Here is a 132,783-nt window from a genome sequence, read left to right on the forward strand (position 1 = left end):
TGTGCATGATGTACATGTAAGTAGAGATTTGTCGAATATACAACCTGCAAATATTTTGGGTGCATGCATGAGTAGATGTATACATTTAAGTACATAATATATATATACATATCGTACATTTTGGTGCCTGAACGAGCACTGTCATAATTTTATTTATTTCAGTTTTTTCTTTTTTTTTATTTTCCTCTATACTCTAATTCTACAATTTTCTATATTAGACTAATTCTTTTTTGTAAGTTTGTTCAGCATTTTTGCTGTTCTAATTGGTGTTTTATTTCTTTTTATATTCACTTGCATTATTTTTCTCTTCACCTAAGTGAGTTCTTGATTCCCCTAATCGCTCTTTTGTTTAGTCGCTTTTTTATCTATGATCATAGTAATTTTGTACATCGGAGGTGAAATGAATGTAGCTCTAAATGTAACCAAAAAAAAAATATTTTCTTTTTTTTATTATTATTTTTTTTTTTTTTGTTATCCCCCTCACCCCTTCCCTCCAATTAATTTTAGTCAATATAGTGTAATCCCTCACACCAGCTAGCTATTTTATTCATTTAGTTTAGATTAAATAAACTTCTTTTAACCCATTTGTAGCATCATTCATATGAAATGCAGATACACCAGTCAAGTGGGCATAGAAATGTTTACATTCTTCATTGAAAATTTTATATTATATTTGGATAATATTACGTTTTATTTAGAGATATTTACGTTCTATTTCTTAAGTCTTTTATTGTGCAGTTGAACTATTGCTTAGTTCAGGGCTCTTCTTCATACACACTTGACTGCTATACAGGAATATATACATGTATACATATGAATACATATATATGTGTGTACATGTTATAAGAGTGTAAAAATATACATTATTCACAAGCCAGTGAATTTCGTGGAAGGGGGTATATAACTTCTTTAGTGCACACGCTTAAAAGGTAAAAAGAGGAGGAAGTTACAGTGAATACATATATACATATATACGCTTGTACAAATACATAAACATACAAACATACACATATGCACACATGTCCACGTACATACAAACATACACATGCACACATGTCCACGTACATACATACTTACCCACATATGTGTATATACTTACGTATACGTATATACTTATACCCGTATACCATGAGCCAGTTGTAATATATTAAAGACTAAGAGTTAAGTAGTAAACCCCAATGTAGAAGAAAATCCAAAGAGAAGAAATAATTTGTATGCATACATATATTTTATGTTGGATATTTTATTTTTTTTTTTTTTCTCTTTTTTGTAGCAGGTAGAGGGGATTAGGAAAATGTAAAGACATTAACCAAGTTAAAAGAAGAAAAGATAAGGTAAGAAATGAATTCCATTTTTTGTTTTATTACTACTTAGACACACATATTATCGAGGATTATAGAAAAATCTGTATTATATTAAAGATAGAAACGTTTATAAAAACAATTAAAACAAGATTTAAGCGAACAGTATGAATAATTTTATTCCATTTTTTTTCCTTTTTTTTTTTTGTAAAAAAATATAGGAAATATCGTCGACGGAGAACAGTCAACGTATCATTACATTTTAGGAGCACCCCTGAGTAGTGAGCTTATATTTTATATATATCCCGTTATTTCCATTTTTGAATAGACAAAAAAAAATAAAAATATAAATAAAAATAAAAATATAAATAAAAATATAAATAAAAATAAAAATATAAATAAAAATAAAAATATAAATAAAAATAAAAATATAAATAAAAATATAAAATAATAATAAAACACTGTGTGACGTTACAATCGTGCAACAGTAACTATAGCAGTGACAATAGAATTAGAAGTAGTTACTAGTGGACGTTCTTGCAAGCAAATTGCTTACATAAATTAGGCAGCAATGAGTATGAAGTGCGTTACCCCCAATGGTAAGAGTGAAAAGAATTTAACAGGAAATCTTAAGGAGGGCAAGGGAAAAAAAGTCAAGGAAAAGAAAATAGCACGTACAAATGGCAATGATGTAAATAAAAATTATAGCGTGAAAAATAAAGAAATATGTAACTTAGGAGTTAATACAAAAGAGGGAGGGGGAAGTATGACAAATGCACATAAGGACTTATTAAATAAGGGGAAGAAAAAACATGAGGTCCGTTTTGTAGAGGAATTATCGAATGATGAATATAATAAGATTATAAAAGATAAGAAGGATAAACATAAAAATGAAAAAAATAAAAAAAAAGAAGATGTACATGTGTTAGAAGATAAACATGATATATTAAGAAATAATATTTTCAATGAATCAAAAATGAGCTTAGAAAAAACAAAGTCTTCTAAAGATGCAGTATGGCATACATATGGAAGCGTGTCAACAAACTTAAATTTTAATAGTTACAGTCTTGGTAGTAACGAATTTTATTACAACAATAGTATTGATTATAACAATAATGATATGGACCTTAGATACAGGATTGAATATCATTACAGCATTGACTATAATAAGAACGCTACTTCTGCTGGTAATCACTTGGAGTATACTAACAGTGCTATGAATAGTAGTAAAGCTTATTATTATAGTAATACCGACAATAATAATAACCAACGGAAGAACAATGTAAGTGCACAAAAGGATAAATGGGAGCATAAAAACATTAGTACTATTAACAATAGAAGTGAGGACGATACAAAGAAAAAACTTTTTTTATCTGAAAGAGAAATTTTTTCTTCTAGTACAGAATTTATTCAATTGGAGGATGTATACTCTACAGGAGTGACAATTAAGAAAGGTAAAGAGGGAAAAAAGGAAACTAAAATGGGGGAAGATAAAAAGAGCGTAGACATGTCTTTGGCAAGGGTAGAAATGCTAAAATGGAAGAGCACATTTGATGATAGTAACAAATTTAATAGTATAGATTTGAATAATTATGGTAGAAAAGGAGAAGAAAATCCATATAATAATTCCAAAACGCTTGAACAAGACAACCCTATTAATTGTTATAATTTCAGTTACTACAAGGACAAACCAATGCCTATAGAACTTCGTAACACATTTTCAAATGATTATTTTTATCATGAAAAAGACAGTAATATAGTAGATAAAGATATAGAAGGAGGAGTTTATAGATTAAGTTCCACTTCTTTTTTTGATGAAAATAAAAGAGAATATGATTCTAATAGGTATAATAATTCACAAAAAGGAGGTGGTGGTGGTAATCTAATTTTAAATGATCTAAAATCAGGCAAATATACATATGCTTATGATGATGGTATGAAAAATAATTTATCTGAGTGTCAATACAGCCAAGTTATGGTGGATTCGAAAATACAACAAAATGATATGTTCACATATCAACGCGAAATGACTAAATTAGAATATGAATTAAAGGAAGATGCCTGCTTAGATACAAAGGAAGAATCTTTTAGGAAGAGATATACAAATGAAAATAAAAGCAAACTGGTGGATGATGCGGTAGCACAAAAAATGGGAGACCAGGTTAAGGTTGACAAAAGTGGGAACCCAATTATGGAGAAATGTAAAAAAGAACAAGAGAGTAGTAGTATATTAGAAGAAAATCCAGAACACACAGGAGTTAGTATATTTTTTAAAGATGATCGAAGGTTTTTCAATTTTGATATTCCTGCTAGCGAAATAATTGATAGAAAAAATATTGAAATAATGGAATTAATAAGTGAGGGTAGCTTTGGTACTGTTTACAAAGCATCATGGAATAATAAAATTGTTGCTCTAAAAAAATCGAATATACAAATGTCCTTAGAGGGTATGCGATCTGTAGTTAGAGAAATTAATACGTACAGATCCATTTCTCACGATTATGTTGTGCAATACTATGGTAATTTCCTGACGCGCATGTGCGTATGTACATACATGTGCATGAGCATATAGGAACATATATATGCATGCATACATACATGGCCATATATATATGTATATAATTGTAGAGTGGAAAAAATCCATTATGTTTTAATAAATAGAAAGTCATATACCATACAAATGTTACACCTATGCGACATTTGAGCATATTAAAAGAAGAAAATATGTTATAACCAATGACAACGATTTTGTTGCTTTGTATAATTTGATATTATTTTAAAAGAATAAATTTTTTTTTTTTTTTTTTTCTCTTTTGTTCTATATATTATATACAGTTCATAACTGCTGCATATTTTTCCTTTTTTCCCTTTTTGAGTTCCCACAAATTTATTTTTTTATACCATTTTGTTCACCCTCGCAGGAGTGTGTATAGATGAGTCTTTTATTGGAATAATTCTTGAGTACATTCGTAATGGAAATGTGTTTGACTTATTGTATAATAGCACATCGATTTTATCGTACGAGAATCAACTAAAGATGGCTACGCAGTTAGTGGATGTAATTAAGTATCTTCATGAAGAGAAAAAATTGATACATAGGGATTTAAAAACGAGCAACGTGTTGTTTGATGATGAGGTAAAAGGAGGAGGACCTAACAAAACAATTTTTTTTTTTTTTTTTTTTGCAATATGTTGTTTGTTTTCTCATCGCGTTGTTGCATTTTGCTGTATGTTCTCGCGTCCTTTTCGCTTCTCATTATTTCGTAGCACTTATTGTTTCATACCACATCTTATCGTTTCGTAGCACTTATTGTTTCATACCACATCTTATCGTTTCGTAGCACTTATTGTTTCATACCACATCTTATCGTTTCGTAGCACTTATTGTTTCATACCACATTTTATCGTTTCGTAGCACTTCTTATCGTTTCGTAGCACTCCTTATCGTTTGTTATCTCTTTATTTTACTTTTCATTTTCGATATAGTTTAATATAAAAATATGCGATTTTGGGAAAACAAGAAAACTGGATAAGGATGGAAAAGTCATTTTAGAGGATAATGGAGGGTCTCCGCGTTACATGGCCCCCGAATGCTTTATTGAAGGTAGTAAAGATGTACCACAAGCACACGTGTGTTAATACATCCGTGAGTATATGCGTGTATACATACGTACTTACATGCGTGCATATATACCTACATATATACACTAACATGCATATTCGATCAGGGATATATTTATATATTTGCTTAACACATTGTGATCATTCACCCTTTTGCGCATACTTGGCAAAAGGATATTATAGTTTTACTTTTAATTTTTTTTCTTTTCTTCTTTTTTTTTTTTTTTTTTTTTTTTTTGATCGTAAATATTGCATAAATATTAAATACATGTTTAATATTATACATGTCTTTGATATTCCACTTATTCGATATTTCACGCATTTAGTATTTCACGCATTTAGTATTTCACGCATTTAGTATTTCACGCATTTAGTATTTCACGCATTTAGTATTTCACGCATTTAGTATTTCACGCATTTAATTTTTTACACCTTTAATTTTTTACACCTTTAATTTTTTACACCTTTAATTTTTTATATCTTCAATTTTTTATATCTTCAATTTTTTATATCTTCAATTTTTTATATCTTCAATTTTTTACTCCTTTTTTTGTAGATAACACCATTAATGAGAAGTCCGATATATGGGGACTTGCCTGCTGCTTGATTGAAATTTTTGCAAGGCAAATTCCTTTTCAGCATATAAAACAAAAAGAAGGTAAAGTGAAAAGGAAATATTATACTGACAAAACAATGTAAATTAACGATGTGCATGCATATATATATATATATATATATACATACGTATAGAGATAGATACATATACATAAAGACAAATAACGTGTAAGCATGTCTAAATTTATTTATATAAACAAAACACTGGTCGCGTAAACGTATACTAAACTTGTCAATAAACTAAACGAATGGATATATATAATGCATGTATATATGCACATTATGCTTATTGTACATATTGCGTATATTTATTCCGTCCCCTTCGTATGTTTTTAGATGTGGTTATTGAAATTTTAGTAAATAAGAAAAAGCCAAATATTCCCAACTGGTTTCATCCTGAATTAACGAGCATGTTAGAAAGAAGCTTTTGCACAGACCCAGATAAAAGACCATCATGTAAAGAGTATTCACAGTTGTTCCAAAAATTTTCAACAGTGAATACAAATGAAAATCAGGAAAAGGCTTGAAACGTACCTATATAATTATTATAAAAACAGAAGAAATTAAAAAAATTAAAAAAGTATGAAATTGTATGCATATGGGAAGAGTCATGTAATATTTCAATAATATGATGACAATTTTTTTTTTTTTTTTTTTTTTTTTTTTATTATTATTTATGACTTTTTATTATTTATGACTTTTTATTATTTATAACTTTTTATTATTTATAACTTTTTATTATTTATAACTTTTTATTATTTATAACTTTTTATTATTTTTAATAATTTTAAATTATTTTTTACCAATTTTTTTTTTTTCTTTTTAATCCCTAATTCTTTACATATCTTAACCGTTTTTTATAAGTCTTAACACATTTTTTAAAATTTTAAAAATTTACCTTGAAATATATGGGAAAGGATAGTTTTTCAACGGGTGTTAAAAATGTTGAACAAGTTGACTTTTTCTTTGCTCCCTTTTGGTATTCCCTCTTCACTTTCTACTATCTCTCTATTTCTCTTTCTCTCTAACTCTATATATCTATCTCTCTTTTTTTTTTTTTTTTTTTTTTATTCATTCACTATTATATGGTATGATCCTAAGGTAATGATTCTGAGTATCTAATAGCAAAAAAAGAAAAAGGTATATAAATTAAAATTTATGCGTACTTTTTTTTTTTTTTTTAAATAAAAGCCCATACATACACACACATATGTAAACACATATAAAAGATATATAAGATTTACATTGGGATTTAACATATAGAAAATTTTTTTTTTTTTTTTTTTTTTGGTCAAGTTTGAATGAAAAAAAAAAATTGGAACACTGAGTAACATTTGGTGTTAAAAGAATTCTTCGAATTGTTGTATAACGAGACTATAATATTTTGATGAAAAAAGAAGAGAAGTGTATATAAAACAAGGATATAAGTTTTTTAATTGTAAAATTTCTTATTTATTAACGTATCATGTGTGCGTAGACATTATGAAAAAGAAAAAATCATAGTGAAACACGAGTATGTAAATGTCTATATCTATATATAGACATATATAATATGTACAAGTATATGCGTATATGTATATATACATATAAGTGCCCAAATATTGTGTATGCTTCAGTTAAGTACTTTTCTTCATTCCCCTCATGCAGAATAATAAAACAGAATAATTGAACTAAAAAAAGAAATGCATGTTACAAATGCGCATACAGAAAATGCTAATAGTAGATTATGTAAAATAGAAAAACGAAGTAAACATTAAAAAAAAAAAATATTTTTTTCTCTTCATTTTTTTAAATACATTTTTTAAAAAATAGACGTAAGATAATTAATAAAAATAGAACTAATTTCTTGTATAAAAAAAAAAAAAAAAATATAAGCACTTAATAAATATTTTGTTTTTTTCTTTTTTTTTTTTTTTTTAAATGTATAACACTCATATGAAACAACTTACGAATTTAAGAGAAAATTGTAAAATTACTGATGACGAATTCAACCATTTTTATACATTTATAAAAATAAATCAGCACATGAACAAAATGATAATCAACATTGCAGATACCATTTTATCATACAACCAAGATTTAGGGTGGACATAAAGTTAAAAAATTTGTATAACAAAAATAAATTATACACACAGGAGTATGCGCTCAAATGTACGTGAGCCCGTATACATATGTATATACACGTACATATGTATATATATGTGCAACATTTTTCGTTCTGAGTATGACTGTTATTATGTTAGTTCAGTTGAATTCACAGTATGTAAATTACTTATGACTAAAAAGACGAAAAGTAAAAAAATTGTTTGGATGTTGTGAACAGTTGACCTATTGAAGCTTGTTACCTCCGTGCTGTAAAAAAATGAAAAAGTAAATAAAACAATTTTACAGAATTGACACAATAAATGCAAAATAAACTATGCGATGTGTTGGGTTGGTAACACGCTTTGATATATGTGTATACATACACACACACAAACGTAGACATATTTGAGCACATTTCATTCGAAGAAAGTTTAAAACATATATTTTTCCATCATGTTCTTAGGTTTTGTTATTCTTTTGTCAGTTTATATACATAAATATACTTTTGGGGCGTATATCATAGTTTTGTAAAAATCGTATAGGTATTCTTTCATATCTGTTAACCAATAAAATGCCAAAAAAAAAAAAAATAAAAATAAAAAATAAAGCTATAATAAAATTAGTACGAATATTAATATATGTGAGAAATTTAAAGAATAGGAGGTTAATGTACAAGTGGGAAAAGAGATGGAGATTGAAGTTATTCAGATAAAAATTGTTGTTTATGGAAAGTTCAGTGTAGCAAGTTTACAACTTGTGTGGATATGTTTATACATATATATATATATATGTGTGTATGTATATATGTCTACATATATGTATAAGAATATATAGCCTAAAGTTTTATAAGTATGTGCTGTAATGTTAAAAAAAAAAAATTGTTTTCACTGCAATGTTCAATGGTTAACCAATTTTTTGCATTAAATATGGGGCATACTTAAAAATAAAAAATAAAAAAAAAAATAGAAAAAAAAGAAAAATACAAGGGATGTTTTGAATAAAAATATAATATTTATTGAAAGTATACTGCACAATATTTCATAAGTGAAGTATTCATTTCAAATGCTAATTGAATTTACATTAAATCTGTGAAAACGTAAAAATGTTTTTACTCTTCATATAATTCTGTTGAGCATACAGATAATTTAATATGAATTAAATGCTCAGTGACTAAAATGCACATATTTTCATCGTTCAATTGTATTATTTTAAAATACGTGCGCAAGAAAAAATTTACCACGTTAAATCATTTATTGTGTTATTATAAAGCAGAGTGCATACATGTAAGTTCATGCGCATAGGATGTTTTTACGCCCCCAAGCTGATTACAGCTACCTTAAGCAAAAAAAGTAACGTGTAGGCACATGATAGTATATCACGTACATGCATACATTGACACACGTACATATATGAGTCATTAATGTGGTATTTTCCCTGTGATATCTTACCATTTGGATATGAATTGCAGCAAGTATTTTTCACACTCTTCCAGTTTTTAATATGAGCGCATAAAATTGTGAAGATGGCTGTGATGAAACAGCCAATCGAAAAAAGTTCCAAAAAAAAAAAAAAAAAAAAAAAAAAAAAATATTAGCTGTTTTGAATAGCGATTTATAGTTAGCTACATAGTAATAAATAATTTAAATAAATAAATAAATATATATATACATATGTAGACATACTTTTAAATATAAAGTTTTATTTAATTTTTAATTTAGTTGTCACAACTTACTTATTTTGAATATAGAATATTTTTAACAAATGTTTATATATTTTATCTTTTTTTATTATTCTCCATCAACTTTATCTTTTTTTTTTCTTTTTTTTTTTTGTAATAATAACACTGCTTATGTACAAAACAACATATTGAACAAATCTTTTTTAGTTTTTAATTTGGTTTTCACTTTTTTTTTAAGGTGATGAACACTCGTTTACGCTTGTTTATGCTTTGTTTTTCCTAACTTTGTTCCACTTTCTTTTATTTGATTTGTCTCGTTTTGTTTTGGCATTTTTAGTTTCCTCCAGTGTTTTTCGCCGTTAAGACATTGTTTTCCATTAAGCTATGCAATTCTTAATTTTGTAATTAAGGAGATTTTCTTTTTTTTTTGAAATTTTTTTCTTTATTTTATATTTTTTTTTTTTTTTTTGAAGTTTTACATTACGCATAAAAAAATGAAAAGCATGAAGAAAATATTATGTTTCGCTTTTTTATTAGAATATGCCATCACTTTGATATATGCAAAAATAAACAATGTGTCAAATAGTTCTGTGCCACGGATAGCCAAAGAAGGTGAAAATGAAAAAATTATAACATGCGTTACTGAATATGTGATTAAAGGTGATTTACATATTGATGATGGTGGGTTTTGCAGTACCAGTACAGAATCTTCATCTAACGGGGATGAGTCAAGTGTAGATGTAGGAGTTGACAATCCAGGAGCTTATTGTGATAACTATTATGATATAACTTTAATTGTTGAAGAAACAAATTTCGTTCAAAAGGATTATTGGTTAAAAGGTACTATTCCATTTTTAGAATCAATGATAAGAAATACAAGAATTAGCAAAGATAAAGCTCATATGTCTCTTATACTTTTTGCTTATGATCAGCGAGTTATTGTTCCATTCACTGATGAAATTAGTCAAGATAAGGACAAGTTCATTGAAAAGATTAGAACTATAGATGATGTAGGAAAAAGTGCTGACACTTTATATGTGTATGCATTGGAATACGCTATGGAAAAGGTTATATTTGGAAATGGAACACGAGATAATGCTCCAAAGGTAGCCGTATTATTTTATTATGGTTTTGATTATGGAGCAAACAAAAGTTTAATACCGGATGTGGTTAAAGATTATAGGGATAAGAATATAAAACTTATAATTGTTGGAATTGCTTTAGGTAATACAGATAATGCATATTTACTTGCAAATTGTTCTATTGGTGATGCAAATTGTGCTAATGTCATTTTTAAGCCGTGGGATTTTGTGATTCCAGCAGCGGAACAGGTAAAGGCAAAAATTTGTAGTAAGGATAATAGTGCATAGAATTAAACCCTGTAATTTAAAAGGAAAAAAAAAAAAAAAAAAAAAAATATACAATAATTAATACACAAACGGATGGGAATACGAATTAAAAAATTTCTTAAGAGTGCAGATGTACTGGATAAACGCATAAAAATGGTATCAATATATCATCAATATAGAATCAAAATGGCATAAAAATATATCCATATAGTATCAAAATAGTAATAAAAAAAAAAAAAAAAAAATAAAAGGGGATAAAATGAATGAAAATGCGAGAATAAAAAGTAAAAATAGTACATGAAAATGTAATAGCAACGGTAAAAAAAAAGTATCTTTTTATGACCTAGATGGAAAAAGCTCGAATTAAATCCAAATGTTCAAGAAGAATAGCAAAAATAAATGAGCAATTATAAAATGAAGAGTATGTAATAATATAAAAGAAAGTTTATACTATTAAAAATTCTTGCATAAATGCACATATAAAAGAGCTTTTTACAAGGGTATACGCATTGACACTTACATATGTATAAATACATATATACGTACGCAACATAAAACATACACCTGTGCAAACATTTTTCTTTCTTGTTATTGCTGAAAAAAGAACTAAGAACTTTAAACAAGTTATAAACTATATATGAACTAAGGTATCTCCTAAGAATTTGCTAATGGATAACATAATAATTGTGAATTTTACTGCATAACTTCTTTTTTTTTGTTCTTTGTTTTTTGTTCTTTGTTTTTTGTTCTTTGTTTTTTGTTCTTTGTTTTTTGTTCTTTGTTTTTTGTTCTTTGTTTTTTGTTCTTTGTTTTTTGTTCTTTGTTTTTTGTTCTTTGTTTTTTATTGTATTATTTTTTTTTGTTTTATTATTGTTTTTTTTTATTTTATTATATTTTTTTATTTTATTATTCTTTTTTTTATATTTTATTATTATTTCTTTTTTTATTTTATTATTTTTTAATTTTTTGTTTTTTTCTTCCATTTATAATAGTTACAGCTTAAATAGACCTCATTTTTGTAGTTTAATTTTAACAAAATATTTAACTTAATTTACCTTTGTTTTCTGTTTAATTTTTAAATTTTATGGATTAATAAATTCGTTCCTTTTTAAAGTAATTTTTTTTAAATTGTACATTTTTATTTTTTGCAAGAATTACAACTAAACTGTAATATTTCCCTTAAAAATATTATCATTGTATATATATATCGTTAACGTTTTTTGTAAGCACAGTAAATGTGAACAAAAGAAAAAAAAAAGAACAGTTAGGAAAGAAAGTAAATTAGCACAATCGAAATGGGTATTTTGTCGTAAACACATATATGCATATTAGTGCGCAAACATATATGTATATATATATTTATGCGCATACGTATATATATATTTGTTCTCATACGTATATATATATTTATGCGCATACGTATATATATATTTGTTCTCATACGTATATATATATATATATATATGTGTGCATACGTATATATATTTGTGCTCATACGTATATATATATATTTGTGCGCACATGTATATATCTGTTTATATATTTAGGAGCATACTTATATATCTATTTATATATATACTTAATTGTGTGCATTCTCATATATCTTTTTATATATGTTTATATTTGCGCATATATGTGAATGTAAGATTTTTTTTTTTTTATAGCTAATTTTTGTCTTAATATATATTTTTTTAAATAACTAAAACTGAAACTGCTTCAGAATTATTACAACTATGTGCAATAAAAAATGAGTATGTAATTAAAATAACTTAGTTTAAACTTAATTAAAAAATAAAAAGGTATAGTTGTTTTGAGTTATTAATAATATGTTTTCGAATAAACGTAATTTTGAATTTTTGACCATTATAAAAACGTAAGATAAAAATAATATATAAATCACGATGTAAGAGATATGTGTAGGGCTATAAGGAAAGGGAAATAATTAATTGTTGAAGGGTTATACATTTTATATAAAATTGAAATATGTACATATATATATAATTATCTTGATATTATTTTTTATTTATTTTATGTCAATTTATATTTTTTAAGATAATACACATATGCACAATTATATATTTGTTATTACGATCTTGCCAACCAAACGCTTATATGTTTTCATTTTTTTTTTTTTTTTTTATCGGTGTCACTACAATGCACTATATGTGAACGTGCTTTTATTATTTGATAGGTGAATTCATTAAGCTAATGTTTTCAAATTTTTAGTAACTCGAGCTGAACGTCAGATATAAAACAAATAAATATATAATATTTATGTAAAAATATTATGACAAGTTTACGTTGGATGTTGAATAATATACATAATACATTTATTTTTCATGTTTTTTAATAAATTGAATATTATTTTTCTAAAATCATTAGAAGTTACATGATTATACATAGCAAAATTAAAATTTTTTTTTTAATTTTTTTTTAATACTGTATAAAATATATTATAAAAAATAAAGACAAATTTCTTTAAGTATATATACAGTATAAAAATGTTTTCAAACTTTTTGAAAAGCAAAGTGTTAATGTACGCGATCATTGTGAAATGTGCAAATTAAATATAGCTATTAATTTTTTATGTACATAATGTGTTGCTATTATTAAATGAAAAAATATATTAAATGTGTTTATATATATGTATGTGTAATATTTTGATCTTATTAAATGAAAAAATATATTAAATGTGTTTATATATATGTATGTGTAATATTTTGATCTTATTAAATAAATAAATATATTAAATGTGTTACTATTGAAATAAATGTGTAATTTTATTTCATAAAAATAAGTTATTTTTAAATGGACCAAATATTCATAAGTCTATTTCTCTTATAATGACAGAAAAAGATTTCTTGAAATTAAATATTAAATTTACATGTAATACAAAGTATATTATTTTTACTTTATAAGGAAGTTAAAAAATATTCGTGTATATATATACACAATTGAAAAAAATTTAAAAAGGCAAAAAGATGAAACATCGTTGCTTTTTTATATTTTCTAAAATTGCTTAAAGATAAATCAAGTAAAGTATGTAATATAATTTTTTATAATATATTAAAACTTGTTACACATTTTTTGTGTATATAAAGATTAATTGTACCTTTTTTTTTTAAAGGGGATTATTATTTTATTGGAACTAGTAACACATACTATTATAGTATACAAAAAAAATTGCATTATATTGCAATATCGTTTTATACGATTATATATTTAGCGAAAAAGCGTTTTGCTTACAATACATTGAAAACATTTTAAATAAAGGGGCAAGTTTTTTAAACGTAGTAAAGTATGTTAAACTTTTAAGTTTGCATATAATTTATAAATAAATTATAAAATTACAAAGAATTTTTTATATCGGGTTTATTCCCCATATATTAAAGTATTTAATACTATTTTTATTTTAATTATAATTATACAAAGTAATTTTTTTTAATTTATTAAGAACATTTTTCTTAATAAAAACCGAAAAGGTATTTATATTAGTAAACAATATTTTATTGAAGTATGATTTTATTTTATTATTTTTTATTATAAATTAAATATTTTCAGACAACTCATTCGCTTATGCAAAATAAGCATAGGTGAGTGTTTTTGTAATAATTAGTATAAATTAGTGTAAGAATAATTCACTATAAATATAATTTAGCTTTTGTAATAATTAGTATAAATTAGTGTAAGAATAATTTACTATAAATATAATTTAGCTTTTGTAATAATTAGTATAAATTAGTGTAAGAATAATTTACTATAAATATAATTTAGCAGTGAAAAAACTATGATTAGTATAATTTTATACGTAAAAAACTATCATTGATTGTATTTCGTAATTCGAAAATAAAGTAACGCTGATTAAAGTGTAGTTTCTTGTAGTAGAAAACCGATTAGAAAATTTGCTAATGCCATAATCTTTTTTGTTTTCTACTAGAATAGATTAATAATTAGATTCTGTTATATGTGGGAAAAACGTTATAGATTAATTTAATATTGCTATTTTGACTATTATTATGATATTATTTTTATTTTTAATTGTAGCTATTATAGTATTATTATTATAGATTAATTTAATATTATTATTTTAAAAGTTATTATGATATTATTTTTAATTTTAATTTACGGCTATACTACAGCTGTTATTATTATTATTATCATAAAAACTAGTACGTGAAATGATATTTAAAAAATAATTTTCACATGTACAAAAAAAATAATTGTAATATATCAATTTTTAAGTTATCGTGTAATATTTTAGTAATGAAATTTATTCAATTTTTTAAGACCAGATTACATTGCCATTATATATTATATATAAATTTATATAGTACTATATATACTATTATATATTATAAAATATACATATGGCATTATTCTTTTTTTAAAAAATGGCTAAAAACAGCCTTAACGATGGATGTCTTGATTCCTATTGCGATTATGGCCATATTTCAACGTATGAAATGGATTTTTTTTTTAAAAATCAATCCTAAATAATGAGGATCATATTTGCCAAAAACATATAATAATGGTTGCCTAAAAAACATAGAACACCGATGGTAGTAATGAAAATTTACTTGCATTGACATATTTAGTGTATCTATTTTCTACTTTACGAAATTTTTTAATAATTCCTTTTATTTGTAGTATTTAGCACAAACAGAAGGTATGTTTTTTTCCCTTTTTTTTTCTTCTAAAGAAGAGGGACAGAAAGCATATTCCTGGGAGGATTTCGGTGCGCTGCCATAAGCGTTTAAATAGAATTTACAACGCGAAAAAAGATCCTTATTATGGGGCATGAAAGAATTAGATGCTAAGGCTTCATGTTTCGGATCAATATTGGATAAGGCGTATTTTTCGATATATACATATAAATTATTATGTATGTGATTAGATATTTTGCACAAAGTATAGGTGTACATTTTATACGTATATATATGGTGCGTTTGAGTAAAGCGGCTGTATATATACGTATATATGTATATCTATATTTATATATTTAATTATGTAATATGTACGAACATACGTAGGCGCAGCATTGGGGTGGTTTACTCTGCGGGGTATCTATCACTTGTTCGTTGAAATATGGTCCTTAAACACGTGTCGTGTTCTTTTATATAATTTATTTTATATAAAAGTTCTCTGGAAAGTTGTATCAGCTGATTTTGTACGTATATACGCATAACATTAATATACATATGTATTAAATGTTATGTACAAATAGGTACAAAACCCGTTGGCACAATCGTACAGATAGATTTTAGTAAAAAGTGTGTATGTATATATTTATATATGTATGTATACACCTTTTGGTAAAATTTAGCGGTGATAGGTATTTTTATTATTTAGAAAAACCATAAATCTCGAATAGTTGGTAAAGCAAGGGATCCGTAATAGTCAGCTCTTCTAACTAGTCACCATATATTAGAATGTGTAAAGTAGAAAGGCAAATCCGCTAAACACAGATTAAAGCGGAAGAATAGAAAATAAACATGATTCCTTTAGTAACTAATGATATTAGTGAAAAAGGAGTAAAGCTCAAAAGGAAAATCTTTTCATTTGCTATATATATATATATAAAAAGCATTGATTAGAATTGTCAAGTTGAGAATTTAATTCTGTATAATGTTATTAAAAAAAAAAAAAAATATATATAAAAATGAAATATATTGAAATAATTTACCAAAGAGGGTTTAAGTCCCGTAGTTTTTATATATTATTTTTTTTTTACATTAGGATTATTTTCTTGTTGAGTCATGTTCTTCGATAGTGGAGCATAAATATGTGTGAATAAAAAAATAAAGTAAAATTTATTTCACATAAAGCTAAATATGAATAGGAAATCGATAGTAAACAAGTACCGTAAGGGAAAGATGAAATAGTACTCAGGAATGAGAATTAAAAAGAACCTGAAATCGTTAAGGTGGAACGGATTAAAATGGGAAGCATGTAAGGAGAGTAAATAGAATTCCTCTTTTTGAGGGGTTTATTATTTTCTTTATTGATAGAAATATCAGTAAAATAAGATAATATCGATAAAGCTATAGCTGAGAAGGAATTAAGAAAATTAATAGATACTTATGTATGTATGTGTAACCGTATAATCGCATATGTGCACGTATGTAATATTTTTTTTTTTATTTTTCCTTATGCTTATTTTTTCCGCTAAAGGAGGGAACAAAAATAGTTTTGTAAGAAAAATGAAATATTTTTTCTCCAAATTAAGGGAATTATCCAATTTACTGAGGAATCAAAATGGTAGAAATTTAATTAATTTTTTTTTTTTACTTATATTTAAGTTATTTCTAAAAAGTACCATTTTAACCCAATCGTCTTGAAACACGAACCAAGGAGGTTATCAAATATGCGAGTGTAAATGATATATTAAACATTCAATATTAAAATAGATATAAAATAATATACGCATATAATTATTTATTATACTTTAAAATTATTGTAGAATTAGTTGAAATGATATATTTTCATACTGATGCATACAGTGCCGATAGAAAAAACAATCCATTACATAGTAGTATTAATATATATATATATTTATACATACATATACTATGTGTGTTTTGTATGCTATATCGAGCAAGAGCATAATTGATAAGTACCCGACGAGGCTTTGAACTACAAACATTCTGTAGATTTTAATGATGTTTGGCATATTATTTTAGTACGAAGCCTTACGAGAAATCGAATTTAACTATAACAGTGCAAGTAGCTTAATATTCAAGAAAGTTTGTAGGCTTTTATGTGAGAATTCACATAAATAGAAAAGTCTATATATCTGGTTATTTTCGAAAAATCTCTCACGATCGCTGGAGTTGACTTTATTATAATTTTACTAGAGGGTAGAGTATCCATTACATTTATAGTTAAATGTATATATATGTATTATGGATTATTAGGAAGCATCAAGGGAATAATATGTTAAATATATATAATATAAATTAAAAATATGTGTGTACACCAGTATACATATATAATATATGTTATATATAGTTTTTCTTTTCGTTGACACACACCTAATTTTATATAGTAAAGAACTCTTCCTCAATAGTAAAAATTGGGTAAAATAGCTAGTGTGTTTTATCTATTTTTCATAAATAAAATAACTTCAAGTGGGCCATTTTTGGTAAAGCAAAAACTGGCAATGAGGGATGCTCCTAACGCTTGGATAAGGTGCCTAAATATTCGCTCATGAGATCACATAAAAAGGTGTTGGTTCATAATAACAGTAGGACGATAATCTTAAAAGTTGATATTCGCTAAGGAATGTGTAAAAACTCACCTACCTAATGTACTAGCCCTAAAAATGGATGGCGCTAAAGTGAATTACCGATACCGGGCCATAAAAGGTAATAAAAAGAAGGGTACTTCTTTTTAAAATCCTTTTATGAGTAGAAAATCGTGGGGTTTTGTGTAGAAGCGAAATACGTGAGTTTTCGTGGAACAAATCCTAGTGCAGATCTTGGTGGAAGTAGTAAATATTCGAAAGAAAATAACTTTTGAAGTGTTTTTTGGAGTGACGTAGTTTTGTTGATTTTGTCGCCACAAGGTATACATGGAAAATGTTCGTATGTATTATATGTATATGTATATACGGATGCATATATATATATATACGTACGTACATATATACGTGTTGCCTTCAGTTGGGTAATGACGCCAAAAGTATAGCCGCTCCCAAAGAGTTTTAGCTTATAGGGCTACCAAACGGCAACAATTATAAATTTATTTTTATATATATGCCAATCTTACGTAAACAAGGGGTAAACAGGTTGATAAACCCTGTGCTTCCAACGGAATACAAACGAAAGGAGATGGTAACATGTATATTAGAGATGAACCTCCCTACATAGGCCTTACAGTCGGTGTGCTAGCTCCATTGCACGTTTACAGTTATAGGTGAAAAGACCTTCTTTTCGTATGTGTATATCAGTTCTAAAAAAACGGATGGTACATATATGGAGGGAGGTATTTTTCCTGTGCACAATTAAAAACAAAATTAAAGGATGCCATTTATTGGAATATTTAAGGATTTCAATATTTGATCTATTCTTTCTTTTTTTTTTGTTGTTGCACTGGTAATTTATGTTTTATATGAATTACTCCGATGTTGGTGAGTCCTACATTATCTGAATTAGGGGGGGGAACAGCAGTAAAAAGAAATCCGAAATTTAAGAGTATTTCTTTCTTGGTTACTGTCTGATTTGTATTTCAACTAGCGAAGCGTGCCAACAAAAATAAAAGTCACATATCCAAAGTTAAATAACCTTTTTAGTGTTATTATAGATATAAAGTTAGTTTGAGAATTAATGGAATAGAAAGGTCCGTAAGCTTCATGACAAGAAGTATATTGCCTCTGAGGAAAAGCAAATAATAAAAATATAGATAGAAGTAGGAGAGTAAAGAAGAGGATGATGGAAATATGAGTATTATGTATTTATAAGGAATTGTGTGATAGTATCTTAATGATTTTTAATTTTTGAGGTATTATTATTCAGTTCTCTATATTTATATATAATTTGTGTTTCTATTTGTCCTTTTTTTTTTCTTCATCTCTATTTCACGCCGTTTTGGCATTTTTATTATGTGTCATTAGATAAATTGCGATGATATTAAACGTTGTACTCAGAACTGAAAAAGGACTAATGTAACCCACTCAGTTTAATTAAATTTTTATTACTGTGATATACAAGACTATTATAAAATATATGATACATTTATAATAGCACAGTAAATAATCCCTTCCAGTGCTATGAGTATCAAAATTGATGAAACTCATTATGCGCGAGTAAATGGAGGGATTGACCACATGTATATATATGTGCGTCTATAATTTTGTTAAGGCAACTAGAAGTGGTTGATCGTCTAGGTTTCGGAAAGTGCCTACGATGCCGGTGAGAAATCTAAATGACCAAACACTGATGGATTGGGGGTTCGAATGTCTCTACTAAACTATCTAGCGAAACCACAACCAAGGGAACGGGCTTGGTAAAATCAGTTGAGGAAAGAAGACCTTTGTTTAACATTACTCTAATATGGCTTTGTAAAATGACAAAAGAGGTGTAGCATAAGTGGAAGTAAAAAGAAAAAACAGAAATGTATTTTTTTTTTTTACGACAGTGAAATACCACTACTCTTTATACTTATTTTACTTTATCTATTTGGTGAAAATTTTGTACGTTTATGTTAGCTGTAAATTACTTTTGGAGCTTTTTTTAAGTTTTAGAGGTTGTTTATTTTTAATATAAAATTTGGATTAAAAGAAATTAAGTGCGTATATTTTTGTGCGCTATTTTTTTCTGTTATTTTTCCAGTATAAATTTGATATACCTGTAGAGACATAGTCATATGTGCGAGTTAGAAAATGGGCCTTTAATACTATTTTATACATATAATATATGTTATAAAAAAAAACAAGCTCAGAGAGATTAGAAATCTCTTGTAGACTAAAAGGGGAAAAAGCTTGTTTAATTTTTCTATCTCTATAAAATGAGTAGAAAAAGCGTGAAAGCGTACGTTTTGTATATATGGCTTCATTGGGGCACTCACCTCTATATTTATTATATAAGGAGTAGCCTGAAGATATGTTATAGCAGGGATAACTTGCTTGTGGCTGCCAAGCTTTTATTTTATTAAGAAGTAACGCGGCTTATTGTTCTGTGAGTATATAATGGCTTTTTTCCTATCATTGAGAAGCAGCATTCTCAAAGTGTCGGATTGTTCAACTGTTAAAAGGGAACAAGAGTCAAATTTTAGACCTACATGAGTGGGTCTGTTTTACCTTACTGATGAAATTATTGATTAAACTCTGTAATGTAAAAGTAATCCATCTTAGTACGAGAGGAACAGTTGGTTCAAATTGTTTGCAAAGCAAACCGATTGCTAAATCAATGTTTGCAAGGCGAAGTTTGTAGGTTAATGACTGAAGGCATATAAAGTCAGAAACCTTGCTTGATAATCATTGCAGATCGTTCTTTTTTGGAACATCTTTTTGATTTTTGCAAAAAGAGAATAAATAATGCGTGTTGAATTTCTTTTTTTTTAAAAGAATTCTCATTAATATAATCCTTTGTTAATAATATCTTATAGTCTTAAGAGCACTGAGATATTTTTAATTATAAAAACCCAAAATCAAAAAAGATATCACACCCTGTAGACGACTTGTGTGCCTCAGAGTGCTGTAAACATGGCTTAATTTTCTTAATTATTTCTGTTGAGGCTCATCTCTTGTGGTAATACCGTGATCCCTTAATAAATATATTTTCTGTTATATAGAATATATATATAATTATATATTATATACATATATATATATAGATATTGATATTGTGAATTGATATTTTACAAAATTAAGTCATATCAATTTTTTTTATCATATATATATATATATATATATATATATATATATATGTATATAATCTTACAATTAATGCTATCAATTTTTTTTATCATATATATATATATATATATGTATATAATCTTACAATTAATGCTATCAATTTTTTTTATCATATATATATATATATATATATGTATATAATCTTACAATTAATGCTATCAATTTTTTTTATCATATATATATATATATATATGTATATAATCTTACAATTAATGCTATCAATTTTTTTTATTACATAACCTATATTATGTTTTGTTATATTTCATCCTGTTCACTTACGTTATTTATAACAATTATGTGTATATTTTATGTGCATATTTATTTTAACAGAATTTAAGTTGAATAGTTTTTATATGGGTGTTCATAAATATAGTATTCCATATATGGAGAATATAACTATTGATAATTTTTTTTTTTAAGGTTATTTTTAGAGGATAAGCTGAAATGCTTTGTTATACCATAAATCGTAATATATATATTATTTACTTAAGTATCAGGTCAAGTATTACTGACAAATATTAAGGAAATCCATTAAAAAAAATGGTTTATTTGAAAAAATATTAAAAAGGTAAATGGTAAGAAATAGCATCATATTATATATATATATATATATTTTTTTTTTTTGTTAAATGCGGTTATACGAATTCCTTTAAAATGTTCAAGAGCTGTAGCATATGTTATGATGTACTAAAATATTAATTTTTAAATGCTTCACATGAATATTAATTATTAGTATAAAAAATTATATATTATACCATTAACTCTTTTGAGATTTATAAAAGAATATTTTTCAAAGGGTTTGGAAAAAATGTAAAAAATACATCGGTTGTACAATTTCATCAAGTGAAAAAAAAAATTATTAACATTCGAAGTCGTTCAGAAGAAAATATTTCAGAAAAAATTTATATACATTGTTTTTTTATATTTTTTTTTATTGTATTATATTATATATAATTTTTGTGCTTTATGACATATTCCGTTTTTCATAAGTTTCTATGAATTTTTTTTTTTTGAAATAAAATTAATAAAGGTTTAAAAATTAACACAATTCATTATATTTTTTTACTATTAAATAAAATAACACCCCACAAGTTTAAAATAAAAAGGGAAGGTGTACAGAAATAATGGTACATAAAAGTTGCGTTTTGAAATTATAAGCTACTTTTACGAAACAATATATATCTATAATATAAATAAGTATTGTACAGTGAGCAGTGTGATACAAATACAGTTACTATGTTGTATATACCATATATAATTACAATTAAAATTACTTGCATATATATAAAATATATTATTAAATGATAATAATTATTGAAATATTATATCGTTACATTTTTAATACATTAGTGCAATTTTTACGTTCATAGGAAAAAAAAAAAACATTACAATTAATATACCACAAGTCTTTGAACAAAATTCATTTCATATATAAGAAAATTATAAACTCTTGCGAATAATATATATGCATGAAATTATATAAAAATATAATACAAGAAGATGTACCAATTCTTTCGTCAAATTTTATACGCTGCAAATATTATGTAATGAGTGTATTTTTATTTATAAAATATAATAATTAATAGTATGATAGCCAAAATGTTTTTTATTTAAAATTTTGTATACAATTTATTTATATTGTATATACACACAATACCATTTTTTACAAGGCATAAAGTAATATATGAATTACATTTATTTACTTAACACATGAAGTTAAAAAAAAATAAAAAAAATATATATTTTAAAGGAAAAAATTTATATTAACATCTTTTTTGTTTCTTTTTTGCTACAAAAAAAATTTTATATATAGCACATCCCGTAGGAAAAAATCCCAAATGTTATTAATATATTTTTTTTATTACATTTTTTTTTTTTTTTCTTTTTCTATCATTTGTTTTTACTCACATTTTATATCTTTGTTTTTAAATGTTTTCCTTTACATAAACGGCGGTGAATAATTACTTAAGAAAACATTTTTATTTTATTTGCATTTTTTTTTTTTTTTTTTTTGTGTGTTGCTATTTAAGGATTATTTGTACAAAAATAAACACTTTTTTATAGTACATTTTAATATGAAAAGTACAACAAATTTACGTACAATATATATAAAGTATTACAAAACCTTGGTATTTATAATTTTAGTTTTGCGTATATATCTTATATTTTATATATATGCAGTCTTTCGTGCTGCTTCCTTTTTTTTGAATTTTCAGAATTATCGAGTTATTTATTTTGAATAAATTTTGATTTTAATAAATCATATATAAAAAAGAGGTATCAACTATGTTCACAATTAATGTATAATGAAAAATAAATATGTTCGTATAAAAATTTTCAGTTATATGACAGTTAATAGGGCGTTTTTACTTTTATTGTTTTTTTTAAAAAATAAACATATATAATTAAATTAATAATAAATGTGAAAATGAATTTTTATTAAAATGGATTAAAACAAAATAAAAATAATAAATATTGTAGTTTTTATGTATAAATAAAAAAACTCTAATGTTATTGAATTATAGGAAAAAATAAATGTAATAATCTAGTACTAAATAACTGAAAAAAAAGAAAATTACCCAATTTATATATATTTATTATTATAAGAAACAACAAAAGAGTATAAATATATTTGCCTTAATCTTTTAATAGAAAAGCAAAGGAGTAACAAGATTATATGAACGAAATGTAACGAAAAAGAAAAAATAAAAAAAAGAACAATGTTTATATTTCAAGAACTTTTATAAATAGTGATAAATAATAATGCGAATGTATAGGAATAGTTCATTTTAAAATAATGAAGTATAAAACTGATAAGCTATTTGATTACATCATTCTACCGTTTTTCTTAGCGCATTATTTTAACCATTTTTATTTCATTAATAAAATATATTTCAAGCTATAATTTTCTGGAGGCATATTTATGTTTATTTTAAATAATTTTAAAGCAACTCTGTTCTAATTTAATAGAGCGAATTATATATATTTTTTTTTATGTTAAAAAGAAATATTAGTTTTGTTCAAAAATTTTCTTTTTTTTTTATAAAAATTTAACAGGAAAATATTAAAATTTAGTTAGCTAATAAATTTTTTTTTCTATATAATATATTGTAAATTTTTTTTTTTTTTAATATTTTTAAACATTATATATGAAGTTATTTTGTAAAAGAAAAAGTGAATTTTAACAACTATTAAAATGAAAAGAATATTAAAATTTTTAGTAAAAAAATATTTTTTTTTAACGTAATAATTTTTTTTGTTATTGAGACATAGTAGTTTATTATTATATATACACATTCGATAGTTTTTATTAGAAAAAAAAATTTGAAGAACTGAAGTATATATAATATAGTCAAATAACAACATTGTACAATACTTCTGTAGGTAATAATTAATTGAATTAGAAGACAATATTTATATATTTGTATATATTTAGTTTTAGAACTACTTAATATAGTTATATATATATTATTTTCTTACGAGTAGTTTTTTTTTTATTTTTATTATTAAGTTTTGATTATTTACATAAAACTTTTTTTCTATGTAATAATATATATATATATATATTTTGCATTATTACCTAGTTTATTTTAGAATAAGGATGTATAATAATATCTTGTAAAAAATAAATTTTATTATTTTCAATATTATTATATTATTAAATTATTATATATATATTATTGCAAGTATTAGTGTTATAACGGATAGAACAATTTATAAAATTTAGAGCATTATTTTTAAATAAAATATATATTTTTGTGATTTCGAAAATTAGAATATGAATAATTGTAATATACCAATTGTTGTTTTACCCACGTCGTTGTTTGCCATTAGTAGTGGCAGTGAGAGTAATGATTCAAAAAAGAAATCATCAAAAAGAAGGAGAAGGAAATGCAAAAAAATGAGCTTTGAAAATTTTAATTTATCTTCTCTTCCTTTTAAGGTGTTGTTCATTTTTGGCGTTATAGTTGTTCTGTTACATGTAAGGAACCAAATTAAAATTTAGAAAAGTTGTTTATTATGTTTATATGTATGTATATATATATATGTATATACATATATGTATATTATATATTACCGTATTGTAAGTGAGAACGTGAATGCTGTTATTTTTATTTGGTAATTTTTTTATAATATATGCGATACATTCTTCTTTACAGAATAAAGAGCCATTCGGATCTCAAGTGAATGATAGATCTTTAAGAGCATTAGGTGAATATTATGGAAATCATGAAGGTAATAGAGGTCCATGGAGTAATGAACAAAATGTGAATTATCAAGGACAAATGGCAGTGCCATATAATGGTGAACAACAGTTTAGAATGCATGATCCATATCATTTGGAAAATTATGATAATAATGATATGGGAAATTCTGAAGGACCATCAATGGAAGTTAATAGAGATTTTAATGGATTACAGAACCCATCATTATGTAATAACACTCATCATAATATGGATGATCCTAATGACGTATCCAATAGAGAACAATTTGAAAGAATGAATGATGATAATGGTCAACATCATCCCATGGAAGCAGTATTAGTAGGACCGCCAGGAAGTAATTCTAATGAGCAGGTTCTTCAAGTTGAAACAAATGATTATAACGGTGATACACAATATAACGGATATAATGAAAATATTAATGGGGATAATGGAAATGATTCAACACCAAGGGAAGCTGAAGGTTATGACGGTTCAGAGGGTGAAACTTTAACAGGAACTCATGATTATAATAATGTCGTACAGGAAAATCAAGAGGGACAGAATGAAAATAATAATAACAATTTGACGCCTGAAGGTAATGATTCGAATGCAGGTGAACAAGGAAATTATTCTACATATGATGAATCAAATGCACAAGGATCTAATTTAGGGGGGGGTGCAGATGGAAGTACTGCAAATGAAGATATCATAAGAAGGGGATTAGAAAATTTATATAATAAAATTGATTTAACATCGCGAGAAGATTTAGCTTTAAAGGAATGGATTACTAAAGCATTAAGTGGAAATCTTATGAGTAAAACAAATGGAGAAAATCAGCAATTAAATGTAGAATCACCAAATCAAGAAGGTAACGAAATGGAAGAAGAAAGTTCAATTAACGAGCGGATGAACAAACAAGGTTATGGAGATTTATATAACAATTTAAACCTAGGTGATCCAAATGCTGAACATATGGAAAATGAGAATAATGAAAGAAATGAAAATGAACATGAAGGTAATGTTAGTGGAACTAATGGGGAATCAGGTGAATCACAAATGATGCCTGGAAATTCAAACATGATGGATTTTAGGAATCAACAAGGAGGACCAGGTGTACCACATATGATGCCTGGAAATCCAAACATGATGGATTTTAGGAATCAACAAGAAGGAGGACCAGGTGTACCACATATGATACCAGGTCATCCTAATATGATGGATCCTAGGAATCAACAAGGAGGAGGACCAGGTGTACCACATATGATACCAGGTCATCCTAATATGATGGATCCTAGGAATCAACAAGGAGGAGGACCAGGTGTACCACATATGATGCCTGGAAATCCAAACATGATGGATTTTAGGAATCAACAAGAAGGAGGACCAGGTGTACCACATATGATACCAGGTCATCCTAATATGATGGATCCTAGGAATCAACAAGGAGGAAGACCAGGTGTACCACATATGATACCAGGTCATCCTAATATGATGGATCCTAGGAATCAACAAGGAGGAGGACCAGGTGTACCACATATGATGCCTGGAAATCCAAACATGATGGATTTTAGGAATCAACAAGAAGGAGGACCAGGTGTACCACATATGATACCAGGTCATCCTAATATGATGGATCCTAGGAATCAACAAGGAGGAAGACCAGGTGTACCTCATATGATGCCAGGTCATCCTAATATGATGAATCCTAGGAATCAACAAGAAGGAGGACCAGGTGTACCACATATGATACCAGGTCATCCTAATATGATGGATCCTAGGAATCAACAAGGAGGAGGAAGGCCAGGTGAACCACATATGATACCAGGTCATCCTAATATGATGGATCCTAGGAATCAACAAGGAGGAGGACCAGGTGTACCACATATGATACCAGGTCATCCTAATATGATGGATCCTAGGAATCAACAAGGAGGAGGACCAGGTGTACCACATATGTTACCAGGTCATCCTAATATGATGGATCCTAGGAATCAACAAGGAGGAGGACCAGGTGTACCACATATGTTACCAGGTCATCCTAATATGATGGATCCTAGGAATCAACAAGGAGGAGGACCAGGTGTACCACATATGTTACCAGGTCATCCTAATATGATGGATCCTAGGAATCAACAAGGAGGAGGACCAGGTGTACCACACATGATACCAGGTCATCCTAATATGATGGATCCTAGGATGCAAGGAAGAGGGGGAAGACCTGGTGAATCTTGTATGATTCCAGGTTATCCAAGTAACATAAGGGGCCAAAGCCAGGAAGAAATTAAAAGACAGCAGGAAGAAGACGCCGAAATTATTTTTAATTTAAGGAGTGGAAAAAAGATAGATGATGATGAGGAAGAGGAAGATCCCCGCAAAAGTAGAAGTGAAACAAGAGGAAGTACAAGTCAGACTACTAGAAGAAACAGACCAACAATTATTGGAAGTCCACATAATCCTATTAGACTTAAAGGACATGGTGCTTCTTCCAGTAGCCATCATACGAGCTCAAGAAGAGATGAATCCTCACATCACCGTAGATCAAGGGAAGAAGATTATGATTCTGGAAGTAATGATGCTAGAAGAGGTGGCCACAGAAATAGAAGACAAGAAGTAGGACATCATTCAGCTAATGGAAATGGAGTTTTACCATTTGGTTGTTCTCAAGGTGAGTTACAAGAACAATTAAGCGAAGAAGAATTAAATGAAAGACTAAAAGGCTTAAGAGAAAATGCATCTGTTAAAGAAATGTTTACTTTATTTAATCAGGTTATTTTTCATGAGAGAAAAAATTTTGTTAAAATGCAAGAATATATAATGGACTATTCTAAGTATTTACAAAAAACAATGATGTTACCAACACCTATTAGAATGAAATATTGGTGGAGAGCTCATTACAATATGACCGATGAACTTATAAAGAAGGAAAAATCAGACTTTAATGATTATTGTGCTTTTGTAAACAAAGGACAATGCGACAAATATAACTTTTTATATTTTGTTAAAGCAAAGAGAGCATCATGGAAAGAGCTTAGAGAATTAATGAAAAGTATATGGATGGAAATTTTAACATACAAAATGAAAAAACATAGTAAAATGTAAAAATAAAATGTAATAACAAAAAGGTTTTCAAGTGATTGTGGATGTAGAGTAAATAAGAAACTGAAGAGTTTAGAGTTCAATTTTATTGATAGCTTTTAAAAAAAAAAAAGAGAAAAAAACAAGTATTTAAAATAAAGAGAATAAAATAAAAGTATGGAGATTGTGTTTTATAAATTTATAGTTGGAGGGGGTCAAGAAAATAGGATGTAATCCCCGTTTGGGTATTTAAAAATAATGGAAAGGAAACAAATTATAAGTTATTTAACCATTTAAAGAATTAAATAATGGGGAGTATTATATATGAATAATAGCTGCACAAAATATTTATTAATTTTAAATTAATATATATATATATACAAAATAATATTAAATCTGAGATTATATATGACTATTTTATATATATTTTGAAGTTTCAATGAAAATATTAGCTGTTATCGTTGATTTTTATAATATTAATTATGGTATTTATTTATATATATAGCAATTCAATAATTAACAAGAAATTAGCTATAACTGCTTTTTATATTTTTTGTGTGCATAGTTTTTTTAGACATTTTCATTATATTTTTTGCTTAAAGAACATAAATATCAACAAAAAGCAGAAGCATATTATGACAATAATTTTGTGCAGTACTTATATATTTTTTTTGTTAATTTTATTATGATATATTTTTATTTTTAATGTTTCATTTTTTATTTTTCATTTTTTATTTTTCATTTTTCATTCTTCATTTTTTATTTTTTGTTTTTTTATTTTTTGTTTTTTGTTTTTTATTTTTTGTTTTTTAGTTTTTGTTTTTCATTTAAAAATTTTCATTATTTATTCAGATTTCATTTTTCATTTGATATGTTTTATTTTGTATTTTTATTTTAACAACAATATATAGGAATATATTTGCAACATTGACTGTTTTGTAGGACGTTTGTTAAGCACATATTTTTAAATTGAATTATTTTTAATATGTGCTTAATTTTATAAGAAACTTAAGAAATAAAAACAATATTTATTGAATTAGAGATTTTTTGAAATGTGTAAGTATGCGGATATTTCATATATTATATTACACGAGAACATTTAAGGTTTACATTTTTAAACTAAACGTTGTGAAAGAATTAACGTAATAATGTACTTATAATGTTTTTTACAGAATAAACGTTATATATATGTGCATATTGTATTATGTGTACACAATATATATATGCATATATATTGTATATATGTGTTAATGTTATATATATTTATATATATATAATATGTGTTTATATATATATGCATAACATTTGAGCAATTTCCCTTTTAGGCGTTCGTTTTTAACCAATACTGGAACATTAAATTATTCCTTTGTATCATTGTGTATATCTAAAGTTATGTGTTCATATAAAGCGTTAATTAATTAGACGCGTATAAAAGAAAAAAAGAATTTATTGAAATGGTATAATTCTCATGGAGTAATTAATATACACTTATACATATATATATGAACACATACATATGTATATATGAACATATATGAAAAATATCACCTATAAAAGCAAAGCTTTCTTTTTAATTTTTTGATTAACTGGCTTCTGAATGTTTTGTTCACTAACTTATTAAAATATCTTCTTGTCAGTTTTTTGTCCTTTTTGAAATATAACCATTGTTTTGCTTTATTTTTTTTAAAAACATATTATATACATTTTCGCTGTTTTTAAGTTTTCTTCAACTAAATAAACATTTACACTTGTTTTATTTTATATACATTTATATATATAATACGTATATACGTTTCACTTGTTCATGGATTAATCTTATATCATTCGAACGGATGCTCAAAAGTTGTCCAAAAAAAAAAAACAAAAAACATATGATCTACAATATTTTCTTATGAGAATATCGAAGGTTCAAATTATATAAAATATAAAAACATAATAATTAGATAAATAATATAAGATGTATGTATAATTCTATCATATTAGAGTAACATAGATTTAAAACAAATTTTGAAAAAAAATTATGTTTTCAAAACATTCAGTTTTCTTTAAGTAACAATTTGCATCATATAAATAGGAAAAAATTAAATATTAATCAAATTCTTTTTTATTTTTTTTTGGGAAAAGGTGCTATAATAAAATTTTATCGTTATGAGGAAGAAACATATGGATTGCATGTACAATTTTTATAATTTAATTACACGAGCATTTGTTCATATCTTTATTGGTGATATCTATTACTATAGAGTTTCCTTTTGCGTTATCGTGATATATATATATATATATATATATATATATATATATATAAATAGGTACCTATTATGTAAGTGCATTATGTACACTTTTCTAGTTGTCGATATATCAAAACAACGAAAATTACCGATTCACAAGAACAGTTTACTATTCTGTATTATAAAAAAAAAAAATAAAATTTGCCCTTTTTTTTTGGTATATAGAATATACAATCAAAACTATAAATGTGATGTAGAAATATATGTATGTAAAAAAGAAGGTTAATTATTAATGTATTATAAAGATTTTTATTAAAACAGGGCTACAATTTTGTTGAATAAAAAAAAAAAGATTATATGTATTATTTTTTAATTATCCCTGTTTTAATATTTCAATTTCTATTTTTATATTTTATATAAGACCATTAGAATAATTATTATATTACAATTATTCTAAAGAGCGATATTTTACATAGTGTATCTGCTACTAATACATATTTTACTGTTAAATATACTTCTATAATTTACTTTTTTTTTTACTTTTTTTTAACGCACAGTATTTGACGTAGCAAATGAAAGCTTTCCTACATACAAAGTTGTACATATATATATATAATTATATATATATATAAAAATGCAATTGCATGTATAGATTTGTTATGTTAAACTACCTGTTATATTCTTTTTACCAATATATAGCAGGGTTCAAGATATTAAGTTATTATAGAATAATTATATGAATTTAATACATAGATTTACCATGTTTGCAAAATAATATATTTGTTTATAATCCAGAAATTTTATATCATTAAAATTTTCATATTTATATATGTTCAAGTATGAATATGTATGTATAATAATGCTCAATGTATATACATACATTAGTTTATTTTTTAAGTACTTAAATTCTAAGTAAAACGAAACTAATTTGCATGGAAAATTGTTAAAAGAATACACGCGTAAATATAAATTATCAATTTTCGGAAAAACACAACTAAAAAATTGTAAATTTAACGATTTTAAAATAGAATAAATTAAAAAATCAATATAATGTTTTTGAATTAATATTAAATAAAATATTTTTTTGCTTTATAATAAAAATATTAAAAATTTTTTTTTTTTTTTTTTTTTTAATGTTGTGCTAAAATTTTACTAAATTTACCATAGCTATATTTTCTCCTCTTTAAAAAAAAAAATATATTATTAAAAATAAAACTTATGAACTTTTTACCAATAAAGAAATATTACATTTATATATTTTTATTGTTTATATATTGATTTTTATATGAATTACCATTTTATTAATTTTTTTCCAATTAAATCAAGACAATGTAATTATATAAATTTTTGAGCATGATGTTTCATTTTAGATGTATATATTATAAGCATTATGTTTCAGCAAATAGTAATACTGTATTAATAAGTTATTATCTATGATTATTCTTATCTTTGCTTTATTATATCTATGCTTAATTATATATGTGCTTAATTATAAGATATAATATTTGTGTTAGTACATTTTTATTAATTTAACAATATAGATAGTAATAATAATAATAGTTAACAGTCATAATAGTAAATAATGAAATAGAAAATAATAATTATTATATTTATAATAATAATATTAATAGTAACAATAACAATAGTATTAATAATAATAGTAATAATAATAATACATAGTAAAAATTGTTATATGAAAAATTTTTACGATATATAGAAAAAGATTTAAATATGGAAATAAAATTTTAATCATTAAAAAGAAAAGGAATATACTAAGAAGTGCTTAACAAATAAACAAAGCAAAGATGTATTTATTTTATATTAATCTTTTTATATATACTTTATTCCTTTCGATTTTACAATTATTGAATAATGTAAGATTTATATAATATGTTATACAAATTTTTTTTTTTTTTTTTCTTTATTATTTTATTACATTTTTGACACTTTTTTCATTCAATACTAAGATTATCCTTTATAATTGAATTGTTAAGAATATTGTTAAAAAGTAGTTATGTTATCATATTTTATTATATGTAATTAAATTTTGTCAATTTTTAGTGTCTGTTCCTTAACGCATGGAATAATGTAAAAGATTTTCAGAGGAAATTATATTTAAAAAATAATAGATCTTTATCAGAACGTGATTACAATATTAATAAAGATAAGCAGGTAAAAGAAAGACCACCTTATAGTGATAGTGATGTATTAGAATCAGATGGTGAATTAGAACAAAATATAAAAACATATTTACATAGTGAAGATGAAGGACATTTAACAAACGTTAATACTAACTTTAATGGAACTAAAAATTCAATAAGAGGAGTTAATACTGCTAATGATAAAAATAAAGTATTAAGTAAAGTTTTATCAGACATTAAGAATTGCGATGATTGTAATTATGAGGAAATAAAAAAATATATAAAAGAAAATGTTGATGAAAAGCATGTTGAAAAATTAACTTCGTTAGTAGATGAACTGCAAAATTCTAAGAAAGAACAAAAAAATGTGAAGATTATATTGGCAAGCCAAATGAATAATATTAGGAAAAAAATGCGGAAGAATATCGTGCTTTTTCTTATATTAACCCCAGTCATAGCACTTCTATCTTCTGTACATTTGTTTACAGTAACGGTACCAGAAATTATAAAAGCTTATACTTCGACTGTACTTGCACGTATCTACGTAATATTTGATCCTTGTTACAGAACATATGTTGTATCTGTTTTATAATATTTGTCAAGTTATTATTCTGATTACGACTTTAGAATTTATTCCTTTGATTTTCATTCAGCATTATAGATAAGAAACAATAAGAACAAATGGTGTATGTCCTTTTTAATAAGAATTATTTCAACTGAAATTTCAACTGAAAGAATAATTAATATCGGTGTTTTCTCTTAATAAAACATTAGAGAATAATGCATAAAAAGAAAATACATTATAAAGGAAAGATATCATATATATATATATATATATATATATGTAAAAATTTTAACTTCAATAAAATATTATCTACATTGAATTAATAAATTTTTTTTTTTACTTGTTTTAATCATTGCATATTTATAAAATTATTTGCCGTATGTGAATGTATTTTATTAATTATATGTTGTTTTAATAATTTATCAGATCCTTTAAATTAACAAAAAAATATATATATTCTTTTTTTTGTATAAGAAATATTTTGTTCCAATAGATTAAGTTTTAATAGAAATGTATATTTAAATTAAGTATTGTACACGTATATGTGTAGATATTTTTATATTTTGTAGTCATATTATTCTTGGAAATTTTAATTTTACCTAATTACTTTTTATGTTACCAATTATTTTTACATGTACGTGTTTATATAGTTATAAAAATAATGCTGTTGTTATGGATTAAAAACAACCATACATTTTGAATATTAATTTTAAAATTCATTCATTTTAAATTAATCATTGTGAATAATACATCAAGTTAATAGGTGCGGCATTTCACAAAATGAGGAATAGAGAAGAACTAAAAGTATATTTTAATACTTTATGATATTCAAAAATATATTTTATTGGTTTTTTTTCCTTAACTAGTTGCCCGTAGAATATTTTTCTATATTTATTTCCGATTAATTTACCTTGTTGTCCTTGAGTAATAGATATATTATAGATGTTCTATGAAGATTATATATAGCTTGTAAACATGTCATACCAATAAAATAATGAGTATTTACAAGGGTTTAAAATTTATTTGCCTATATATTAGATTAAAGGAAATGCATGTTCTTTATTGTTTCATATTTACACCTAAATGTACTCTACTATACATATGGAAAATATATATTTCATTTTATTTAAAAAGGAAGTTATTATATAATCATATAATTATCATCATAATCATCGTCATAGTCATTTTTTTATATACCATACAAGGTTGATATATAGAAAAATTTTATTTTACATCATTAAATAAGGGAGTCTTCTAATTCAATGAACATATTCACACATTTATGTTTTCATTATAAATAAAATAACACAATCGCAATTGGTAACTCTAATAATATTCAGTAGAATATTTTTCTATTCACTTAATTATCATGAGGCGTGTAGTTGTATATATTGAATAGTATACATTGAAAAATGATCATAAACGAAAGACTTTCAAACATAAATATCAGCATTAGACAGAAAAAATAGTAGTCAACAAAAATAGAATATTTGAGTAATTTTTTTTAATTATTTTAAGAAGATCTTTTTATTTTGTTTTGGAAGAAGCGTAATTCTGTATTTCGATATTAATATGAAAAGTGTTTTTATGAATATCTATTAATTGTGTACAATTTGAATGTACCATAAATAGTAGCAAAAGTTGAATTTACTGATATAACAATTCATGTGAATATATTTTATTGTGATATGAAGTTTCATTTTATATCCATTAGAATATCTTAAAATTGTGATATACCAAGAAGAAAATATTATTAATTTATTATATAGGTAGTGAATAAGAAACATAAGGAAAATATTAGGGTATATATATGTTCCACTTTTTTAACAAGATTATAAGTATATTGCGCATGAATAAAGGTTATAGAAAAATAACAAAGTGTCAAGTCACAACGATTTTTACGAGTATATATATAATGCACGTTTACATTCGCTACTAGGGTAGATAATTTGTAGGCACATGTGTATATATATATATATATATATATATATATATATGTGTAAAAGTATGAATGAGAATTCTCATAACCTTTGAATATTAAGCGCATAAGTAATTTACTCGAAAAACAATATTAGATTTAAGTTTTTCTATTTCTGTAACTTTGAAATAAATGCAAATGTTTAAATTTTAATATGTTAGAATGGAATAAATAAAAATTTACAAATTGGAATTCATTTTTTAATACATTTAGTATTCTTTTTATTTTTTATACTTAATAGATCATTATAATTTTTAATGAAAATTTTAACTTTTACTTTTTAAAGAATGTTTAAAAAAATTTATTTAGTACTAAAAGGAATGTATATAATGATCCACGTAAAATTATATTAAAAGTTAACAGGCGAAAGTTTTGTACAGAAGGCTATTTTATACTTTATACATTATAAAAATTGGAGAAAATTTTTAGTACCTTTTATATATTTAACTGTTTTGTACAACAAATATTTTTATGTATTTATCGTAGGTGATATATTTATGTATATAATATACATACACGAAGAATGTTACTTCGTTTAGACATTTTATTATTAACGATGCTAATGATATACTATAAATTCATGGTTATCGTTATTTTATTTCACTCTATGAAATTTCTTTTTCTTATGTATTGCATAATATGGTAAACTGAAAAAAAAATGCCACAACTGTTTGAGAATGTGAATAATATATACGCTTTTTATTAAGGGGAAATAACTTACAAAAACTTAAGCAAAAAATGATATGAACCAACATGAACAAAATATAGTTTGTACTAATTTGAGAGAAAGCTAAATATTGCTTTTCTTTTTTTTTGCATTTTCTTAAAGTTTTTGTAGCATTTTATTTTATACCATTATACGATTATTGTTAATTGTAAGCTATGGAAGAATTTTATAAGAATATTAATTAGGTTCTAATATAAATACTCATAGTTTAGATGTTAGTAAATTAAATTCTTCTCATGAGTGTTTAGGAATGACAGATATTGAGAAAAAGTTAAGTTATGAGTGAAAGGAACAACGACTAATTGAAGCTATTAATTGACCTAATTGTTATAATTGGTATTTCGTAGATTTTAGTTTCGGCATATGACACAATGAATGATATTTACTACTAATAAGGGAAATAGTTGATATGATATGCTAATAATGTTATATGGTTTTCGTACAGATTAAATTAACCAAAGAAAATGAAAATTTTTAATCATTTATAATTTTCTAAAACGAGAGAAAGAGTATAAAATGTAGATAAAAATCTAAATTCTGAGTAGCAGATATATAGAATGGTGTAAAAATGTTAAAGAAAGAAAAAGATAAGGAATGAAAAAAATAGCACATTGGGACATGGAAATATAAGCTTTGGGAGTAATATCTTCTAACGGATGTTCACATAAAGGAATGAACTTTGACTAAAATTTATATTGAGAACTATTTGAAATAAAAAAATGTTTGAGTGTCGAATAGGTGTAGTAAAAACTTAAGGAAATATGTAAAGATCTATGTAGCATGCGTGCACAAAATAATATTCGTATTAGAAAAAAAATATATGATTATAAGTTCACGTTCCTTATATAATCCAAATTTTTTTTTTTAAGTTTTATTTTTAAATTGATATATGTAGAGAACAAAAATGAGAAAGATACAAAATTGATATATAATTAAAGTTATTTTAAATGAGTCATTTGGAAAAACACCCATTAATATATGTATAATTACCATAGAACTATAAGTGATCGTGTTATCATTTTTATATAAATTATTCTTGTGAACTTGTATTTATACATATAATATATATGTATTTATAATATTCAATGTAAAATGAAATTAGGGTAACTTATCAAAATTTTTATATGAATATATTTTTGGATCGAACTGTAGGGAAAATGTGGAAGCATAAATATGAAATAAAAATGAACGCATACATGTAGGATTTTTTTTTTTTAGTTTTTATTTTTATTACTCAAATATTAAGAATAAATATTATTTGGAAGTAAAATTTTTTTACAAATTTGAATAGGAAATTTTCGATAGTATAAGTATCCTTTTTCCGTAAGGTTTCAATAATAAAAATAGACAACATTAAGAAATGCATTACATTTATTAGATATATGTATAAAAAGCACATAATAGAAACAAAATTTTATGTAGAATTGTATACTTTCATAAATATTTAATATGTATGAACATTTTATCAATTCAAATAAACATGTTCTCATAAATAATAATAATTAAAAAAAAAAAAAAAAAAGAAAAAAAAGAGGAATATAATTTATATAAGGTATATAAACCATAAAATAAAGAATATCATAAATGTTAGTAACAAAATATGGTTAAGGAATTCTCATCAATATAGAATTACATTGCAATTAATTCTTTATAAACAAGCTGTACACAATTATAAAATGTTTGGTGAAAGCATTTTATTATTCTCAATAAAAAATTTATTATTAAATGTCAGGATAACACATAAGTTTTAAATATAATATTTGGAATATTATTTTATTTAATTTTTTATTTATATCTTATTATTTGAATATTAATAATTCCATATAGTTATTGAAATGTAATGATACTGAATGAGAGTATATATTATTTAAATATGAGATATGTTAAAAAAAGGACAGCTAATAATTTGAAGATATAACATAAAAGGTATTTGGAAAATGAAACATAGGTTACATGAGAATGTATACACAAAAGTTATTATTTATGCATAAACCCATTTTTATATGTTTGGATATGTAAACATTTTGTTGCAATATTATGAGGGAAAAAGAAATATAAAAAAATTATTAATAGTAGAATATGTTATAAAAACATAAATACAGTTTTATATATATTATAAAACACATAATTTAGTAATAAATAATCCATTAATAATATATATAAAATACTTTAGTGGTAAAACATTAATTTAAGTTTATATATATATATATATAATATATCAGTATGTAACTATAGCGACGTATAAATATACAACGCTTATTTATGTTAAAGCAGAAGAATAGTCACCATAATAGAATGAATAATGGTAAGGAGTGTATTACATGTATGAAATATTTATTTACTAATTGTGTAGTCAGACATTTTAGAAGAAAACTACAACAATATGATAATTTGCTGAATACTATAATTGTGTATATATTGATATGGAATTAATTGTAGTTAATTCCAAAATAAAATATAATAAAATTTGTGTATAAACGTTTAACAGATTTTAAATGTATATTAGTTATTAATATTTTCCTTGGTAATTATGATAAAACTTCATATAATAGTTGTATCTTTTTACTTATAAAATATCACGCGCAATTTAGAATTTAAATTCTGGGTTTTTAATGTTTTTTGAAATGAAAATGATTATAATATTTATGAATGTAAATTTGTTATTATTATATTAGAAGGTAGATACTAATAATGATAACAAATTAAGAACAAAGATTTAATGCTTTAACTATTATTATACTATTCATATAATATATTATATTAGTAAAAAATTAGTTATTTGACTTTGTTGTAATATAATTTATTTATTTGTTTTAATCTAAATTTACGTCATTATTGAAATTTATTATATTATTTTGTTTTCTTCTTATTTTATTTATTAATAATGATGAAATGAAGAGGATATTTATATAAAAGTTCTATTTCTTTTTGATCCCAAACCATATTTTAATAGTACTTTATAATTATGCATTGCGTTAATGTGTCTCTTAGTTAACCTTAATGCTACATTTTATCGTTTTTATTATATGGTAATATTTGAATAAAATGCACATTTATTTTAATGTATGATAAAATATTTATAATTTTTATATAATATAAATTAATATAAAATGACTAATTGGTTAATTGTCTACAATAAAAATTAGGGAGTTGTTAAATTAATCTATGAAAGCAAAAATTTTTTTTTTTTTTATTTGAAGTGCTTTAGTTTAAGAAACTAATTGCACATATATTAATAAAGGTAACTAGTGATTAATTATTATTAGTACTAATATAATGGATTGAAATATTAGTTATTACTTTCAAGTTAAACATATTTTAGTATGATTTTTTGAGAATGTTCAAACATTTTAGTACTTAGTAGGAAATTAAAAAAAAATGTTTTTACATTACTTATGAACAAGAAAAATATATAATTACATTATAGAACGATTTATCAAGTGTTCTTAAGAATTACGATTTTTTAAAAAATTAAAATATGGTAACAACATTTTTTGTATATAAAATATTATATGTAAAAAATGATATTGCTTCTTAATTATAAGAGTTTTTATGAATAAAATGTGGAAATTATTATTTTCTTCTCTTTTTCTTTTTTTTTTTTTCTTATTCTATTATCTAGGAAAAATTTATAACTGATGAACCTAAAAAAATATTTTATAATTCATTAGATAGATCATATGGAAAATACGAGAATTATTTTGATAATTTGTAATGTAGTAGATTAAAACACGAACTATAAAAATATATGTAATATAATTATAATCGCTAAAAAAATATTAATTGGTTGAGTAAAGTTTTTCAAAAGATTTAATATAGGAGATGATAAGAATAAAGCTTAATAATAGTATTTTAACTGCCGATTATATGACAAAATCATAAATAAATATATTAAGCTCAATGTTATTAGAAGACTTTACAGTACGTTGAAATATATATTTGTAACATATTATAATGAAGTTTACTTGCATAAAAATTATGAACTTGAAAAAGAAGAATTTAATAAGAAGAAAAAAATATACAAATTTTCTGAATGCTATAATAGTATAGAAGATAAATTGAAAGGAGAATTTATTTAAAAGAAAAATGATATTTGTAATTATATAAAATATATTTTTCAGTTATACAGAGAAATGATTAAGCATGATAATTCAGGAAAGTATAATGATGAAATAAAACTATTTTAAGAAAATTTTTATAATTGTGAGTTATTTTTTTTACACAAGAAATATTCAAGCATATATCCATATTTAGTATAGAGACATCGTATGATCTTCTACGTACATTAAAGGAGGTATATCGAAGAAGTAATTTAGAAGGGGGGTGGTTACATGAGAATTGAAAAGGAATTATTGCAGATGATTCTGAAGAAACATTGGAACATGTACATTTTCCTTTTTTTTTAAAAATAATTTTTAGTACTCTCTGTTTGAGTATACTATAGTTGATTAAATGTACAAAAAAATTATCTTTTCTAATGATCTATATAAGTATTTACATTACTCATCTTTTTTTCTCTTTATTTTTTTTTTCCTATGAAATATATTAACAAATGAATGAAAAATATAATATGGATGAGTATTGTGAAGAACGTTCTGATATATTTATGTTAGAGAAGAATTAGCAGGAATAAATGAACTCTGCAAAAAAGTTAGTAAAATATATACATTCAATAAAGGATAAAAAATATAGTAATATTATAAATGATATAGTTGTTCTTACTTTTTGTACTGGTTATACTATGAACAAAGGAAACTATTTAATGGACATTCAGAAGATAGTTATAGGAGTTCTGTTATAAAATATCATGATATAGTTCATGGTATAATGCATAAGTTAAAAATTAGTAATAAATATCGATATTTAGACGATCTAAATATTACTTTTGTTGAATGGAAGGAAATGAAGATTCAGAATGACTATATTAAAAATTATGTTACTTCAATTAAGGAATATAACGAGAATAAAAAGAAAAACTGTTACAAGTTTGTTAATAATATTAGCAAAAGTTATAAGATTTATATAAGAGAGTGATGTCAATATATTATGGGAAACGCTAATTTTTATGTATATCTTTGTCCCTATTATTTTAAGTGTGAAAAAAGATATAATCCGTATGATCTTTTATCTGAATTGAAATGTAAATAGAACGAATTTAGGAAGTCTTTAGAAAACGTTTTTGAAAGTGTAACTATTGATCATAATGCTATAATTGTAACTAGATAATCAGCGAAGTTAGTAAGAGAACAATTAGAAAGAGAAAATGCAGAAGAAAAATCATTTAGAACAGGAAAAAAATATTGTTCCAGTTATCCTGAACATGCGGATGGAGGATCTCAATGCGGTCTTTTTTACATTGTAGTTTTAACTATTGTTGTAATTTTTGGAATAATTTTTCTTTTTACTTTTTAATAAGATACGAATAAATACAAATATAAAATAAAAATATTTTATTTATTTATATGTGGCTTCGCACATTTGAATTTTTTCTAATTTAAAATAAATGTATTGTGAATATTTTATATTTTCTATTAGTATGTTTATTCCTCTAAAACCATGGTAAAATATACAGTTAAGAGTAATAAAAAAACTAAGGGTAGGCAATATGATAAACGGTTTCAGTTGTTGTAAAGGAATAACTTAACATAAGTGAATGTAAGTTCGGAAAACAGAAAAATCAATTTAGCTTATTATTGTGTATGGAAGGATTTTTATTAAGGTAACATAGAGTATTAAGTAATTTAAATGAAGCATATTAATATACCTACATATGATGTATTATATGTGATTCTAAGATATAGGGAATAAAAGAAAAAAAGAAAATGAAATTGCATAATATATATATATATGTATATATATATGATTATTTACTGCAGATGAGATAAAAATTATATTCTAATTAAATTTTAATAGATAATTCATTTTAAAAAAAGAATGAAATTTAAAAATTCGATAGAAAATATAAAACGGATTAAAGCAATTTGAACATTTGATAAAAAATAGGATTCGGGTTAAGTTCACAAATCCCCCACATATAAATTAATAACTGAATTGAAGTTAATGTGATATTAGGAATCTCATATTACACATATAACCGAACGAACAAATATTGTAATGACTATTATTTATTATTTAAAGATTAAATAAAGTTTTATGAGTAAAAAAAAGTATATTGTTAAAATTAAAATGAATGTATTATTTAAAAGTCAATAAATATTTGAAGTAACAACTACTATAATATAATGTTAATAAAACTTCTGATTTCAAAGGAATACGTAAATTAATATATAGTACACATAAATATAATGTATTTAATGTTATACATCTTGATATTAATAGCTGTAGTTTCTATGATGTGATTTAAGAATGTCAGATCTTTATTGTTAGTGTGCTATTTAAGTAAATGAAGAAATTATAGTTTAAATGTATCAATTAATGATATTATTAATTTTAATTATTATGAAGATATCCATGTTATTGTATTTGAAATAATTAGTAATAATTAATGGAGGAACGCAATTAAATTTATAATCTCATTATGTTTATAGAAGAAAAAGCCTATAAATATTAGTTAAAACAAATAAGGTATTTTTCTAAATGTATTTAGTTAAATGGTTGTAAAGGGGAAAACATACATTTATAATTGTACACAAATGTCGAAGTAATAATAAGAATAGAATAAAATATTTTCATGGAAATTTAACGATTATGTTGATATATTTATATTTATTTTATTTTCATTATTTCTTTAGTTTATTAAAATAAAAAGGATAAACATAAGAACATTTAATAAATTTTTGGTGAGGAGAGATAATTTACTGTGTGTATTCACATCACGAGCAATATCTATGCTATTGTAAAAACTATGAATGTAATATATTTAATGATTTTTCTAATTGTATTTGTACATTATATTTTTTAAATGTTTATTAATTAAGGATTCAACAAGGTTTAGTTTATAGAACAGTAAGTTTAGTTTATTAATATCTTAACATCTCATCGCGCTTAATTTTCAGAAGAAATGCTTTATTAATGTTAAAGCATCCATTACATTATATTTCGAATTTTATGTTAATATATATTTTGAATTCACCTATCATGTTATATTTCAAATGTTATTTTAATATATATTTTGAATAAAATTTCTATATTTTTATTTCAATAAATATTTTCGCAAGAAATAAATGTGTGCTTACCGTTGCATTTATTTATTAATATTTTTGTATGTACTACAGATTACAATTAACATAATTCATAGAGTTAATTATGTGTATATACATATGTATATATATTTATATATATCATTTATTAATATTATAAGAACGTTTTCATTTATTCATTATACCATGGGTCACATGCTCTACTTAATAATAATAACATTCATTAATAATATATTTTTTATAAATATGAATTACTAGATTACGGATTTTTAATTTGCGATATTTGTTTGTTCATGTGAATCTTAAATTTTAATACATATATATATATATATATATTTATATATCATTTTACATTTTGCATGCATGGAAGTTATATAATTAATTGATATGCTTATAATCATCTTTTATATATTATTCATGAAAAAGTACATCTTTTTTAATTATTATTTCATATTTATCATTTTATAATGCACTTTATAGTAATTTATTAACAAATCAATGCAATGATTATCTTTTATATGTTCTGTGAATTTTTATTTATTACCTTTTTTTCATTAAAAAATTTTTTTAATTATTAGATATTAAATTGTTTGTGCTATGTAAAATGCTAAGATCATTTTATTTTTTGCAAAATATTTATATTTAATTTTTTTTTTAGATTAATCATATAACTCTTGTTTTGCTTAGTATGCATATGATATTTATCACTACTTAATATACTATAAAGTAATCAATACTTATTATATTTTCTTCTTTTCTGTGTTTATATTTTTAAAAATAAATCTTTTAAGATTCAAGAGTAATTTATACTTTTAAATATTATCATTTATATGAAGAGATTATAATGTTATGCTGGATCTGAACTATATTTTCAATATTTTTTGGATTATTTGATACGTAATAATGTTATATATGCATTATATATATATATATATTTTTTTTTTTGTTCATCTTATTTCTTAATAAATGTATAACTTCATCCCCATATATATAGGTTTTATTATTAATCATGCTGTTAATTTATATATTGCATATTATTTCTGACACAATAACTGCATACAATGCAGAAATTTATATTATGCGCATTTTTGGAATTGTTCGTAGTAAAAGTTTTTGTGCATTTTTTGATGATTTGTGCATTTGTTCTTTATGTGCAAGGCATATACTTGGTTTTTTCTTTTTTTTTAAGCAGTAGAAACTGTAATAAGTACCACAATAGTGTAAGCTAGTATATAAATAAAAATGGTAACTGAAATAGTGTATCTATTTGATAAATTATGAATTATTGATAAGAACTTGTAATTAATGACGAAGTATAATATTCAAGTTTTATTATATTATATGAACTAAATGATTGTAATATATATAAATAAAATGAGTAATGATTTCAAAAATGGAAAACAAAGTGGCGTTCCTTCATCTGAAGGTTCAGAGATATAAGTATCTTTATTAATTACTAAATGAATTTAAGACCTATATTTATCTGAAAGATTTTAATTATGCACGTATGTATTAATTAGCTTTGATTTTTCGGGTCTTCAAATTTTAAATTTTAAAGATTTATTTCTGTCACTTTTTCAACAGATAATGTAAAAGATTCCATATTTTTATGTTTTAGTTTTAGTAATTTATGCATATAATGGCTGTGAACACATTTTAATACAATATAAAAAATTTGATTATATTAGTCATATTTTTATTTTTCAACATTATGGAAACCGACATTCCATTAATAAGGTTTTCATTATTAGTATTGCGTTGACACCTAGGATAAGTTATTTTGTTATTGATGGTATTATACATTAAATATATAGGTAAAATTCATGTAATATGTAATTTTGTTTTGTATTCGTAAATTATTAAATGGGATACAATATTCTCCCATGTTTAATGTGTTTCCTGATTATCTCCATATTATCTGTTTTCTATATATTCCTCTGTGTACAGATTTTGATACAAGTATCTCTCCATTCTCTTTTTTTTTTCGTATCCTTTTATTATCCCTCTTATAGTTTAATTTTCATTTGTTGTTATAAATATTACTAATTATTTAATATTATTATGTAATGAAATATATAGTTTATTATGTAAATGTTTATTTATAACTTATTTTGAGAGATGCAGAAGCGAATAAGAGATAATTCTTAATTGTAACAATAAATTTCGTTTTCATAAAAATTATATTATGCTTGTATAATAATTTATTAAATTTATGTTTTAAATATTTATTTGATAAAATATTTATTAAAATTTTTTTTTTTTTTTATACTTTTTATTATATTTTGAAGGTTATACAACAGGAATTTTAAATAAATATTCGATAAATAATTGTCATTGCAAAAATCATATTGTGCTTGCGTAAGAGTTTATTAAATTTATGTTTTAAATATATGTTTTATAAAATATATATTTAATTTTTTAATTTTTTTTTTACTTTTTATTATATCTGTACTGCTATAAGATCAGAATTTTAAATGATGAGTAATGCATTAAATAACTATTACATTTGCAATTATTCTGTATTAAAATATAAATTAATAGTAATGCGTGCATTATTGCTCTTATGAATTTAATAATATATGCATTATTGCTCTTATGAATTTAATAATATATGCATTATTGCTCTTATGAATTTAATAATATATGCATTATTGCCATTATCAATTATTTTTCATAATATAGTAGTAATTATATATATTTAAAGTTTTTATTTCTTGTATTTTTAACACAATTTCATTCATATTATCAGAAATATAAAGAGCGAATAATTTTTTCTGTACATTATGAGGTAATCAGTGTAAAAGGAAGAACAGTTTTAATAAAAATCAATAATTTTAATATTGTACATTTATTTTATAAGTATTTTTTTTTTTTTTTTTCACGTAGCTATTTTGTAAATGAAAATGCGCATGATATGACATAAAGCATACAAGAGAAATATTGTATTTTAAACTTAAACCAAGAATACATATTCGCAGATATACTGTTTATCTTACTTTTGAGTTTTTTCACTTTTATTATCATTTTATTTTAGCTTTATTCCTCATATTCGCATAATTTTTATTTTTTTGTGGCATAATATTTTTTTGGTTTTTTTGAGTGCTTTAGTATTTTGTTCAAAATTTTTCCTTTAAGTACTTTATTTATCCCTCAATGAAGTAATACATATTTTTACCTATTCATTTCTCATTATTTTTGTATACATTTTTGTTCTTTAGTGTTATAAATTTGTACGCCAGGGGTGCTTCCAAATTTTTTTTTTTTTATATAGCCATTATTTTTCGTGCGTACTTTGTACCATTTTAATAATTATATGTATACAGCTAGTTATAATAATTTTTTACTAAGCAAAATATTTAACGCTTTTATGTTAATGAGATAAAAAAAAAACATAATAGAAATAAACATATAACGTTGGGGATTTTTGATCCCTCAGGTAATCTGGGCGTAACTAGTTTATTTTTTTTTCTCAAAAACAAAATTTTGGAAAAAAAAAATTTTTTTAAAATTTAAAAGAATTTTTGAATGAATTTTTGAGCAAATTTTTAAAAAATATATTTTAAATTTTTGAATATATTTTTTAGCAAATTTTTAAAAAAAAAAGTTTGAAAATATTTTGAAGAATTTTTAAATACATTTTTAAGAAAATTATTAAAAAATATATTTAATATTTTTGAACATATTTTTTAGCAAATTTCTAAAAATTTGTAAATTATGCAAAATATTTGAAATTTGAAAATTGAATAATTTTTTTATTGAATAAGTATTAATTTTTAATAATATATTTGATATTGATATTTATAGAATGTATAAATATATGTTTTTATATATTTGTTCAATTATTTTTTCTTTTTTTATTAAAATTAGTAATAAATTATGCAGAACAAATATTATATTTCGTTTTGCATATTTATTAAAATTTTTTTTGTATAAAAAAATTTTGGGTTACGCCCAGATTACCTCTAGAAATAGGCTCTAATTTTTAATATATTATCATTATAATATAATATTTGAAATATGAGCCTATTTCTAGTATTTTCGTAAAATCTTCAAGACTAAATAATACATAACAACAAGTAGTTTTTTGTTTTAGATTTATAACTTCTATGTTTTTATGTTATAAATCTTATTGTTTGCGATAATGAATTTTTATTTTTATTATTGTATTATTATACATCTAATTTAATTAGATTTAGATAAATACTAAATATATTTTTGTATATATATATATATATATGTATTAACATATTGACATAGATATATATAATACTTTTTTAACATATATTATAAATAATAATTGAATGTCTCAATAGATATATGCTGTAAATAAAAATATAATATATATTTATATAATAGATAATATTAAAATAATGTACATGTATATATATATGTATGTATTATAAATAATTTTAAAATATTTATTTTAAAATAATATTTAATATATATGTATATATGTAGTGAGTGATGTGTGTAAATAATTACTGGTAATTTTAATAAAGTGATATTACTAGTAAATAAGTCGCGCACTATGTTAATAAACTTAGAGGTTAATGACAACACTTTAATAAAATATATTAATAAAAGTATTAATATAAATTTTAAAGAAATATAATACAAAATTAATATATTAGGATTCATTTTTAAATGTATATCTAAAATATATAACTTTTTTTGTAATATAAAACAATATACAAATAGAACAATTTACAAATAAAATAATATTTAACAGATAGAATAATTTTTAATTTAAATTTTTGTATTTGTAAAGAATTATTCTATAACAGCTAATACTCAACCGGACGTGCATCGAATCAATTTGTAATAATAGTGTTACAATGGCCAGTAGTTGTATTGTCGGTATATAAAATAGAATAACAAATCTGTCGAAATACACGTTTAAGTTAAAAATTGTAAAAAATTTAAAATAGATCAAAGTAAACTAAGCTTTAAAATATATTTTTATTTTACTCCTATTTTTACGTGATATGCTGATACCTTTTTTGTTTAGATTAAGGGATTTAAAACGTTTTAATCATAACAAAAAAGGGTACGTATAAATTTGTAAGCAGAATATATAGTACTTATGACACATAATTATATAATATACAATTATAAAATATTATATAATTCCCCATTTTTTACAATTAAAAAAAGGGTGTGTCCATATATTTATTATAAAAACTGTTAACAGATGCATATGTTATTTCAGAAAATTGTTATATGTTTTTAATTATTTAGAAACTGACAGTTTTACTAAAGTACAAGGAAATGTTATAGTAGCATTATGCATAGTACTTGATAGCTTTAGAAAATTCCATTAAAATAATAATTTTGTGGAACCGCACGTGAATGTAGAAATGTGAGATAATGTAGATTTATACGAATCTTATGACAAGTTTGCTTTAAAAAACCATTATTTTATTGCAAATTTTGCTTAATATGTGGTATCTTCTTCTTAGTGTAGGACTGGTAGATTTGTATAAAATCCTAATCACTACAAATAGAAGAATGCACATATGAATTTGTAAACAAAGCGAATAATTTTTATGACCCATTATTATATAATATACTATTATCTAATATTGTATAATTTCCCAATTTTTACAAATAAAAAAGGGTGTGCGCTTGTATAAATTAGGAATGATGTTACAGAAAGCGCGTCAATCTAATAAATTTGTTATTTGTTTTTAAATAATTAAATTTTTAATTCTTTAAAAAATTAAATTTTTAATTCTTTAAAAACTGACCTTCTTACCGAAAGTACAAGGAAATGTTAATGGTCATTGTGCATAGTACTTGATTCTAACGGTAGATTAATTGGAATAACAATTTTATAAGAAAATACATTCATGTTTTGTGGAAAAATCGTAAAAATAGCGTGTGCTTAATTGTTTAAAGATTTTGTTCTATTTTAAAATAATTTTTAACTTAATCTTCCATATAATAAGTTTTAATAAATATTTATATATATACGTACATTATATAATATATTATGTACGTTATAAAATATAACTATTTTTTAACTTATTATGTAATATTTTTTTGTACTATTATAATATATATGGAAGGGCGTGTACGAGAACGATACTTTTTTAGATGATGTTTTATAAAAATTTGGTTTTTTTTAAAAACTATTTTTTGTACAAAGGATTCTAAAAAATGATATATATATTTGTTATATAAAACAACTAATACAATTTATTAAATTTTGAAATAAATGTATTTGTAGTTTGTAGTTTAAAAAACTGTATCTTTATTATCTAATAAATTATACAAATTATTACATTTTAAAATAAATATAAATTGTTTGTTAGCTATATTTATGTAGTTTAAACATTGAACTTTTTTAACAACTAATAAATAATACGATTTTATTACATTTTGAAATAAATAATATTTGTTGTTCGTAGTTTAAATAGCTGAATTTTATCGATTATTAAATAATACAAAATAATGCAATATATTACATTTTGAAATAAATATTATTTTTTGTTAATAGTTTTTAAATATTAAATCTATAAACAAAAAATAGAAAAAAGTTGCAATATTATATTAGGTTTAGAAATAAAATTTATTTGTTGTTAGTAGTTTAAAATTTGAACTGTTAACAGCAAATAAAAAGGTGCATTTTTATTCAATTTTGAAATAATTGTTATTAATTGTTATTATTTGATAGTACTTTAAAAGCAGGACTCTTAACAACTTAAAAAATTTATTACATTTTGAAATAATATAGTTATTGTTATTCTTTGCGAATTGTTTAAAAACTGAACTACTAATACTAATAAATGAAATGTATTTATTATATTGTGAAATAATTGTTATATTTTGTTAGTAGCTTAAAAACTATAATCCTAACAACTAATTAATAGTAATATTTATATTACATTTTAATATAATTATTATTACTTAATATGATTTAGTTTTAATGTTTTGAAGCTATAAATAAACATAACAGTTAAATGATACGCAACCTCCTTTGAGGTATAGTCTTGAAATATTAGCAGGCCAAAATAGGATTGCGCATATAAATGCGGACAGATTTATATATATGATACATGTTAAGGTTTATTGTAGATTAATTCAAATATATCTTTAGCAAACCTGTTCCTCGTTGTATTAAATAAGGGTTGTATCATAAAATGAGGAAGATCTAGTTGTATTTGCGTATCAAAAATAAAGAATTGTTCATAAGTCATTAAAGCTCTGCCTGCCCATTGAGGGGGTTAGAATTGAAAGTACACTTTAAATATTTATAATGGATTTAGTATAACAATTATAATGAAATTGTAAATAATATATAAGTTTAAAGTACTTTAAAAATAGAAGTTTTTTAACAATAAATAACTTCTATTTAGCATAATTCAGTAAAAACTGTTTATGCATAGTGTGCGGCTATATTTATTTGTAAAATTCACAATATTAATTTACCTAGTAAAAAAAACACTCATAAAAAAAATAAGGATTACACGTAATTGTGAATACATCTATAAAATTTATCTATTGAGACATTCTTTAATTATGGCATTTTATGAATTATTTTTAACAATATTTTATTATAAATATATAATAAATGTTAATTTATAAACGGAATTTTACAAATTCTTATTTATGAATTAATAAAATGATATATATATATTTATCATATTCAAAAGTAAAAACAAAAACATATAGCCATATAATATAATCATGGCTTGTGTTTCTGTTATACTATTTATTAATATATGGTTATAATTTTGTGTTGGATGAAGATTTTTGCATATGGGATAGAGTTTTTACTAAAGTTGATCGCGTGAACTATTTTAAAAAGTTAGTTTAAGTGTAATTAAAATAATAAAAATATTCAAAAAGGGGGAGGAGGTTATTAATTTTTAAATTATATTTTATTACATATATGAATAATGGCTATTAAGAAGAACATTATGGCATTGGTGGAAAGTAATGATCACAATGAAAATATTACATTTAAAAAATTATTTTTTATTACAACTGAATTGTTTACCTAATATAAGTAATAATAATTTATATAAAATTTTATTATAATACATTTTAACATATACGGTGGACTTTTTAGTTAATTATGACAAAAAATTGTAAATAATGCATAGACTAAAAGTTGTAAAATATATGTGGTATGCTTGGGGAAAAGTTTATTTATATTGTAAAATTAAATACACAATGAGTAAAAGTTGTAGGATATATATATATATTATGCTTGGGGTAAATTTGTAGGATATATGTATATGGTATGCTTGGGGTAAATTTGTAGGATATATGTATGTGGTATGCTTGGGGTAAATTTGTAAGATATATGTATATGGTATGCTTGGGGTAAATTTGTAAGATATATGCATATGGTATGCTTGGGGTAAATATGTAGGATATATGTATGGTATGCTTGGTAAAAGTTTATTTATATTGTAAAGTTAAATAAACAATGAGTAAAAGTTGTAGGATTATATATGTGGTATGCTTGGGGAAAAATTAGTAGGATATCAATGTATAGTATATTTGGGTATGTTAAGTTCATATGTATTATATTGTCAACATCAATTTTAAATAGTAGTAAATGTTGTTGAAATTGATGCAGGAAGAAGATTACTTGAAAAATATTATTTTATATTATGTATTAAGTTATTTTTGGTAAGTATATTTGGTTTACTATTGAAGAAGAAAGAAAGTTGTTAAAAATTCAGAAATATTACTTAATGGTGGAGATGTATAAATGTTTAAGAAGATTAACAAAAACGAAAGTACAATTTTATGGTTAAAAAGGAATAGAAGAAATGTATATAAAAGTTAAAATTTTCTGTATTGTGAAACTTGGAATATGGTTTTAAAAAGGGAAAATATAATATAATATAAGGATTCTAAGAGTTACTACAAAATTAGTAATATAAAATTTAGGAGGAACCTTTATCTGGATAAAATAGTTTGTATTATATGATAATAATATTTTTTGTAATAAAATCATTTGTTTGTTTATACCACAAAATTTTTAAAAATTTTTCACTTTTTGTAGTGCACCTATAATAAAATGATGTTTGCTTCTAAGTTTTTTTCTACATTGTGTGTTATGTAAATATAATTTTTTTTTTTTTTTTTGTATTTTTTTTTTTTTATTAATTTTTTTAAATTAATTTTATATATGTATATATATATATATAAATATAACACAATAAAATAGAATAATATATTATTCTTTTTAAATGAATAAATAAATTAAATAAATATTTAAAGTTTAAATTTTTATAAATTTTGCAAAATTTGATATAAAGTTTGTATGTCGCTTTTTATGTATATGTATATGATAAATATATATAAAAATAATATGGTTCTCTAAGAAAAAAGATATTTTCTTAATAAAGGTGTTGTATATATTGCTATGTTAATAAATAAGTAGCACTTTCTTTGGTATGTTTCAAATTTGTATAAAAATGTGCTAGTGATATATGATAATGAATGTAAGAGGATATACTATGTTTTTTTTTAATAATATTCTTCTGTAAAAAGTGTCCTTGTAAAAAAAGATGCTTGGTTAATTAGGTGTTTTGTTCTTTATCATTTAATAAAGGGTTGTAATATATAAAAAAAATTCATAAGAAGAAAAGAAATAATGCCGTTCCAAAAAATTCTAAATATTCACTGTTAAATGTTCATAGGTAAATATTTTTATATTAATTTTGTATGTTAATAAAAAAAGTTTCTTTTTTATATTTTTATGGTTTATACTATAAAAGTATTAAAAAGATAGCACGTTAAGTGCAAATTTTAAAAATCAATATTTTACATATTTGCTTTTAGTTGTGTTTGTATCAATTTTGAATTTGCTTGTATATGTATATTTCTTATATTAAAAGTTTCTTTTTTATACTTATATGGTTTAGACTATAAAAGTATTAAAAAAGGCACGTAAGTGCAAGTTTTGAAAATCAATATTTTACATATGTACTTTTAGTGGAGTTTTGTATAATTTTTGAATTTGCTTGTATATGTATATTTCTTATATTAAAAGTTTCTTTTTTATACTTATATGGTTTAGACTATAAAAGTTTTAAAAAAGGCACGTAAGTGCAAGTTTTAAAAATCAATATTTTACATATTTACTTTTAGTGGTGTTTTTGTACCATTTTTGAATTTGCTCGTATGTATACTTTTTATATAAAAGTTTGTACTTTTTATGATACTATGGTTTATACCATACAAGTATTAAAAAAAGTACATATGTACAATTTTAAAGAATCAATATTTTACATATTTGTAGTTAGTAGTGTTTGCATCATTTTTGAATTTGCTTGTATGTATACTTCTTATATAAAAGTTTGTACTTTTTATGATACTACGGTTTATACCATACAAGTATTAAAAAAAGTACATATGTACAATTTTAAAGTATCAATATTTTACATATTTGTAGTTAGTAGTGTTTGCATCATTTTTGAATTTTATTATTATGTAAACTTATATTTATATGTAGGTTTTAATGATGAAATTTTTTTTATATCATATATATATCTGCACTTAATGTAGACTGGTTATAATATGAAATGTGTATATAATATTGGTAATAATGCACTTGTAATATATATGTACGCGTTTTTTCAATGATATGCTCTCTTATATGTATATATAACAAATATTATGGAGTTATTTTATATGAAATAGTTTGGCTGTGAACTTTTTGTATGTTATTTATTTATTCGTAAATTCAACTTGTACGAAATGAACTTTTTCTTTAGAAATTTATTTATATACATTTTAAAAAGAGAACTTGAATTATTATTTCCGTTTATTTATATGATTTGAATTAGTTATAATACGTAACACATTATAAAAATAGTAATGTATATGGAATTTATTTAAAATGTTTTTATTCTTATATGTATATATATGTGTTACGAGTTGAAAATAAAGTGCTATATTTTTTACTTTCATTATTTATATAAATCAAAACACTAAAAATTTAAATAAATTAATATGTAAAATGATATATTTTATAACTATGTGAAATTAACAAAAATAATGTTAGTGATTAATAGAAAATATATAACAAAATAGTTAGGTATTTATAAAGATAGAATAAGTATTATTATTTAAATAACTCAAAATTTAGAATTCTTAAGTGAAAGCACCCGGAAGAAAATGACCAATGAAAAAATATGGCGAAATAATTCTTGTTATGTTTTATGTAGTAAAATGTCTTACTAATTTATAAGTACATTTTTCTGACTGTATTTTTTTCTAAGGGAATATAATATATATAATGAAGATATACTTTGCACTTGCACAAAATTTTAGTTATAGTATAAATATATAATTTATAAATTTTTAAAATTTAAGAAATAAAAAAAATAAAAAAATTAGTTTAAAATGGTACTTATAAAATTTATTCATTATAATTAATTCATATAACATTTATATTTTAAATTAAGTATATAAATATGTGTGCTATCTTTTTACATTGATAACGATTAGTGTATTTTTGTATATTTATAATATATTATACATGTTTGTTCGAGTGCAATTTTGAAGTTACGGTTTTTTAAGAATTGTGAAAGAAATTACTTTCAATTAAATTTCATAGAAATATACAAATATAAATAATATATAGAAACTTTAAGGTGTATGTATTATTAAGGTTCTTTTAATTATAAAATTTATTGATAATATAATATTTTTTTCATTAACTTCAATTATATAAATATTTATATTTGTTTTTACTAGTTTTATTTTTTTTAAGTCCTATAATGAAAAGAAATATAAAAATTTTTCTATAAAAATATATTATTTTTTAAACGGAAATTTATTTTATATGTTGTACTTTGCTATAATAAATGTAAAAATATTAAGTAATAACTGTAAAAATATGCAAAGTACTATATATATAATATACATAATATTGCACTATGAAACATTAAACTTTTACACTTTTGACTTAAATATATTATATAGGATTCTACGTATAAAAAATGTTTTGGTCTTTTTCTGTACTAAATTATTAGGAAATCGTAGAAAATAAATATATTGCAATTTTTTTGAAAGCCCAAATAATATATATGAAATCGAATCTAAAAATATATTTATTTTCTTTTTTTACATTATATATGTGATCTTTAGGGATATGTATTTATTTTGTATATATCTATTTCTATCATTAAACATACTTTTTAATATAAGTTTGTATTAACAAAATCTGCTCATTAATAAAATTTTTAAATTGTAGAAAATAATTTATTCTTTTTATTTTGTAGTAAATATTAATTATAATTTTAAATTTCTATACTTTAGTTATATTAAAATATGGATCAAATGTGTGCATTTTTTTAATATGTTGTAATGTATGATAAATTATGATTTCTTATTTTTTTTTAATTTATTTTTTTGAGTTTAAAAACAGGGGCGCAATCATAATATTAAACTACATATAAAAAAGCAATATATACATTATAACGTATTTGTATAAAATATATGTTAATAATATATATTATATAATTAATATTTTCGGTCTTTAATACAGTTATAATTTATTTTATTATATTAAATCGTGAAACCTTAATTTGAGAACAAATGGTTAATATTGATTAAATAACCTTTACCCTTTCTTTGATTATAAAGAACTATAGAATACATTTTAATATCTATTATTTGACAGTGAAGATATATTCTTTCTTATTTATTATGTATTATGCATTATGGTAATTTAATAACGTTAAAAAATTGTGTAATTCGTAATATTTTAATATTAATTTTTATTAGGGTGCATTAAATTTCAGCAATATATTTAAACCTTTATTAATTATATAAATGAGCTTTTTTGTAGTTTACCAAATATAAGTATATGTGATTGATTATTTTTATTAGGAGGTTTAAGTTTTTTTTGGTGATATAGAAGTTACCTTGTTTTTTGACAAGTACAAGAATTTTTTTCATCTTTTACTGTGTTTCTTTAAAGTCATAAACATAATTTTTCATGGCGTACATATTTATTTATTTATGTATATATATATATATATATATACGTATATTATGATTATGACTATTAATAAAATGAATTTTACTCATAATGTGGTAAGATTTTAAAGATTAATTGTTCATGGGGCAGTCAATTTACCGTACTTATGCATTAAATAAAGTGATTGAAGCTTACGAATAATTACTGATTGGTGATATTTTAATATAAATACACAAAACATGTACATGATGATACCGTGCGTTAAATAATATATGAAGTTACATACTTTATTTTTTATTTTATTTTATTTTTTTTTTTTTTTAAATATACTTCAGAGAAAATGTTCTGAGTTTTATTTAATATCTACAATGAATAAGTATTTTTTGAATGTAATAAATTAGAATTTTATACCTCATGATATATATTTCATAAGATGTGTTGTTATAATATATATAGTTTTGTAGCTAATAATTTTCAGAATATGTGTGTGAGTATTTAATGATATATTGTTAATATATTTATATTTGAACATCTTTTTATTTTTCTATATTTGAATACCCAGGAAAAGTTCAAATAAAGAAATATAACATTATATATTTTATACATATATGTAAATGCCAGGCTTTTATAATTAAAATTTCTTGCTGTAAAAGAAATTTTATAATTAAAATTTCTTGCTGTAAAAGAAAACAGCAATTGTAGACGAATATAAAAATTTCTAAGTGCTATATATTATGACCTTATAAAAAAAAAAATATATATGTATATATATATATACATATATATATTTGTGAAATATTGTAATACATGTTTTTATAATTATTAGAACTAAGAGGAATAATTTTCATATACACTAGATTTAGTGGGCATCTCCTGCAAGGGGAACTTACCAAAGATGATTTTACAGAAATTGAATTTTATTCAAATGAAAGTATCTTTTTATAATCATTATTTGGGAAATATTAAGAATGGATGGATGACGACTTCTTCACTTTTAGTCCTCATGGTTTTTACAGGTATTATGGGTATTTTTAATCTGTTGCAATTGTGTACCAAAATTATTGCATTTTATGTAAAGCGTTTAATTTATATAACTATATATGATAATTTACATATTTTACAGTACATTCAAGGAAGGAAAAAATATGTTAGTTGAAGTAAGAGAGAATTTTTAGGTACAAAAAAAAAAGTAAATTATAATTGGTTTACGATTTAGGGTGGCGTTTTGCAGTTTTAAAATATTTGTAGTTTACCATGGAAAAAAGATTATATATATACATATATATATATGAGTACAAAATCTTTATTATTTATATAATCGTAAAATTAACAGAATTATGTATTGTACATAATTGGAAGTTTTAGATAATACATATAATTAAAATAATGAATTCAAAAATAAAATGGCATGTGTTTTTTAAATATGAACAAATGGTACAAGTAAAAACTCTTAATATGTGATGTGCATAAGAGTTAATTGATTCGGTATAATAAAATTAATGTATTTTAAAAATATGTGGAACGATAAATATATATGATAATAGCACATTTAGGTAAACTATATTTAACTCCATCAAATTGTGACACATGGATATTCTTATATATATAGCTATAGGTGAAAACATAACGCAAAAAATGTTCATAAATATGGTTTTAATAAATGTTGATGATAATAACATTATATTTCTCTTGATAAAATAATAGTAAACTTTAATTAACGGTTAAAATATATTTTAGGTAAAATATAAAAACAATAATTTATATTATTAAAGCAATTTGTATATTTTATTTTAATTATATGAAAAAAGTGATTTCATGTTAAAAATAAAACAAATAAAAATAAAAATATTTTTGTTATATATACGTATAAAAAGGAAGCAACAAAAAAAAAAAAAAATGAAACAAAATAAAAAAATGTTTTAAGTATATTTTGTTACAATTATTTTATAAGTTAATTATTTATATAAAGAATTAAAGCACAAGTTATGCATATAAATTAAGGAGGGGGGAGTTATAAAATTATAACAAAATATATTTTTAAAAATAAAAAATAAAAGAATATTCTGATACGATACGTATTATATATGTGTATGTTAGCAATTTATAAATTTTTACACTTGAGCTATTATGTAATTTTATTTATATTCAAATACATAAGTTTATTTATTTATTGAAATATATATACTATAGTAGCCTTATTATTAGAACTTTTTCAGTTATCCTCCATATCTAAATTTTCTGTATCATATTCAGAATTATAATTTTCTGTATCATAATCAGAATTAGAATTTTCTGTATCATAATCAGAATTAGAATTTTCTGTATCATAATCAGAATTAGAATTTTCTGTATCATAATCAAAATTAGAATTTTCTGTATCATAATCAAAATTAGAATTTTCTGTATCATATTCACAATTAGAATTTTCTGTATCATATTCAAAATTAGAATTCTCTTTAGCATTCTTATAGTTATAATTCTCTTTGGCATTCTTATAGTTATAATTCTCTTTAGCATTCTTATAGTTATAATTCTCTTTAGCATTCTTATAGTTATAATTCTCTTTAGCATTCTTATAGTTATAATTCTCTTTAGCATTCTTATAGTCATAAATTTTTTTAATATTTTTTAAAAGAAGAAAGACACTTTTTTTATTTTTATTTTTCTCAAAGTCCAAATATGTTAAATGAGGATTCTGAGCAGCTGCAGCTTTAACAATTTTAATGCATTTTATTAATTTGTAAACAAAATATATTAACGTTGCAATAAGTATCAGAAGAGATATAATTGCTTGTGGGAGATTATTCCACACAAAAAGGAGCGTACTTGATATCGATAATGACAATAATGAAGAAACGAATCTAAAATGTTTAAAAGTACGGCTTATCCGTGATTTAATAGTTCTTTTTTTTCCATCATAATAGTGCTTAAAAAAATAAGGTCTCAACAACTTTATTAAATCTTCTTCATATTTTTTATCCTTTTTTTTAATCATTTTCCAGATAACAGATTTAAGGGAAAAATGGGAATCATTAAATTCAGACATCATTTCATCCAAATTATCTATATCGGATGATTTATTTTGTAACTTACGTTTTTTATCATTTTCACTATCTGTCTCATTTGTTTTTTTACAATTATCCATATATTCTGATACATTCTGTGGTTTTTTAGACTTGACATTATAAGTTAGTTTGTTAGATTCTTTATATTTGTTATCATTTTTTAATACATATGAACGTTCTGTGAAATTATATTCGCGTTCTCCTAATCCATTTTGATATTTGTTCCCATTCTTCAGTGCATTTGGACGTTGAGAGAAATTATGCACATCTTTTTCTGTTCTATTTTGATATGTATTGTCATTCATTAATACTTTTGAAAGGTGTAAGAAATTATATGCATCTTTTTCTAATGCATTTATTACTCTCGTACCTCTTGTTGGACCGAAATTTGATTCTACAATTTCTGTCCCCAATAATAACCTAAAAGTGCTCACATTTAGCGAACAGTTTTTCCTGTTTTTGTTATTCCATAGCTCATCAAAGGTTTTAAACTAAAAATTCAGGTAAATATTCAATTTAAAAGACTATATATATGTTTTCGTATTAATGAAAGAAATGTTCAATTTAAAATGAATATATAATAGAATTATGAAAGGTATAGGAAATTCTTAAATTTATTAATATTTGTTTATTTGCCTTATAAGAATAATTCAAGATCCTAATTAAAAAGGTAATGGTAAAAATTTTAATGAAAAATAACTTTTTTTTTTTTGGTGTCATAGGGAGTTATATATTTAAAGTTTTCAAGTATTCACTACATTGTAAAAAATATTTAGAAGTGTGAATAATTTTTTTAATTATATTAAAAAGCGATTAAGCTGTAAAATTTGTTCACACTTTTTTTTTTTTTATACTAAAATTTCACTTATTTTAGATTTTTTATGTAATAATAATTTTGTTTAATATAGATAAATTTAGTAAATATTAAAAACAAAAACAAGAACAAAAGCATAAACAAAAACAAAGCCAAAAAAAAAGAAAAAAAAGCCAGAAAAAGAAAAAATATTTCAGTAAATATTTTATATAAATATACTCATAAATATATCGATTAATATTAATTAAATTGAACAATATGTAATTAATATTAAAAATGTTAAATTAGTAGAATGGTTCTAAAAGTTATAAAAATATTTAAAATAATATTCTTTATATTAAATAATGCTACTCGAACAAATTTAGTTACATATATAAATGGTTACGTTAATTTAGCTATAATACTGGAAAAATTCAAAATATATGTTTTGTTATACAAAGTACAATAGATTTTTAAATGAAGAGTAATATTTTAAAATCAACATCTACGGGAATATAATAATCATTTTAAAAATGTATGTGATAATTATTAAGGTTTTTTGTATGTTTGTAATAGAAAGCAAATGTGATAGAATTCAATAATTTAATTAATACACACACAAATTACATAGTAATAACAATTAAAAACTAATAAAAAAAAAAAAATATAAAGGATAGAAAACATTTATATTTATATATTACATTTATTTTATCGTACTATTACATTATAAAAATTAATAAATAGTGTTGAAATTTTATTAATAATTTTAAAACATAAACATATTTTTGCAACTTCGTTTTTTATTTATATATACCTAGCATTCTTCAAATCGAACGTTATTAGAAATAATATTGAAATTAAAGATTTTAATGCATCTCATATTTTAAAAATTGCCTTGTTAATATAAAAACAAAAAATATGAATAAAATATTAAATATAGCAAAAATGATAAAATTAATTGAATACATAAATTTAATGTTGTAGTAGTATATTATAAAAATAAAGAAATACCTTATTTTATGATAAAAATAATATAAAAATTAAATTAATAATTTAAAGGGAAATGAAATCCTTATTTTATGTTTTGATGTATACGCAATGTAAATAATTATACTTTTATATGGGGTTTTATTATAACATATTTTATGATGGGGGGGTAACCACCAATTTTTGCCTTTATATTATATTTATTAAAAATATAACAAATTAACAATTTTAAAAAAATAAATTGCCATTAAATGATAGTATTTTAATTATAAATATGTATAATGGTAGTAACTTTTGTTAATAATTTTTAATATTGAATGTTTTCAGACTAATACTGTAATACCATATGTGTTCTTTAAAAAACAAAAATTTTTCATTTTTAAACAAGAAAATTATTTGTAAAAGGAATAATACTAAATATATCTAATGAACATATAATATATATTCTTAAAATTCATTCATGATATAATTCTTGACAAAAAAGAATATAATTTTAATGTATTTTTTTTTAAAAGAATGCTATTTCTTGTAAATTATAGGTATTTACACATTATCTTTTTATCATTACAAAAAAAAAAAAAAAGAAAGCAACTTTTATTGTTTTCCACTATTTAAAACATATTCACATTTGCAACTGTGATTATCCATTAAAAAATTAGTAAAATTGTTTACTTTCAGATGGTTTTAAAATAAAGCATTAAACCGAATAACAGCTAATAAGGCAGATAATCTTTGGTATTAATATTAATACACCTAATTAATAAATAGATGTTTTTTTTAATAAAAATTTTTGATTAAAGTTGCATTCTTTTATATGTTTAAACATTAGATAATATGTGAATTTTCTTTTTCTACTTTTTAAAAAGTATAAATAATTGAAAATTTTTATTCAATGATTTTACATAAGAAATTGTATGTATGTAGTGAATCATCAGGTGTTTTTAGCTTTTGTTATTTTTTATTATTTTGGGAGTTAGAATTTAAAACATTTTGAATAGAAGATTGATCATAAACAATCATGTATTCATTGAAGCATTCAGTGTGTTATTTGTTACCATGATAAATAATAAAGATAAATTTTAAAATGAGCCATATAAATATGTACAAGCTCTATTAATGAATAAATGCATTTCATATTTTTTAAAATATTTAATAAAATGTTAAATTTGAATATTACTTTATTTTCTACAGTTTCATAAGGTATAAAAGAAGAGTTATACTTATAATATATATAAAATATATTTTATGAATATATAAAATTTCCGTTAAAAAAAAATTTTATTCTAATACTTTCCTCTTTTTATTAATGTAACCAAAGATTTCAGGAATAATATATTTTTTCATGTAGCATAAAAGAACAGTAGTCATATAAATGAATATAATAAAGAAAGATTGAAAAAAAAGGAATAAAAAAAATAGTAGATTATTTCTTCCTATTGAGGAAAATTAAAAATATTATTCATATGTAGTATAGTTAACCAATAAACAAACACCCTGGATTAGTAATTTGCTCTTTGGTTGCTTATTGAATAATGGTATATTAAATAAATGCTAATTTATCTATTTTATCAAATAATGTTTATGCTATGAATGAACATAAAAATGGCATTAATTTGAATGTATTTAATAAAATAACGAATAAATTGTTTATATAATTCTTAAAATAGAATCTCTTTTATTGGTACAAGTAAAATTTTTATCTGAAATAATATTTATTAAACTACAAAAATAAGATCTCATAAATAACTCTATGATTATGTGTAAATAAAAATATAAAAAAGGATAATTTTACACATTGTGTTACCATGTAAGTATTATTTTAGTATTTCATTTTTTTTTTTTTTTTTTTTTATTAAGTATATGGCATATTTTATGTTATAAACTTTGTATAATTATGAAGTAAATATTATATTTAATATTTGTAAATTAAAGAGATAAATGGAAGAATATTATATGATTAGCTATAAGGAAATATATTTGGCGCTAATATCCATAAGATATTTATTGAGAATTTATGTCTAAATTCGAAGGATAAAATAGAAACTAAATGCATATAAAAAAAAAAAAAAAATATATAAATATGTGTAATTTTTTGGTACTAAAATATCAAAAACAAATTACTATGTAATATATTGATCTATATAAAACTACTGATTATAATATGATAATTTGTTAATACCTTAAAACAAGAAATATTTCATTAAAATGTATAGAAAAAAATTTATGTATCACATTATGAAAATTCAAAATAGGATAGTAATTGATGGAAGGAATATTTTTAGACTTTAAAAACATGTAGACGCAAGATGTCAATGCGCTAAAAACAATGAATACACCTATCTATATGTTAAAATATGAATATATAGTAAATTAGAAAAAGAAATTGAAGAAATGAACTTTTGTAGTATAGTCACAAAGTAATAGAAATATTCTTAAAAATCTAATAAGGAATTATTGGATATTCAAAGAGACAAAAAGATGGAAGCATATTAAAACAATGCATAAATGGATAAAAATAAAAATTTTAGAATCACGAATGTAATATATATATATGGCAAAAGAAAAAAAAAAAAATAAAAGGAAAAAAGAACATTAGGAAAATAGTTGCTAAAGTAATTTTTTAAAATGATAATTTATATCAAAAGGTAGTTACCTTACTGTAGTAGTTACAAAAGAAAATAAAATGAGTTTTTTCATATTCTTAGAAAAAAGAAATGCAAAATATTATAGATAAATGAAAAAATATTGAGATTTTAAAAAATATAAATGAGTATTATAAAATGAAACATTAAGGATGTCATTAAAGATATACATATTGGCAACTGCCTAATTATAACGTAAAACTTGGTTTCTTACGAATGATCTGATTAAAAAAAAATATTATTGATGATAAATGTGTACATCAAGTTATAAAAGAAAAATTAGAATAGATTAATAAACTATAGTAAAAAAATTAAAAGGAAACAAGTAATAATTTTACATATGAGAAATAAGAAGTGCGATGAAAAATATTATGAGTATAATGGAAAAAAAGAAAGAATATTTCTACCGAAGGATTCATTTGTTCGGGTATACATATGTAATGTAGACAGTAAAAATTTGTACTATTTATTATTCTATGTTATTTAAAATAGTAGTAATACAAAAAGCAGTAGTGGATTATCAAATATGGAAAATCCATAATCAGTAAAGATAACAAATTTCCATGAAAATAAAAAATAAAATTAGAATGGCGTTTAAGCACATTTCAGTCAAATTACAAAAGCGTATTAGTGGAATTTCTGAAGTTCATACCCACCATTATGTACCATTTTTAATTCTAAGATAATATATATATATATATATAATTATTATAAATAACCTTAAGAAAAAAATATACGCCAACACAAATATGTAAAAATTAAAATGCATAGATTGTCCTAATTATTAAATGGTTTATTTGGTATAAAATATAATGTAAAGAACTCCATATGTAGGCAGTTATATTATTTATGATATTACATATAGTTAACATATCATTCACAACTCTTGAGGATGTTATAGAAAAAGAATGCAGAAAATGTTAAAATAATAATATTTTAAAGGAATACTAATTCTCTTTACAAATCATAAATTAGGTGTATATATAGAAATAAAAATTATATATGAAATGTTGTAAGAATTTACTTACAAAAAGGAGTTAGTCTGACAATAAACATGTGTACTAATATAATCCGTTTATATAAACGATTTTTCTTAATGAAAGAATTTAAGGCATATAAAAATTTCATTTTTTAATAAATTCTATTTAATATTTGTATATACATGTATAGTTCTAGTACAAATTATTAATTACAATGAATAAATTAAAAGTTATATTATTATTTTATAAAAAAAGTCATCATATTTTAAAGGAGGCATTTAAATTTACAAGCTGGAAAGTTTTCGTTAAGAAGTTTTTTAAATATAATTTTTCTCAAGTCATTTTAACTAATTCAAGGAATTAGTTTACACGCTTCTTTTTACTCTTAAGATACAATTAAATATTCTACGCGGATATTTTATTTAAATAAAAGATAGAAGGAATTTGATGAACAATAATTATTTTTAATAGTATTGTTTGAAGAAATAACTTTTTTAAATACGTTATTTTTATTCACATATATTTAAAAAAAAATATATTCATTGTTCAAAATAATATTATCTATTAAAGCAAAGAAATAATAAACAAGACAATAATAATTAAAATAAATCATTAAATTTAATGAAGTCATAAAAGAAGTTAAATAGAGTAAAAACTTTAAATGAAATAAAAAAGTATGAAAATAAAAAATTATTTAATTCTTTTCAATACATAGAAAAATATAAATAGCTACAATTAATAATATTAGTAAGAACTTATATATATATATATATTTCTAAAAAATAACAATTCATTCCTATTATCTTGTGTTTCCTATTAATAATTAAATAACAACCTCACAATTTAATCTTCTGCTAATAATATAAAGTACAAAAAAATTAAGTTAAAAATTTAATAAAATACAAATTAAATGTAATTTCAATAAAATGTATTTAAGGATACAGATAAAATTTATTTGAATTAATATTTACTATTATTTTATTTTAACTCTTTGTACTTCAATAAGTATATGTTTAAAAATTAGTAAGTGTATATTATATTTGAAATAAAATTATGCTATTTATGTTTCAATATATTCATACATAAGCACTGTGATTTAGTGATGCACTACTAAAAAATTGTATTTAAACTAAAAATTTTGAAATAAAAACTTACCGTGTTAGTACGTTATAAAGTAAAATTATTTGATGTTTCTGAACACATGGAATATCTGCATTTATGCTACTATAAATTAACTCTGAATTTGTTTAATGTATTAATCTTTTTAAGTGGAGTAATAAAAATAAATAAAAAAAAAAGTAATACATAAAGGACTATTTTTATTGATTTTTTTTTCTTCATATAACATATGTATATCTATTTTAGTAAATCATTTAATTTTTTAGAAATTTCAGAAGATACAAAATACTTAGTTATTTTAATCTACTTAAATACTTTTACACTGTGTGAAATATTGGTTCATGTTTTAAATAACATGGTTGAATAGTTTTTTATTTTCTTCTTATAAAAATAACTTTTATATATACTAAGTATGGTGATATAAATTCATTTATTATTCAAATAAACGAAAAGATAATAAAGAGACATATATAAACAGAAGTACAAATATTAAAAAAAAATATATATATATCTAATATATTTCTGATAGTGCAACATAATTTTTTGTTATTCCTTTTTGATAGATAACAAATACTTGGTTTATCTATCTTACTATCTATTTGTGTCATATGTTCATAATTTTTGACTATTTAAAAATATAATATATATTTATATAAAGTTCACAAATTTGATGAGTTAATTATAAATATAGTTGTAATTAGTAAAATTGTTAATTTAATTTAAGGTAAAGTAATTGAATATTAAAAAAAATTAGCTAAATAGAATTAATAAAAGTCTGTATTAAAAGAGAAAAATATTTTCTCATCAATAGGTTATACACACATCATATTATGATATCGCTCAATAAACATATATATATATATATATATATATAATATATAATATATATATTAACCTAGTTTTTCCTCCTTAGAAAACATGTTTTGTATTTAATATTATATATATATAAATAAAAATATTTACGATATATATATATTTATTTTCCCTTAAAAAATTTTTTCCGCACTACAAAAGAATTCATATTAATGAATTATTTAATAACTGAAGTTAAGTAGTGTTTCACATAAAGAATTATAAATATAAATTAAAAAGTGATTAAAGATATATAACGTGTATATCTTAAAGTTACTTTTTTATTTTATAAAAAAACAAAAGCTTATTTAACCACATAAATTGTTATTTTTTCTAATTCATATATATCTTAATTTAGGGAAGTCTTGTGAAATGGAAAAATTAGTACTCTTTACAATTTTAATTAATAATTTTTATATTATTTTTATTTGAATATCACATTGTTCAATGAAAACAGCATTATATTATTTCTTGAATATATGCAATAATTTTTTAATTTATGTTATTTTTTCCGTACTTGTTGGGTCCGTATATTAAAAGATTTACCGTTGTATAAATTATACAAAAAAATTTATGATGAAACAAGAACAAATTAGGTTGCTAAGAATTTAAACTACTATATGATTTGTTATCAAAGTAAATATGGATTAATATTACATGCTGTAGAACTATCCAAAATATATCATTAATACACAAAAATAACAAAAAGGCGGAGATTTTTTTAATGAAAAATCTTGTTATGAATTGAATTATTGGTTTTATGAAGATCTGTATAAAAATATTGCTTATAAGGATGAGGATGAGAAATTTTATAAGATTTTAGATTTCCATCTGAGTGTATAGTGAATTATTATTGAGAATACGTTTAATAATGACTTTTTATGCCATACTGGTTATTTTTTAACTATTATTGATAACTTCGAAGATCTTATGAATTTTCATAATTTTATGGACAATTTTGTTGTCATTAAAATTGAATATGTTAATGATGATAGTGCCAATATGTAATAGATATTTTAACTACCCTAGTTTTAACGTATCACTACATTATCAGTGAATGTATATATGATCAAAAGATTCAGCTAGTTCATGCAAAGAATATATTGAAAATTATAAAGAGTACATTCTTAGAAAAGTTTGAAACTATTTAAATAATAGGGGAATTGTACGTTTTTATTTTTTTTTGGAGGGAATACCTGTTACAAGAACGTTAAGGGAAAATTACAAAGGGGAAACTATTAAATAAGCATAATTCAATTTAATATAGACAAATTAAAGTAAAATATTAAATTATCGTAGAAGAATCTCAAAATAATATTCTTTCTAAAACAGTATATTACTTAGAAAAAACTGGAAACAGTTCATAACAAAAGGGAGCTTTCACAGTACAAGTTGAATATACAATAACTGATATACAAACTCTTGAGATGGAATCTTTGTAAGTAATAAGAAGTTTCTTTTCCTTTATATCTAAGAGCTGTCTGTTAAGGCTTTTCTCTATGTTAAGCATATTTTGTTTTTTTTTCCTATTGTACAGAGAAAATATATAAATTCCTTTAAGAAATACTAATCGTTTAAATTAACATTAACAATATGTTATCATTAATGATTTATAATTATTAAATAACAATATTGTATATAATAGACATTTAAAATTTTTTTTTCTTGTTTACATTGTTTGAACATTAGTTTTTATCTACTTCTAGAAGAATAAAGATAGAAATTCAATAATGTTTTGGACATGAAGATAAATATTTATTACATGAAAGCATTATATACTTAGTATTTCACATAAGTACATATGTCATATTTCAATCCATCTTGTATCAGATATATTAATAATCTGGAATAACGTAGGACATCATTTGAATTAATAATAATCATTATTGAAAAATTATATTATTACTCTCTAAGTATTCCTCTGATTATAGTTAAGAATAGAAATAATTCAACTCTAAGAAATGAATTTACTTATCAAATTTATAAAATTATAATAAGATAAAAGTCGTTGATATAAAGGATTATTAATATTATGAATCTATATATTCATTAACAAAAGAATAGCATAAAACATAGAATTTTTTAGAAACTCCTACTACATGAATCAGTTAATAATAATAAAGTAAAACATGAAAAGTATAATAAAACGCCAATGAAAGTAGGATATACGAGATGCCATTCGTTAGTGATATTAGAGGAAATATAAAAATTTTATAAATAAATTGATAATGAGTTATATAAATTTGATAATATTTTGCTACAAAGTATTCTTTAGCTTCCATTGAAACAGATGAAATTATTACAGTTTTATTTATAAATTAAATATAATAATAAGAACTTGTGGAAAAGGTTCAAATGATTTATGGGGATAGAATTTATTATCCATTTTTGGAGTGCTTAAAATTGGAAATGTACATTTTGTAATTGTAACAATAAATTAAATTTTATATCAACCCATAACTACAGTAACGTGTGTGTTATTATGTAAAATTATTAGAATAAAATAAATAAATTATGTGAAAAGTAAAAAACATAACATGATTAAAAGTACATATCATTGAAAGAGAAATACATGCAAACAAATTAAAAAAGAATTTTTATTCATTAATATATTATAAATGGTGTTAAGAAATTTTCAGTGTTTCCTTTTTAAATATATGAAGTAAAATTAGTATATATATGTATTTGTAAGATATCTTCATGTAATATTCCAAAAGTAAACATTTTGTTGTAAAAATATCTGTAAAAATTTTGTACACTATTTCTTAACTCTTATGTTTTTGGTAGGTTTAATTTTTTTTTTTTTTTTTTTGTTAAATGCATATAATAATCTGTTATTATCTTTTTTAAAATTTAAATATAATGTGTGAACGCTTTATAAATGAATTATTTCTTCTTTTAAATCTGCATATTTGTAAATATTTAGTTTTTCATAAGATAAAATTATTATTTATTTGATATTTCTTTAATTTTTACTTGTTTGCGATTATAATAAGGACTTCACTAAGTTCTTCATTTAGTTTTGTTGTTATTTCATTATATATATATTCTAGTATTACATTAATTATTACTCTGAATATCGAATGGTAGAAATATTTAAAGACTATATTCATTTCTTGGTATATCTATTTTACATATTAATAGAAGTGAATATAAAATTATTATTGTGTATATAAGAAAAGTTTATATATAATAACTATAACAAATTTTTTCTTAAAAATCATACTTTTTCAAGTTGGGATTATATATAAATATATTCAAAAGTGAATTGTATCATCCTTTTTATCAGTAATTTAAAGCTTTCGACTAAACTATAAAATATTATAGAAACATTTTTGTATTTTTTAAAAATAATAATAGTAATATTTTCTCTTTTTATATTTATAATTTTAGTAATAGTATAATAATATTTAATGATTCCCATTGTGTTTTCGTAAAAAATTAGAATTATTACAAGTATAATGAGAGAACGAAACAACTAAATTTTGTTTATTTTTAAAATAATTCATTTATGTTTTGTAATTAGCAAAATACGAGAAGCTTAACAAATACTCATAAATAGGTTAACAAAAAATTTTATTATAAAATTTTATTTAGCCTAAAAATTTATATATAAATATTATCTGATGATGTGAATTGAGGAACAAAGAACAAGAAATAGAAAAAATTTGTATAAAAAGTTCTGCTTAACTATCCATTAGTTATTATTTTATAGGTGAAATATAAAAATAAGTTTAATATATCTCAGAAAATTAATAAAAAAAAATGTATAAAAATCAAAGAGAATAATTTATCTAGTAATACTTTTAATTAATGTATATGATTAAAAATAAATGAAAACGTTATTATGGAGAAACATAAAGTATATAATTGTCACTTTTACAAAAGTGACGAACTAGCATATAATCAAAAATAGAGAAAAGAATTTATGCAATCTTTATAAGAAACATATAAAAATTAACATTCATTAATTATAGAGGGTAAATGACATGGATTCTTATAGATGTTAAGGGTATTATAAATGCAAATATAATAAACATATAGTTGCCATTATTGTGAAATAATGTAGGTTTTTAATTGTTGAAACATATTTTTCAAAAAAATTAATAGCTTTTTACAAATTCATTTATTTGTTTTTTTATTCTTTTAAGTAAAAATGCTATCATTTAATTTTATTAGTATAATGTAGGAGAAACATTAATAAAATATATGGAAACGTAGGCTTGTGAAATATGATAAAATTGTTTTTCATAATTATTATTGTATCTATGAAAAATAATATATAATACTTCTATATTTGTTTTTATAAAGGATATTAAGTGTAGATTCTGTTAACGTGTTTCCAACAGAACAATATACATTCACGTTTTTGAGATGCATGAATTATTAAAAAAGAATATTCCTTATGAATATTTTACTTTTTTAAAAGCATTATTTTTGAAAATTTTGGTAATTTTTCGTTAAACCAAATAAATAATTTTACACATTTGTTTTAAAAATAGATATACTGCACTATTAATATTTCAAAAAAAATATGTTATGTGGATTCTATAGTTTATATACAATTACGTAACCTTTTAAGTTTTCAACTATATTCTAATTAAGATAATTAGAGAATATAATTTTATAAAAATGAAATATGTAGTATTTTTCAAATAAAATAAAAATATTTTATAAAATTTAAAAATAATAAGTATTTTTTCTATAATTAATTTGCATTTATTTATTATGTATTATTCTTACTAATAATATATTATTAAATTTTTTTTAATTTAAAATTTGTAAAATAAATTAAATTAAAGTATGTGTGCACTATATGTATTTTTATGTACATCAATAAAAAATATATGGATTAATTACAATTCTACACATTTCAGTTTCAAGAGTTAACTATAAATTCTAAAAAAATGAATATGCACTGTTTTAGCACTGAAGGATATATATCTGTGACGATATTTTTAATAGCTATATAGGATTAATAAATAAATATCTCAATTAAAATTATAGTTTATATTTACGAATAATAAATAAATTTTACTATATTAGGTATTTTTAATGATGCAATATGATAAATTTATAAATTAGTATTTCATAGTGGATCAGTTCGTAATATAATGCTTTATTTTATATGAATATTACTTCATTAATTCTAGTTTTTGATTTTTTTAAAATGAAAAATGATCATTTTGTGTGGTGATAATAGAACTAATATAATTTAATTTTAAAGGAAAATTAAATGATCCATCTTTTTAATAAATATTTATTTACATATTAATATTAGTAAGAAGAAATACAAGATATCTCTTTCGACTACGTGTAATTATATGTTATGTATATTGCGCTAACACAAATATTATCAGTTATTTAGTATTCATTTAAATAGAATGACAATTTTAGAAGAAAACGTAAGGATTTATTTCATATTTATTTTTAAATTTTAAATAGTTCATTATTTGTATGGTAAATTTTCAATGAAATACAATAACAAATTCTCCTATGAACGAAAGCATATAAGGGTTTATTTAATCCTTTTTTTTTGTTTAATTTGGGAAAGATAAATTAAAATATTTTTCTAAATAAAAAAAATATTAAGGATTGAATTGTGAAAAAAAAAAAAAAAAAGGGATGATTACGTTTATTAAGATGACTTAGGAGGATTTGATGAATATATAAAAAAATTTTGTAAAAAAGCATGTACAAATTTAGCAAAAAATTATGAAAAGGCTGTAAATTCTGGTAATTGTGTAGAATGTTATTATTTACAGCATTGATTCTATAAGCATACAAGGAAAATTATTAGTATCTCGGGTAATCATCATAATAGCGTATATGATACTAATAAGCAATTTTGTGGGTACTGAATGATATCAGTAGAAATTTTTTAATATTGGGATAATGTAATTGTCATTTTATCGATTCCAAGGTACCATGAAAAGAAGGGAAAGATTTGCATGATTACCTTAAAAATTATGAGTATATATTTAAATGAAATGACAATGATAATAATAATAATAATAATAATATTGGTTGTAAAAACTATTGCATATATGTTATGTGTATTAACTATTTATATAAGGTGTATATATGGGTATGCTGCACTTGTAGTAGATCCGTTACATCTTGAAGAGTGGAATATCCTGAATATATCAAATGAAACTAGAAGTAGTATTCAGATGATGTCTTCAAAAATCGAGGATGTATATATGAAGCTTCCATAGAGGGAGTAGATGAAATAATTAATATCCTAACCATTTATCTTGGTGTTAGAAGAAGTAAATAAATTAAATTAAAACCAATTAGATTAAAAATATTAACACTCTCTGAAAAAAGAACTTTGATACCATGTGAAAAATTAATAAGGGATTCTTTTTACATTGTTATAACATTTAGTTTCACATTATTATGATTTTTTTTTTTTTTGTTTTGTATCAAGTATAAATTCCACTTTAAACTATTAACATGTTGTATTAATGTGTATATTTTATTTTTTTTTTTAATTTGTAACTGTAATATAAATGTACTATATATTTATTATGATTTTTATATATTTGTTCGTTTACTTGCTTTGTATCCGTGTTTCGCGATTAACCCATAGAAAAGGAAAAAGATAGAGTTTATTTTAAGTACAAAAGAAGCAGTTATTAATGAATAATCCAAATATCTTTTATAGGAATTCTCGAATGAAATGTGAATATATATCTTATCATTCTGTGAAGGATCCTTAACATTAATGTGGGAAAAAATATCAAAATTATTAGAAATATGTTATGAAAAACAGAAAAATGTATATATTTGTGTTTATATTTAATAAATAAATGTAAAAAAAAGAAAGAATGTAACTAAATAATACATTTTCTCTTATTTTTTCTATTTGTAGTTTAACTTGTAACTTTTTGCTATTGTGTTATATTAGAATAACAGATTCATTCTAATATTCTTTTAATTTATAAGGTAATTTTATTTTTGCTTAAATTTTGCTTTTTCTTTTTTTATAATTATCTTTATAATAAACAAATATTACATTTTCTTTCTAAAAAAATGAATTTCATATTGGATATTTAACAATAAATTGTTATTCTAATATTCCTAAAACTATAAAAAAATGTAAACTAAATATATTTATATATTCTGCTAAATTCATTATATAGGAAAACGACTGAATTTTGTGTTGTTATGAGATGTATAATATAGAAACTTGCAATGGGAATAATGAATATAAGGATGTAAATGGAATTCTGAAGGCAAAGTTATTATTATTATCTATAGCAGTTAAAATAGCATATAAATTATATGTATATATTTATCAAAATTTATTGGGTATATATTATATAAAACGAACACCTTTTTGTTGTATCATAAAATCATATACATAAATGATATTAAATAATTAATAATAGTTTGATTTTTCTATATTCTGTTATTTTTGAAATCTTTAATATAGTATACAAATTTCCATTTAATTTATTTTGTGAACTGAGAATAGTATTTTTTTTTAAAATATCATATTTATATAAATGATATAAGCTTTAGTAATGTTCTTCATGGTTTAACCTAAAAGAAAAGTTTGTAGTAAACATTTAATTAATTTACAATATAAATTGTATCAATGCATTGAGTGTTTTGTTTCATTTGTTATATTTACATTTGTAACTATTTTTCTATGTTATATCATTGTAGTATTTAAAAATAATGGTATGAAATAGAGAATACATTTTGTGAGTATAAGTAAAAAACTATTTTAAATATATGAACGGACTAAAACTATTATGTAAATATAAAAAGGCAATGAAAATGAATTATAGGATCTTGAAAGTTAAAAAGAGAATTTATAATTATGGATTATTCTGTGTACCATAATAATTTAATAAAAGATAAAAGAAAAAAACTGAAATTATTTTAAAAAAGAATGCAAAAATAATAATATGTAAACTTTTGTATATATTCGAAATGTATAATGAAATTACAAGTTCCATATGAAAGGTTGCGAACTGTTATACATAGGATTATTTCATTTATAATAACGATCGGAAATATACATGAAGAAAGGAATTATATGAGAATTTGTAAATATAAAAATTATTGCAGTGCACATTTTAAACTATATATTTGTTATACATTTTTTAATAGATATTTGAATAACATATTTTTTATAAAAATATTAAGTTATATATCTTTCTTGTCCGTTATGTTGCTTAATGAATATGTATCATATACAATATAAAAACCGTTAACGATAGTTGAATTTTATATTCTGAGAATAGATATATTATAATAATATTTTTTTTTCTTTTGATATAAATAAATATTTTTTAATTATAATTTTATTATGTAATTCTGATATTTGCAATAGAACAATATATATATACAATTTTGTCATTATTGTTTTAAATAGAAAATAGATATATAATTTAAAATTACATTAATAGATTAAAAATATTTTTATACTATAAAACAAATGAAAAAAGGTGTTGTTTTTATATCGTTCAATTCTTAAAAAGAGCTGAAAAGAAAAACCAATTTCTATTACATATCTTAACAATAATTTACTTCAAAAATACTATGAACATGTATTAATTACGAATTAACTAGGTTAAAATGAATAAAAATCGATAACTCAGTTATTCATGATATATATTTATATTAAATCTTATTTAGATTGTTAATTCCAATAATATATCATAAAAAAAGAAATAATGAACTATTCTATATATTCTTATTCTAACTTTTTTAACATTATATTATTATTTAGTGTTATCAAAACAATTTAGAAGAGAAATTAAAATAAAAGGTAAAAATGACTAATTTGGAAATTTAAATATATTGATAATAGATAAAAATTGGTATATTCGAATGAGTAAATTAATGAAAATTTAATAAAGTATAAGGAAGAAATGTGAACTAGCACTGTATTAGAAAGGGATATAAATCTATCGAATAAAGTGATATGCAAAAAGTATATCATTTGGAAAAACGAAAATAGGTGCATTATCTTATTTAGATTTTTCTTTATTTGATATAAAAAAAAAAAAAAAATAAGAAATATACTTTGATAAATACACATTTAATACGATGTATGAGAATGTTATAAATAAAAAAAAGAAAACTAATATTATTATTTTATAATTTAATTTTCACTGAAAAACATAATAATAATAATAAATCATAAAAAAAAAGAATATATACATATGTATATATTATCATACTTATCACTTTTTTCAGTATAACAAATGAGTTTACATATAAATTTTTATAATAATTAATTCATGTAACATTCTTTGGGTATTTAAATTCTATATATCAATTATTATTATGAAAAACATTATTATATTTTTAAATAAATGATTTCATAGAAATATAGTAAGAATGTAAATCAAATATGAGTGCTTTTGTTTAAATAGTCAATAATAATAAATTACTTAATTTTATATGTTATATAAGAAAAGTGCATTTCTCATAAATAAAATTATAAGTTAGCATTTCTTTATTTTATCAACTTCTTTTATTTACCTGCTTTTTTATTACATGTTTAAATTATTATATGAAATGAATTATATTTACTAATTAATAACTTGATTATATGTGTAAATACATTATTAAATTATGCCTAGTAGCAACTGTAATGAAAAAGATATAATTTCGTGAGATGTAACTACATTATAACAGTGATTATTAATTATTGTAAAAATATTATAATTATTTTATATCAGAATAAATAAAGTTATATTTTAAATGTTCATTTTATAGGATATTTATTTAATTATATTTTAGGAAAATTCGAGAATTAATGGTGAGAATTTAAAATAATCTGTTAGAGTATTATATATATTACAGCAGTGTAGGTTTAGTAAAAATACTGTAAAAAATAATTAAAAAGTTAAGATTGATTTAACTAAATTCTTTCAATAATATAATGGTAACTATATATTTTGATGTTTTATTAAATATATTTTACATATATTAACTTACAGTATTTTATATAGAAATTATTAAGAATTTTTTAATATTATAAAACTATCAGACCGCAGAAGGAAACTGTATGAATTATAAATTTTATATAACTTTTCTATTACTTACATTACTACATTTATTTTTGTTCTTACATATCTTCTGGTAATTTAGTTTTGTTATTATTTTGTTGTGAATTATCTTTTTATAGTAAATATAATATTGTTTTTACATTTCTTAATATGTATTATTAGCTGTTTCCATTATTGAATCGTATTCTGCGTGCTTCTAGAAGCTTATTATATATTTATATAATTAATTGTTACATTTATATAATAGTAGTTACACTGTCCTATTTCTTTCAATATATAAATGTCATGGATCATTAGTTACGCAAAAAATCATTTTATTATTCATAGTTTTCATATTTTTTCCTATAAAATTATTAATTTGTAATAAATGTTTGTTTTTATAATATCTATATATTCTTATGAATTAAAATTTTTTATAATTGTCATTTTAAATTTCAAGTTCATAAATTTGTATTCTCAAAAATATATTTTTTTTTTTAATTAAAAAGGGTTACGTACATTAATGCAGCATGCATAAGATTTATGGATCGGATATTTACTTACACCCTATTTTGTTTTGTGAAAAATGATATATATTTTTTAAATATTATGTTTCTATGAAATGGGAAAAACTTTTACATAAAAAATTTAATAATAAAGGTAAAATTAAAATGGTTACTCATAAGATTAATAGTTATTGTGTATTATCATACATCATTTATTATTATTTTCATAAACAAAAAAATATTTCATATATATATTGTATATTTTTACAAAAATTTGTTTTAAGTATATATTATAAAATATTTATAATATCTAATTATATAAATGCGTGCAATAATTATTTACAATTTATGATTGACCACCAAAACGCTGATCTTTAAAATGTGTTCATAATTAAATTGTTGTGTAAAAATTTTTTTTAAGTATACATGAGTAAATATCTTAAGAAAGTAATGTATTGTATATGTTAAGATAATGATTTTCTAAATATTTGTTTTGTTGCTAAATAAATTCTTGTATTTAAAATATATTCCAATTATATATAATTTTTTTTTATTTCTGTAGAAATATCTAAAAAAATGTTAAATTTATAATTTCCATAGGAAGATTTTAATGCATATATATACAAACATAGATTTTTATATATTAAATATTAGCTTATTAATACATGAAATTTTAAGAAATATTTTTTTTTGTTTTATTTTTTAATAACTAATTTATTTCTATGAAATTATAAGATAAATGAAATTTATAAATTATATTTATGAATTGTATAATGTTTTTATGTATATATTTTATATTAATACATAATATGATAATCCAAACAAGGCTCCTATAATAACAATGTCAAAGCGAAAATAGTACAGTGCATAAATATTATATTAATTATACATACAAACATACATACGTATTAAATACATTTTTTTATTTGTTAATTTTTTATTCACCTTTTTTACATAATTAATTTGTTTAATCTTCTTATGTATAAATTGATGTTGTAATTTTACAATTTTATATTAATATAACACCCCGTTTTACCATAAGAGGAATTATTTTTAAGTATCTTTAATATGAATAATTTTATTGAACCATGAAAAAAAAATTATTACAGTTTTTGATAATTTATTTTTACTTCACACTAAGATATAAAGTTACGTATTTTGTTGAAGATCACTTTTAATATGTATAATATAACACCATATAAATATTAATAACTTTGTTATTAATCGAGTCTGTAATTCAACAATTATAATACAATTAATCTTTGATTAGTAAAGGAAATATGTTATTAATAGTACATATAATAATTAATCTTATAATCCAGAAATATAATACGTGTAATTAATAAAATTGTGTTATGTACCTTAAAATAGATACTTTTTATTTGTAAAGAAAAAAAAAAATATATATATATATTTAGAATAGTTCTTATGTACAATTTTTTGTTGCAGAACTGAGATGTATTATTGCATATATCAATGACAACTAAAGTGAAATACTAAAATATTTTTGAGTAGTTGGAAAGCATGATTATTGTTGTTACATTAATTCTTAAAGACAATTAAACAAATTATTTAGATTTAAAAAGTATATATATTTATTAATATATAAAAATGTATATACTATAATTTTATAACTGTTAGAGGTATATAAAAAAATAACATATGTATTGCCATATAATGTAATTCTTATATTTTTTTTATAATTTAATATTAAATTTGTAAATGTATTCAAGAATTAGGAAGTAAAATGTTCTTATATTGATATTTCTTATTTTATTTTTTTATTTTTATTTCTGTAATAAATTATTTTTAAAGCTATAGGAAATATTATTAAATTTTTTCCTCTAATTTGATTTTATTTTTTTCTGTTATTAAATATAACTACATGAGAAAAAGGAAAAAATACTATTATATTGCTTTTTATTAATAAATATTTTTATTACGTAATAAATTAGAGAAAATTTAAATGTAATTTCCTACCAATTATTTATAAACTAATTAAAGAATAATTCAAACAGTATTTTATTAACAATAAAAAAATAAAGAACAATAATAAAGTTCTTAGAATTAATTGTTTCAGTGATATATATTTAATTAATTATTTTTTTAATATTTTTTTCTGAATACATATTATAATTTGCTGACATTTATATTAATCAGTAACTTTATTTTATGTATAATATATATTTTCAATAAATATATAGTTCACATTATATGAAGATTATTTATAATAACAATATATGAAAATCAAAGTGTGCGCTTATAAATGAACATAATAACCTTGTTCAAGTAGAGATAAACTATATATATTATATATTCCTTTATATAGTCATTTTAAAATACTTTATTTGGTTGTTTAAAATTTTTTCAAAATAAAATTTTTGTGTATACATTCATTTCAACACCTCAAGGGTACATCTTTTTAAAATATAAAGTACTAATATTATTGCTATATATATTCATATAAAATTTTATTTTAAAAGATAAACACATATAAATTCGTATTATATTTATATTTGTGTAAATGTTTATTAATTCATTTTTTATTATTATCCTCAAAATGTGTCATAAATATGTGCTTTAAGTTAAATAGTTTTTTCATATAATTTAACATAAAAATTCGTATTTTAAATATAAAATTTATGATTGAAGGAAATTTCTTGGATTATGTTTCATTTGACCTGATAATTTATTATATAAGGCCCTAATTCTGAATCCATGAATTACAAGTTAAGGCTTATTATTGCAGCAGAAGGGTATTGATCTATAATATGCCAATAAATATTACACATAGATACAAACATATATATCTTTTAAATAGTAAACAACCTTATTGTTAAAAAACTTCGTGAAAATTATTTTCATCTACTAATCAATTTTACTCTTTTTAATAAATAAAAATTCTTTATGAATTAATGGATATACTTAACATATATAAGTTCGTAAAAATACATATATTTTAAAATGGAAATATTATTAAGGCATTTATTAGCGGTTTTTTAATATAAATGATATTTTCCTTAAATTGTTAATTGTACTTAGTTTCGTTTTATTTAAAATTTTTTATATGGTAAAAGTATGTTTACCATGAATATGACATTTATTATATATTTAATAAATATAAATAATAATATTAAAGAAAGGATATGTTTTATAGATATCAATATATATATAATTAATCATCCAATTTAAAAAAAAATATATTTTTTACTTGTGGATATATATATACGCATAAATAAAGAACATAATTAAACATAATAATATATTATGTATTACAAACATAGTAAATGTATAAGATAATATAACTTATTCATATTAATGCTTTACAAAGCAAAATATTTGATGAAGGGGAAATATATTTATACTGTTTTTTCAACAGCTAAAAGTAATTAAATCATTGTATATGGTTGAAATGTGGAAAATTTTCTATAATATTTATACGATACAATAAAAATTATAACCATAGTTTTAGCTAAGAAATTGTTATTAGAGGTAATGGCTTTTAATTATTTTTAGTTCATCGTAATCTTGATTTCATTAATGATATTCTTTTATATCGAAGAGAATTTTTCTGTCTTGTTAAATGCATTTTTTTATTAAGTAAAATAGATAATAATTTCACGTTAAAATATATCATTAAGGTGTAAAATAATTATGTACATATAGCTATTTATAACATTTTTAACAAAGAAATTTTTTTTTTTTTTTTTTTTATTTTAATGGAAATTATTTTAAAAAAGAAATTTGTCCTGGTTTTGATTTTTATTTCTATTTTTGTTATTATTTTTTTAATATGTATTATTAACAATTTCGAATAAATTTTAAAGGTACACAATGCAACCTCCACAGAAGAAAAAATTATTTGGTTTAAGATTATTTATAAAAAGTTTAACATAAATTTGTCTTATATATTATAATAATTAAAGTAAGCTAAATTAAAATATAATCTATTATCACAACGTTGATAGGGGCTGTTAAACATCTTTTTTTAAAATATATAATTATACGTATTTTGCATATGTTACATACGTAGTAATTGAATTTTAATTAATCATTATTTTTATAAAAATATTAATTTTATTTTCTAATAATTTACTTTAATCATTGGATATAATTATAAAAAAAAGTTTTGTAAGAAATAAAAGACCATAGATGAATTAAAAGTACTTTTTTTTTTTTTTTTCAATTGTAGAAAGAAATTTTTAATCTTCTGAAAGTCTATCTTGTATCTACTATTGTTGAGTATTTTTATATTATATTTTATTAATATCTCAAGAAAATTAAAAAAACATTTTATTAAAGTAAGTAGAAAATATATAAATATAAATAATTTTTTTTAAATAAAGTATTTAGAGCATATTTAATTTTGAATATTATATAATAATTATATGTTTTTAAAAATCTTAATTTATTCAATATTATATTAATAATAATATTTGAACAAAGAAAAATTTACTAAAATATTTTTATTTAAAACATTTTTTGTTTTTTTACGTTTGAATATGAAATTTTGTTATATATTAATATATAAAAGTATGAATTTAAAAGATTTTGACAGAAAACAATATAGAAAAAGAATTTTTACATAATATATGTAGTTTCTATTGATTATTATATGAAAAATCATATATATTAAAATTCTTTTACCACAAAATATTAATTCTTATCATTAAATTCAACATGATGATACAAACAAATAAAGTCTCTTTTATTAATATTGTCTCATTTACTATTTTAATATGGATTAGCCAGTGTTCATATGAGGTAGTATAACAATCATAATTAATAACATTTGTAGTTTTTTTTTATAAACTTGCATTTTCATTTTAAAACTAATATTTTTATTTATATAGAAGAAATATATATATTTTTTTAAATATTGTATATATTTACTTAATTTTTAGTCAACTACTTCTGGAAAATCATGGAATAAAAACATCATCTTATATAATGTATCAGATGCAAGAGTAAATAGAATATTAATTGGAGAAACAGATGTAAATTTTCGACAGAACTACTCATTCTTAAAAGAAAAGGCCATGCATTTACTTGATGAAGATGATGATATTTTTGCAAATAAATTAAATGCATTAATACAAAATGGGGATTTTCAAGAAAATTACAAAAAAGAAATGTACGATAGTAATTTTGAAATACCATTAAATTCATTTAAATATATTGATAATAATTATGATAGTTATGATAGTCTCAAAGAATCGGAATATGGAGAAAAAAAAGAACCAATTAAAATGAAAAAATTTTATTCAAGAAGAAAAAAAAAATCATCGTTGTCTAAAAGTTTTTTAAAGAGTTTAGATGAAAAATACGAAAATTGCGTGGCAGAACTAAGGGATACAAAATGTAAAAGGACAAGGAAATTTACAGATAAGTTTGAGCTAAGTATGTTCACAAATATGTTTATAGCTCTTAATCCAATTTTGATATCCGGTTTTCTCATGATAATGTTTTTGATTTCAAAGTCGTCTGGTGGTATATTATTTTCAGTGGCTCTATTTCTTGCATCTGTAGTTTATGTTATCTATAAATTTTTTAAAATTAATGGTGAGTAAACGTAATAATTGAATTAAGCAACATATGAATAATTTTATACACTCATTTTTATAATACTAAAAAATTATTCTTGGAAATCTTTAAATTGAATGCAATTATTTTAATATACATAAAATTTTATATATTTAAGAATATTATGTAAACACCTATTATCTGTGCTATATTTGAATTATATTCTTTTCAATTTTTTATCTAAAAAAATTGTTTAATTTTATTCACACATCACCTAATATAAATGGATCATTTAAATTTTTATCGTTCATTTATATATTTAATTACATTGTAAATATAATAATAATGTGTACATTTTTAAATAATTCCTATTTTTTATTATTATTTTTATTTATATATGTATGAAAATCAGTTATACATTTGTGTTTTAGTTAATCCACAGAGTTCTATTTTAGCTATTTGTTTTGTTGATTTAGTAGTTTTGTTGTATTTTTGTTTAATTTTTCATGTTTTCATTTTCATTTCAATACACATTTTAATTTTTAAAGATATAATGTTATTAGTTTCTATGATTATCCTGATCATGTAAATGTATATATTGCATATCTGTTCATTGGCTTATTAATTAGAATAACTTTTTGATAAAGAAAGGAAATCATAAATTAAAGTGTTTAAAACGAATAATAAAATAATTTATTTCAGAACGTTTTTTTGAGAAGAAATATTTTTTAATGACAAATTTTAATTTCATTAGGTGATATATTTGATCCACGAAAAATGAATAATAACATTGAAGTGCTACTTATATATTGTAAATGGAAACAATATTTCATATCAAGCATCATTATATACACATATTCATTTTTTATTTTTTTATTTTATTTTATTTTTTTATCTTTTATTTCATGCTTTTTCAGTAATATTTTATTTAATTCATTTTCATAAGTCTTAATGGTTATATTTCTTCTTTTCTTAATGAGCCACATAATACCGATGTAGAATAAAGTTAATTGGATGCTAAATATATATATACATATATATATATATATATATATATATATATATTTTTTTTTTTTTACTTATCATATTTATCATTTTAAACTTATTAAAATTATGCTATTCTGAAACTGAATAAGCTTTAAGTTATTGTATATCAGTCTACTATATTAAAATAATTACTAAAAATATATAGCGAGATAGAAAATAAAAAATATCATTAGCGTTTTTAGAAAAAGAATAATCTATGTAGTGTAATAAATATATATTATTTTTAATATAATTTTTTCACGATATCTTCTTGTAAGTTACAATTAATTCCATTTGGGTATGCATTTTAATGCTGTATAAAACTTAGAAATGAATAATTATCATAATAATAATATTACACTGAAAGTATATTTTTTCTTAATGTAATTTTATTATATCAATATACAATCTGTTTTGTCGCCTTAAAATTCCATTTGACACACTTCATAGTTTGATGATTAAGCATAAAATTAAACTGTACCTGATTTAATATATGAAAACAGCGCACATAATTTTATAGTAAATAAAAAATGACTTATATATCATATGGAATTAAAAAGTACCATTTTATTAGTTTTATTGTAACGCTAACTATTCTTACATTTTACGTGGCTAACACATTAAATTATGACAAATGAATCATACATTATTTTCATTTGTATTTGATGATCGTATTATTTTATGAAAGAAAAAGAAAAAAATCATTAAAAATAATTCACATTTTATATTATAGCCCGTAAATATTTGTACTTGCGAAATTCTGTGAGTATTGAAAGTTTACATATGTTTTGTTTAGTTTGTTAGCTAGTCAACTTTTTGGATATTTTGTTAATTCGTTACCGTGCTTAACGCTGATTTGATTAATAATACGTTCGAATATATATTTAATTATGTAGCATACACTACTTATCGTTTGCGCGTTCTAGAATATTTTTATTTATTTTAGGTGTAATAAATATATAATAGCTAATATTATTGTAAAAAAGAGGTCTATAAATGTACTATATTGTATGAAATATGGTACAAAATTAAAAATACAAATATGTCAAACATAAAAATTTAAATAAAAAAAATATACAATAAAGCATTTATAAAAAAATAAATTAATAAATTAAAAAAAAAAATTTTAATGAAACTTTTGTAAAATATTACAATGATACAATTTCTCTTATTTTCTTTGTTTTTTTACATTTTTTATAAATATTGTAACGTATGAAATACTATAACTTTGTGTGTGATGTAGTATATTATTTTTTATAAATAATTATTCTATATATTTTTTATAACTGAATTTTAATTAATTGTACTTAAGGTATATAATGAATATTAACATGAACTTAATGACTGTACACAATGATATAACTATGAAATATGTAAAAATATTCTTGAACTTTTTAAAATTTCTTTATTAAAATAATTTCCCTGATTAATTATATTATTTAAACTATTGAACGATATAGAACATAAATAAGTTTTGTTGAGCGTATTAAAAGATATTTTACTATTAAAATATATATTCATACATTTCAACTGAATTACTTACTCTTTTATATATAAGAGTGATTTGTGGGATAAAACCAGATTGAAATATACATTTAGTTAATAATAAAATTTTGTAATTTTAAAATTAGTTAATTTTTATACATGATTATTTTTACTTTTTATTATTAAGTGTTAACGTTTCCCCTTTTAAAATTTATTCCTGCTGTTACATTTCGTTCATTCAGTAATCCAGTTTTAATTAGTCTTTTATTAATTGTCCTAATTTACAATATTATTTAATCTTAAAAAAGAGTATTATAATATTGTAAGGGCTCACAAATTATGTTTAAGCCTATATTACAAGAATAAGTAATACTACATAATAATATTTATAAATTAATTATTTTTACACATGTCATAAATTAATATCTTTATGTTTGTTTATGGAATATCTTGATAGTGTGTTAAATGTATAAAATTTATAAGTAACATGTACAGTTATAAGTAATTCCTATTAATATAAAATTATAATATATTCTTATGGCATATTGTGTAGATGAATCTATTTATTCCGAATGTAATCATATGTTTTAATCATCATTTGTATAGAACGAAAATATGTAAGCTTGTAAGGGAAATATTAGGGTATATATTGTTGTGTTATATATTAATAAAGTGTACATATGTGTAATATGAACAATTTATGAATTCATTTCATTTTTATATTCTTAAGATTTAAATTTTATTATAACTAAGGATTAATTTTGTTTGCTTTACAATAATAACATCATACTAAATGAATAAGTTTATAAATCTAATAAATTTTATGTTTCGCTTGTTAATAATGTCTTATCAAATTACAAGTTACTTTGATTATCATAATATATATGCTTCCATAATCAAACATAAAAAAATAAATTGTGTTCCTTGATTAATTTGAGTTGATGGAATAACACATATATCATTTCTATTATTAATAATTATTGTCTATTAACATAAATAATTATTATTAAATAATGAACTTAACTGAAAATGTGTGCAAGTGTAAATTAATAGGACAACATTCTATAAATTACACAAAGTATAGTGTTATTGAATTAATAAACGAGAGTGTCAAAAATTACACCATATAGAATTTTTATATGCTGTGTCTAATGGATTTTTACTTATTATTATAAAATTATAGTCATTGGGCACAGGTTTATATAGGTTTTTCATTTTTTTATGGAACAGTGGAATTTCATTATATTTTAGTAATGAACAAAGATTTTACGGATTATTACTTGGATGATATTAAAAATAATTTGGATAAGTGTCCCTACATATATTAGAGCGAAAAAAATAAATATTGCACTAACCTACCCAACTTTCATATATTTTATTAATATGAGTACAATAAATATATTTGTTTTATTCTTAACAGAAAAAAATTTACTTTCTGTAATAAAATAATTTTAAAAATAGTAAAACAAATATATGATCTCTTTGCATTCTTCTAAAATACAACCAAAATGATATAAGCAATGTTTATAACTGTTTAATTCGAAATTATTGACAGTCCTTACCCATAACTTTGTTCAATTTATAAATATGTTGATTAAAATTATATTCAGGATTATACGTAATTCATAATACTTTTGATTGTTCACTACTTTCATATTCTATTAAATTAGAATTTTTGCCAAAATGTTCTCCCGTTAACTTATTATTATACGGTACCTTAGGGCGTTTTGTTAAATAAAAGGCATATTAAAAGTTTTATTGGTTTAACCAATGTATATTTTTATTATTTCCTTATATATTCAATAAATAAAATATAGAAAATGATCATCTTCATTTTTTAATTCATTTTGAATATATCGACATTTTATTCTTAGATTTATCGATAAATTTTTAAGAACTGATAATTTCCTCTATAATTATTTAACCCTAAGATATATGTGCAGTTATTGCAATATTTATTGATATAATAATTGCTGTGATATTTCTCATGTATATTATTTGGGGCGCAAAACGTTTAAAACATTTTCCTGTAAATCAATAATAGAAAAATAATTATCAATATTTCTAAATGCACGATATAAATCATATGATTTTTATTATTGTATAACAACTATAGAATACTAAAATAATTGTTTATATGAATTATTTTAATGGAAAACTATAGTGTACAAATTCACACATTGTTTTTCATTGTAACTGTTAACAGTATGTCTGTATATTTGCATAACGCAGTTAAATCCTTTTTAGAATCATTAGATTTCCAAGTTTCATTTGCTGTAGGCCTATATTTTCTTCAACAAATTCTAAATATATTTTGTTCATAAGTAATTTAATTTTCATAAATATTAAGTATACAAGACTTTAAATATTACTTTATCATAGTGTGCTTCATTATAATTCTTTTCCGTCTTTTAGAATAACTTACATATATTTTCTATATGTTGTAATATTTGTCCATGTTTTGAAACATTATTCCTACTCATTACAGTTTTTATATTATTATATATTATTCTGAAGAAAATTATAATTTTTTTTATCATTTAGTATTACTATATTATGTTGTTTTGTATATATTTTTATAGAATTATTCTTTGTGTTCCTCTTTATAACATTCACCTTTTAAGGGATTTTCCATTTTGTTGTAAAGGTCATTAATGTATATAACATAAAAATTACCATCTTTTATTTTTACACATAACTAATGGATCAAGTAATTACAACACTTACTGCAATTAATAACCATAATGTATTTTAAGGAATTCTAAATGTACTTCCTGATTTTCTACTAATTTTTTAATGATACAATAAATTAAACGAATATTGCTCTTATATTGCAATCCTAATAAGTTTCATAGGATAATATGTTGAATATGAGGAATCTATATTATTATATATTATCCATTGAACATTTTATTATATTAATATTATTCTATAGAAAAAAAAAAAATTAAAATTTGCATTAATTTATAAACTTTTATTTTAAGGATAATCTTTTTGATTCTGTTTAATGAGACATAAAATAAACAAATAATATGACATAAACAGTTATTTTAGAAGAAAAAATAATATTTACCCCGACATTTCCAATATTGTACGAATACTATTCACTTTTTCTACAGTCACGTTAATTAATAAACAGAGAACTTTTTATCATTATATGAAAAAAAATATATATCAAAAATGATATTTCACGTTCTACTGACATATTAAATATTCTTTTTTACTGGATATGAAATAAAAATAAATATTTCTTAATCCTAAATGTTATTTAATAATATTTCATTATTAATTTAGAGTAGTGTTATTATTAATATATGAAAGACAACTTATTAATTAAAGTAAAACTAAAATTACCATTTAACTATAATATTACACGGTAAAATAATAATATATAAGATATTCTTTTATGCATTTACCCTATAATTCCATTAAAATAATGCAACATGGAGCAAAATGTTTTTAAATATTCGTGAGGGTAAATTATAATATACATAATAAAATAATTATTTGTTTTTGCGTTTATTTTAAGGCATTGAATGAATATACATTTGGAGTTATGAAACTTTTCTTTATAGTTAATAATGTGTCTATTTTATTTAAAAACATGTAACTTCAAATATTTCGTAAAAATTCGCTTAAATAGTTTAGATATTTACATATATTTTTCCACAGTTTACAGAAAGGATATTAAAATTTTGTAAAATATTATAACTGATGAAATATATTAGTTAAAGGTTAATATAATGCATTAAAAATATTACATTTTTTTATTAAATCGTAAATATTTATTATAGGAAATATTTACTTAATTATAATATTGTTTTTTTTTTTAAATGGTCTACATATGATAATTACAATATTACATTTTCCTTTCCTATTCATTTTAAATAATATGGAAATTAAAACATCATTTTCTCGATAATATTTGTCATTAATAATATAAACTTTTTGGTATATATAATATTTAAAATATATTTGTAAGGGAAGAAAAATAATCGATGTATTTGATAAAAAAAAAAAAAAATTATTGATGGAAATACAAATAAATTATCATAAGTTAAAACGAATGCGTTATAAATGTATTTATGTATAAAACATAACAGAAATATTGATGCTTATCAAATACAATACAACTTCACATAATCCTTACAATACATATGAAAAAATGAAAATATACTAAATTGAGTTCTATATTTTTTTCAGATAGTTAAACAGTAATAATAAGTGATATTATTATATTCTTGTATTTGCTTATGTATCTTTGGTATTAGTTTGTTTTAACTTCATATCATAATAATTCTGATATTTTATAGTATTTTTGAAAATAAAAAGAAAGTAAGCATCAAAAAATATTTCTTACTTTTTTTGAACATTTATTTTTTAACGTATAACTCAAATCCATTTTTAAAATTATGTATTCACTATAATTATATAATATCATAACCCATTTAAAAAAAATATATATATTTGAATTTTTTATTATTTTTTAAAATTATTATTCTATCAGAATTTATTTCAGTGTTATTATGTATAAACTAAAAAAAAATAATAACGGTTATATAACACACTATTAACTATCATATATATTAATATTTGGAAATATTCACGACATTAAAAATTTGTTATTATTTTTGAAAAATCGAAAAATGTTATAAAAATAAGTCTTCATCCTTTTTTATTTGTATGTATTTTCTGTATATTTTTCACTAAACTGGTTTATCCATTTTATGATATTCATACAGTTATAATAATTGCGAAATTTATTTTTTACATTACATTACATTTGACTTATTAGTGGCCAATAAAAGGGGAAAACAAAAAGAATATATGCATCTGCTAATTAAAGAAAAATGAAGCATATTAATAGCATACATAATACTCTGTATATATTCAATATGCCTTCAACAGTGGTCTCACACAATAAAACGTAATATTCTTGTATAATGTTATTCTTTTTTTTTATAAAACTTTTATTCATTAAAGAATAATTATTCTTCTTAGCATTGTTAAAAAATAAAAATATCTAAATTTTAACAAATTTCAAAAAATCATTAAATGCTGAATGATACAAATATTAATGATAGTTAAATAATATATATTTTTTAATGTAATGTAATATATTCATTTCTATTTAATATATATGTTATGATAACATCATATTTCCGGAAGTAAATGCATAAAATTTAAGTAACACATTACCTGTTCACAAAAATTAAAACTTTAGAAGTATATTTACTATTTTAGTTGTCTATTACACATGTCTCAGTGGTAATGTTATGACCAAGTACACTGTAGGTACATTATAATATATGTATTTAATGTGATGAAATATTATTTGTATATTTTTTTTTCTTCGTATTTTTGTGGTTAATATATTTATTTAAATACAAAATAAATTGTTAAATATGAAAGTAAAATATATTTTTATAATTCATCTAAAATAAATTTTACTTTATTTTGAAAATATCTGTTTAACAGAAAAAAAAAAAAGATTATTAACAAAAAACATATAATTTAATTAACTAAAAAGAAAAAAAAGAAAAAGAAGTTTTGCCATTATATAAATATGAATCTAAATTTACCAAAAATAAATACATGTATAAGAGTAATCTTTAAAGAATAAATATATGTTTTTTTAGCCTTTTTTTTTTCTTAATAAAAAGGAACACGGATATAACATGATTTGTAAGCCTCTCAATATCCTTTTACTAAGTAAGCATTTTATATTATAATTAGTCTAATAAGTATTACGTGGTTCAATAATTTAAATAAAGTCTCCTTTTTTTCGAATTTTTATTTGAATATGTTGCATATACCCTAAAAATTCCTGCGTTCCCCTTCAAGAAACGTGTAACTATATGTTTTTTTTGGTAGAATTTTATAAATTCATCTTTCTATAGTAATAAACTAGCGTAAAAATGAAAATATGAAATATGCAAAATACACATAATTTATATTAAAAAATTTTTGATCAAAAAAAATATACTTAGTACCATAAAACATTTATATTTTATAATTAAACTTATATTCACATTATAAAGAATGAAAAAAGAAGTATTCCAAGAGTTGCAAAATTACTAACAGTAAGGAGTAGAGATTATCTTTTGGTAATTCCTTAATAAGATATTTTGATGTATTAGATAAAACTTTTTTAGCATTATTCGGTGAATGAACTTGATAAATTGAGTGTTCTGTTCTTAAATTAGATACACCATAAAGATATTGTCATAATACAATTTTTTTATCTTTAATGGACATTTTATTATCTCAGTGTAATTTAAGATATTATATCTTTTATATTTTTTTTATGTTTAAAAAAGTCTTTACAGGTTTCATCGAAATCTACATGTTCAACATAATATTTACAACATCGATATATACTTTTTATATAGAATGTATATATAAGTTGTATTTACAAAATATATCATTTTTATTTGTATTGGACTCAATCGCACTTTCAAAAACTTCGTACTTTTTAAAAAATTTTGTTAAATCTTTCTTTACTTTAAATTCTTTGAAATTTATATTGAGATAAAAACAGTATTAATAGTAGCTTCCATCTGACTAACTATTAATACTATATCCTACATAGAGAATTATGTTACCAATTTTGTAGATCACAAAGATTATTTGAATTGGCGCCGAACCTTTTCCATGTATTATTAAACAGTTAATGAATGTAATATTATCACAGGTCGTTACTCTTTTTGCTGTTGATATTATACAGTTTTCTTAAATTTTTTATTATCATTTTACAAAGTTTATTATTTTAGAGTTAACCCTTTTCAAACTTATATGCGCGTTTATAATCACTACATTATTAATCTATATTATCCCTTCTATTCAACTGATTATTTATATATTATATACAGGTAACATTTCTAAGACGGTTACACGATTATAAATACGGTTAATAGTGTTATATATATGCATATATATTCTTTTTTTTTAAATAATTTTGTATTTTATTTGATGAACTATGGAACATTAAAATAAATAATTATATAAAGTACTTTTACAAAAAAATTGTAATATACATATATAAGTGATTCTTTAGATTCATCTCTATTAATTGCATTAATATCTTTTTGTGACTTTTATTCTCCCTGGATTTTTGCTTTTGTTTTTCTTTTTTTCTTTTCTTTTCTTTTTTTTTTTTTTTTTTTTTTTTTTTTTTTGATATAAATAATTCATGAATGGATAAGATTTACTCTATGTATGGGGATATATGTGGACATATATTATGTATGAGAGATATCTCCGAATTACTGAATGACTCGTTCAAAGTTATTTATTTCTTCATTATATACGTCTGAATTATTTTACTTATTTATTTTCTTGTATAATAAAAGTGTATTCTTTATATAGACAAAACACTTGTTCTTCTTATTGGTCTTATCATTCTTCATTTAGCGTTTTATAATTTAATAACTTTCAAAAAAAAGAAATAGTTTTTTCTTTTTTATAAATACAACTTCTTCAATATTAAAATATTTATTAATGAATTTTTCAGAGAACGATCTACTAATAATAAAAGTCAACATATTATAGAGCATTTTAGCAGTATTATAACAAATATATTAGTGTATTACGTTGCTATCTAATAACGAGTTCATATATTGATATATGATTCCGTTATTCAATATTTTTGAGGCTTAAAATATATTATTTAAACTTTTTAAAGCTTTTTTATGTTTATAACTAAGTTCACCAATATTTTCAGTATAATCGAAAAATTTTGCTGTAATATTGTTAAATTTATAGGTTTTTTTTCATAACCAACATATCATAAAATAATCTAATCATTTATTATTGGTTCTTTTTCAAACACTTAACATAAAACCAAAAAAAAAAAAATTTTGACATATAATTATTATTACAACGGATTATAGATATAATAGGAATTCCATATTATACGGATAAATGTAACAATTTTAGTTAAAATGAAGAACTTTATTCTTTTTTTCATTGACTGCTCGTTCATTAGTATTACATGTTCAGTAATAAAAGTGTTAATTACGTGTTTATGTTTTCAACTATAAAATCTATTATCTGAATTATAATTTTCTTTTGATAGTGTTTATTTATTTTCTAAACATATTAAATAATATATATACGTATATAATTCATGTTAAAGAGTTAAAAAAAAAAAAAAGTAACTTCAAAAATAATTAAGTTTTTCATAAAAGGAAATTTTTAGAAAACAAATTTTAAATGAAATAATTTTAGTAGTTTATCATAAATATTTAGAATATATAAACTATTTATTTTAAAGTATATTAAATAAAACTTTTTTTTCTTATTAACCTTTTTTAAATAAATAAACCTATTTCGCCAATTTTGGAAATTTTTAAGAAGCTTAATGTATAAATATATATATGATCTATATTACCATGAGCTATAGGAACTATTACGAATTTTAAGTATATTTTCATACCAATATTTCTATTTTTCTATAAATTTAGTATTATGGAAACATTGCTTCTTATAGTTGAATTTTAATTATAACTGTAATAAAAAAAAATCGGTAAGGAAATAAAATTAAGAAAAATTACTTTTAATTATAAATCATTTTAAGATATTGGAAAACAATTACTTAGGAGAATGTATCATTCTGTAAACATTACTATGTTAAAAATTTAAACAATAAAGCTATTACCAAACAAATAAATGTGTTTATATTTTTAAAGTTCTACTATGCCATGGATTTCACTTTTATATCTTAATTTTTGTTTGTATCTAATTTGTAGTATATTTTATTATTAATAAATAAAAGAACATAAAAATATATGAATTAGAATTTTTTTTTAATACATTAAAATAAGTTTTTATAAATTTTGTACTTTTAATAAAATGTTTAAACATAAATTTCAACGAAATAACATTTACTTTACAATTAATAATTATTTAGATTTAACGTTTAGAACCGCATTAATATAATTATTCTATAGAAACTACTCTGAGAATTGTTGTATTATATGATTTTTTTTATCAAAAATTAAATGAAAGTACAATGCAAAATATTACATATATATGTGACAATAGATTAATGTATGAGTAAATTTGACTCTTGAAATAATAACAGCTTTTAATAAGAACAAAATAATTACATGTGAAATTTTAGGATAGTTATATTTTTGAAACTTAAAAAAACAGGAACACGTGTATTGTAACAAAATTGTTTCTTCACTTTCTTTACATCTTCTAGAATATGACTTTAATAGTACATTTTTTTTTTTTTTTTACATTAAAATTGTCTTCATATAATATATGGGATTAAGTATATCAAAAATATTGAAAATGCATATATAAATTAAAAATTTTTACAATAAATTATTTTTTAAAAAATATATTTAAAAAAAGTTAAAATTGAATATCATAAAAAAAGGGCATTTGGATGTTTCTATGTTTTTAACGCAATAATCATATAATTGAATAATAGCGAATAAATGAGTTTACATAATATAAATTAAAGTTTTGATATACATTTGAAACTATGTTTTTATTATTTTTAGATTATAAAATGATTGTTTGAATGTATATTTAGTAGTGTTTAATTTACAATTTACATGGATTATTTATTTATCACTCCTTTACTACATAACAATGAAATAATTAAAAAAGAATAATGGAGTTACAAATAGACAGTTCTTTATCTTTCTTGTACGTAGTTTTTACCAATACAGTATAAAAAAATTTTTGGCATTGGAAAATAATATATGCATTAAACAATGATGTCAGGTTTTGAAAATTTTTGAAGTACAAATGAAGGTTAAGCTACTATACTTAATATATAAGAAAATTGAATTATTTTTTCTTTTTTATTAGGTCATGTGCATAATATCATATGAATTTTATTCTTTTTTAGGAATAACTTATACAGTTTCATTTCTTAATTGTGGAAATATATATTAAGAAATAAATTTATATAATGAAATAATTTTTATATGTATTTTTTTTTTTTTTAATTATCTTATTTAATAATATAAGAATATTATATGTTATGTGTATAAAAATATATATTTTCTATATTTAATAATAATTGTTATTCTAATATTTTATAAACCACAAAAAAATGTAAACTATATATATTTTTATGTATTATGTTATATTCCTGAAACAGCAAAATGATTGGATTTTAGTGTATTATATCATGTATGATATACAAGGTAAATATTTGAAATAGAAACAATGAATGTAAGAACATAAATGGAATTTTGAGTACTTTATTATAATATAGCATAGTTAAAATAACTTATGAAATACAAATATAGTTTTGTCAGAATATTATATGTATGTATAATGTGTACAGTAATAACATTTTGGTAGCATTATAACTCGTTATAAATAATTATTAATATGTTTATTATTCTATATATGATAATTTCTGACATATCTAATAGAATGTATACATTTTTTATTATTTATTTTATGCAGTGAGCATAGAAATTTTTAGAAAAATATCAGTTTTATGTAAATGAGATTAGCTTTAGAAATATTCCTTGAAGCTTAAAATGTAAAAAAAATTTTAAATATACTTTTAATTAATGCATAATATATTCTGAAAGTGTGAAGTATGTATTTTATTTAATCTGTTACACATATCATTCGTAGAAAATTTTCTCTGTTATTTCGTACGTACAATTAAAAAATAATGTCATGAATAGAGAATAAATTTCATGAGAATAAATAAAAAACTATTTTAAATAAATAAATAGGATAAAATCATTTTTTGTATACAAAAACCGAATAAAAATAAATTATATGATAATAAAAAATGAAAGGCGCTTTTGTAATTATGGGATATTTGGTATATAGTAATAAACTAATAAATTAATAAATTAATAAAAAAAAAAAAACGAATACATTTTGAAAAAACATATGTTTAACTAATAATATTTGAATGTTTGTGTATATATTGGATATTGATAATAAAATTATAAATGGTATGTGAACAGACGAACATTTTTGTACTTAGAAATATTTTATGAACAATAATAAATGAAATATATGTGCAAATAGAATTCAAGGAAAATTTTAAAATATAAAAATGGTTGGAATATATTTTTAAATTTATATTTTTCTTATGTATTTCTTAATAGATAATTGAATAAGTCTTAATTAATAATTATAATAATAATAATAATAAGTTTTTTTCTTTTGAAGCGAATATATATTATTTAATTATAAATTTTTTATGGAGTTCAGGGGTTTGTAAAAATTTTTTTTATATACTAATATTTTCTGTTCATGTTTTAAATGGGAATTGTAAATAAAATTTTAGATTATATTTACTTATTAAATATATATTTAATGTATCAAGAATATAAGAAAAATATTATTTTTTTTTCATAAAATTAGTAAAATGAAACTAAAAAGTAATATTCATTCATAATACTATTTTAACAATAATTAATTTTAAAAATTCTATGGATATATATTAATTAAGCGTTATGTATATTAAAATGAATAAAATTTGATAAAATAATTATTTTTAATATATGTACATTATTAAATAGTTTTACGAAAGGTATTACAATAATATATCATAAAAGAAACAAATTATTGTTTATAATTTTTTTTTTTTTTAATATCGCAGTATTATTTAGTATTATTACAACTACGTAGTAAATAAATAAACATAATATAAAAAAATACGTAACCTGGAAATGTAAATATATTAATAATAGTGAAAAAATAGGATATTCAGATTAGAAAATTATTGCAAATATAATATAATAAAAGGAAGAAAAATACATTAGCATTGTATTATAAAGGAACATGAATCTATCGAATAATGCAATATACAGGAACGATAAAAATGGAGAAGTGAAAATAGGTGCATTAACTTCGATATTTGTTGATGAAATATGAAAAAAAATATTAAAAAATATACTTTGAAAAACACGCATTTAATAAGGCGTATAAAAATGGTATAAAAAAAAAAAAGAAAAAAACTAAAATTATTATCATATAATTTATTTTCCAATGAAAAAGAAAATATAGCAAAAAATTAATGAGAAAAAAAACAAAATATATATATATATATATATATATATTTCATCACATTTATCACTTCTGTTTAGTGCAACAAATACGTTAACAAATTAATATTTATAAAATATGATTTATATAAAATATATTTATTTCAGTATTTATTTATTAATATAAAAATATAGTATTTAATAACATTATTTATAATTAGAATTCTGATTGTTGAGTATAATTAACAATTAATTTTGATGTTTTTATTCCTGTTGTTTATAAAATTCTATGGAAAATAAAATTTAATATGTATAATATTATTATAAAAAACGTTTTTATATTCTTAAATTAAAGAGGCCATATTAATATAGTAAGAATTAAAAATATAATTCCTTTATCTTATGTAGTCAAAAGTAATAATAAATTATTTTGTTTGGTTATTTGTTATATATAAAAAAAAATTTCTTTGATATATACAATACTTCATCAGAATTTCTTAGTTATATCATATTTTTATATATACTTATTTTTTTATTACATATTTTTATTTTTTTATAAAATGTATTATATTTATTAATTATTTACATTATTCATGCGTAAATGCATTTTTACAGTATTGCTAGCTGTAATTGTAATATAATGCTTATAAGTTAGTGTAATATATAAAATTATAACAATAATTATGAATTACAATAAAAATATGATTATTATTTTATATTAGATTAAGTGAAATTTCATTTTATGTGTTAATTTGATATGTTAATTTTTTAATTATTTTTTATTAATATTGGAGAATGAACGTAGGAATTTTAAATGATATATTAGAGTATTATATATTTCGCAGAAGTAATGGTTTGATAAAAATATTGTATAAAATAATAAAAGAGTTAAAATTCATTTAATTTTTTCACTGATACATTGGTAACTATATGAACTGCATTCTTATTAAATCAATTTTTCTTGTATATGTAGTGCTATATTTAGAAATTTTTAAGATATTTTTAATATGAGACGTTTATCAGAGTATATATGGTAACTGTATGAATATAGATTCTATATAATTTTTGTATTATTTACATTATTATATTTATTTATTTTCTTACGTATTTTCTAGTAATTTAGCTTTGTTTTTATTTTGTTGTACATTGTCTTGTTATGGTAAATATAATATTTTGTTCACATTTCCTTATAAGAATTATGAGCTGTTTCCATTATAGACAATGTTTGATGTATTGCTAGAAAAATATTATACTTTTATATAAATACAAGTTATTTTTAATTTCTTATACTTGAACTGTTCTATTTCTTTCAATATATCAATGTCATGGTTAATTAGTTGTATAGAGAGGTATTTTATTTCATATAATTATTATATTTATTTGAGTAATACTGGAATTTTATGATATATTATTTTTTTGTAAAATATGTATATTCTTGTATGTCATTAATTTTAATATGTATTTTTAAAAATATTTAGTTAATAAATAATTATTCATAAGAATATATTTAATACATATTATTTAAAATTGTGATGGATATTTAAAAAACAAATTGTTCACGAAATGAAGTTAAAAATTCCATATTTGTTTTAAAATATTTAAAAATAGTTTATCTAAGAATTATATTAATGATGAGATATTATAAGTGAATTTCTTATAAGTAATAGTTTGATTTTATTACAAGATATATAATATTATAATAATAAAATTTGGGAATGATCGGATACTAGAATAAGTACATCAGGAAAGAGAATCTCTAATAACATGTTGTTTATATATTATATGCAAATGATTAACAGAAAAGTATAAAAAAAAATGAAATATTACATTTTTCTGTATAAATAAATATGGTTAATGAATAATTCTATTTTATTTAACTAATTATCTAGTATATATTAATAACAGAATCATATGCTTGAAATAAAAAAAAATAAGAGCTATGCATAATAGCAATGAAATCTATGATATAGTGTAATTTGATTGAATTCTGTAATGTTAATTTAAACTTGTAAATGCTAATGTTTTTCATAAAAATATATTTAAAAAAGAAAAAAAAAAAAAAAAAAAAAAAATATATATATATACATAAATAGCTAGAAAGTATGTTTTTACTTGAATCATGCAACTTTAATAATATAAACAATTAAAATATAACTGATTCACTTATACAAGGGAATATATATAATTATATTAGTACAATTTTTTGAGATAAAGTATGAGAAAATAAATAATTCAAACATCATATAATTATACTATGGACATTTTTTTTTTACTATTAAAAATTTAAATCTTTAATTATTTTCGAATTCATGTAATAAATTTATAAAATTAATTTTTTAGAATGAATAGTTTTTTACTATTTAATACTATCTTATGATTTATTTATCAAATTATTTTTTGTTTATTCATTTAAGAAATTTATATTACTCAAAACAAGTAGAACAAAATATTAAATAAATTTTACTAGGAACTACATGAAATAGAGGATTAAAGAATAATATAATAACAGATAGTTCTTAAATAAAAACACTAAAATATAACTAAAAATTGTATATATCATTATATTTACTGTAAAAATAATTATCATAAACACAATTCCAGAAATTACTGTATTATTTACTATTAAGTATGGAATCGTTTTAATTAAATCTCGATAATGTGCGTAACAATGTCTATTACTTGAGATTATTTTGCATAAAACCGATTCAATATTTGGGTCAATTTTTTAATAAAATTTTGTGCTGCGTTTATTCTTTTCAATGTTATTATAATGTTTTAATGTATGTATTTTATTTATTAAGTTATTGTTAAATGTTGTATGCTCCATGTTTTTGAAATTTTTTACAAAAAAATTGTATAGAAGCAGTCAATGTTGCTAAAGCTGAAAAGTTTTATTTATATATAAATATTTATTAGTATTTTTTTATATAGTGATATTATTTTTCATAATTTATTTAATAAGTTATATGTGTATAATTATAAATTTTTAAAAAGAATTAACTTATTTATTATATGGATACATTAACTAAGAACAAAAAGAAGAGACAATCAAAATACTTAAATAAATAAACGAGACTAAATATTAGACTTTATAAACTATGTCACGAAAATAATATATATATTAAAACAATAAAAATTTAATAATGTTAACTTTTGTAAATGTTTTGCTTTTTTTGTAATTTAAATATATATTAAATTTAGAGATATCTTCCTCTTAGTTTTTTAATTATCCATTTGGAAAAGAATAAATTATAAGAAAAACCATATAAAGTTATATTTCGGATTATTGCAATAAATTTTTATAAACATAGTATATTTATAATTATCACACGGTTCGCTATAATAAATAAAAACAAAAATATTTGGGTGTAATATATTTTTGCTGCTAAAAGGGTTTTTAATGAAATATTATTTATTTATGTATATATGGTGATTATTTATACTGCACCTCTAAAATATGTACTTAGCACTATGTATTTTTTAAAATTAAATAAAAAATATTCTCGTTCTAAAAATATAAATAGAAATACTACTGAATCATGTATTATAGAAGATTATATTGTTCTTCTTTTCCATTTGTTTTATATATTTTAAACCATGTATATTATTTGTAAATTTAGTTCATTTGTCATGTTTTTAAATTAATGAAAATGTATGCAATATTTCCATTTAAATTTTAGCATTAATCTCTTTTTTTTTTAATTTATCTATATAAATGAAAAATTATATCCGATTAATTAAAACTTTGAAATTTTCTTATTTCCTTTTATGAACGAACTAATTTCATAGTTAATAATATATATAAGCGAATAAAATTAAATAAAATAGTAAAAGGAGTAAAATTAAAACCTTTGTCCTAAGCCTTAAACTATGATCCCTATTTAAAAAGGATATTATTTTATTATATATTAATTCATATTTGTAGAGTTCAAAAAAAATAAAATTTCCATTAATGTTTTTAAAAATATATAAGTTTTATGTTCTATTTATCATAAAGCTTATTTTATAGAATAGATATTTTATTGCTTTTAAGATTAAAGGGGACAAAAAAAAAAAAAAATATGACAATACAACTATATTAATGCACTTTATCCACATGGAAAACAAGATATATTTATTTTTAATTTAAAACATATAGTATACTTTTGTAATTAAATTATAAAATAAACATTTAAGACTAGAAAAAAATAAAAAAATAATTCAGATTTTTTTTACAGGAACAAATATATATTAACCAAGTTATAAATAGATTTGCGTAAATTATGCTTTTGTATATTAATTTTAAAGCTCAAACATATGTTTTTCAAAAATATCTGGTTAAATGTAGAAATATATATATGTACTACATTATCGTGTTATAGAAAGAAAACACATTAATGAACAAGTTTAAAAATGTTAAAACATTTAAATTAATAAAAACATCAGAAAAAGCATATTTTTACTATTGTGAATCTAAAAGGTCAAATACATAAAGATGACCTTATTAAATATACTAAATTATAATTATGTTTGTTATACGTGTATTTTCTTCGAAAATTATAGAACTTGTTATAAGTATATACTTTATGCAAAGAAGGAAGTGGAGTATTATGTATTTCTTTTTTTTTTAAGTTAACTTTATATATTTTAGAATAATTATGTAGAGATAAATCATTGTTAATATGGCTGAAAACGTGAATATCAGGAATTCTATAAATGCTGCATTATTCAATGTCATCGAAAATTCATCAAGGTTAACTGTTTTATATTTTAAATATATTAAAACAGTAGCGCTCCAAATAGGGCTTAAAGTATAGGTAAAACAAAAACAAATTTATAATTAATATTTTCAGTCTTTCTTAAATTCTTAATGTCAAGATACATATAATTTATAACTTTAATAATATATTTTGTTAATTATTTTTTTTCAAATTTTGTACATTCTCCTGTAAATACAGCAGATTTACTTTTTCTAGATTATTTATAACCTCTTTCATTATTATATAACCATCTATGTAATTGTTTCATTTTTTCTTTGGCCGGTTCTTTTTTGTAAGATGTATCTTTTTTTTCAGTCTCTTCATTTTTTGGAATATTTTCTTTTATTTATTCAACAATTGATTTCTTTCCTCATTTATATTTTGTCAGTAATCGATAATTTATTGTATCTATTTTCTAATATGACTATTATTTTAATAGAAACATTTATTAAAGATACTGTAAAATAACAAAAAAAAAAAAAAATTAATAATTTAAAAGTATAAATAATTTCGTTATAACAATATTAATAAAAATAAAAAACAAAAAATATAAATAACAAAAATATGCTTAAATAATATTACCATTCCTCATCATTGCAGAAAGGATGTATCCAAAATAAAAGAATAAAACTAGGAATTTTAACAAAAAAGTGTAAATATATTGTTCCATTATGTAAATTTTTAATATTGCAATATATTTAAGTAAGAAATAATTAACAATAATATAACATACTTTTAATAACAAAGAATACTATATTATTTTAATTTTTTTTTTTACTTTTTTGAAAATACTTAATAAAATGTAAATAATTATAATGCACTTTGCAACATCAGCCAAGGAAAATAATTTTAACAAAGTATTAAATAATTTTTATCATAATATTCTTATGAAAAGCTATCTCTTATAAAATTAACGCAATTTGCTTACATTCATATATTTTGGAAATCTAATATTTAATTATTTAATATAAATTCACTAATTATTTATTTTTTTTATTAATCCTCTACAGAATAAAATAAGGAAAAAATATATAGTTTGTTATTATATAGAATTGTTGAGATTATATACGATATAGAATGCATAGATTATACTTATAATATAATTCTTTATGTGTTAAAATCATAATTATTAATTTTAAGTATGATATCCTATTAGTAATTATAATTATAAAAACATAACATTTTAAAAGAAATGATTAATATTATTTGAAAAATATTAATTATTGTAAAAATAAAGTAATAATAATAATATTAGTAATAAAATAATGAAAATAACAAATGTTTGTGTTGTGTTAATTATAACACATGATTAAGTTATTACTTAATCTGATATAATCTATCATATATTAAAAAATTTTACTTTAATATTTTACATTGTACAACGTGATGTGTTAGGGAATATATAATTTAATAGGATATAAGAATTGATTTTTTACCTTTGTATCATAAATTTTAATTAGACTTAATTTATACGATTATTTCTAAATTAATAATATATATATTCAACTACTTAATATTTTTATTTATTTTTTTATTAATTATATATATTTAGAATAAATATTAATATAGTGAAAATAAAAAAGAGGGGATGGCAAAATAAAATAGATACGGAAATATTGCATAAAATACCAGTAGTTTGCAAATATATCGAATAAAATAAATTTACAAGTAATATATAATATTTGCTTAAAAAATAAGAAAGTATATCAATATAATAAACTAAAATGTATAATGTATTATGTTTTATATTTATAATTTTATGTCTAATAACTTTTTATTTATTATGTTAAATTACACACTGTCAGAAATATATTTTTGGAATTATAGCATAATGAATTGACACAAATATACTTATATATATATATATAACTAATATTTTATTAAAAATAATTTTAAGGGAAAAAATATGAAAAAATATTTGTATTTCATATGTATTACAACTAAGTAAATAATAATTATAAAAATATTTTATGCAAAATAATAATAATTGTAATCACATGAATACATTATAGTATTGTTCACCTAAAAAAATATTATTGCTCCATTTGAAAAATTACAAAATAATGAAAAAAAAAATTTACAAAAATTAACAATAATATATTATTACCGTTTTAATATATATTTAATTTTGTTGTGACATCATTTATGGAGGGGATCATTTATTTTTTCTTAGATTTTAGCACAATTGAATTCTGTGACTATATTACACGTAGCTAATGTATTAAATGAAACGTATATTAACCCAATTTTATATATTTATATTAATATATATGTAATTTTAAGAAAAAAGAAGAAAAATAAATGTTGTATATATTGAAATCCCTCTAATCGTTTACATATAAATATGATTTTTACTTTACTATCATTAATTGTTTCTAAACATTTTTTTGAGAAATTTTTAAAAAGAATAAATCTGTAGTTCACTAAATTATTTATGTTTTTTCTAAATTAGGAAATAACATGAAAAGAATTTAATATTCCTGTGAAATATTTAATTTTCTGCTTAATAAAAATATATACATTATGTAAATTGCGTTCTTACATTTACATCTCAATAAGGCTTGTGCCTTTGACATAAAGTCTTTTTTTATATTTGCTGAATAATACAGACATATAAAAGAAAATAAATACAAAATAATATGAACTATCAAATTTTAAAATATTATTTTTATATTTATGTTATCTATATATAACAATATATACAAAAAATAAAATGTTTTATTTTTATGTAATGTAATATTTTATTTATAGTGTTTTAGACATAACTTGAAAAAATATATTTTTTTACTTATCTATAAAAGAAAATTGCTTTAAAATTTTTTCTTAATTATATTTTTAATATAAATTATATGTTATTTTGATTCTAAAATGTTCCCATAAATCAATTAAATACATATGATCATCGAATTTAGGAACAAAAATATTATTAATTATATACTAGTCATAGAAATAGTCAGACTGATAATAGAAATAGTTTTTGCACTCAATTGTAAAAATTTAAAAATGAAGGTCATACTGGTAAAAAATATAAGAATATGTTCAAAAGTGAAGAATTGTTAAAATATATTCATGAACTACATGATGTCACTGAATCTAAGTCATAATCAATTCCAATAAAATCTTGATTAGAGAATGTACTATCATCACAAGAACCATTTTTTGACGCTACTAGGATTTAATTTATCTATTAATATTCCATAATTATATTAGCATTTATTGCAGTATTTTTCGTATTTTTTTATTTGTATAAAAATATATATTATTAGAACTAAAAATATGAATACTTTTTAACAATACTAATCCATAATGATAATAGCTCATTGCCGTAATAGCATTGTTTCTATATATATTTAATTTTAAGTAATACTAGTTTATTCAATTTTGACAATGATGTTGTCTTCAATGAAAAACAAAATAAAAAGATTTAGAATTATATAGATAAGCAGAATGGCAAACAAAAAAGATAAATGGCTCTGAAAGTGATCACAAATATTGAGGTAAAATGAGATTTTATATAAAACATGCAACGTAATATTATAATTTATAAATGTTCAATAGTAGATATCTTTGTGAATATAAAAAAAGACCTTTATTAGCACATAGAAGCATATTTTAAAATGGTATATATAAAAAAAAAAGAAGAGTTAGAATAATATTTTTTTATTAATAATACTACAAATTTAATAATATATGAGTATGATTCTAACAGAACTTTAAAATGTTCATATATAATGACGAGTATGAACTATTTTAACAAGGTAACAAAAAATAAATTATATTAAAAAACAAATATTTTAACAAAATTGTAATATATAAAGTACAGATGGAGAATAAATAAAAAAAGCATTAATTTTAATTGGATAATCAATATCCATATAATTGTTCAGTATTATCATAGTTAGAATATGTAGTATTTCTTATAAGCGTTCCATCCTTATAATACATATAAATGCATAGTAAAGAAGAGACAATTAAATAAGTGAATAAGCGTACTATGAATCGTAGCTTTTATATATAAACAGGTTTATAATTAAATTAGCCAAAAATTTGTAATAGTTAGCGAATGCAATATATATTAATGTGGAATTAATATATAAATTATAGTTTTTGTACTTAAATAATTTAATTGACAAAAATATCATAAAGTCTGGAATACAAAATTTGAAATTAGAATGCTATAAAATAGAATTATATATTTAACAAATTATATAGAGAACAAAAATATATAGTACAAGTGGATTATAAAATATTAATTAAATATTAACAATAATATCTCGTATTTTATATTAAGATAATGAGGATGTAATTTATTGTATTAATAATGAAACCATACATAAGGGGAAATTTCTTGTATATTATTAGTTGAATCTATATTTACTTGTTTTACTAAAAGATATTAGGTAAAATTAATATATATTTATCGTAATATAAATTTTTATGTTTATTTTACATCTATATTATTCTCTTAATACTGCTATAACTGTTACAATATATCAATAATTATATATTGTAAATTGAAATAATATGAACTATCAATTTTAATCCTTAGGTATGATTTTATAATAATATACATCACAATTACTTAAATTCTTTATTTATAAATATTAAATATGAAAAAATTATAATATGTTATATGAAGTAAATGACAAATATTAAATAGGATTATTTTTGAGTATATTTTCAGCTACAAACTGTGCTCCTTTATATATATTGGAATACTATTAAAGTGTTGGACGTGAAATGTTTAAATGTTAAGCATATATATTTTAATGTTAAATATTATTTTTTAAATAAATATTACATTCATAGTACTCTGGAGAAATATTCAGTAATTAGTTTGAATTTTTATTACTTTTGCATTTTGTTTAATGAATTGTGATGTATAAGTTTCTGTATGAAAACATAAACTTGATTATGTATAGAAGCAAAATAATAAAAAATACATTAAGAAAAAAAAAATATATTTTTTCATGTATTTATAAAATAATAAAAAAAAAAAAAAAAAGATTTTGTTATATAAGTTTTTATAACTAATTTTACTTATTTCTTTACATAATCTAAATTTCTTTTGAGAAAATCATATCCTTTTTTATGTTTGTACATATTCATCTACAATTAAAATTTTGTTATATGTTATGTTTACTATATATGTAAATAATATATTCAATTACATCAATTTAAATATATAATGTCTTAAAGTATATTAAAATTATTTTTATATATATTCCAGTGTATATCTTATTAAACAACATATTTAAAAAGAAATGACACAAAACATAAGAGATTAAAATAAAAAGTATTTGTTTAAAAAGGAACAAAAAATTGTATACAGCTAAATTGAAAAATTAAGAATACATTATTTCAATAATTCTTAAATAGAATTATTAAATATAATTATAATAAATTTAATTGTTTACATGAAATAATTATTAAAAAATTAATTATTAATATTTTTTTATTTTTATATAATTTTTTCAATATTTTTATTCTATTATTTACATAGTTCAACTGAAGCGTTAAAAGTAGTTATAAAGTTACATTCTTATGGAATAACTTATAAGGTTAATAATACTTATTAATTGTTCTGTAATTTCTTTTGCTACTTGTCTTAAAAATATTGTAAAATAATACATGAAATTTTTTATTTTTGATGGCAATTAATATTTATCAATAGCACTAAAGAGACATATTTATGCTGTCATCAAATGCAATAAAAACAGAAAACATAAGTAACAACTTTTAATATATTTATTCGAACATATCTATTAATGATTAGAGAAAAATAATTATGAAACTTCAATATTTTTGTTTAATTTAATGTATTATTGCATTTACATAGAATTATAATATTATTATTTTTTATTGTAATGATCTAACAAAATTCATTTTTTTTTTGATCATATAGATTATAATTAATTTTTTTATGAGTTTATTCAAATAATGTTTCCTATATTGAATAAATAGACAAACGTATTTTCATTAATTAATATAACTTAGTATGCATTTTATTTATTAAAGTTTAGTTTAAATGAAGTCAATCATATTCAAAAGAACTAATAAATATATACGAATCGTTTATATAAAATAAATTATACTATATTAAAATTAATTAGTTGAATAATATACACTCTTAGTAGTTAATTTTTTGGAAATTGATATATGTATATATATATATATATATATATATTAAGTTTCCTAAGTGCATTTCAATGGAATGAAATTTTCATAACTTTAGCAATAATTTAACAAAACATCTACATTATTAATTTTTATATCTTGTTCCAACAAAGTAAATTCAGAAAACCATTAATGCACTTATTACAAAAATATATATAAAGATTTATGTAAAATATAAATAACAAATTAACGCAATATATAGGGAACACAATAACAGGACTAGTAATTTTGTTTATAGATTATTTATTTTAATGAAAAAAGGAAAACAAAAATAATTATATATATTATTACAGATAATGATACATAATCATTTGAATAAAAACTATAGAAGGGTACATTATATAATAGTCTCAATTTTACACAATAACCTTTATATTACTTACATGTAATTTTTTATTGTTGGATATTTAACGTTTTTATTATAGAGTATACATCTTATATTAAAATATATACTTAACTGTAATTTAAAATCAAATCATGGTTAGTATATATCTAAAGTTGTAATATATTTATTTGAGAAAAGATAAGCATATAAAACAAAAAGTAGTGCATTCATTTATTTTACAGTTCTATATACTATGAGAGGTTTATATTTTTATATTTTCTGTTAATTAATATATATTTATTTAAAATTACTGTATTAATAGATAAAAAGAAATAAATTTGTATTTTTTTTATTTCGATAGTTATTTACAACTACTTATAGTAATATAGTGCCATAATGGTAAGGATAATATTTATTGTTTTATAATATTTCTAAATTCATGCATACATTTTTTATAGACGATAAAAAAGAATTATAATATAGCTTAAAAATTAATGCTTAAATAATTTATTATAATTCTTTTCAACCTAGAGTTGGCATGGATATGGTTTTTCATCAAGTCCATATATTTTAAATGGAAAATTTAAAAACATTAGAAAGCATATTATAAAAATAACTTCTTCCCTAAAGAATCAGAAAAAAAAAAAAGAATTTAGGGAGACATGCTTAGAATTAGCTGATTATTTAATTAAAGAAAATCATGCACCACCAGGATTTGAACAAAGTAAATGGGATCAAGCACTAAAGAACTGGAACGAATATCAATACGACAAGATAAGGCGACATGGAGGATGTCCTATGATTATTGAGAAGAATGACAGAGATCTTTTAGAATTAAAATATGAAGCAGAAGATTTCTATGAAAGAAGAGATAATGAACTTAAACAATTGAGACGCTTCCAACTGGGAGAAAATACATATGATTGTAAAACATTTAGCAGTTGTACAAAAAGACTTCAAGATTATAATGTTTGGATTAATAAGAGTAAAAAATATTTTGAGGAAAAGAAAATGTTAATTGAAAAAAATTCCAAAACTGAACATCAGAAAATCAAATTTAAAATACCAGTAGAAAACTTAATGAATCCGCAAACATTTAGTGAACTTTCTAAGTATTCTATCACTGATCCAGTTCCACCAGACGAAACAAAGGAAAATCAAAATGAAAAAGGTCAAATTACAGCACCTCAAGAAACTCCACGTCTAGCTATGCCTTCACATCAAGCAGCATCTGAAATCACATCTGAGAAAGCATTAGTTGAAGACATTACTGATGCAAGAACTACAGTAATACAAGTGAGAAATACAGAGCAAGGTTCTGATGATCATGAATTAGCAAGCGCATCTGATATTGGAGATACTCCTGTTACTACAACTTCTGTAGTTACTGAAGACGCTCCAATTATTGCAGATGATTCAGCTTCTGAAGACACTATAGTTACTGGAGGTACTCTCGATACTACAGTATTAGATGTATCTCGTGATTCTCAAATAACTTCTTCATCTGCTAAAGTCCCAGGAACTTCCTCATTTCAAACTATTGCTCCTAAAGACCAAATTATTTCAGGTATTACTAAAGGTATATATTTTTCTATTTTTGAAATAACAATATAAAATATATATTTTTTAAAAAACATCACAGATGGAGCAGGAAATACGCATAACATGTACATATCATATATTGTAACAAGCTTTTTAGTTATAGTATTTTCCTTTTTTATTAAAGTAAAAACAAACAGAAATATTAAAAACATTATAAACTTTTAACTATTGTAATATTTTATTTTATAAATACGTTTTTAAAAAAATTGCAGTATTTTTTAATAGGGATGTTTAAAAATAAAAAAGATATAAAAAGAAGACAAGTTAAATTTTTGAGAATAATAACACCTTCACATTATAAAAAAAAAATTCAGTTTTTAAGTCATGATAATTTGGAAGACCCAATAAATGATGGAGAACAAATCATAAAAAAAATTAAAATACAGGAACATAACATAAACAAAAATAAAAATACTTCGCTCCGAAAAAAGGACAGATCCATAACTATTATAGAAGTGCACATGGAAATACTGGAAGAATGCAGGAATAAAGAATGGGAATACAACAAAGGGGAATTTTTAGAAATATGCCAAGAAGTACTAAAAAAAGAAGAAAATAGAATCGATACTAACTTAACAGATGATGAAGTAATAATGGAAAATATTAAAAGTACCAATGATATTGAAAATCAAAAAATTCTATGGAATAAATGGATGCAGAGACATAAAAATTTTTCTGAAAAATTGAGAAAAGAATGTTGGTTTAATAATTTGAAAAATGAATGGAAAGAAGAAAAATCATACGTAAAAAATAGTGAAGAATTTAAAAAGCTTCTTTCAAGTGATAATAAAAAGGATCCATTTTTAGAAAGAGAAAAAGATACTTGGACACAGTGGATATCAAAGAAGGGTACTTTTGTAGAACAATATTTGGAAAAGGACTGGTTTGAGAGATTGACAGAGGAAGTATATAATATGTCAGATGCATATGAAAATGAAGGAAAAAAAAATGATTCCTTATTTATAAATAAAGAAGAATTGGAAAACAAAGAAAATTATGAAGAATTATGTAAATATTTTAAAACAAAATTACTAAAAAAACTGTGTATACTAGTATTTATGATGATTTTAGAAGATTGTAAAAAAGAAGAGTATATAGAAAATAGGGAATCACATTTCGATAATTCTATAAATGAATGGATGACAGAAGAAAATTCAGATAATAAACCAGAAATTGAAGAAAACTTAATTGACACTAACAGCGATATTTTACAGAATAGAAAAAATAATAAAATTAATACTTATAAAGGAGAAGACTGTTTAAGACAGGAATTAGATGAATGGATAAAAGAAAATGATGCCCATGTAAATTCCTTATATAGTAATAATAACGTAGATAAATTTGATCAAATCGTAGAATAATACATCCTAGAAATTGATAAGAACACATTAAAAATATACTATAACAATATTCAAGAGAAATCAAACCATATCCTTGAACAAAATTTCTTAAATTTTTTGGTACCTAAATGGAACAAAGAAAAAGAAGAATGTAAAGTAACGAAAAATATAAAAGCGAAAATGAGCAATGAAATATGAAGATTAAAAAGTTGTCATTTAAAAAATATTCCCACAATATATAATTTTTTATTGTTCCTTAAGAATATCTCTAAGAAAGTTATATATAATACAAGATTCAATAAAAATAGCAAGACCGTAATGTCTATATAAAAAAAGTATTAATTTTCATATGTTATATTTTAGCATATTTATGTATGGAGTTTTAAGCAAAGTTTTTTTGTTTGATTCCTTAATATATATTTTTTTTTAATGAAATAATGGGATATATTAAATTTATAACTTATATTTTTAAATTGTATTTACTTTATTATATATATTTTAGATAAATACATAGTAAAATATTTGGTACTCAGTTCCCATAATATCAATATTTATGCGAATATTAAGATCCTGCATAAGAATTTGTTTTTAGTTATATATATATTATATTATTTCCTAATTTTTTTTCCATTTTTTTAAAATAATTAATTTGTTTAAACTTCTTTTATTTAATTTAATACTGAATTTTTTATTTTTATAACATAATAATGTTATGTTTTACCGTAAGTGGAGTAAATTTTTAGTATATTTAATATTAAGATCATATATAGTGGGGCCATGAAAAAAAAAAAAATTATAAGATTCTTTAATAATTTATTTTTCTTTCATGTTAAGATATAGTGATACACGTTACGTCTAATAGAATGTTTCGATACGAATAATATTATATAAAGATTAATGAATGATTATTAATCAAATATATAATTTAACAAATAAAATATAAATATTCTTTGATTAACAAGAAATGGGATGATAATATACATGTAATAAATAATTGCGTAATCTAGAGATAGAGCGAATTTCATTAATAACATTTTATTATAATTCGTAATTTACATTCTTTATATTTGTAAAAGGAAGAATAAAAAAACAATTTAGACGTGTCCTCGTAGTATACATCGTATATCTTAGATATCTATGAAATGATGTTTTGTATTTCCTAATTATGGGACAAAAAATTAATGATTAAAATATTTCTGACTATTTGAAAAATATGTTTTCTGTCTTTAAATTAATTCTAAAAGATAATTAAGAAAATATATTATTGCTTTAGTATGCTTAATTAATTACAAATACATATATATATGTACACAATGATATAATTAGTCGTGAAACATGATAATATTAGACCATTTGGTCCACATAATATATTACCTAGTATTTTTCTATAAAATAATATTAAATATGTTAAAAAATTTACGAACTAGGAAGAAAAATATATATATAATGAAATTTTTTATTTTATTTTTTATTTTTCTAAAAAATTATTTTTAAAGATTTTGAATATATCATTAATTTTTTTCTTTTACTATTGTTTAATTTTATCGTATTTTTTTGTGTTATAAAATATAATTCTACAAGTAAAAAGAAAAAATATTCTTAAATTAATATTAAAAAAAGAATAATTTTATTACTTATAAAATTATGTGTAAGACAAATCTAATTTCTCAGAAATTTTTTATTAACTAAATTTAGGAAAAATTCATATATATTTACAATAGAAAAATAAAGCACAATATTATTGTACCTTCAGATTTTCTATTAATGTTATTGTATGTAATAAAATGTATTTTATTTTTTTGGATACTCATTATACAAGTGTTTTGAACTTACATTGATGAATAGATAAATTTTATGTATTATATATTTCTACTAAATATAGCTTATTTATTTAGAATAAGTCTTATTTATAATATCTATGAAAATATATATACTGTAAGAATTTACCAAACATTCGTAAGGAAGTAACGAACAATAATCATTACATATCTCTTCATTATATATTTTTAAGTCTTACTAGGTTGTATATAACTTATTGAAAATTAATCCTTTGTGTATGTATTCACCTCGAAATTACATGGGCAATAATACTTAATATGTAACATATTAATATCATTCTTTTATGTATGTATATATATATATAAATTATTGCATATAAATTTTTATAATATTCATTTTTTTTTATATATTTACTATCTTATTACTTATTTTTATATTAAATATGCAAGAATAAAAACACACATTAATTAATTTTTTTCATGTCTTTTAACATAGTAATATATACTTTATATATAAAATTCACGTATAAAGAAAATTTCCTAGGCTTTGTTTAATCCACATTACGGACTTATTACACGTGTCGTAGGGTATAATCCCGAGAATCACAATGTGGGTTAAGATTTAATGTATTAGGTATGTGTTCTGAACATTCAAATATATATTATACAGGGCTATATAAATATAAATAACACCTAAATAATTAACAATATAAAATTTCATAAAAAGCTATTTTACATACTAATATATTTTTCTGGTTTTAAAAAATAATTTTTTTTTATTATATATGAATATTTTGGTGGCCACTTAAAACGAATTTAGCAAAAATTAATAAAATTTTTTAAATCAACTAACATAATGTTATTTACTATGTTTTACATGTAAGTGATATATGAAATAATTTTCTAGATATTCGTCATCAGATTTTATCCTAAATTTTGTTATAATAATGAAAAAGAAAAAGGTAACACTTATAACTATATGAATTTATTATATATGTAGTAAATACAAATTTACATATACCCATCTATATATAAAGAAAAAAATTTCTAATAACATGTACTTATATGTATATGTTTATATAAACATAATTAAAATAATGTGTCATTTCAAAAATAAAATTAATATATAAGATAATTTAAATTATTAATTATTTACTCTTTATATAGCAAATTATATTTTATAAATAAAAAATATGTATTAAATCAAGAAATGTTGTTAAATTATGTTGATAAATAATCGTCTAAATAAATTCTTTAATAATATATTACAAAAACAAAAAAATAATATAATTTTAACCAATAATTATTTAATCATTAACTATAATGATTCATTATTCTTAACAATTTTGATATTGTTCTATTGTATTTTATAGTAAACGAAATTTTCTATATTGTTTTATATATTTTCTTATTATATATAGTTAAAAGAAAAATTCAACTTAGTATAATTATAAAAAGTGTCAATTATATATAATATAAATATTAATAACATTTTATACATATATGAAGCTTCAGTTTTTTATTAATTTTTTTATTTTTTTTTAATTATATTTTTTAATTGCAAGAATTTTATAAAATAATTTGTACAAGTTCAAATTTTTATTTGCAGTATTATTTATTATATTTGAAAATTTGATATAATATTATAGGAACATTAGGTATATGATATAGAAAGAATTATGATTTAATTATTTAAAAAAGGTAATATTAATTTATCTGTTATAACAGAAAGTAACCTCAGTCAAAATAATATATATAAATTTTCATTATCAATTCATTTAAGAATATTTGTTTAAAATATAAAATCATGTTATATATTATATATTGCTTATGTAATGAATTAAATTCTATTAAATGTATAAATTTTTTTTTCGATATAATAATATTAGTTTGCATATTAAAAAAAAAAAAATTTTCCACATATAAGATTTTAGCTGACTCCAAAGGAGTTTGCTTTTTTTTAAATGTAAATATCAATTAAAAATATATTTTAAAAATCTTATGTCTATTGTGTTATCTAATTTTATTAGATCTTATATATTTCCATAAAAGATTAAGGAAACACTTTAATAATACGAGAAATTAATATATACATTATTTGCAGCTTTTTGTAGGTGAAATTATAATATAATAATTATATGTTTTTTTATTTTTTTTTAAAACTTATTTTATATATTTAATCTTAATAATATTTTTACACAGAAATATTACTATACTATTTATTATTTAATGCATTTTTTTTTTTTACTTTTGAATGTATGATATAATTAAATCTTAAGTAGAGAGCGCTAAAAAGTTTTAAAAATTAAAGGAACTGGTAACAATAAAGAAAAACTATAACATGCCTCCTATTGAATATTATAGAAAAGGTTGTATGGATAAAATTTTATATTAACACAAAAGATTAGCTTTTAACATAAATAATTTTAAATAATGGTACAAACAAAAAAATTCTGTAAGGTCATTAAAATTTTTTTATTTACCCTTTTGATATGGAAGTGTCACAACTTCTATGAAGTAGGATAATTATTATATTCATTAATTTATTCCCATTTTTTATAATCTTATATTTTTATTTTATAGTTAATATTTAATTTATATGGAAGTATGGCTATTTTTTTAAACATTAAATATTTACTGTAATTTTTAGGCAAATACTTACGGCAAATCATGTATAAAAAGATGCATCCTGGATAATGCATTAGATCTAAGGGTAAGTAGATTACTATATGATGAAACAGATGTAGAATTAGAACGAAAATATGTGTCTTTAAAAAAAAAAGCAGAGAAAATAGTTAATGAAGATGAATACAATTTTGGAAATAGATTAAATAAATTAATGAAAATTTGTGATTTAGCAAAAGAATACAATATGCCATTGTATCATTTTGATGCTCAAAAATCATGTAGCTCACTAATTTCTAAAGATAATTTTGAAAAATCCCATGATTCAATAATATATGATAATTACATTAAGCATAAACATCTAAGAAAATCATTAGTAATGGATAAATATATGCCAAAAGGAACAAATATATTTTCTTCGTATTATAAGAAGTTTAAGAAAATGGGTGAAAATTTTAAAAGAACCATTGCAAAATTATTAGGGTTAAGGCCAGATTTTGAATTAGTAATTAAATTAGGTTTTGATGCAAATTTGTTGAATTAGAGTTTATATTCTATTTTTAAATTACATTGTAATTAATTTATACATATATGTGTATATAAATAAAAAATATATTTGTTTTATGTAGTTGTTATTTTTTTATTAAAGTAATGAAGATACTTTAAAAATATTAATTACAAGTTTCAGAATGTTGCCCAGAAGAAATAATAACATTTCCCCATATAGGATTAGGTCTAAAATATGAAGTTGTAAATACACTGAAATTTTACTATATATGAAGAGAATATAAATGATGCTAATATATAGCATTTTATTTTATAGTTTTCTTTTTTAAGGTTTATTTTTTTAAATTGCTTACTTTAAAGTTCACTTTGAATAATAGTTGATAATTTTAATTAATAAAAGTATTTTTTTTTCTGTTTTTTATTTTTTAATTTAATCAATTTGTTCTTTTAATTATAAATATTATAATTAACTCAGAAAATGTATATTTAGAAGATATTATATTTTAATTTATTTGAGATAATAATAAGATTTCGTATATATAAATATTATTTAATATGTTTAAGTATGAAATAAGAAATAACAAAAAAAAAATTAATGACTATTCAGAAGGTACCTTTTATCATACACCTAAACACATAGTTAACATTTTTACTACTAATGATGTATTTACATTAAGTGATCCATGAAAAATATAAATTAGAATTTTCATTTTGTATAAAAATTTTTACAATTATATATATATTTTGGATATTTTATTATTACTGAAATATGCTGTAATGATAATAATTATTATAATATTTAAGAATTCTTTTTTTTTTCTTTTTATTATCGTTAAAAACTTTTATTTTATATAATTTTTGTTATACTAATGGAATTTAACATTATAAGATAATTATCGAATAAATGTTATCTTGATAAATGTGTATAGATTTTAAATTAATTGGAGGCTCTCTTTAATAAGTTCATTTTTTCATATTATTTTTATACCCATATATATTTTATTCTATTATACCCATAGAATAACATGAGGCCGCTATGTACCTTTGTAGTGCACTAACATTGGTGTAAGGAGAAATAGACACAATTAAAATGGAGAATACACTTTTGAATTCATGGTTTTGGTTAACAAGTAATAGTATATCATTTAAATTATATGGAACTGCTTAGGACAATACAACTTTGTTATAACAGATAGATTAAACGATATTGCATAATTTATTATTTGTGAAGAAATAAATGTTATTTAACTATTATTAATGTTTATATTTTTCAGCATTAAATCATTTTTGGCACAGTCCACTAATATTTAGATATTTTTAATTTTTAATAATAGCATAAACGATGAATTTCATTTTAATGATTATGAACTTCACAAATAAAAAAGAATAAAATTATAGAAGATTATTAAATTTTATATTTTAAGATCCCTGTTAAATTCATATAGAATTAATACATAGAATATTATATAAGCTATTAATATGCTTCTTTATTTTTTAATTATTATACGCAAAGATTCTTTTTTTTATATATTTTTTGGTCACTCTAAAAACAAAAGTTATGAGCTAAAGTAATTAAATAATGTAATCATAACTGTACAAACATTATAAAATAGGTAAACTAATAAATATAGTTAAAAATATAATAAAATACATAAAATTGAATTAGAACGAACTACTTATAATACACATTTATATTATACACGCATAGTGATTCATTTATAATTTGATGGGAATTTCAAAATATTAGTATATAATAGTTAGTAGTGTGCTATAATTCGATGATTTTGTTTTAAATTTCATATTACATGAAAATATACGTAGAATGAATAATAATTTAAAAAGAAAATTCATAAATTTTTTTAATAGATTGTAATATTATATTATCGTGTTGTATATTTAATTTTAAAAAATGGATTTATAAATTACAGCATAAATTGAGTCTTCAACGAATATAAGAATAATTTTTTTTATGCTTCCTTTTTTTTTATTTCGAAAAATATAGTTATATGACATAATTTTTATAAAAAGAAGATAAATAAAAATATTATAACGTTTTAGTAAAATTAACGGTATTGTAATATAACATTTCATTGTTATTTTACTATCTTAAAAAAATAGCGAAATCAACATAATATATTTTCGTATTTTAATAAACAATGTGTGAATTAAGTTGTGTTGTTTCATATTTAATATGGATCAATATTTCACTTATGTTCGAATTATAAATACCCATGTAACACATTTATATTAATATCGTACGATAATTTATTTGGACTTTTTTTTATAATTTTTTTTTACTATTTATTTCGTTATATTTTCTTTGCAAATTTATTTTAAATAATACATTTACCAAAAAGTTTATATAATATGCAATGACAAATGTAATACCCACGAAAATGAATTTATAATTTCTACACTATAAAAAATGAAAAGGAAAAGAAGATATAATTTTGTAATTAACATTTGTAGATTATTTCACAAATAATAGAATTATAATTGAACAAAAAATTCGTGTAATAAATATTTTCCATTTAATAAAAATGTTTCATATTTTTAATGTGTTATAATTGTCTTTAGCTGATATATTTCAACAATTGTAGTATTTTATAATTTTATAATTTTGTGTTTTATAAATTATTGCAAAAAGCACAAGTAAATGTCTTAACTATTTATGGTATCTTTAGAAAAGATTTTTATGTACGTGTCTTTGATAAAATAGATGAATAATTATTGTCGATAAACTTATCCTCCATATATTAAAATGAATGTATAATCCATACATTAAATTTGCTTCAAGAATAAATTATAAGTTTAATATATATAATGTAATTTGAAGTGTGGATAGTGAAAAAGCATTTGCTACATTTCATAACATATAAATGTAATTACAGAATAAAAACATAAAATAAATTTTTATATATTACTATTATACCATGTAATATCATATTTTACATGTAATATTGTAGATCAATATCGAATTAATTTTTACTTAAATTAACAATTTGTCTATTATATGTCAATAATAACGCTATAAATTAATAATGAAAGAAATTAAATAAAATATGGATTTAAGAAGTAACTATTTGTATTTTATAAGTAGTAAAAAAGAATACAATGTTCATCAATAGAATATGGGATATTATATGTAATATATATTTTTTTTCATATATATATATAAGAAAAAAAAAAATACACCTTTAATTATCACAGCAATAGAAATAGCGAATAGTAATTAACATAATGGAAGTACTAATGTAATTTTTATTTTTTCTTTTAAAATAACTATTCATGTCATATTGTTTGATTATTCTATTTCTCTTTAAAGAGAATCAAAAAAATTATCCTTGAAAATAAAAATTTATAAATTAATACTTTTTTTAATTTTTCTTTTTTTTTATAGATTAATTTAAAGATAATAAAAATTTTGATGAACGATATGTAATAATTTATGTCTCTTATATTTAGCATAAGATCTTAATGAAATTTAATTAAGGGTGTAATACAAGAGCAATATTCGTTTAATTTGTTGTTTTATTAAAAAAATAGTAGAAGACTGGGTTGAATGCTCGAAACTTTTTAAAATATATGATGGCTTTTGAGGATGGTATGTGTTATGATCACTTGATCTGTTTGTTATGCGGCAAAATAAAATGCTGTGATTTTTATGTCGTATACATTAATGAACTGTACAGGAAGATGGATACTGCTTTAAAAGGAATACATTGTAAAGATTAACAGTTGGAATAGTTCTATGAAAAAGATACAGAACAATATAATATAGAAGTACTAAATGATAAAAAAGAATTGCACTCTTTTTATAACATTAAATAATAATATAAAAACCGCAATGAGCAAGAGTAAAGCTTCAAACAAACAGAAATGTTGCATATAATTATGGAATATTTTTAAGTTAAGAAAAATTATAAAAAAGAATAATGATGAAGTGCACAATGATAAAAAAATAGAACATTTTAAAGAAATATTTAATGCTGTGCGTACTTAGTTTATATTTATAAAAGTTAAGTATTCTAAGAATGATCTATATGAGGAATTCGTTGTAGAATATAAAATTCTTAAGCAAAAAGTGGAAAATTTAATGATTCCGTGAAGGATGGAGGTGCGCTACGAGAACACACAGGAATACTGTTAACTATTACAAAGAAAAAAGAAGCATCATTATGTACATTATAAATTTTATAAAAATAATTAATGTAAACAGTTAATTTAATATTTTATAGTTGTTATAAAACGAAAAAAATTATTTTGTTAGCATCTTCCCAATAAGCATTATAAAATTAATTTATTATTATTGATTAAGAGGAAAATATTTCGAAAGATTTCTCGTACAATAAAACACGCAGAAATTTTATTGGAAGAGATGATATTAATTGATATTGAAGTTGTTAATATATCTAAGATTTATAAAACAAATACTAATGGATTAATAATCTTTGTAAACATTTATATTGAAATGTAGGAACAAAATTAATTACTGTTCTAGTTAATATAAAAAATGAAGGTGATTGTTCTCTGTATTTAATTATTTATTGGATATATTAGGAAATAATAAATATATATATTAGTAAGAAAAAAAAAGCATATGAAATACCTTTATTTTAACGAAACATATTAAGGTAGCGCATAATATTTATTATGAGTAAAAGGGAGGAGGATTTAATAAAAATTATATTCTAATAGAATACAAATTATGTGAAAAGTAAAGAGCATTACAATGTAAACATTATGGAAGTAATTTTTATCACAATATTTGTAAGGTTAAAAGATTAGTGGTAGAAAGATTTAGTTATATTTATGAATTAACCTTTTGCAAACACTACTTTTATTATTTCGGTTTTATTTTCTAAGATTTCAGAGAGACTAAACGTCTGTTTTGTTATTTTAAAAATAATGTTAGTACAGAAATGAAAATTTCTGTTGTTAAGGATAAGCAACAAATCCTTCGAAAATACCTTACTTATATCAATAAAATATACGTAAAATATATTGATAACTTCTGTATGTATTTTTTCGTTCTAATAATTGTGGGGACAACTAACGAGATTATTTTTATTATCATTAAATGTATAGACCATATGATCTTTATATTTTAATAAAAAGTAATATAATTCTACCGTTCGATTAAGGAATGAAAAAGGTACATAAATCTGTACCCAATGAAAGTAAATTCATAGTAAAAAGCGTAAATTAATCAGCAGCTATATATTAAAATTCTAAATGGGATCCTTTTTTATACTCTGGGTTATTAATTTATTAAGAAGATATCTTATCTAATTTATTAAGTATTAACATATTAATTTGTACGTGAACACATTTCCAATTAACATGAATATTTAATAACTGTTATATATATGAATGCACCATAATCAATAATAACAGCAAGGTTATATATGCTTGTCCATCAGATTAAATTGTTAAAGGAATATAACTTGTTTGTTATGTTTGAATGTATGCTAATAATTTTTATGGTAATCAAAGTAATATGTAATATGTTAGGTGATAATTATTAATGAAGGTAATAAGATAATAAACAATTAAGTTTTAAACTTAATTTACATAATGTTATAATTGGATATATCACAAAAATACATTCTTTAATATATTAAAATTTAATCATTAAAAAAAAAATTAATTTGATTTATGAATTATTTATGGTGTATAAATGAACAAACTCTATGTTTATAATTTAATGCAATAACAAATACTCTAGTACCTTTCTTATTATCCAACATTTTTTTATTTTATATAATTGATGTTTAAATCATATAATTACAGTTGGAATTATTAGTTTTTTATGTAGAATGATTTAAAATGTGGAAATCTTAAATTAAGTGGAACTACAAGTGTAATTATTATTTATAAATTTTATGAATTGAATACATTATTAGTGTACATTATAAGTGATATAAGGATTAAATTTAATAAACGTATAAAAAGGCTTAGATCATTTATAAATATTATTATATAGTATGAATTATTCATATAATGTTGGAATAAACATGAAGTAAGAATTTATAGTTTTCAGGTACGTTTTTTTTACCATTAATTTAAATGTTGTTGTAAGTTAGAATTATTAGTTAATAAAAGGATAATTATAAACGAATTATTGAATGAATGAAATGCATCATAAGGAATAGATTTTTATAAAAAAATGCGCAAAAACAAGAGCAAGCACGTAACAAAAAAAAAAAAAAAAGAAAGAATAATAAACAAAAAGTAACGAATATTGAAAGTGCATTATTTTGTTATAAAGTAGATATATATTTGAACCTGATTTATCCTAAAATTAATTCTTATAGATAAAGTATGATGTTTGTATTTTACTTGAAATTTGAGAATGGATATTTTAATAATAGAATAATTTATATTATATACAACAAAACTAATTTTAGTATTACTTTTTTCTATATTTTGAACGGTATAATTAAGAACAGACAATATTTTAATAATGAAATCAACAAAAATGTGTAAAGTATTTTTATGTATTTAATAGGTATCTCATTGTTAATGATAATTATTAAAATGATCTTATTCAATATACACCTTAACTACATTTAACCATAATAGAGCGAATCATGAAAAATTTATAGTAAGGTGCTTTAAAAATAACTTTTTATCAAAAATACAAGGTTACAATCACTCATAAACTATTTTTTTTTTCCATATTTTGGAAAAAGTAACAAATATAATAACAGGAACACAGTATTATAAAGCAAAAGATTCTTAAAAAATAAAATTTATTTTTTAAATTCGTTATCCTTTTTTCATAAATTTCTTTTTGCATAAATTATTTATTTATGATTTTATATTCCATATTTGTATATTCAATTTATTGTAGTGAATCAATCAATGTAGTATATTTACAATTATCTCTTATTAATGACTTTATTATCCAATATGAATTAATAATAAATAAAAATGTTAGTGAGAGTATAAACAGCGAATACGTAATTATACATAATAAAATATAATTTCGAACATATTATTACTAAAATGAGTAATAAACCATGTAACACATTAACAAAATAAATCAGAAGGTAACTGGATAATGGACAAAACAAAGGATGTACAGATTTCCAGAACCTTAACAGTATTTCTCTTAATTCAATTGGTATGTCTTATATGGAATATGGATAATTCTTAATAAGATAATATTTTTCTCATATAACCAAATTATTATGAAATATTACCTCGAAATAATTAATTCATCTGCGACATTATAAAGGGTTAAGATATTTAAACATATATATAATATACATCGTAATAATAATTATTTTAATACTTTTAATTTTTCTGTGATATGTCAACCTTTTTATGAATCATTATAATTTTTCATACTTTCTTTTTATGTATGAACTCATATGTACTCTAATTTAATGCTTAATGATCATACATATAAAGTATATCAAATGAAAGTTAAGCATATAAAAGCGGAAAGTTAATTGATATAGAACAACTGAATTACGAAAAATTACACATTAATTTTTTTTATTATTTTTTTATGGAAATTATTCATTACTAATTTTTTTTATTTAAGATTAAAATCTGTGTCAAAAGGAAATTAGCTATTACTTATAAGAATTTGTAATGGAAAAATTACATTTGAAATAACACATATTTATTACGCTACCAGGATTGTCCTTCATCTAAATGCCATAATGATATATCGTCTTTTCTTTCATATTTTATATTTTTAGTAATTATTTTAAATTGAAAGACTCATAAACAATTTCTTAAAACATATACAATATAAGAATTGCGTAATTTTTATGAGAATAAAAAGAAAAATATGATACCTGAAAAACATATAAAGCATCCAATTAATTTTATTGTACATTAATATTATATATTTATATGAGATATAAGAAAAAGAAGATACTTGGACAATAGGATATAACAAAATAAAAAATTACTACTGAAATAAAATAATATAAACATTAATAAAAATAAAACAAGATAATAAGGTTATTCATTTAAATATAGACAGTTAATTGAAAAACATGAAAAAATTTCTTTTGTTTATAATGTAAAAGTAATTTTTTAATATAATCATTTCCTCTAAAATTAGAATAAAACATCTAAAAAAATTAAATTAGCGCATAAATAATATTTCTATAAAATAAAAATTATTAAAAAATTAATACTTAAAATTAATTAAGATATATTGGTTCCTAGTAAGTTGTTTTTCTCAACAGAACTATCACATTTAAACATGTAAAGCAGATGTATACAAATGCGTTAAACGGATTCTCATAAAGAGGATAATTATAAAGAATTAATAATTATATATCATTAAAAATTTACATATATATTTAAATACAAATTAAGAAATATAAATAAATACAGTAAGTTTATAAACACTATAAAACAAATAGTAAAAATATAACTTAAGGAAAGTAACTGAAACAAAGTTATATAAGTTATTTTCTCGTATAAATAAATAAAAAAAATAATAATAATAAATGAATTATTTTAAAATTAAAATTTCCCTATAACAGTAAAGAAAAATTAACAATATAAATAAACACAAAACATATAAATAATCTATTCACACTAGCGGAATATAGAAATGACACAGAAAAAGTGTTTTTTAGATAGAAGTTGAAAAGAATATAATTAATATATCAGATAATTAATGATAATTTTTATACAGCATTAAATACATAAAATTTCATCTACATTTAAAAACATGTATTGAATTTGAAGATTTCTCAAAATCCTTATTTAAGTTAATCTTGATGGAGTGCAGAATCTTTTTTATTTCTAGATTTATTTTTAAAAATGAGAGGGAAATAATAAATTATATATATTAAATTAGATAAAATTAAATTTGCTTCATTTATAATTGATAGAAATGAATTAAACCTATATTCGATGTTAGTATTTGTTAATATTGTAATTATTAAGTACTTAACTTTTTTGTTAGATATGCTTTATACTTTATTTTACATTTTACATTGAATATTTTTTTTTCTTCTCTTTCATAATATTCTTCTAATTTATTTAAAAGTTAAGTTGACAATGATTTATTTTTTTTTAATGATCCATATTTTCCCTCTTGAAATGGTTTTTCTTCTAATTCTCCAGATATTGTCTTAAGATAATCTTCAGATGCTATAGAATCATGGGAACTTTATAAATTATATGGATAATTAATTGAATTTAATGAATTTTGAGATTTTTCATCATCATTGTTTTTATTACACTGATCTATTGTGTAATTTCTTGGTAACAATGTACGTAATTTATGGTCACAAAAATTATCATCTTCATTTTCCATATTCGTATATTTTTATTTTAAGGATAAGTAAATCTGTTGAGAATCTAAATCTGGTTCATCATTTAATAATCTGCTTCCCCTTACATCTAATGTACCACTTAAATTGAACTCTTTATTCTAGGTTTTGTCAGATGTAGTTGACTAAAAATTAGGGTAAATATTTAATATTTAGAAAAATAATATCATTATCATAAAAGCAATATATTAAGGTTAAAATAAAAATATAAAATTGAAAAATGTTTATAGAAATTATTAAATATAGTAATTATTTTACCTCAAAGAAATTTCGATATATCTATAGTAATAGTAAAAATGATAAAATTTTCATAAAAAATAATTTATTTGATTGTAATATCGTGGTGAATTTGTTTACAAATTATAAATCTTTTATGATATTAGAATTTTTAGTAATATAGTTTTCTTTATAACATTCAATAGAAGGTATGTTATAATTTCTGATTATTGTTTTCTGTTACCTTAAAGTTAAAAACTTTTTTACCGTTAATTAATGATAATTATAATATATATTTAATTGTAAAATGGAAAAAATGTATTAAATAAAAATATATTAGTAAATTTTATATGTAAAAATGTTATTAATTAAAATCATATAAAAATATATGGTACTCTGAAAACATGAAAAAGCATATAGTAATTATTTAATAATAATTGTATCTGCATAACATGTAAATAATTTATTTATAAAAAGTTATTTATAAATATTTTATAACATATTATTAGGAATTTTCATTAATTTGTTTATGAAAATTAAAAAAAGTAATAAGATTACATGAAGTAATATATATATAAGTTTTCTTTTGAAAAAATATAAAATTAAATTTCTTCCTTATAGCTATAAAAATGAAGAATAATTGGATGATACTTAAACTCCTAAGTATGAAAATTTTTTTAAAAATAATTTGCCATAAGCTCTACAAATAAAAGAACAAAGTATATACATAATTATAAATATTTAATAGAATACAGTTAATACACTGCATTATATACAATGTTAGAACATTTATATATTTTAGTAAAAAAAGCCTACTAGTCTGTTAACTGTTAAATATATACATTTTTATTATATAAGTTTAATTTTATTTTTATATTATATAAGATAATTTAAAGTGTCATATTTTTAGATAACATAAAACGCACTTTTATAATATAGTGTTGATATTAAGATCCTCAATATTAAGTTAAATATTTTAGTAATATATAAAATAATATTAAAATTAAAAATTTGTATAAGTACAAATTTTCTTTAAAATTATTTTGGTTAAAATATGTTTAAAAAAAGAAATTCATAAAAAATATTAAAAAATAACTTTTTTTATGGTAAAAATACTATAAAGGATTATAAATATATAATTAATAGACACAATGATTCTTTAACAAACAATTATTATCTTTTTTACATTATATTGGAAGAAAATGCATGTAACATAATAGATAAACAACTTCACTCAGATGAATATAGACAAGAATATAAGGATCCTGAATAACTAATAAAATCGAATCCTAACAATGTGTAACAAAAAGCTCTTAGTTAAAATTGTGTAAATTATTTATACAAAATAATATTTAAATACTATGAAAATTTTATCATCTTCCATTCATAAATCATAATTTAATTATATTTATTGAACCTATTTAAACATATTCCAGTTTTATTAAATATCTTTTCTATGTAATATATCTATAATAATAAATATAACTTCTGTTCTCATATATTTATTATATTTATATTAAATCACTTTCTACTATTTTTATTTACGCTTTTTATTCATGTATATTGTATATATGTACAAGTTCATGAAAATTTTTTATTTTTTAAAAACTATAGAATTGATTAGTATGGAGAATCACTTTTTGTAAAGTTTAATAAAGATAAATTTGTTGTTATCTAGTTAAAATATATTTATATTTATGGATATATATATGATTTATTAACATTTTAAAGAGAACGTTTTAATGTCAAAAAATTTGCTTTCACTTGTAATTAGGGAATTCTTAACGTGGGTCTATTATAGTAATCCTCTAATGTGGATGAAACTTAACTTAAGAAAGATTTACTAGTTCATCAATTTTATTGATAAAATATGAAATACTATATTAAATTGCATGAAACAAATTTATGTAGAAATATCTTATATATATATATATATATGGAAAATATGAATAATTTATATTTTAAATATTATCCTTTATGGTGCACTGACATGAATTCATGGGAAAAAATTTTTTTTAAATAATTTTTAAACATAAGAAGATATTTTGAAATTACTATATGATACATTATGTAATTTGTACAATTTTTTATTTCTTGTTCAATTGTATAAGGTTAATTCATAATCATTATTATTAATAACATATAGTTAGTATAAATAGCTTTTGTAAAATATGAAAAATCTATAATTATTCGAAATATATTAAATATATAATGAAATATATTTTCATAGTTAATTTAAGAAAATTGTAAAATGTGTATATAAAATATTAAAGTAAAAGAGAAAAAAAAACTAATAAATATATTAGCTTGAAATACATAATGAATGAACAATAATGTACTGCTTTATTTTTCAGTAGTTAATTTGATTATTTTATATACCTATTCTAAAAATAATGAAAAATTAAAGAAAAGTTACATTTAATTTTCTATAAATTTATACATAATAAAAATATTTATTTATAAAAAACATTTTTAGTATATTTTTGATTTATTCCAAAAATTTATATTATATAATACAATTAATTAAGATAACTTAAAAAAAAAAAAAAAGTTAATATTGTCGATATCCTTAAATATAATTTATTAGAAAATTAAGAATATGAAATTCCATTACACGAATATTTTGCATCTTTATAATATTTAGTTCCAATAATATTGCATTATAGTAAAATATTATGTAATATATTATATGGGCATGACTATTCCATTTTTTTTTATCAGAATATATAGATAATAAGAATAATGTACATGTATAAATATTTAATCATACATATTAAAGATTTTTTATATGTTTATAATTGTTTTTTATAATTAATTTAAGAACAATAATTGTATTTTTAAAAAACTTAAATATATTTTAATTTTTAATTTTAGGTGTCATAAATAGATATAGGAGGCAGCATAACTTAGATATGCAAACTAAGGAATGTATTATCCTTGCACATATATAAATGTAATTTTCTTATTTGTTATGAAAATTTATTCTAGAATAAATATATACATATTTATGTATACAGTAATGTTATTAAATATTACTATAATTTTCAATATTTTGTGCAATCTCATTACTTAGTTATGTTTTCATATATATACCTGTTATTAAATAAAATAATATGTGTATATTTTTTTTATTTCGCTGAAATATTGTCTAGATACACTAATTAATAATTTGAATTAACGTACTGCTTATAATTCTTATATATTTTTCGGTAGGCTATTATTTAACTATACATTTCTATAATGTAATATTAATATCTCTAAAGAATATTTTTAATTTTTATACTATTTTTTTAAAAAATAATTTATTGTTATTGTTCATAGTATTAAGTTATTTACTTCATGCTAAAAAAATAAAAAATAAGGGTATTTATAAAATCATGAAAATATAATAAAATTATAGTTAATTTAGTCGGTTCCTTATATTTAGAATAACGATGTGAATTTTTTTGATGGTTATTCAATATATATCTATCTATATAAATATATATATATAGATGTTTATATTTTTTAACGTGAAGGACCTTTTTTTTCTTTCCAATTAAATATATTTTAAATATATATATATTAATTTTAAAAAATTGCTAAATTACAAATATTTGTCGTTGTACATGCAGAATTTTAGTTATTAAAGGGTTTTAAATATAAATAGAGCAAGAAATATACAATGACTAAATCTAATGTTGTACATATTTCTTACATTACATTGGCGAAAAACCTTGCGCAAACATTTTCTTATTCATAGTAGGATAATATTTTTAATTCATCCACATTATTAGTACTATTTTTAATATAAAATAAGTTTATATAAAATTTAATGGATTTCTTATATATAATTTAACTTTGGGTAGTATAAATTTTAATATTAATTTAAAATGTTTACTTTTTTTATTTATTTATTTCTTTTTTTGTGTTATAACAGCATTACATTTTTTAGAGCAATAGGTAGTTGTAATTATTTATTTTTATTTTATATAATCATAATAATTGTAGTTCACTGGAAATTTCGTACTTTTGTTAAACTTAACATGAAAAGTGAGCATGTTGAGATGAAGATACCCAAAAGATAATTAAATAAACATCATACTAGATGTATATTACATAATGAATTAAAATGTTTTTAGCTTAAAAGCTTTTATGTTTTAAGGTACATTAAAATAATAAAAAATTATTAAATATCAATATGAAGCTTATCATTGTGCTAACAAATTACAACAGTGCTTTCAAAATACTACTAATCACCTAAAATAATAAAATCAAACAAAACAAAAGGAGGAAAAATAACTCAGAAAAAAATAAAAAATAAATAAACAGGCATACACAAAAAAAATTATATAAATAATGAAATATATAATATTCTATGAATATTTATTTATATATAGTCAATCATATATAGGCTATGTTATTACATGAAAAATGCATAAATTAATATATAAATCCTACTATTTGTCTCATATAATAAGGCTTCAAAATTGGAGTCTTTAATAATACATTTCTGGAAAAATAAATTTTCAATATTTTAATTTATTTACAATTCCTGAACAACTTACATCAACATTTTACCTACCATTTCTATGAGATTGATCGAATTAATGAAATTATTATATTATGTCTCAGTCTTCGTATGTTTTATATAAAATTTATCTCTTTAATATGTAATGTGTTTTGTAGATAAAAAGATGAGTATCATGTAAACATTTTGTGATAAATTGTTTTCATTTTTATCAAATTTTTTCCATTTTTTATACGATTTTATTTTTTTATAATCTAAACAAAATAAAAATGACACAAAATATTATATATAGAAAAAAAAATTATAAACCTTTTAAAAACATATTTAATTTAAAATTGTGTAATTTTAATAAGATTCTCAATAAATATTATCAAAAAAATTTTAATTCTGCATATTGTGAGCAGCAGTTAATTTTTGAAAAGACACCGAATTGTTCACGCAGCACTATCATAAATATTTATGGTATAGTTTTCATTTCTATTTTTTATATTAATATGTTTTTAAATAGTAAATATATAATGGTATAAAATGTTACATAATTTAAATTTTTTGAACTAATATATATTAAATGAAGTTTGCACAATACATTTAATGTTTAATATAATAAAAATTTTTTGTATATTTTCAGAATGTATTCATACAATTTGTTTGTAATCGTATTAAGCATAGTATACATTCCTTGGATATACCTAGTAACATAATATTATAGCATTAAACTTTTATATTTAATTCATTAATAAGATTATATTTCACTACTTTTGATAAATAAATGATCTCTTGTTTGTATAAAAGTAGAAAATTATAAAGTATAATAGAAGTATTATTTTTCGTAGTTGTTGAAAGTTTTAATTATGAGATTTTTATAACGATACTCACCGATACACATATGATAATATATCTATGATTGGGAATATTTTATTATTTTTAATTATAACTAAAATGATATGGAACATGGTTCATCTAACATAGGTAGTTATATATAATTCACTATATAAATTAGTATATTTAGCTCATGTGTCATAAACTATTTATCAAAATATATATATTACAACATGATATGAAGCAATGGAATTATATTTTTTTTTTTTATATATTGTTATAATTAATATATTTTGTTTAGTCTAAATTTACTGCTAATATTTATATTTTTAATTTAATGGAATTTTATTTATAAAATGTAACACTACATTATATGTTTAATTAAATTTGGTAAACTACGCAAATATGTATCTTAATTTTTCTAATTACATTTTGTACAGATATCTAGGCTATTTTAGTTATAAAATGGTTTACGATTATTATTTCCTATAAATGTATCTTTTGATAAGTTCAAATTTTCTGTATATTTTGGATTTTACAAATTATAACATACATCACATTTTTTGCATTAGTTTAAATTATTCATAACTATGTTAATGTGCAAATGTTGAGAAATTTTTGTTTATTATTACAATTTTATTTTTAAACTTATAAAATTTATAGGAATCCTGCGCTATTTCAATACATAACGTTTTCTTCATATCTTTTCAGTATATTTATTGTTGCTATATTTTTGTTAATCAAAATTTTCTAATATTTTCATATATTCTCATACAAATTATACTATTTCCCCGTTCATATAATTTCATGATTTTTTGTTTCTCTCTTTGTATATATAACATTTATTAATTATTCAATTTTACAACTTAAATCCTTTTAGGATTTATATGGCAATTATGCAGCGTATTTTTTGATAATTAATTCCTATTTATGTTATGATTCTTTCACTTAGATTTCTTATTCCTTAATAATACCATTCTTTATCAAAATTCCATTGTAGTAATCTAATATGAATAAGGAAAATAAAAGTGCATAATATATTTATTTTGTATTTATTATTTATTCAAAAGAATAAATTATGGATAATAACACTAAGAATTTACGTATTAATATGAATTTTGCATCCACTTTATTAAAAAGGAAAAACACTAAATACATATCAAAGGATAAAGAAACTATCATGTGAATTTTTAACGGAAAGGTTTTTCTTATAACGTCTGGGTTTATTTATTAACTTGAAGAATTGTATTTAATAAGATAAAATATGTAATCAGTGGTTATTAAACTTCTAGAATTTTTGGTTACATGATTGTTTCTACTTCCATTTGTTGATACTCAAAAGTGATATAATAGCTTTTTTCTTATTGTTCCATAGCATATATCTTCTATGTTGTAGTGACTAGGATTCTGAGTTGATTTACCTTTTTAAAAGGATTATTAGTAGAAAGTTTGACTAGGATATACAATCCTGATATATTAAGAGTTTTCTACATTGATATAACAGATTATTTATAACATACTTGAAGTTTTATATGTATGTTTTTTACTTTTCCTAAAATTCCAAATGCCAATTCATATGTTTAATTATTCTCCATTTTTTACTTGCTAGCTCTTATATTTAATTTGTTAGAAGCTTCCTTAAATATTGGAGATAAATGACATAATTCGTATTGCTCGTGAGATACATAATTAAACATAAAAAGCTTAAGTGTCCTCATACGTTTTCGAATAGTTAGAAATCGCTCAATTTTCAGAGGAT

The 132,783-nt window shown here is 20.8% G+C and overlaps 10 protein-coding genes across 10 annotated transcripts; 9 read left to right on the forward strand and 1 right to left on the reverse strand.

Moving 5' to 3' along the window:
- Positions 1-1,872: 1,872 nt before the first annotated feature.
- On the forward strand, positions 1,873-6,064 carry MKS88_000560 (protein kinase; the record flags this gene model as incomplete). Its single annotated transcript, XM_067216743.1, has 5 exons — positions 1,873-3,820; positions 4,223-4,437; positions 4,788-4,905; positions 5,479-5,580; positions 5,874-6,064. The coding sequence occupies 5 exons, from the start codon at positions 1,873-1,875 to the stop codon at positions 6,062-6,064; spliced, it is 2,574 nt and encodes an 857-aa protein (XP_067075795.1).
- A 3,739-nt stretch (positions 6,065-9,803) lies between these two features.
- On the forward strand, positions 9,804-10,670 carry MKS88_000561 (von Willebrand factor A domain-related protein; the record flags this gene model as incomplete). Its single annotated transcript, XM_067216754.1, has 1 exon — positions 9,804-10,670. One exon carries the CDS (start codon positions 9,804-9,806, stop codon positions 10,668-10,670), a length of 867 nt encoding a protein of 288 aa, XP_067075796.1.
- A 14,171-nt stretch (positions 10,671-24,841) lies between these two features.
- MKS88_000562 (uncharacterized protein) lies at positions 24,842-28,367 on the forward strand (the record flags this gene model as incomplete). The annotated part of the gene is made up of 2 exons (XM_067216765.1): positions 24,842-25,045; positions 25,224-28,367. The coding sequence occupies 2 exons, from the start codon at positions 24,842-24,844 to the stop codon at positions 28,365-28,367; spliced, it is 3,348 nt and encodes a 1,115-aa protein (XP_067075797.1).
- Positions 28,368-32,376: 4,009 nt separating this feature from the next.
- On the forward strand, positions 32,377-33,304 carry MKS88_000563 (uncharacterized protein; the record flags this gene model as incomplete). Its single annotated transcript, XM_067216776.1, has 2 exons — positions 32,377-32,445; positions 32,633-33,304. 2 exons carry the CDS (start codon positions 32,377-32,379, stop codon positions 33,302-33,304), a joined length of 741 nt encoding a protein of 246 aa, XP_067075798.1.
- A 7,230-nt stretch (positions 33,305-40,534) lies between these two features.
- Positions 40,535-41,613, forward strand: MKS88_000564 (uncharacterized protein; the record flags this gene model as incomplete). The annotated part of the gene is made up of 4 exons (XM_067216787.1): positions 40,535-40,590; positions 40,734-40,990; positions 41,213-41,358; positions 41,518-41,613. 4 exons carry the CDS (start codon positions 40,535-40,537, stop codon positions 41,611-41,613), a joined length of 555 nt encoding a protein of 184 aa, XP_067075799.1.
- Positions 41,614-58,306: 16,693 nt separating this feature from the next.
- Positions 58,307-60,832, reverse strand: MKS88_000565 (uncharacterized protein; the record flags this gene model as incomplete). Its single annotated transcript, XM_067216798.1, has 2 exons — positions 58,307-59,650; positions 60,788-60,832. The coding sequence occupies 2 exons, from the start codon at positions 60,830-60,832 to the stop codon at positions 58,307-58,309; spliced, it is 1,389 nt and encodes a 462-aa protein (XP_067075800.1).
- Positions 60,833-67,031: 6,199 nt separating this feature from the next.
- On the forward strand, positions 67,032-72,750 carry MKS88_000566 (uncharacterized protein; the record flags this gene model as incomplete). Its single annotated transcript, XM_067216809.1, has 5 exons — positions 67,032-67,056; positions 67,248-67,369; positions 67,391-67,526; positions 72,176-72,268; positions 72,638-72,750. 5 exons carry the CDS (start codon positions 67,032-67,034, stop codon positions 72,748-72,750), a joined length of 489 nt encoding a protein of 162 aa, XP_067075801.1.
- Positions 72,751-81,737: 8,987 nt separating this feature from the next.
- MKS88_000567 (uncharacterized protein) lies at positions 81,738-82,624 on the forward strand (the record flags this gene model as incomplete). The annotated part of the gene is made up of 2 exons (XM_067216820.1): positions 81,738-81,818; positions 81,959-82,624. The coding sequence occupies 2 exons, from the start codon at positions 81,738-81,740 to the stop codon at positions 82,622-82,624; spliced, it is 747 nt and encodes a 248-aa protein (XP_067075802.1).
- A 26,085-nt stretch (positions 82,625-108,709) lies between these two features.
- MKS88_000568 (uncharacterized protein) lies at positions 108,710-111,276 on the forward strand (the record flags this gene model as incomplete). Its single annotated transcript, XM_067216832.1, has 3 exons — positions 108,710-108,712; positions 108,845-109,892; positions 110,141-111,276. 3 exons carry the CDS (start codon positions 108,710-108,712, stop codon positions 111,274-111,276), a joined length of 2,187 nt encoding a protein of 728 aa, XP_067075803.1.
- A 4,190-nt stretch (positions 111,277-115,466) lies between these two features.
- Positions 115,467-116,202, forward strand: MKS88_000569 (uncharacterized protein; the record flags this gene model as incomplete). The annotated part of the gene is made up of 2 exons (XM_067216843.1): positions 115,467-115,550; positions 115,684-116,202. The coding sequence occupies 2 exons, from the start codon at positions 115,467-115,469 to the stop codon at positions 116,200-116,202; spliced, it is 603 nt and encodes a 200-aa protein (XP_067075804.1).
- Between the last annotated feature and the right edge of the window lie 16,581 nt (positions 116,203-132,783).

Source organism: Plasmodium brasilianum, chromosome 1 (genome assembly GCF_023973825.1).
Source record: "Plasmodium brasilianum strain Bolivian I chromosome 1, whole genome shotgun sequence".
In the NCBI taxonomy this organism is placed as follows: Eukaryota; Apicomplexa; class Aconoidasida; order Haemosporida; family Plasmodiidae; genus Plasmodium; species Plasmodium brasilianum.